The sequence below is a fragment of the Alosa sapidissima genome, chromosome 13, assembly GCF_018492685.1.
Source record: "Alosa sapidissima isolate fAloSap1 chromosome 13, fAloSap1.pri, whole genome shotgun sequence".
Lineage (NCBI taxonomy): Eukaryota > Metazoa > Chordata > Actinopteri > Clupeiformes > Clupeidae > Alosa > Alosa sapidissima.
This window is the reverse complement of record NC_055969.1, coordinates 15,913,905-16,030,814: the sequence shown is the minus strand read 5'-3', so window position 1 is coordinate 16,030,814 and position 116,910 is coordinate 15,913,905. Positions and strand designations below refer to the sequence as shown.

The 116,910-nt window shown below is 42.3% G+C and overlaps 3 protein-coding genes across 11 annotated transcripts in view; 2 read left to right on the top strand and 1 right to left on the bottom strand.

The window, feature by feature from the left end:
• The window catches only part of LOC121680512, a 6,050-nt gene extending 1,113 nt beyond the window's left edge, over positions 1-4,937 (bottom strand). The window contains exons 1-3 of the mRNA XM_042059920.1: positions 4,698-4,937; positions 3,530-3,761; positions 2,176-3,196 (exon numbers count right to left, since the gene is read on the bottom strand). Coding sequence (XP_041915854.1) covers positions 2,176-3,196; positions 3,530-3,761; positions 4,698-4,937 — 1,493 coding nt within the window. The remainder of the gene's footprint in view (positions 1-2,175; positions 3,197-3,529; positions 3,762-4,697) is intronic.
• Positions 4,938-14,807: 9,870 nt separating this feature from the next.
• Positions 14,808-66,141, top strand: ass1 (argininosuccinate synthase 1). Of its 2 annotated transcripts, XM_042059726.1 has the most exons (15): positions 14,808-14,962; positions 15,871-16,007; positions 19,684-19,752; positions 24,505-24,693; positions 28,474-28,530; positions 28,622-28,696; positions 29,716-29,786; positions 30,055-30,085; positions 44,376-44,466; positions 49,481-49,565; positions 50,188-50,252; positions 57,353-57,484; positions 60,303-60,459; positions 64,399-64,464; positions 65,795-66,141. In XM_042059726.1, exons 2-15 carry the CDS (start codon positions 15,906-15,908, stop codon positions 65,841-65,843), a joined length of 1,239 nt encoding a protein of 412 aa, XP_041915660.1. In that variant the 5' UTR covers positions 14,808-14,962; positions 15,871-15,905; the 3' UTR covers positions 65,844-66,141. The 2 variants fall into 2 exon arrangements, with proteins under 2 accessions (XP_041915660.1, XP_041915661.1); XM_042059727.1 differs by lacking the exons at positions 14,808-14,962; positions 15,871-16,007 and having other exon boundaries at positions 19,684-19,751; positions 24,503-24,693.
• Positions 66,142-79,030: 12,889 nt separating this feature from the next.
• On the top strand, positions 79,031-113,758 carry fubp3 (far upstream element (FUSE) binding protein 3). Of its 8 annotated transcripts, none has more exons than XM_042059699.1 (20): positions 79,031-79,222; positions 83,731-83,842; positions 89,114-89,147; positions 89,402-89,451; positions 89,932-90,003; positions 90,266-90,323; positions 90,607-90,769; positions 96,505-96,603; positions 97,640-97,744; positions 98,252-98,354; positions 99,404-99,504; positions 100,181-100,306; positions 100,805-100,940; positions 106,121-106,281; positions 107,094-107,167; positions 107,556-107,632; positions 108,189-108,257; positions 110,178-110,249; positions 110,667-110,797; positions 112,281-113,758. In XM_042059699.1, exons 1-20 carry the CDS (start codon positions 79,124-79,126, stop codon positions 112,287-112,289), a joined length of 1,851 nt encoding a protein of 616 aa, XP_041915633.1. In that variant the 5' UTR covers positions 79,031-79,123; the 3' UTR covers positions 112,290-113,758. The 8 variants fall into 8 exon arrangements, with proteins under 8 accessions (XP_041915633.1, XP_041915632.1, XP_041915637.1 ...); XM_042059698.1 differs by having other exon boundaries at positions 79,032-79,222; positions 98,228-98,354; XM_042059703.1 differs by lacking the exon at positions 100,181-100,306 and having other exon boundaries at positions 79,032-79,222.
• Positions 113,759-116,910: the final 3,152 nt, after the last annotated feature.

Here is a 116,910-nt window from a genome sequence, read left to right as displayed (position 1 = left end):
ATTTTTTTTCGGGTGGGGGGGGGGGGGGGGTCAGTGTTTATACCGGAGCTGTGTTTGCATATTTAATACGTTTCATACACGTCTTTCAACACTGAATTTCGGTCGTTGCTTGTACTTTACCATTACCTTACGCATGCCACTTATGTATCCACCAGCTGCCTGCCTGCAGCCTACTTCCAAAACTCCAAAGCTGCTTGCTGTCAGATTTGGTTCCGAGGGAACAAGTTCAGTGTATCAACAACACTCAATAACAGTTTATGTGATGTGTTAATCAATTAAATTCAACAGCTAGTTCTGGAGGCCATTCATCTAGCCCGCTTCCTTACGACGAGACTCAGGCTGCACCCACTTCCTTATTTGGGTTGCCAGGTTTTAGCCTATGACAAAACGGTTGAAATTGAAACTAAGTGATCGTGTATGTGTAGGGTGTATTTCATACACAATCTGGCAACCTGAATTCATCAATGATTTTAAAATGAAGTTTGATGGCCATGCAAATTACTGGAGTTTTCCGGGAGAAATAACAAAACGGGAGGGTGCTGGGAGATGACCTTGAAATACGGGAGAAACACGGGAAAAACGGGAGTGTTGACAGGTATGCTGTGTGTGTGGGTGGGTGAGGTAAGAGTATGTCACAATGAAGTCGCTATGCCTTGCTTTCTATTTTCTGTGTGCATCTGTACAATAAAAGACACAGCTTTTGGGCTGCAGAGTCAGAGACTGATGGTGTGAGGAATTCTTCCTTACATTAGCAGGCTCTTGGTACCAGAGTTTGTGGGCAAAGCCATACTACGTGTTGTGGTTCTTGTATGTTGGGGTTAAATTCCCTGACAGTTACCAACAATGTTAACAACAAACTCAGCTTCACTGCTGCAAACAAAGTTGGCTATATGCTTCGCCATATAACGAACCAGCTAGCCTTGTGATAACAAAATCTTTACCTTTTGTTTAGTCCACTGAAAGTTATACACATATCAAACGATTAAATACACAGTTATGGAGGAATTGTTTTGGGGAAGCAGTTGCACTATCCCACTTTTGCTGCCTTTAAGCCACTTAAATCCATAGCCTAGATGAGCGTTACAACTTGACGTGATGGTGAAGCTAAATGCCCAAGAAACGAAACGTCAAGTTGCCTACTAAACGCAAAAACTTAATGACAGCTTGTTCGTGGTGGTGTGCTGCCTAATTGAAATGGGATAGGCAAGTATCTTATATTCGGCTATTACGTGTGGCACATTTATTGGGCTTATAGCCTCTTTTAATTTAGGCCTATTTGATGTTGAACTGATATGACTGAGCAGCAGAAAAGTCATAGTCGATACATCGTTTATTATTATAATTAGGCTCTTGTGATAGCCTACTATTACTTTACTACTATTACTGTTATTATTATTATTATTCGGATGAGGCAAAGGAATGTAAATCTGAGTCTGAAATGTTGGCTACAAACAGTCTATACTGCTGTAACTGCACTGCTGCTATTATTAATTGTTAACTTCCGGGAACTATTTGAGGCTTCCATTAGCTGCCATTGTTGGAAAAAAATGGAACATTGGCGTCAATGGAGTTGTCGCAACTCTACCTTTATATGGCTCTGGGTAGGCCTAGTTGGCTACATAGCGGCTTGTTAGCTCACATTAACAGTGTAGATGCGGGCTTGTTTTTCGCACAACCGGAAATAGTCTCCCTGACATAGGATATGCTTTTGTGAAATTTTATAAAATATATAGAGAACGAAAAAAAAAACGTTATTAACCGGTTTTGTGGATTTCAGAATAACGTTTCTGTTCCGGAACAGTTGAAGACCATTTTGTTTTCGTTTCCGTTTCTGCTCCTCGTAAAATTCCGTACAATTCCGTTCGTTTTCGGTTTTCGTTTTCGTTCCTTGAACCGGTTCGGAGCCCTGCTGCAAACCCATCCCCATTGCCCAACATTACATCTAATGGCAGTTTAGCATGTCGACCAAACATCAAATAGTAAGGGCTGTAGCCCGTAGAAGTGTGGGGGGTGTTATTATACGCCTGCACTAATTCAGCCACATGATGGTCCCAATATTCTTTCTGGACATTGCTTAATGTGCCCAACATGCCCAAGAGTGTCCGGTTAAAACGTTCACACTGGCCATTCCCAGCTGGATGGTAAGGGGTTGTGTGAGACTTATTGATACCATACAATGTGCATAATTCCTTGATGACACTAGATTCAAAATTGGGACCCTGGTCTGAATGTAGTTGATCAAAGCCCCCATATGGCTGAATAAAGTGCTTCCAAAGCACCTCGGCAGTTGTCGCTGCAGTCTGGTCTACTGTGGGTGCAGCAACTGCATACCGGGTGAAGTGGTCAACTATGACCAGCACATTGCTCATTCCACTTCGGGCAGCCTCTAGGGATAAAAAGTCAACTGACACAAATTGTAGAGGGTAGCTGGTTTGTATGGACACAAGAGGGGCACTTACTTTGGTGCTGGGAGTCTTGTGAAGATTACACCTCATGCATTTGGCGCAGTACTCTTTTACGTCCATGGCCACACCCCGCCAGAAAAAGCGTCGACGGACCAGGCCCAGCACCTTCTCTGCTCCCAAGTGGCCTGCTTGGTCATGCAGCCACTCCAAGACCTGCTTCTGCAGACATTGAGGTACCACCACCTGCTTCACTTTTTCAAAGGTCTTAGCATCCCATATCCCTCTACATAGCAGTCCTCGTTCCTGGCAGAGGCGATCCCATTCTCGTAGCAGGGCTTGGGTCCCCCGGCCTTCTGCTGCTCTCTCTTTTGGAGAGGGTGCTTTTCCTCGGTCCTGGTAGAGCCATAGCCAGGAGACGTCCGGGTCAGCACGCTGGGCCCTCCTCCAGTCTAAGAGCAGGCTAGGACCAAGCCAGTCGCCCCGCTCCATCTGCACTGGTGTTCCCGCACTTAAATCCTCCTTCAGCTCACCTCTCTCTGGAACAAAAGCATGCATACACGCCTGGACCACCTCAGGTTTCACACTCACCAGCCCATCTGCAGGAGCAGCAGTCTCTTGCTCTTCCCCATTTACAGTGTAATCCGTAGGCCACCGCGACAGGGCATCCGCATTTCCATTCATCCTTCCTGGTCTGTAGCGCACCCCAAACTGGAACCCCGCCAGCTGGGCCAACCAGCGTTGCTCAACTGCACCCAGGTTTGCAGTGTTCAAGTGGGCCAGGGGGTTATTGTCTGTGAAAACAGTGAAGGGAGACACAGCAAGATATTCTCTGAACTTTTCCACAATGGCCCATTTCAGGGCCAAAAGTTCTAATTTGAACGAGCTATAATTTTTGTCATTTTTCTCTGTTGAGCGGAGACTCCTACTTGCATATGCAATTACTCGCTCCTGACCATTCTGTACCTGAGCCAACACTGCCCCAAGTCCTGTATGGCTGGCATCAGTGTACAAAAGGAATGGCAGCTGAAAATCTGCATACGCCAACACCGGTGCTTCCATTAGCGAGTCTTTCAGTTTCCGGAATGCGGTCTCTTGTGCCTCCCCCCATGCCCACAAGTTGTTACCTGAGCCAGCTTGGGTGCGCCGCTTTGATGTACCCCACAGCAAGGAATTCAATGGGGCTGCAAGGCTGGCGAAGTCTTTTATGAACCGTCTGTAATATCCAGCCAGGCCAAGAAATGCACGGAGCTGGGTAATATTCTTAGGAGCTGGCCAGGCCTCCACTGCTTGTAGTTTTCCCGGGTCTGGTGACACACCCCCTTCTGTAATTACATGCCCCAAGTAGTGGACTTTGCTCTGAAAAAGGCAACACTTATTAGACTTTACCTTTAATCCATAGGTTCCAAGGCGACTAAAAACCAAGTCCAGATGGGAAATGTGGACCTCAAATGTAGGGGAAAAAGCAATTATGTCGTCCAAGTACAGTAATAAAGTCTCAAAGTTCTGATCACCTAGGCAACTTTCAACTAGTCTCTGAAATGTTCCAGGTGCATTACATAAACCCATGGACATCCGATTAAATTCATATAGGCCCATTGGGGTCACAAAAGCAGTTTTTTCTTTATCAGCTGGGTGCACCCCCACCTGCCAATAGCCGTGTGCCAAATCTAATGTGGAGAAGACTTGAGATTTCTTTAGTGATGCTAATGATTCCTCAATTCTAGGAAGGGGGTAGGCATCTTTATGAGTGACACTATTAAGCTTCCTGTAGTCCACGCAAAAACGAAGGGTGCCGTCCTTCTTTCTTACAAGTACTACAGGAGCTGCCCATGGACTGCAACTCTCACTAATGATTCCACCCTCAAGCATGTTACTCAAAAGCCCCCTCACTTCTTGATAAAGTTTTGGTGGAATTCCACTATAACGATCCCTGATTGGGCCTGAATCTCCTGTTGGGATTACATGCAAGACCTTATCAGTATACCCATAATCCTCATCATGTTTTGAAAAGACCTTTTCATGTTTATGAAGGAGCTGAATAGTCTTTTGCTGTTGCTCAGAACTAAACTGTGATTGATCCAAGGGCACCTCTACAGGCCATGGGGATGTGCTTACGGATTCTTCTTGGACACTAGTATGCCTAACCCCTACCTCCAAGGTGTCATCATCAAGTGGCCTTAATTCTACCTTGCTGTGGAGAATAGGTTGACATAAGTCAACATGAAATACTTTGCCCATCAGACAACGTCGGAAAACTGTCACTGGGAATGGTGCTAAATTTAAAACTCTGACCATGACCCTGCCATTAGCCACTGTACTCAGTGAGCGCGCCAGAAGTAGCTGCCCTGGCAGCCCGTTTTCTTGTATGGGTTCCACAAGGCCAACATAGTCCTTACCATCTGGGCGTGGGCGTGCACAGGCCTCTAACACTACCTCTGACTGAGCAGGGATTGTCGTACGCTTACCTTGGGGCCAGTAGACAGTGCTCATCTGACCGGAGTCATCAGTGAACTTAAGTATACTGTCAACCATGGAGAATGTCTGACGCCAAACCTTGGCCTGAGCAGCACTAACCAGGTCTGCAGTGTTATTTTCAAATTGAGTCATTAGAAATTCTCGACAGTCTTTAATGACATTCATACCAATTAATCCTGGGTATGAGGACACACTAGAATCTTTAACGATAAGTATCCCCCTTTTAGGTATCACTTTGTCACAGATGTTTAAATCTACCTCTATGTACAATGTATGGAATTTCCAACCCATTTGCTGCTACCAGATTAAATTTTTGAATTGGTGGATATATTTCAGTCCCCTCAGAGTCAAAATTGTAGATTCCTTTAGACTTTTACTGACGCTTATAGATGACTTTTACTTTGTCATTTTCTGATCAAATATCTGTACTTCTACTCAAGAGTGGGTGGGGCATACCCTATCCCTTAGGAAAAAGTACTGTAGGAATCTTATAGTATTTTGGGACAAAATATTATAGTAGCCTAATCTTATAGGAATCTTATTTTGGGACATAGGCCTACTATACTGTAAGACTACTATAGAAATACTATTGCGGCTCTATAGTCCAGGCAAATAGCGTTTTACGACAGACTAATTGTAGTTGTAGTTGAGGAAATATAAATTCTCATCAATCCGAGATGTGTGCCAATAATGCCAACAATGCACCCCAATGGGGCTATTGTTTTCCTTTAATCCTATCAAAATTAAATGTTACACACTGAACATATCCATAAAAAGTATTTTTTTTTTGTATTACAAGTTTCTTAGAAAATTAATTTCAATATGCAAATGAGCTATACACGAATTGAATATGCCCAAAAAATACCCAAATAGGCCTTTACTCCTACCACAGTAAAACTTTACATAGTAAAAGTATACATGACAATTAACTTTTTTTGTACAAGTTTCTTTTGAAATGAATTTGAATATTGAATTTGAATATTCAGTAGCATTAATTAGAATATGCATGAGCTCCACACTTATTCAATTTGCATATAGGCAGAAACACCATTTATATGTATGACAAATACATCGGCCCAATCTTCATCCAATCATCCTACTGCCAATGGGTTATGGCAATGCTGCTTTTAGACTGGCCTGTAACCTGAAAACTGCCTGGCTTGGTAGTACCTGCCAGGGGTATAACCCTCACCGGTATAGTTTTCAGGGTCACGCCTCCCCACCACAACAAGGTAGTTTTTTGTGTTTTTTATTTATTTATTCATTTATTATGAATAAATAAATAAAATGTATTCATAATTCATTATTATTATTATTTTTTTTTTAATCCAGCATGGATCCTCCAGCGTGTTCTTTGCTTAGTTCTTCAGCTCTGGGTCATATTCATCTGATAAATCAGGCAACTGTAAGTTTGTGCAGGTAGTACCACGACATTCTCCCCAAATGGCAGTGCAAGGGAGTCCATGTTTTTTGCATGTGCATCTCTTTGTGCTGTAGTCTTTCTTGCAACTACAGCGGACTTCATCTAGTATTTCTGGTTTCACACACACACACACACACACACACACTGTATCTGTTTCCAGTGTCTGGGGCCAACCTTCTCCACGTAAAAATAATATATAGAATTGTATGACACACACACACGCACATGCATACACTCACACACACACGCACACACTGTGTCTGTTTCCAGTGTCTGAGGCCAACCTTCTCCACGTAAAAATAGTATAGAGAATTGTATGAGAATCCAGCCCAGAAGTGGTGCCAATCATTTGTAAATCTACCACTTTTTTCTGATGTTATCTGTGGGGGAATGTCATTAGGTAAGACTTGTTCGCAAATAAAACAATTTTTTAGAAAGCAACTGGAGGCAAGATTGTGCAATCAATTCTTAAGGTCACTATAAGTCTTTTTGTGGCAAGTGACCCAGGTAAGTAAGAGACTTCAAATTTATTGTGTTTAGCATAGGTTAACTTATTGAATGGACATGAATCACTGCATGAAAAGTGTGATTTTCATCCCCGTAAATGCCCGGAGATCTTCCTCATTTTCGGCAGTTACCGACAATTTGCAACCCGCAAATGTTGCGTTTGTCTGTGCCACAAATTGTCGGAACCGTACTATGACGTATGTGGAGAGCTCGCAGAGTGCTAATGGCTCTAATTAGGATATGAATGCAGCGAAACCGTGCCTGGCCAGGCCTGGCTTGAATATCCTTACTCAGTATTGGATGAAACCACTACTTTCAAACAAGAAAAATCACTTGTGATTGGTTGGCAGATCTGTCACTATTGGTCACCCTGGCTCATAATAAATGTAAACCCCAATAATAAAATAATAATAGACTATATTAAATATATATTAATTCATATTATATATTATTATGCTGTATATTCATGTCATTTTTATCCTATGCTACACTATTATTACCATCAAGGACACAATGAATTTATAGAAGAAAGGAACATTTGCCAGGAACACGTTTATGCAAAGAAAGAGCTTTATTAAAACAAACACACATGTGCAAAGCGAGGATCTGCCCACACAACATATGGGTAGCTCACAAGCAGCCCAAAAGCTACAACTCCGTGAACTGGCCGCCTCGGGGCTGTAACCTGCGGTTCTTTCTGAGGCAGGCCCGTTTTGCAGACGCCTATGGTGCGTGGCTAACGTGTGTTAGTTATTTGGCCCCTGTTTGGCCCCTGTCCAAGAAACTTGTACAACAAAAATTGTATATGTATATGTACATGTATACTTTCACTGTGTGAGGTTTGATTGTGATAGGAGTAAAGGGAAAAATAAGCCCATTAGGGTGTATTACAGAACATAACATAGGCCTACTTCCTCTTCTCTCTGTAGCCTAGCCCAGTAGTGTTCTGCTGCTGCTGCTAACTTTGCAGCAGTGGTTTAATATTAGTCACAATAGGACTTGGCTGATTGAGTTTTCCCGAGGGCTTTTTTCCGCCCAGGGCGCTGAGCACTGTGAACGCTAGACTTCATAGGATTTGTATTGAAAATAGCCGCCGCCGGACTTTTTTCTATACCAATGCACACATTTATATATATATATATATATATATACTATAGTTATGGTTGTAGCTAATTTAAGTTAGTAGGCCTAATCCTTTCGTTATGATCCTATATCCATTCGATGTCCTCCTGTGGAAAGTTAGGCTTTCCGATCCGCACCGCGTCGATGGTAAAGTGGTCTAACGCGTATTACCAAATGTAGCCTACAAACAAATCCGGTTGGGTGGCACCAGGGGCACCCAGAGGCATGCAGTTTGGGAGGGACAGAAATACCTTTACAGAGCAAGCAGCTCCGGCTCACGTCATGAATATTGCTTTATGCATCATCACCTCACTACCCAACCCGAGAAAAAGGGATAGCCTAGCGATAGCCTAGAGAAAAAACACAGCTATATAGTATAGTTGCATCCCATAGGCCCAATAGTAGCCTTTAAACCCAGAAATGTGAGTAGGCCTACCCTAAAGTTGTATTGCAGAAATGCCATCTATAGGCCTAGGATGGAATTCGTTCAAAATTTGCATAATTAGCCTAATAAGATTAAGGCGAGACACAGGTGAATAGGGTAAACATTTTAAATGATAGATCACCATGAAACGTTCTCAGTTGATTATTATGTTAGAAAAAAATTATTGCATGTTTTTTTCTATTTTAATGTTTAAAATATATGCAAAACAGGCTCCTTCTCATTAAATATATTAATATAGGCTATGCACTTATTTGCATATATTTAAAAAAGAAAAATCTGATCATGTAACTTTTAAACATGAGCTATCTGGAGCAGGGGCACCGACAATGCATATCAGGGAGTTTCGAGATTTGAGTTCAGCATTGTTCAGGAGGTGATAACAAAGTCCTTTTAGGAAAGTCCCTCCACTCGGCGGCCATATTGCAACACTTTTTGGGCACTCATCGGGCATCCATTTTGGCAGAAATACGCATGCGCAAGACTTCACGACACCAATCTTGCTCCAGCTGCGAGATCACAACACATTGGCACGATGTCTTTGTAGCAGATGTTAAGTGGTTAGCACCAGTTGAATGCACAGGGCAAGATGAATGAAGTACACACACAGCAGGATGGGGTATCTGCAACTGTTTACTGGGCACAGAATGGGGCACAAAGGGGCACTTTAGAATGCGCACACGCACAGCAGTCTCGTTCCCATTCCCCCTTACAGCATCTACTTTGCAACTCATACAATATACCAGTAATTCTAAATATTAAGTTATACATATGATAATAATTAGATATAAATGACAAAGATACCCTACAATATAATACAGTACAGAAGTTATAGGCCTACAATACAATAAATAAATATAAACAAACTCATATATAATACGGGTAGGCCCCTTAGCTTTATACTATGCCTTTATCATAGGCTTTGGCTTAATACAGATCATACATAGAATTAATCATGTAATATAATAAATATACATAGTGGCGTTATAGCCTACAACAATGTAAATGTGACAGAACCCACTTTATATAGGGAGGGAAAGTAATCTCCTAGAGTTTAGCGGAGTGGATGGGTTTTTTTTTTAGAAAAAATATATCTCGGTGCACATTGGGATCTTAATTTAATGCCTTCCATATGTTAGGCACTGGGGTCACCTCTATTGCTTCAAGTGGTCATACCTTATTTTTAGGATCAGTTGAATTGTTTTGAGTTTTTGTCGTAACACGGTGATAAGGAACTACAGCTGCATGTGACGTCACATGTTTGGGTGCTTAATCTCTAACTGATCAATACGCAATTTGCTTAACTGGCTTAACATATTTTTGTAATAATGGAATGTGATGTAAACTGCGTGGTGATAACCTTTATGTCAGGACAACTGGTGTTGTGCTTCTACTCACATGAAGAGCTAGCTGTAAGTGTTAAGTGTCAATGCTAACCAGGCTAATAAACAAACCATGCTACCGTGAGTAACGTTAAAGGCCCCTGGGCCCAGATGTATTAAGGGCCCCCCACTTATTGTCGTATATGTGGGAGGGAGGGTTTGGGGGTCCTCCCCCAGAACATTTTTAATTTGTTTGATGTGATTTCCTGTTTTCTGGTGCATTTTGGGGATGGCCAATACTAAATTCAATCAGATTCATAGCCTACATCCTGATTTGTTGATATTGAGGCAATGATTCCATGCAAAGGCCTGGGCTTCAGGGCCCCCTGACCCCTTGGGCCCCTGGGCCCGGTAGGCCCGTGCAGTAATCCATACCTGGTGAAGTTTAATTCAGATGCAGTCATTGAGGGTAAAAATAAGGCTGCATTAGGCCTACAGTGATTGAACCTTATAGTACAGCGGTTAAGCCCTCAAATCAAGGGGAATTGTGCACTTTTGAAAGAAACATGAAACTTCTACCATAGTTAGGTTATACCATAAGGTTTATTTTCAGATTGGGAGGGAAGTCAAATTTGACCTCTGAGGCCCGGGAGAGGTCAAATCCAAGATGGCCGCCAATAATATTCAAAAGTGCCTCACGTTGGAACCAAACACAGTAGAAAAACACTTAAGGTGTCATTTCCCACTAACTTTTGGGTGCCCATTCTGTATCTGATAACTTTGAAACCACCAGAGTTCAAGAAAATGCATTTATGTAAAGGTCAAGGTAAACAAAACATCAAAATATTCATTTTTTATGTACCCTATGTACCCCAATTAATTTCTTTGTTGTCCCTGTATTATTCAGTTATTAGTTGTTATTTCATGAGATGTGTGGCTAATTTCATTTCTTCAGCACAGAATTATCCACAGGTGACCCCCCTAGTCCATTTTCACAGACCACCTGCCATACCACCGCTGGTTAAAAAAACCCTGCTTTAGAGAGTTGTTGCTACAGGCCACAGTACACACAATGTAGAGAGCACTTCAATCGACATATTCTATCAGGTAAACATATTGACTATTAACAAACAATATAATTACATAATTACATAATATTATTCATGTTGCAAATTAATTTAACCATAGCCAGGAAGGAGTTTTCCTTGGTAGTTAGCTTTTGAGGTAAACATCATGGACATTGATCAAAATAATTATCCTAGCTAAACTAGAAGACAGTCTGGAACATTTATGTGAGCTGAAGCTAGTTTAATGATTGCACAGAGTATATTGTAGATATGTCAGCTTGGTAATGTGAAATTTGTTATGGCTGAAATGGGTAATGTTAACAGAGTAGCCTATCAAGCCGGTCAACCGGGCTTGAACACATTTGTAGCTAGCATGTTAATATAAGGCTGTGTCTACTACTAATTAATTACTTCTTACTGTTAAGACTATCAATTGGGAGATTGTTAGGGCAGGTTTTGTGGTAGACTGATGCTCAATGTTTGTACCATCAAGTACCATGTTGATGAAGGCCAAGAGAGATGGTGGCACAGCCCTCTGCTGGCAGTTTTCTTTGAATGACCCATCAAAAGAGAAAGATGAATGATGGATCTCTTTGCACACTACTTGTGCTGCTCGCATTAAGGGCATGGCATCGCTGTCAGTTTGACAGGCTATCACAAGAGCTGGTCCAATGTCCTTCTCAAAACTTAGAAGTGTGTCTCTAACGCGTGAATGTGCCCTCAGATGTGGAAGCTCAGAAAGCAGTCGTTCTTTCAGTCTGGTGGTGTGAATCCGTTCACCTGCAGGGCCCCGACTACTAGGATAATTATTTTGATCAATGTCCATGATTTTTACCTCAAAAGCTAACTACCAAAGAAATCTCCTTCCTGGCTATGGTTAAATTAATTTGCAACATGAATAATATTATGTAATTATGTAATAATATTGTTTGTTCATAGTCAATCTGTTTACCTGTTAGAATATGTCGGTTGAAGTGCTCTCTACATTGTGCGTACTGTGGCCTGTAGCTACCTGTAGCTAAAACTCTCTAAAGCAGGGTTTTTTCAACCAGCGGTGGTATTGCAGGTGGTCTGTGAAAATGGTCTAGTGGGGTCACCTGTGGATAATTCTGTGCTGTGAAGAAATGAAATTAGCCACAAATCTCATGAAATAACAACTAATAACTGAATAATACAGCGACAACAAAGAAATGAATTGGGATACATAAAAAAATTAATATTTTGATGTTTTGTTTACCTTGACCTTTACATAAATGCATTTTCTTGAACTCTGGTGGTTTCAAAGTTATCAGATACAGAATAGGCACCCAAAAGTTAGTGGGAAATGACACCTTAAGTGTTTTTCTACTGTGTTTGGTTCCAACGTGAGGCACTTTTGAATATTATTGGCGGCCATCTTGGATTTGACCTCTCCCGGGCCTCAGAGGTCAAATTTGACTTCCCTCCCAATCTGAAAATAAACCTCATGGTATAACCTAAGTATAGTAGAATTATAGTTATATATAGTTATAGAACAATTTTCATGGTTACCCGCTGTACTATTAAGGTGCTGCTCCACTGAATGCCTTATGCACTGAAAACAGAAGAGAAAAAAGGGAAATAAGTAGATGTGTTCATTGATTTAAGTCTTTCTGTGTTTTAAAAAAGTTTGCCACCATCTCGTCGCCTTACAACACTGTTTACAGCTCTTCGAGTCACGATAAAATGTAATACCTCCTCGAAGTACCTCCTACGCTCTAAATGTAAATGGATTTGGCTTCTAATGCCTATTTTGTTATTTTGATAAGATCACCATATGTGAGATTATGCTGAATCTGATGTTCTCAGACTGGGTATACTGTATATTCTTACAATGCCAATCCTTAACAGAGAAAAATTACACATATCTCAATGACACAATGACATCAATAGATGGTCAGGTGTTGGGTGTGTTTGAATTCCCTTGTAGCATCTCTTATCTCCCCCCCATTCCACAGTGGGGAGGTCATCTCATCTATAAATAACAATTCTATGTCCAGCATACTTGAGTTTGAAGATATTTAGGCACATCAAATTTGTCACAGGAACTTACATAGCTACATGCTTATCTTGTTCAGTTCTGCACTGGACTTGAATTAGAAACCTCAGGCACAGACACTGTAAAAAAAAAACACTCATATGATTTTGGCCTATTAATTATAATGTGTTTCACTAAAAGTTCTGTCAGTTGCTTTGGATAAAAGCATCAGCTAAATGACTAAATCTAAATGTAAATTATTGAATGATTTTTAATTGTTACTACGCACAATCTGATCACACTACATGAACATGCAGGGTGGCAGTGGCTCGGGAGGTAGAGGAAACGTCTAGCAGTCAGAAGGTTGCCAGTTCGAGCCTAACTTCTCCTGACCCTGCTGAAGTGACACATAACCCCAAAAGTGCTCCAGGTGTGGAGGTTGGAGCCTTGCATGACAGGCTTTATTTTTACTTATTTAAATATTTAAGGACCTTGTTTATTAGCCTGGCCTCTGCCTGCCTACGTACGTCTGCTCGATTTCTTTTCCCTACAGTACTCCGTCTGGAATAGCTCTCGTTCACTTCGTTTACTTCGGCAACTTGTCTCCGAACCAACCAGCGAACAGAGGGCGTTCCTGAGAGCGATTACGTTTAAGTTGCAAGCCTATCGTTATCGTTGTGTCAACATGTGTGGTTAACATACGGTTACCAAACGTTAGTGATTTAACTCCAATGATTTCAAACTTCAGACAAGCATCCACTAACCAGGAAATAACGTTTGCCAATGGATCTAGGCCAGACTCTCTGCGAAGTCAGAGAGTCTGGTATCCAGGCTACTTGTTGAGTGTGTGAAGAAGAATAACATAGATTTATGGTAAAATATATAACTGTATTAGTTGTTAGTTTGTGCTTTCACTCCCTTTTCACTTAACAAAACCCACATTTTGTCAGCCATTGTCAGGGGTCAAAACCCAAGGCGCCTACAATTCTAAATATGATCAGACTCCCTTTTGTGAGTTTTTCTACCTCACTACAAAGTGATACATTTTTATGCTTCGCTGCCCCGCTAAATACAGATGGAATGTAGTGTAGTAGGTAATACAAAATATGAATACTAAACAGACACATGCATCATTTGAAATTATATAAAAAGCAGATTTTTCACACCATACGATGGTAATTAATTTCAATATTTCAAATTTTCCAGGGCCCTCCTGGAGCATTAGGGCCCTGGGCATGTGCCCACTTTGCTCATGCGTTATTCCAGCAGCAGCAACAAGCAGAGATTTTATGTTGTTCTCATAGGCAATCTGCCGCCATGAAATATTAATGGACGACAATAATGAATAGGCCTACTAGAATGGAATTCCAACACAACTTTACTTCATGTTCTGCTCATGGCTATAGGTTACTCACTCCAGTGCATCACTTGTATCACTCTGCCATACATAACCTTGTCCTGTTCAACATACCAACACTGAGATCCAGCATTAAACACAGAAAAATGTGAGAAAAGCTATCAATATTACAATATCACCTAGCTATTGCTAATAGGTGGCAGTTGGCATATCAAGTAGGCTTACTACCTCATTTAGACTTCCAATGGTGTATTGCCATTCACAATGTTTAGTAATAATATATAATAGCATGTAATTGTATGTGTGTGTGTGGTTTTTGTTTAGGATGTTCACTTTCTTTTCCATAATGGCCTGTTTAATAGAATTTGTCCTTGTCAACGTGTCTTGTTCCATGGTGTGCATTTCTATGCTTTAGCCTAGGCTACTTTAGGCTACTCAAAACTCCAGCTGTAAGGGGTGGGGGGCTCAACCACACGTTCGCTGTTGGCCGAAAGGATACTGTCTGTCTGAAGCTGAATCAGCATATTTAATATTGAATTGAATCAGTATATAAAATATATTATATTTGCTGTTAAAAAAAACAATTTACCGGTAAAATAGTTCCTCCTGTAGCTGGACCAATCAATAAATCAAATCCCTTCTTTAGCTGACCTACCACCTGTTGATACGCCCCCCTAAATTCATTAGGCACATTGTCATTGGTCGGCGTTCCTACGGCAAGCTTGCCTAAAAACGTCATCCATTCTGTTTCCCACGCGGACCAAAAGACAGACAACACAGTCAGAAAGGAAACCCCATAGACAGTAAAAGGGAAACCCGAAACCAAAGCTTTTGCTTCATAAATCTGTAAGTAGATATTTATGAGTACTGGTAATCATTTGTGTTTGACACGTACATGTTCTTATCGGGGGAATGCACAGAAATGGTGCATATCGTTTGTACATATCGCCTTTGAGGTGCTAACTAAAATAGCAGATGAAGCAGCTAACGTTAATGTTACCGAATGATTGAGTAAACTTTAATGAGGCAACGTGTAGCCTTTAAGTTAACACAACTGATTACTTTTGCCCAGTCGCTACCATTCAGGCTTCTTTCACAGACTGATCAATTTCTCTGAGACAAAAACAAAAAAATTGGTATAAACGTGATGATGGCGGAGTACAATTTATGTTAACATTAACGTTAGTTACTCAGAATCTGTTCCCGTTAACATTAACGTTACTACTACAAAACATTAACTAACGTCAACGTTACTCATTGGCAGTGATCGATGTTGCTTCACACAACACCGCATATTATTCTCAGAATATTTATTTTAATTTCATTGTCCCCTAAAATGATGCTAACGTCAAACGAATCAAACAAGCCCTACTAATTACTTTATTGTAACTTTATTGTAGCCTAAGTCTCGGTCAGATGACCATCATCAGGCAATTAGGCCTACCTGACGTTGCAAATTAAAAGTTACAATTGCAACTGAAAACCGTGTGCGGGAGCTTAATTTTCTGTCACTGAAATGTCCATTTTCTGATCGCTGTTTTTTTTTCTACTGCAAAAATGTAAACAAGCACACAACTAAAAGTTAACATAACTTGCAGCTTGTTACTTGCATCAATATGGAAGTTTTAGCCTAGATGCAAAATAATAAGATTATCATTGCTTTTCAAGTGCCACCAAAATAGAATATGATTTTCAGTTGAACTGTGCGATGTTGTGATTGAAAACCCAGAGGTATCTGTTCTCTTGCATTTCAGGTTGAGCTCCGTGGCAAAGACCACAATAGAAAAAGATGTCTAAAGGAACCGTGGTCTTAGCATACAGTGGAGGACTGGACACATCTTGTATCCTTGTGTGGCTCAAGGAGCAAGGCTATGATGTAATCGCTTACTTGGTATGACCACTACATAAACAATTACAATAGGTACAATTTAGATTTAAGAATCTATAAGATGCCTAAAATATAAAGAGCAATGGCAGTTTGTTTTTTTAAAGTGCTAGTATATAGAAATTATACTATAAAGAAAAGCTCAGGATTCTTCCTTTTAATGCCACACGTTTCTCTTCAGTGTCACGAGAAATTAAATTTAGACTGGGGTAGCCATACATCATCTGGAATCTGGACCCATAACTGTAGTTCTCAGACCTTACATTTTCTGACTCACAGCTTTCAGTGTTAGAGTTGCATTTTTTCCACACACACGTTTTCCATCAATAGCTTAGCCTTCAATGTCAAAAGTGATATGATTGATACATACCATGCTTAATTGGCACAAACAAATGTAGCTGAAATAAACATTATCAGAGGCTACGACTTTTATGTCTTCCACTGAAGCAGAAAGGTTAGGCAACTTCATGACATGTAGTGAAGGTGACAGGTGGGTATTGTGTGGTCAGGCGGACGTGGAAAGGGGGAGATTAACTGCTTGTGCTGGGCTTGACGAACTCCTGACCTGAGTTTGGCTTGGTGGTGGAATCTGCTTGCAGTGCACTTTACCCCCTCTGTCTGCTCTGAACATAGTATGGCAAATGAAAAGGGGGTGGGGTAGGATTGGCATCAAAATGCAACCTACTGCCAGTTTTGGGTGTAACCATTTTCATATAGGTTAATTATTGTTACCTTACCTTAGTCCCCCTCCCCTAAACTATAGTCTAAAGTGCTTGAAAGCATATTTTTACTCTAGTTTTGCTCTTCCTGGAGTCTGTAAAATTATTCTTTTGTCATTTTTATTTTTCAGTAATTTGATCAAGGTGATATTTTTGTGTAATATCAATGGGTTTAGAATGGTTGCCATGACCATGCCAATGCTTGATCATATTTACATTCAAGTGGAGCCCATGTGGGGATGTGATGGTATACTACTTTGTGATTGGATAAAGAGAGTGATGAAAGGCACAATGAGAGAGGTTCCTTTCTCCCTCTTGAAAGATTTGTATTGCATTAATCCCAGTGGCACGTCAGGCCTCAAATTGAGTTGTGACTGAGGATTATATTGAGCACAGTTGTGGGAGATCACAATGAAAAACCTGGTGGAGGGTTGGGCCCCAGGGAAAACAAAAGGGAAGTAATATCTCTGGAATGCTACGCTAGGAATATCAGTAGCTTTGAGGAATCTGGAATGTTGAGTCAGAATTATTAGCATGTTATTACATGTTGTTGTGTACTGTACATCATAACATCTCATGGAGCCAAAACATGCACTTTATGTAATATGTTGTATTAATTCACCTACTTTAACCAGTTTGCTACTAGAAGGCATAATGAATGCTTTACTGAAGACATAAGACAGCTTGTGTATTGAGATCATAACGTTTATTTTTAGTTTCAGTTCAGTTCAGTAAACTTTATTGTCCCAAAGAGAAACTTGTCTCGCAGTCAGGTACACATAAATAGCACAAGATACACAAAGACACAAGATGGGGGAAAAAAGACACAAGTTAATATATAAGTTAAGAAAGTTAGGAAGCTGTCTTATCAATCTATGTTTCTGACAGATGGTCATCAGAATAGTTTATGTGCAATAAAGCAAAATTGTGCAAATTTAGCAGGCATATTGCACTAGGCAGTGTTTCCCAGAGCATTGAATTCCATTTGTGGTGGTTGGTTTGCAGAATTAACTTGAATGCAACAGTTTTTAACAAATTAGCACAGTGTGGGTTATGATGCTAACCAGATTTAAGCACAATTTAGTACAACCTGGAAAATCATTGTGTGGTGGCCAGTGTTGATATTGTGGTGGGCCGCCACAAATAAGTCAATGTATGGGAAACACTGCTAGGAATAAAAGAGTTTTTTGTACTATTGGACTCTTAGTCTCCGGCCTGAGGGAAGAGCTTCAAATGAACAGTGAAGGGGATGATTTTTACAGTCCAATATAGACCTTGCCTTCTGGATGACCTGCTTCTCATAAATGGTTAGCAATGACAACTGACCATTTATGAGTTTGTATTCGGCTCAGTGGTGCTGCCTGTGAGGGTTTTCTGATTGCATCCTACATGGGAAAGATTATACTCCATGTATTCAGTGAAAACTGTATTTTATGAGCATGGTTGCTTTTGAAAGTTTACAATAGTGGACTATGTTTGCTGGATTTGACAATGGTCTCTACATTTCACATGACCCTCCAGTGCGTACAACTTTGTGAACCTCTACGAAAGATACTTACTGTCACTGATATCCAAATAAGTAGAAAGCTCCCGCACACTATCTTCATTTGCAATTGTAACTTTATTGTAGTCTAAGTTTCGGTCAGATGACCATCATCAGGCAATTGCAACGTTTGTCAATGAACGACACCAACGCACATGAACAGAATCTCCGCGTGGTTGAACGTGGTTGAACACGCACATGAACAGAATCTCCGCATGTTCTTCGCTTTATTCAGACATGAGCTCATTTACATAATGTCCGTCGGAAATACTAGGACGGGAGTAGTGTAAGAGCCGGCTAAGTTCGGATTTCCAAATGTTCAGTTATGTTGTTCAGATCTACGGCCCAACCGCTTGATATCCGCAGAACATCCAGACTTACACCTATGTCTGAAAGCAGCTATAGTAGTTCATAGTACCCTCAGTATTACTTTTTTTGTGCATGCAGTACAAACTTTGAATGGCCTAGTCATACTGAGAACTTATTTGCCATCCATCCTACAACATTTGGGCAAACAAGGAATGCTATTTTTTTAGATATTAGCACCTAAACATGACTTTCAAGATAAGGCATTTTTGAGAGTGTAATAACTAAAACCAATCTAAAAGATTGGAATTGAACAAAAACATTTTACAGATGTTTTGGGACCTATACATTATGTAGACAAACTTTGAGGAAAATCTGAGACAGTTTGGCAGACATTTTCTTGGACTCTGTCTGATTTGACACAGAATCACCCAGTAGTGTATTTTCAGTTGGCTTCAGCTATGGCTTCATATTATTCCAAAGTACTGACAGGAATATTTATTTTGATTTAGATAATGCGATAATGAGTAACAGTTCGAAGAGTATTTGGTTAATGCTAAAAAAATGTGGCTAGCTAACTGCTCAATCAGGTCCGCTAGGCAAGGACCATTGGACGCTCTCTGAATTTCAATGGGAGTGAGTCAGTCAGCAGAGGTTACGTAACGAGTCCAGACTGCCAGCCTTTCCCTTGACCTCCTGTGTAGGGCTCCTTTCTTCCCGCCAGACATGCGGTCCAGTGAACTGGAACCAAATTAAACAGGATCCAAATCTCATTTGATTTGATTATCCTCTCTGGATAATTCACGGATCATATTAATAACTAGTTTTAACCCGTTTGTGGGTTTTGTTTTGCCATTGAGATGCAGACGTTATTTGTAATAATCTTATCAAGGTTTGTTTGTGGAACTGGAAAGGGGGCTGTGCTTCATATCCCTTGGGACAAATAAACTTAAATCAATAAATAGTGGACAACAAGCTCTTGGTATGCATTAGGTTGTTATGACTGCTTTGTTATGTAATCATCAAAGAAAAAAAAGCATCTCTGCATTGGTCTAAACAGTAAGTGCCTCTCTAGCAACGAGCTAATCATTGCTGTGCTTATTCCATGCAACAGGCCAACATTGGGCAGGACGAGGACTTTGAGGCTGCACAGAAGAAAGCTGAGAGTCTAGGGGCAAAAAAGGTGAGTGCCACGTGTCCTTAAGGAAGAGGGAAAAGGCCACAGCAGACTGTGCACCCCCACCATAAAAAAAAAAAAAATCTTGAAAGGTCGGGATATGAATTTGAATGTTAACATTCCCCGTGAATAGGGTACCCTGAAAATCAATGCATTTTTGTTTGTTGGGAGTTTGGGGTTATGATATTGGTTGTGTGTTCCCCTGGAAGAGACCCACTATAGGAATATAATACCAGGGAAGGGCAGTATTTATGATACATGTATTTAAAATATGTATTTAAAATATAATTGTAATATGTTTAATTGAATTGTAGAAAATGGCTTTGTATTTTTATAGTTTCAGAATACTGCCAAATATTTTTGGTAAAATCAATATCTTTGATGTGATGACATCATAAAAGTGCAAAACAATGAATGTAGCCTCTGACTGATGCTCACCTAGTAATTTGTCCAGACTTGATGTGATCAGAATATTGAGATTCAGGAAGATGATCCAGTGCAAGATTAACAGTAAGTTGCTCACAGAGTAACATGTAGGTTTCTCACACACACAATACACTACCGCTCTCACACCAACCCACTCAATCAACCACATGGTTATAGGTGTGGCTCACCCATACCTATAAGTTTGACGTAGAACGTTGGAACACCTTGGACTGTAATGTCTATGTCTCCTCCAAAACTGATGATACACCTTTCTGAGCAATGTTGTTGGGCAATATTCCTGAGTATTATTGTTCTGGCAAGGTCTCTTTGATATTGGGCCATTTTTTTTTCTTTAGAGCTGTAAGCATCAGGAGGCAAATTAAAATGATCATCCAATCAGAACATATAGAACACATAAAACAGGTTATGTGGTTGGCCTGCAACATTCCTAAAAGTTGCCCCATGTTACCCAAAACAACACAATGAAAAATTCATATTTATGTCCCTTAAAACCACATGGATCTCAATACAAATTTCAAGTTTTTTTTTAATTGCACTGTGCCTATTTCCAAGGGCATTGTTCCCACCTCTTTTGGGGCCTACCATCAAATGTTGGACCTCTGTAGAAAGCTGAGAACCTGTAGTTTTCGTAGGAAACAGTCAAAATAACAGTTACAGAGGCTAGAATATAGTTTTTTCTTTCTGCCGGATTACAAGCATCTCTGAACTGACCACATTTCAGCCCTCTAGGTCACTTGATATCACTTAGAAACATAACTGAGCCCTAGCACCAGGTCTTGTGAAGCTGTGTGCAAATGTAGATCAATATAGAATGAAAATAGGAGTGCTTTAGACCATTATTTACCAAGGTATGCTCATGCGTTTTGTAAAATGCCTATGGAAACTCCCCATAAGACTTATCCAAATGCATACTGACAATCAAATGCTTACTGCACATGAACCCCTTTGTGTAAATCATAATCCTGGTCTCAAATGAAAGGTAACACTTTGAGGTTTCTTGTGGACTATTTAGATTGTATGTCAGGTGTTCTGATATAGACTGACTACACAAAATATGGAATAATTACAAAAAAAGTCTCTCTTTTTGCATTTACTTTGTTGGTTGAGTGTGTATAAGATAGACTGTACAACTAATATTGGATAATACAACATGAAGATTTAATTTCTATGGGTTCTATGGGAATATTTCAGTAGCCAATATGTTGCATCTACTTATTGAGGTCAGGGTAGCACCAAAAGCGGAGGGGGGGGGAGGGGGGCATTTTGGATCAAATTTAATTGAGACATAATACGATTAATCTGAGAATGTAAAGCACTATACAGATTGTACATGAAAAAAGTTGTCATTTTTGGATTCCCAAGAGTCAAAGCTTTCAAATGGTGTTTAACATTACTATGCTACATAGCAATATGGTGCATACAATTGATTTAGAATGTTGGTGGGGGAGGGGTGTAACTGTCCTGCCGGCGGGACACTGAACACTATGTGGTTTTAATCAGAGTTTCCGCTTGAAAAAAATGTTGAGGTTTCGTTTTCCGGACATATTGATGATATGCCGGTCAAATATTCTATTATCGCTTCTTAATTAGTCAAGTTGAGGAAAACTAAAGACAGGCTATGTAGCTTAAAGAGTTAAACAGTTTTGCTCAGATGCGCACACACATTGAATGAGCGCTACCCTCTAATGCTATGCCTCTTTATTTGATAAAGTGAACACTAAATTAAGAAATATTTCCTATTCTGGAAAACGTTTAGTTTATTTTTCTTTTCGGTCCGCGGTTCTGCGGACCAGCAATCTCCTCGTCGAGGAGGCCCTAACCCTGCAGATCATAGACAGAGAAAGCATGCAGTGTCCAGTGTAGCCATTGGTCTGTCTACATGGAGAAGGACCAATGTCTGGTATGGCCGCACCCCCCGCAACTCCACTTTCAACGTCACTGATTTCGACAGATACGCCCGACACTTCTGCTTTTTCTCTGGTGGTAGTGGAGCTGACCGGACATCTGAGGCTTCAGGCATTACCGATTTATCATCATCAATCGCGTCTGGCCTGGCTGTCTGCGTGGGCCTGGCCATATTTGAACCGTTGATCACTCATTTGTTTGTTGTTTAACAGACGTTTTAAGTGTGCACTTCCTATTTGAAATGCAACATGCGTGTTGTTTAATAACACAGTTTGGCTTTATAGTCAGGCGCGACTTATATATGAAAATATATATAATTGAACATGTTTTTAAATGTTTATTCATATTAACTGACATGAACCCTACATGAAACATTACCGTCTACAGCTGCGAGAGAGCGCTCTAGGCTTGTGGAATGATATTGTAAGATCGCAAGTAAGACATTTTTTCGGTGGGTTTGGGGATGTCAGCCCCGGGAAAATGTATTAAATATAATGTAAATGCAATAGTTCTGCACACTTTCAGTCAGAGATTAGTGCTTGCACTATGCCTGAAACACATGTGCATACCTAAATCCTCAAATTATGGCTGGGATTCTATTTATAGCCGGGCCTCAGATTCGGACAAATAAAGGCCGGTAATAATTTCCTACATTGTTTCGATTTAACTCCTAAAAGAGCTCTTCTTAATATTTTATATTGTTGGTTGGTTTAATATTGTTGCTAATGAAAAGTTGACCATGGGTCTCCAACACGTCGCTCAGTCGCTTGCCGCCCCCTTCTGAGCTTGCCAGAGGCTGAAGCAGTAGCCTACATTTAAACACAATTGTTGCTGTGAGGCATTGAATTATGTAGGTCTACGATAGCCTAAATTGAGTTTTTTTTTTTTAATTATGCATGATTTAGTTGAATTTTATTCAACTAAATCATGCATAATTAAAAAAAAAAACTCAATTTAGGCTATCGTAGACCTACATATTTGGCTATACACAATAAGGTTTCCATTACAGCACAGCGCACGTTCCGTGAATGAAGGTAAGCGGATGCCTGGTCTCGCAATAAGCGGATGGAAATCCCGACACTCTTTCAACTACATGAAACTTAATAGTGAACCATCAAATACCCCACAGATTTCAGTGGCCATCAGCCCCAACATTTAGCAATATAATCAAACAGTCCAAACATAAATTAAATCCCAAACCAAACTGAACATCTATTGCTTTTGATAGCCTACCGGTATGCTGCTCCAAACGAAATGCTTGTCTCACAATAAAACGCACCAGTTAACAAATAAAGGCCTGCCTCGAATACAAGCCTGCTTCAAATAAAGGTGCTGTGCTTTGCGCAGCCTAAGTAAATAAAATACCCCAGCCATAATTTGAGGATTTACGATAGTCTGTCTCCTAAACATCCCTCACCCATTATCCAGACATGCATGAAAACATTTGAAAACAAAACTCAGTCATAGGTCAACCATAGAATGATGACTTTCTCTTCTGCATTGTCCTAACCGTTAAAACGAGGCATATATTGCGAGGCATTGCAATAATGTTTACAGAGATACACTGTAAGGTTGACTGCAAAGATTAATATGCAGATTGTTACGATTGACTAACACACGCGCGCACACACACATTATCGAAATCAGGCTCCGGACGCTTTAGGCTACTACAAAATCGGGACTGTCCCGGTTAAATCAGGACGTCTGGTCACATTCTGTGTGAGTACAAAAATACTCACAGAAATACAAAAATACAGTATTTGTACAGTATTTATTTTTATATATCATGTGGCTGCTGTATTTTGTTGTTCATTTTGATAAACTTAAAATAAGAGTATTTGATATTTTATTTTAAAGTATATTTTGATGTATTTTTGCCCATCTCTGTATAATATCATGTACCAGAAACAACAGATATTGAATGGAGAAAGGGAGCAGCACATTTAGTGTAAAACACCAGTAGAAGTTGCACTCGGGGGTGCCAAATACTCATACAAATACAACATTTGAGTTAAAATATGTACATTTCCATGGATTTTCCATGGAGTGACTCAACATTTGTATGCATGCTAAGATCCTGTTGATCGTAAGTTGTTCTAGGCAGAGCTTTGGTAGATCATGTAGCAAGTCACATTCTTGGAAAGCCATTACTAATATGGGTCGCATGCTGGGGGCACAGGCCTTGATCCATACTTAGGGAACACAGAATACAAGCCAAAAAGCATATTTCATGAAAAATAAAAAAACAGATGAAGAAAAGATAAAAAATATATATAAAAGTCAGTATATACAATTTAAAGTACATAGAATAAAATTATTAAAAAGAATAAAAATTAATTAAGAAACTTTAATTCAGTGACTCCTTGTCCCCAGCATGTGACTATTTCTTTCATTGACTCATCACAGGTGTTCATTGAGGATGTGCGAGCTGAGTTTGTGGAGGAGTTCATCTGGCCATCAGTCCAAGCCAACGCCATGTACGAGGACCGCTACCTGCTGGGCACCTCGGTGGCGCGGCCCTGCATCGCCCGCAGGCAGGTGCAGATAGCTCGCCAGGAGGGGGCCCAGTACGTCTCCCATGGGGCCACAGGGAAGGTATGCGCAGTGCACATTTAGGGCAAAGTCGGACAAATTATCTTTATAATAGATTTATCTTGTGGCACAGGTAGGAATATTACGTTGACTCTGGGGCGCTGCTAGATAATTTGGGCCCTATGACAGACAATAATTCTGGGGCCCCCGATAATATATAGTATTTATGGGGGTGGGGGGTGGCTCTCTAGGGGCCCCCTGTCAGTGCTGGGTCCTTAGAATCGTCCTAACTTTCCCCCTCCCAGCAGCGCCCCTACGTTGACTCATCAGTGTTTGTGATTAAGGTGTTGCGCATGGTGTTAAATTACCAAATTGAGTTTGCCTTGTTATTATTTTAGCTTTGGTTAAACTCTTTGCCCATCATTCAATTTAGGGCTCTTAGTTATTTAGGAGAGGTTTGTATTTTTATCATGGTAAGAGCAGCTTGCTTTACAAGTTGACCATAAAGGAAAAGTGATTTTTCACATAAATCTGTTTTTTGAGGTCACCGAGTCGGTGACAAAACATTCTACAGTCAGCAATAAGCTATATTTTGTTCCGTGTGGAGTAGTTGGAAGGTTGTGCGAAAATATAAGATCCCTGAATCATTGATTGAACGTCTGAGAGTCTACACTGTCTTTTAAGTAGCCTATTTAGAAACATCTATGTAATTCAACCAGTTAGTCTATAAGTATATATACTCTTTTGATCCCGTGAGGGGAAATTTGGTCCCAATCAGTGAATTAGTGAAACACACACAGCACACATTGTACACACAGTGAGGTGAAGCACACACTAATCCCGGCGCAGTGAGCTGCCTGCATCAACAGCGGCGCGCGGGGAGCAGTGAGGGGTTGGGTGCCTTGCTCAAGGGCACTTCAGCCGTGCTTACTGGTCGGGGTTCGAACCGGCAACCCTCCAGTTACAGGTCCGAAGTGCTAACCAGTAGGCCACGGCTGCCCCTAAAGTACCCATTCCTAGCGCTTATCGGTGTGCTTGCTGCTAAATGGCAATAAGCACCAAGATTTACAAGTCTTGTGCTCTTACATCAATAAAACTGCTTCAATCATGAGCATATTCAAACTATGACCACAAGTCAATTAAGGAGACAATTTGGACTTTGCTCTTATAACCTCTGGAAAATTCACACGCCAAGAGCAAGGTTAGTTGCAGGCATGCATGTGTTCGCTTTGTTTGCTGAGACATGTTGAAAAAAATGAGTATGCCAGTGGTGCACATTGTATATGGAGTGCATAAAGACTGCGCCGAAGCTTGCCAAAACCTTTAGACTTCCAAACTTCCCGACCTATTTCTGCTGATCCAGGAAGCCGTGAGACTCCTTGTTTAGTCTTCTCAGATGGCTCCCAGTGGCTCAGTGGTATACGTTTAAATGTCTGGGTGACTGATTTGGCCATACGCTCTAGAGTTCCTTCAAAGAATGCACATGTGCCACTTCTGTTAGGAGCACCCTCTGAAGGAATGCAGATGCAGTTTTCAATATGGCCAATAGGGGGAGACAAGTTACTATTTAAAGACAGACGCCCTGAATGATGTAGTGGGGCTTTCCATTTGACTCGTAAATCACCCGCCCGAGTTGGAAATTGTAAATTTCCGAGCTTTCTTGCGGCATTTCACGCAGGCACGCCCCCTTTACCTAGGAGTTCTAGAGGGTACCCCGAGGTGGCCGTAAGACCTTACGACAAACATGGCTGCGCCCATAGTTGAGATAAGATGACATGTATTTTCTTTTCATTTGTGCTTTGTTGTTTTTTAATGTCGATGCAATGCTCGTACACGCTAGATTACATTGCTGCTTCAATCCGGTCACCAATTCATGCATTGCACGGTCTTGCTGCGTGTGCAATACAATGTAACGATTTGTTTTCCAGCCAGTTAGCTAGAGGCTACATGTAGCACAAAACAATAACCATGACTAGCCTCCTGCTAATGCCCCTCGTGGCTTGAGAGAAACATGACCACTCTTGTTGAAATTGAAATAGGCGAAATTGAGTTACTAAAACAAGTTTTTATTAGTAATTCATATTGACTATACCCAACAAGGGAGAATGAGGGACATGTTCTTGTGGTTCTTGTGTTCTAGACCAATGTGCAACACTAACGAGACAGCTACTATACTGGTGGCATCAATGTTCTTCCCAAAAAGACTACAAACCCCAGCGTTCGCGTTAGCAACTCATTCTACATGTTGTATGGGTGGGCGTTCGATGATTTACGAGTCAAATGGAAAGCCCCATAAATTACAGTATTTTTAAGTTGCTTTGGCGCATTTCTCAGATCAGAATGGTAGTTCTCAAAACTGTTTGTTCAAACTCCATATCATCCTATTACTTGTGCACATCATTAAAGAAGTTTCTCCCCATCTTGAACAAATTACATTTCTTACATCCATCCAACTGATTTTGTACAAAGGTCTGCTGTTTTGTTACATTTTCAATGGCTAATGTCATGTTGGTCAAAATGCAATATACTGGCTCCCTGTTGAATAGTCCTACCCCATAAAACAAATTGGCCTTATTTCATCGCTTGTGTTATTACATGCGAATGTGAAACTACTGTCATAGTCTGTTTAGCATATACTTATATGTGACCTGACAGACAGGAATTTCAGGATGTATAGAAATTTGTTCAGTGGTGCACAGCTCAAGGGGCTGACCAAGGGGTGTTTTACTGTATATTCATAGTCATATTTTTCATTTGTACAATGCTGTAAAAGTCTTTGTTTTCTTTATACAGTCACAATGTCTGTCAGCAGTAAAAACTTTGAAACATATTCAGTCTCATTCAATCAACCCTCTTCACACACAATGTGTAACATTATAGTTTTAAAATAGCTATGCCACATAAAAATAGCAAATAGAAAAATAGTAATGCCTTGCACATTGATCGTTAGAAAAAACTTAGAGTAAACTGCCATATTGACAACAAGACAAAACCATTTGAGTATCTTGACACAAACAATGGCATCATGACTTGCCATTCTGATTGCACAGACTGTTCCATTGGTATTAACAGAGGGTTAAAGCGGAGCGAGAGGCTAGTAATCAAGGATCTTTGGTATTAATGCTTGCTTTTGACACATAAACAAAGCATTTTGAGCAAGATGCATGCTTTTGCAGGTAATCCACTATGGGGTGCAGTTTGCACTAATTGTTTGGAGAAATCTGTTGTGCATATGTTAATTATGATTTGAGAAATGCACCAAAGCGACTGAGAAAAACTGTAATCGGGTAAATTTGTTGTCCACCTGTGCATGTTGGCTCACATAACTTTTTTGCTTTCTTTAATGACAATTATAGGGGCAAAGGTTTGCGGTAATCTGACTACAAGTTGCCTATGTTTCAAAAAGTTGGTGCATACTCTCTTTAAGGTCCAGTAACCTGTAGTATCTTCTACTTTGTACACGCTGACTGCATTTACCCTGTGCACCTCTACTTCATTAAGCACATATATCACAAATCCCCATTTTCTCTCTCTCCTCTCTCTCTCTCTCTCACACTCACACTCACACTCACACTCACACACACACACAAGACTTTTGTAAGGTCTCCTCACTATTTGTGTTGGAACTGGAAGAGAGCGATTCTAACACAAATCCCTCTTAGCCTATACCTTCCCTTCCATGTGTGTCAGTGGCAGCACAGCATAGATCACTCTGTAAAGGACTTTACGCAGCGCTGTCTGATTATTGAGGCATTAATGTTATTATTTTAATAATGGCGATGGCTGGGTTAGTTGAGTAAATATTTCATTGCGAATGACCAATGTATTACTTTCTCTTTAAAGGGAAATGACCAAATTCGCTTTGAGCTGACCTGCTACGCTCTCTACCCTGAGGTTAAAGTAAGTGCTCTTCCATAGTTTCTGGTGTCTTTCTGATAATATTCATTTAGTAGTTCGTCATCACAGCCAGTTTCTTCTGAACTGTCCTCAGATCATTGCTCCCTGGAGGATCCCAGAATTCTACACCCGTTTCAAGGGTAGGAAGGACCTGATGGAATATGCTGAGGTAGAAACCAGAGGCTTTTGGCCATCAAACATTTGCTTCTCACTCAGAAGGACACTGGTTGCTGTCTGGTTATGCTTTTAGTTTTTTTTTTTTCCTTTTGTGTTGACAGCAATTCTGTGTTTAACATTTCTAAACTGTTAAATTGTTTCTGACAAATTATGAATTGTTTCTAAAATGATAAAATTCAGTCAAACGGTCTAGATATGTCCAGGTTAGTGCTAATCAAATGCTGATGAGTAAAGTACTTGATAGCTGGATGAAATAGGGATGGAATGGTAAAGATATTCCTCTAGAGGGAGCTGTTGGTTCTTGTGAGAACTATTATAAGAAATGGCAAGATGCCATTATAGTAAAGTATCCTTGTCTTTTAAGCCCACAGGGATTAGTTAAATAGCAGTAACTATGGTGACTAATTTTGTTGTCTGAGTCTTTCTTTATGTGTTTAGCTTAGACCTTTTGAAACATAACTGATTTTAGATTTAATCAAAGGCATTTTATGCGGCTGATTGTCAGTGGAAATTCAGTTTATCTGTGTGCCGTTAGTATTGCACACAGCCGTGCCTCATGAAACGCAAGTAAGTTTCTGTAAGTTTGGAATGCACCGACTAACAGTGTGATGCATAGCCTAGCATTACTTTTAGTCTGGTGAACGGAGAAAATATTAAATACTCTGGCACCATGAACTGCTCCAGATTCGGTTGCCTTTTGCATGGGCAAACGTGTGTGTGTGTGTGTGTGTGTCACCAAATCTATATGGCTTTAACACTAGATTTTGACTGCTGACTTAAAGACATCATGCAACACATTTTGCATGACTTAAATCTGTTACACGCAGTGTATTACAGTGCTTGATTACAGTGATTGCAAAAATGATCACAACACCAGTATGAGATGTCCAACTGTAAGATAAAAAGAAAGATTCTCCTTGACCATTTCCTCTGAGAGAAGAGCCAGATTTTTGCCAGGGCTGTTTGTGTCATCTTGTAGTGGTGTGACGGAGAGTTCCTTCTCTCCCACAGAAACATGGCATCCCAGTGCCTGTCACTCCAAAGGCGCCATGGAGCATGGACGCTAACCTCATGCACATCAGGTGAACCATGATGATTTTGACTTAATGAGTGAGTGAGTGAGTGAATGCATTTTCCAAGCATTTGCCTACTGTGTGTTTCACACAGGTAAAAATGTTTTTGCAAATTAATTAAATGGTAGTAAATGGCCAAAGTGTGTTGTATAATACATTAAGGCTTTTTTGAAGGTGTTACAACATGTATTACACATGTGTAGGGCTTATCTCTCTGTAAGGTGATAATTTGTTGAGTTACAATTTTGATAATATTGAATTGTATCTGTCTGAACAGCTACGAGTCCGGTATCCTGGAGAACCCAAAGGTAACCTGTTTTTCCTCATCTTCGTTGATAGGTCTTTGTGTCCTGTCATTAATAAATATTCCATATCATGGCTATTACTAACATTTATTGACCTTTATATTGATGTTTAATTGATTGCATTGTCATTCAGTTTGTCAATTAGTAGGCATTAAAGGCGCAGTCAAGTGCAAGGCAGTAAATAATAATGCTAGGTCGAAGCTATTTTGGTATTATATGTCATTGCTCACATCAGCTAGCAATTCTGCAGATGAATCCAAGCTAATGTTACCAAAGTGCAAATGTTTAATCAACTATCACACATATGTTCCTTGCTGGCCATCGTTGTTTTAAAATGGCGCACGTACATGGAGATTCGACCCCAGCTATGTATATGTAAATTTAAGGATTTCTAAGCCAATAGGTATTCTTTGAATTGGTGGTGGTGTTAATTAAACATGAATAAGGCCAAATTTGTGAATGGGAAATGTTTATTTTGTTAACAAACAACTGAAAACGTTACACAGTGGACCTTTGTTATGAATATATGTAGTGTATTTCAGAATTGTATTCCTCTCTTGGTATGGAGCACTTCCTCTTATTGTAGGAATGTTTTGGTGTTGTGTTGAGGTGACTTGGCAACCTGGAACCTAAAAATATGATATGTAGTTCAGTGTTGCCAATAAAACCTCATGGAAGTGTAAGGAATAAACAGTTCAGCTACACAAAGTCTTGTAGTACTTGATATGATATGATCAAAATCCTGAGCGCAAACATGGGTGGATCAACACATGAGATTGGCGTAGGAGGTCTATGTATAATCGACTATCTACAAAGCAACACCATTTCTTTTTTTTTTTTAAGTATATTTTTTTGGGCTTTTATGCCTTTAATGCAACAGGATAGTGGAGAGTGACCGGAAGTAAGTGGGAGAGAGAGTCGGGGTGGGATCCGGAAAGGACCACGGGGCGGGAATCGAACCCGGTTCGCCGGCATACGGTGCAGGTGCCCCAGCCAGTTGCGCCACGGCTGGGGCCAAAGCAACACCATTTCTGTGAAACTCTTGAATGATTTCATGACAGGCAGTCCTCCCGCACAAGAACGTCCATTTCCTCTGATGTAAACCGCACCATTTACGACTGGAAATTGACTCCATTGTTAAACAATTACTGAGCTCTGTGTGAACGTAAGGTTGTATCAGCGATTGCAAAAAAAGGGCCAAACATAAATGATCACGTTCATCTAATCTTTCCTAATGATCCGCTAGCTGCCCTCCCCATAAGCAGGCCGTCAAAAAAACGCATCTCTGTAGGCAGCCTAGGCTCTGAGATCTGCACACAAAAACAATTGCTAACAACAAGTGTTGCCAACCACTCAAAAGCAAAATAAAGTGTTCCAACCAATAACCGACGAGATGTGCGTTCAGGAGAGTTTCGATTGCACAGGAGGGAGGGGAAGGGAGAATCGAGCTAGCTCTCTGTTTTGTTTGAACGTCAACAGAAGTTACGTTACCCCACCATCGCTGATACAACCTTTGATAAGGTGTGGTCAAATCATTGTGATTGACAGATAAAGAATAACATCGTTAACACATCCACTAATTACTCAACCTAATAAGGCTTGATTGGGCCCTCCGTTGTGTCAATGAATTAGAAAATGTTGGTATTCCTGCCTGTTCAGACATAACAAAGCCCACTCACAGTGCTTGTCGCACTATTAAATTAGGCCCCTTTGAGTATCTTGGAGTTTCTTTGGGTAATTTGCATGGCCACCACAGCATATGTTACTATCCATCATGATCAAAGAGCAAGCGTGATGTTTATGTGACTGTTTGCTAAGACTGATGGATAGCGATGGCCTCAGTTGTGGTTTTAACTCCGCCGACTCTGCCTCCCAGAAGTCCGGTCGGCAAAACCACACAGAGAGTGACGCCCAACTAGAAAAAGTCAAGGGTCAAGCACATATGGCAGGTCACCGAGTCACAACCTATAAAGCACATCCTTTCATTTTCTCACACTCTCTCTCTCTTTCTCTCTCTCTCTTTCCCTCTCTCTCTCTCTGTGTCCCACTCTATCGCTCTCTTTCAACCGCCTCTCCTTGCGGGTTGCGAGTATGGAAGGCGCGATGGCGAGGGACTCCCACACAGACACTGACTGACTTGTCGTGAGAGTGGGCCGAGGTAATTTCCAATTTCATGGGAGCGAGAGGGTAAGGGTTGGGAGAGGGGTAGGGGTGAGCTGGGGTGGGGTGACCCAGCTGGGCCCTCCTGGGCTCTCCCTGGTTCCTCAAGGGCCATTGTTAACCCCACTCCCTCCTCCCCAACCCACTTTCCGTCGCTGCCGCAGGCCCCACAACGTGGGAGGGGACCCATTTCAGTGTGACACCGTGACACCAAGATGTCACCAGTAACAGTAAACTACAAAGGCGACGGCATCAGGACCGACAGGACCCTTCTGAGAGGAAAAAAAAACTAAAAGAAAGAAAGAAATGGCATGTTGAGGCGAAGGAGGGAGGGCTGGAGGGAGGCTTCTTTCTTTTTAATTCACCCTTCTGTATCCATCTCTTTCTACTCCCTCTCGTTCCTCTGTATCCATTTCTTTCTTTCACTTTACACATGAGTGTGTGTGTGTGTGTGTGTGTGTGAGAGAGAGAGAGAGAGAGAGAGAGAAGAATCCACTGTATCAGCCCTTTGGTTCCCACTGCTTGAAGAAATAGGCTCAACCTAATACATCATAATAGCATTGTTCTTGCACCCTACTTATAATTCAACACAGTTTAATATACCCAGTAAATGCTACACCATTAACAAAAACACTGTGCATTAATATTCAGCATGGCCACAATAGGCCTGTAAAAGTAGTTAAAGACGAGCAGTGCAGCAACTAAAACTGACAGTTGTTAAGCTTCACTGCATGTCACCTGAAGAAACTGAACGATAATGTGTTTCGTGTCTGACGTAGGGGAAAAAGCATTCACACACATTCAGTGCAAAGTAGAACACGCATCCAACAAACGGGAGGAGGGTACACATGTGAGCCATTTCATAAACTATTTGTACCTCCCTCCGTGTCTACCTGCTCTAGCTTTGAACACCTGAAAAGGGATGCAGGGCGAAACTTGTACTGCATGCAACAGTGTACGGATTCTTCACACACTCACAGTCCTACAGTATGTCCACTGTGCACACAGAATTTGCCGTTACACTTCAGAGCTTCTGAAAAGCTAGTCATTTGCCAGGTCATCTCAGGTATGTCACTCTTAAGTAATGGCTTCACTGAATCGGTGTCATTAAGTCTATAATTGTGTCATTAGGCAAATGGCTCGGGTTAGCCTGCAGGGAAGTGGTGTGGAGAGGGTTGTCATGGTGTTATGCATTTTGGACTCGGGTTACCTTACAAGCCAGGAGGGTGTGTTTACAGTCAACGCGGCCCACCAGTCACACAAATCCCCACTCTCTGTGCTCAGATTGTACACAAGTCGCTGGTGTGTTTTGGGGCATATGTTCCTAACAATGCAGGGCTCCTTGTCCGTCATGATCTGATTTCACCAGTGGAGTATGCTACTGGTGGCGTTGACTGAAGGTGTTATAAGAACACTTGTGAGTGCACTTGTTGTTCTACCGTTATAGGAGTAGCCAGATCATGAAGAGGTTCTTAGATACAGGGACTGAAGACAAAATGATATTCACAGGGTTCCCACAGGTCATGGAATTTCTGGAATATCAAGGAATTTTAGAAAGTCTATTCCAGACATGGAATGTAAGGGAATTTGATCATTCTTGGGTCAAAGTCATGGAATATCAGGGAATTTTGTTGAAACAGTTTAAAATTGACTTGCCAAAATACATTAATACAGATATATTTCCACACAGAATTGGTGTATATTTGGTCATTAGCTTTACTGCTTGTTTGAGTAGTTGTGGTTAGCCCAACTTTATTTATTCAATGCCCATTTATTCATCTTATACTCAAAAAAAGTAAAAGATTCTGGAACGCTCTGTGGCTGCTCTGAAATCTTTGGTTGGTATATTGTATCATTCATATAGTAGGCCATGGACGTTTTGTTTGTTTATTGTCAGGGAAAAGTCATGGAATTTTATATTTTACTTCGAGTGGGAACCCTGTATTCATTTTAGTTTGTTTGTGTAAAAACATACATTTTCAGTTCCTGTTACAGTGTTCCAAGGCCTCTCTAAATGGTAACCGGTTAGAATTACATTGCCTTTACAAATTGTATTGATTTATGGCAGGTGGCACACTAGCATAAGCTTTTTTCTGCACAACAGCCTTAAAGCATAAATAAAACAGGGTTTCCATGGGGTTATGAAAAGTCATAACAAAGTCTTACATTTAATAAAAAGTATTTTGGCCTTAAAAAGTCATAGAAATGTCCGGATTTTCCATACAAGGTCATAAATCACATTTAGTCATGTCTTAAATTTATACACGTGTTCATTCATTGATTCTACCATCGTCTTTTTCCCCTGAAAAATGCGCTGGCGGCGGCATTCATTCGTTCTGCTTGTTGTAGTTCTGTCTGAGGAATCTGAGTGTTAGCCAGAACTACAAGGTCCTTGCGGCAGTGCAGCAAACAGACTTGTCTGAAGGATTTAATCGCCAGACTTTCACAGAAATCCGCACAAACTCCAATTTGTTTTTCATTTTGAACGGGAATTATTTTCTGTAATTCGTGTAGGTCATACATTTAAATCATAATGGTCATAAAAAGGCCTAAAAAGTCTTAAATTTGACTGACTTAACCCTGCAGAAGCCCTGTAAGAGTACATTAGCTATAAAAAGTAACTGTTAAAATTATCCTATGTAATATTAGATCTTTAAAAATGTCTGATAGCCTAACTTCAGGCACAAAAAATGTCCTTGCTTTAAGCCCTGGTGCTACCAACTGCATGATACTAGGCCTAAATATTTTCTTAGTTTCTCTGGTATGTTATTTCAAACAATGTTTCTGTAATTTATGCTACATGGAAGATGATAATAAATATAGTAAGGAGGAAGCGTACGTTTTTTTCTGTATGCTAAATGAAGATTTAAATGGTTCTATCTATCTATCTATCTATCTCTATCGACTCTCGCTCGTTTTATCGCTCTTATCGTTCTGGCACTCTTGTCATTCTATCTTTCGTTTTACCGATCTTATCGTTCTATCTATCGTTCTATCGCTCTTATCATTATATAATTTGTTTTCTCACTCCATCTATCTGTCTCTCCTCTTTTCTCTCTCTCTCTCACTTGTCCTCCCTCTCTGACCCTCTTGACAAGTGTTCATGGCCTGGAGCTGGGTGCCAGTCAGCACAACAGTGCTTAAAACGAGATCCCCTCACTAAACTCCCTGGAGCCAGGGATAAGTGTGTGTGTGTGTGTGTGTGTGTGTGTGTGTGTGTGTGTGTGTGTGTGTGTGTGTGTGTGTGTGTTTGCCACCCTCTCTCTGGGGTGGGTCGGTGCAGGCAAGGCGCAGGGCTGGAGCGTTGTTGTTTGGTAAACAGAAGGAGACCTTTGATCAGATGAAACCCGTCGGCTGCGTCCGACCTGTTGGGGCTACACTGGGGGTCCAGAAGTGCTGCTGCCACAGAGGCCGAGCAGGAGAGGAAATGAGTTCTGAGTCAGTGGCTACTTTATGGATGAGCCCAAGGCCTCTCTGCCCAAAGGGACCGGATGTGTGTGTGTGTGTGTGTGCGTGTGTCTTGCTCTCCTTGTGTAACCCCAGAGTTGTAAACCTGTGTGACTTGGACAATGACCACAGTTAGACACATTGTCGGCAAATGGCTGATCCATGTCTCTCTGTTGAGGTGTGAAAGGTACACTAAAGACTTTCAACTTCACATAGCCAATTTGATGCTAAACGAACTTGTATTAGGCAAATCGTTCACCTAACATAGCTATGCAGCATAGACAGCATAGACGTCGCTACCGAGAAAACCAGCCATGCAACTTCAAGAACGGCGGCCCGACAAATCTCACAAGAATCGTGAAACATTACCTTGTCAGTAGATATAGCTCTTTGGAGATTTTTGCCTGTTGTTAATCCTTCACCTCCACAACAAAATCATTTTCCTTGTGTACAGGGAGAATAAGTCACAAGAAGTTTGCTATTTACAACAGCAGAGTAAAATATAAATATATTGCGACTCTAGAGGGAGCTCTACAGTCGCCGAAAATACCTAAACCTGCAAAAACTCACTCATGAATAAGGGGCCAACAGGAATCTGTTGGAGTGTTTTGTTTTGAAACTATAGTATAGGAAATATCTCCATCGGCTCTTTTTGATCAATACTGTCATACATTTTCTGTACAAGAGAGAAAGATTGACATTTACCGAATCTTCTGGGATTCAAAATGTCTATATCTGGAACTCAGTCAATCGTGCATTTTAACCAAATGTTGTGTGTAAAAAAATGCTAATTATAAATTCTAATCCTTGCCTCTGTTTACCATATTTATGACTTGTGTCTAAAAGAAGAGGGAGGCTAGACCAGAAAACACAGTCATTTAAGTCTCACTTCCAAGTCAGTGATCAAGCAATCTTCCATTCTCTCCCTCCTTCCCCCTCCTATCTTCCTCCACAGTTCTCTTCCTTTTCCCCCCTCTCTCTCTTATTGCACATTTTCTCTCTCTCTCTTTTCCCCTCTCTTCCTACCTCTCTTTTTCCCTCTTTTCTCCCTCTATTGCACATAATTTCCCTCCCTCCCTCTCATTTTCCCTCTCTCTCTATTGCTCCATTCTCTCCATGCCTCTCTTTCTCTCTACTTCTTTTCCTCCTCCTGTCTTGTTCCTCAATTCTCTTTCTCCTTCCATCTCTGTCTTTCCTGTCTCCCTCTGTCTCTGCACTTTGCCCTTTCACCTCTGAGATTTGATTGAAAGGCAATGAGGCAGCTAACGTGTGGAAAGACAGAGATTTTCCAGTGCTTCGGGGGATCATGCTGTGGCCTATCATCCTCCCTCTCTCTCTCTCTCTCTCTCTCTCTCTCTCTCTCTCTCTCTCTCTCTCTCTCTCTCTCTCTCTCTCTCGCTCGCTCGCGCGCGCGCGCGCGCGCGCTTTCTCTCTCTGTCCCAACAATGTAGCAAGCGCCAAGGCCAAGTGGAGAACCGGCAAACGTCAGTCTGATGTAGTGACACAACGCCGCGGTTCACGGCCCATTTGCCATCAATACACTCTTTCTCTTGCACTTCATCACGCTTTTTTCTCCATCACTCTCTCTCTCATTCTCTCTCTCACTTGCTTTTTTTCCAGATTGATATGACATGGGCAGGCCCACCTGCGGGGGGTTGGAATTGAAATGCATTGATCTGGACAAGTTATCCTCTCCCTCTTTCTCTCCGAACAACTCTATTCCTGCCCCTCTTTCCACATGTGTGTGTTTTTCTCTCTGTGTTTTTGATTTCATAGAGTTTTGGATGAAGTATTACAGTATTCAGACTTTAGGATTTTACAACCTAAAGATTTGACCCATGTGAATGAGGTCAAGGGGAGGGGGTGTAGGTATGATTAACATTGATAATTGATGAATAGTGAACTTAAAGGAAATCTGTGGGTCACACACACATTACTGTAGTGAGGTCAGGTACTGTAGTCCGTGATGGTACGACTGCATTTATGCCCTCACTATCAGGCTCTCAAAGTCTGTCACGGACCGTCCGGACAGTCCACAAGTCCAAACACCGTCCACGGCATGCACAAAATGGAAAGTACAACTATTGCAGCGGATAGATATATATATATATATATATATATATATATATATATATATATATATATATATATATATATTAGGGCTGTCAATCGATTAAAAAAATTAATCAAATTAATTACATACTCTGTGATTGATTAATCTAAATTAATCACATATATATTTTTTGCTGTGAAAGTATTTTAAATTCAAATGAATCATTGAATAATCAGCATTAGTGACATTAAAGTTCAAAAACTCTTTTATTATTATTTTCACTGTTCAAATAATGGCCATAATAATCTATGATATGACCTAATATGCTGAGGAAATCAATTCAAAAGTGGAAGAAGTTTTTTTTTTTCACATACAAGGCATTTCAGGCCACAGATATAACCTAGGGCAGTGGTTGTCACAGTGGGGGTGAGGGGTGCCAGGGGGGCCTCAGCAAGTTGGAAAGAAAAATAAAAGCAACAAATATATACATTTGAAAAATGTTTAAATATACCCATTACTATGAGGCTTGTTATACAATGCCATTATAATAATTTGTCGCATATCTGAACATTATTTTCCATGATAATGACTGGGAATAGTAGAGTGATAGCTCTCATATAGCAGAAAGCCCCAAATGTAATTTTACACACTGTATGCTCCATCACAAAGTGCTTGTGGCTAAAATAATTATTAGGATTAGCTTAATGTATTTTTAAATTTGCCGTAGTATTGTCGATGGGTTTAATAACACATCAAGGGGTCCTTGGCCAGAACCTAGTGGTATTTGGGGGGCCTTGTCAAGGAAAAGTTTGGGAACCCCTGACCCAGGGGACACAATGAAAATAAATACTCCCCTGAATGTCAACAATATTTCTTTGCATCGATGTGCGACTTTAGAGTTGATGAACTCCGGTGATATGCAAATTCCTTGCTGCAGACATTGCAGAGGGCTTTATTTTAATCAACACTTTATTTTTATCAACATCAGGCCGTTTTTTAAAAGTAAATGTTCCAATCAATGATCTAGGCAGCACATTTTCTTCTCTCTCCTTTATTTTACAGTCTAATGGTTACTGACTAGAATGGCTCGGGGTCAAAGGTCACACGGAATCGATTAATCTGCGTTATTTTTTTTAATCAGTTATTTTTTCTCAAATTTATTAATAGAAATGAATCAGTTATTTTGACAGCCCTAATATATATATTAATATATTACATTTAGTGCTGTCAGTTAAACATGTTATTAACGGCGTTAACGTAAACCTATTTTAACGGCGTCAATTTTTTGCCACCAAAGATTTGACCGTCACTTGTTCTGTTATCAAAATTCCTCTTTGGCACTCTGCTTTCGACATTCATTTACATTAGATTCCATTCAATACAACTTCACACACCAGCATCGCACTTTGCCGCCGTGTAAATCACAGAGCTAGAGCTAATAGTTATTGATGACTTGCAGGTAGGCCTAGTGGATGATTTCTTTTAACCGTTTTCACAGCATTGTGTGTCTGATGCACAAAATCGGAAAAGCTGTAGCTGTATGGATGTATGCAGAGTGCCTACGGGGTGGGGGGGTGGGGGCGTCCCTCTGACAGGGACTCTTTTTTAAAAAAAGAAAAAGATTAAAAAAAAAACTCCTTTTAAGGCCTGTCACTTTGGCCCGATTCTTTTCCTCATATCCCGCCAGGGCACCCAGGCGTAAAATCCAGGGAGTCTGATGCACCAGGCAGGGCAATTTCAGTGTTTAGTTAAAAGGAAAGTGACGATTGGGACTCATCACGGCGTCTGGATTAGTTATTGCTCGACGGCAATATTTGTCTGGTAAAGGTTTCCATTTAAATGCACCCGGTGGTTATTTTGCATAGTTTTCATCCCCTCCCTGCAATTTGCTTCAGCTCACGGGGCAGCAATGGCCGTCTCCACCCCTCCAGATGCCTCCTAATTGCCGGGGGGGCCTGTCAGCACCATCCAGCATTCGTCACCCTCAGAGCCTTATCCATGGATGCGCTATGTCCGTTTTTGCCAAAGTGCAAATGTGTTCTTGCCTGCCTAGCGTGAACTAATGTTTCCCCATGTGTTCCTCCCGGTCCCATGGGCCTCAGACTACGTTTGGAGGAAAGGCAAAAATGGCCGTTCACCCAACAGAAAGCAATTCAATGGTTACCTGTCAAGGCCAGTTCGACTTATCACCTGAAGAGGGACATGTTGGAGTGTTGACGAGACCTCATTCCCCATTTCAATTTCCAGTGTTTATTTATTTTTTTCTTTATTTTGAGGTTGTGGATAGCATTTCTTTGCGCTTGGGCGCATTTCTTCTATAGTGGGATCAGAGGTAGATGTGGTTGTGTGTGTGTGTGTGTGTGTGTGTGTGTGTGTGTGTGTGAGAGAGAGAGAGACTTTTTTTTGGAAGGGGAGGTGGTCTGGCCTCCATCTCTGGGTGCATCACTCTGTCTTGTGGCCCCCTGCTGTGAAGGGCAGCTTGGGGGAAAATGAAACCAAACAGAGGGGAAAAATGGGACATTGATTTTTTGATGTCATTTCACTTACATCTTGATGGCATTTCAAGGCTGGTGTATTCTCCCCCCCCCCCCCCCCCCCCCTTCCTCCATCGCACATCGCACAAACTCTTGTTGTGACCCATACAGTCCCCTTTACATCATTTTGACATGTTTTATTAATGTTTTTACCATTTGTAATATCGGAAATGCAGGCAATCAGAAGATGTTCCAACTTTAAAGTGCCACAGAACTTTGAGGGATGTTAGGCTATATTCACTTGTAGCCCAGATAAATAGCCAGGCTAAACTGGACCATATGAGACTGATCATGTTTTATTTATTTTATGGTTCCTATTGTCGTTCCTAGTTTATGTTTTTTAGTTAACAGTTCTATTATTATGACCGCCGCGCAGCGAAGCGGCGGTCATATAGGTTTAGTCAGATTTTTTTTTTTTTTTTCTTTTTTTTTTTTTTCTTTTTCGCATGCCCAAATTTCCGTCAATGATTCCCAGGACACTGAAAGACCGGGGTACACGAAACTTGGTGGGCATGTAACCCCACATGGATAGCATGGAACCATCGTTTTTCGTTTTGATCTGTAGCCCCCCCGCTGGACTGGACCCCCCGAAAGGAGGGTAGGGCAGACACAGTTTTCTGTGAATATCTCAAAAAACCGTAGGGTTTAGGAGGACCATTTTTTTTTTGTATGTTGATCTCAAGGGGCCATGTCAACCTATTCCATAACCACTCATTTCATGTATAGCGCCACCTAGTTAAACACAAAAAAGTAAAAATGAGGTGTTGTAATTGAAGGTATCTGTGACCTAACATAGTCAAAACTGCACGAAATTGGAAGTGTAGGATCATTATGACACCCTCTGTATGCACGCCAAGTTTTGTGGAATTCCGTTCATGGGGGGCCACACAATAAATTAATTTATGTTACTATACACCAACTGGCCTGTAGGTGGCCGGAGACAGTTTTCTGTGAATATCTCGAGAACCGTAGGGCCTAGGAGGTCCACCTTTTTTATGTATGTTGGTCTTAAGGGGGCATGTCAACCCATCCCATTACCACTTATTTCATGTATAGCGCCACCTAATTAAAAATTAAAAAGCAAAAAATTAGTTGTTTTCTTCACAATATCTCTGGCTGACAAGGTCAAAACTGCACGAAATTAAAAGTGTAGGATCATTATGACACCCTCCGAATGCACGCCAAGTTTTGTGTACTTTCGTTCATGGGGGGCCTTACAATAAAATAATTTATGTGTACATTTAGTGACGTACACCAACAAGGATTCCCGGGACACTGAAAGACCGGGGTACACAAAACTTTGTGGGCATGTACCCCCACATGGATAGCATGGAACCGTCATTCTTCGTTTTGATCTGTAGCCCCCCCCCCCCGCTGGACTGGACCCCCCGAAAGGAGGGTAGGGCAGACACAGTTCTCTGTGAATTTATGGTATGTTGGTCTCAAGGGCCCACATCAACCTGGCTCATAATCACTCATTTGTGATTTTGCCCCCCCCCCCCCCGGTAAAAAATGAAAATCAGTAGGATTAAAAGAAAGCCAAAATAAATATTCATCATCATCATCATGGCTGCATTTTCAGTATTGGCGAGAAGTAGTCGTTTGTCCACTAGATGGCGCATCGTTGCAGTGAGACGTAATTTTGTTGGAAGTTAAAAGTGGGTTGGAAAAAACAATGGACGCTTCATACAAGGACTGTAATTTACCGCAGCGAACATCTAATAAGGATAGGACGATGTTCACATGAAGTGTAATTCCCATTTCTTCTTGAAGCCGAAATAAATCTGAGGATGTTTATCGGACATTCTTGGTTTTTACTGCAGGTACGTTAATCTTGTAATATCAATAAGGACCTAGGTAATGTTACCGTTAGCGTTGGTTGAGTGATGGAGGCATTTGATTTATTGCATTTGTAGAAAACTATAAATGCGGTTATACCAAGCAAATGTATAGCAGCACTGTTTGTATCTTTCGACTGTCATTTATTGCACGTGCTACAAAATCATTCTGTGCAATGGAAGATTTACCAACGTTACACCGGTCTGATACAGTTTTGCCTATACATGCGTGAGACTGAGACGCCTGTTTATTTTGTTTTAAGTGCGTGCAGGGTGTGAGAGGGGAATCGATGTGCTTTGATTCCAGCTTGGTAGTTGTAGTCTGTGAAATTAAAAAGCACGTGTGTGTGAAGTATCCAAACAATGACACCTTCATTTCATTACGGCTGCTTTAGCAAAACACCTTAAGCTACTGTGTAGTGGGTCCCATTTAGAAGTGGCTACTTCATTCGCGCTTTCCTTGACTCATGGAGCTGCGTGAATGTTATTACAACTTTTCGCCACGATATGACAGTTTAAGTCCGCTTGATACTGTAAGGCGTAAGCCATTGGAGATTTTATTTGTGTCGCCAGCATAGCCTATTGACAATTTATGTTGTAAATAGGCCTACCTTATAATCCTACCTGTAGCTTAGGGAAGCTAACAGCTTTCTATTAGGATCTAGTTTGTTAGTTACCGTTTTGTCATAACTCCCTGATGCATTTTTGCATTTAAAATAGCCAGAGCGTGTATATCTCAATCGGAAAATTAAACAATATCGGGTGCCTATGGACTAGGCTGGGTGAACCCAGCCTGATCTGCCGCTATTTATTTTTTGATTTCTTAAAAGATTGAGCTTGGTCTGATGAAAGCCAGACTAGCCATGGACCTCAGTTAAACAATGCAAGGGAACATGAATCAGCCTATATTTGCACTAACAATAACGGACAAAAGCTCTTCAACTTTGGCCCGTTAAAATGTGTATGAACAGTCTAGCGACGCATTTCATCAAGGCCCATTTGGACATGTCAGTTATTTGCACCACTGGTTAGATGTAAAACAGCATTTCGTTTCAGACTAGGCTACTGTTACTTAATTTGTGCATTAACAATAACGTTTCAGACTACTGTTACTTAATTTGTGCATTGACAATAAAGTATTACATGAACTAAAGATGACTAAAATCTTATGTAGAAGAAGAAACATTCACAAAAAATCCATCCATCCAAAAATGACCTTTGTTTTTGATAGCTGTTGAAAACGGCATGGAACTGACAGAGATGTTTTTGTTTAAAAATACATTAAAAAAATAAATAAATAAATAAATAAATAACATTATGCTGATACCTTTTGCTTTTCCCAAATACAATGTAGCCTACAGGTGTAAGTGACCTTTCATCAATCCAGTAGCAATGGATGAACTGTGATGAACTGCCCTACTTGTGATTGTTTAGAGATTTTAAAGATTTTATAACAATGCTACATCTTCTTTGGCTATTCTACAATCTATTCACCTTTTCAGCACCAGTAGGCTACTTTCTGTGCAGCTGCACACACACACTCAGGCATGCCAAACAAGCATACACAAAAGTTTCAAGAGTGGGGGATGGAGTAAAATATGGAGACAAATTGAAGTGTGCTTTATTTTCGCGGAACGGATGTACAGGACTGAGCGGCGGTCATATTTTGTACCGCTATGCGGTACATCTAGTTAGATTATGCAGTTGTGTGTTTGTGTGTATTGGTTTGTAATAGCTGCAAATGTTACAAAGTCTGTGTCTAGTCACTGTTTCTGTCATTTTTTTTTTTTTTCATTCTGTCATTTTTCTGTATGTAGTACAACAGACATTGATAAACTCTTCAGTCAACAGGGTTCTCACTTTCTCATGTCATGTGTTGAACCTAGCTATATTACTGTAAAGATGCAGAACGTTTTATCCATGTTCATAAAACGATAAGATGTATAAGTCTGACCAGTGGCATTGAAACAAATAGTCAAATTCTGTCTGAGACCAAATGATGAGGACTCTAGGACAGGGTAGTAATATGCACAAAAGATCCATACAGGAAGCCAAACAAACAAATAAAAAGAAACAAAAAAAAAACAATACAAGTCAACTGTAGTTATTTTTATGTTCCTCAGTTGTTCCCCTATTTTTTTATTTAATTATTGACTCATTCATTCGTTCATTAATTCGATCGCTCATTCAATGACTAATTTGTTCATTCATTAGTCCACTAATTCATTCATTCATTCATTCATTCTGTGATTTTATTTCAGAGCCACGCTCCATCTGATCTCTACCTAATGACCAAGAACCCAGAAGACACTCCCAACTCCCCAGATCTGATCGAACTCGAGTTCAGAAAAGGTATGCGTGTGTGTGTGTCTGTCTATCTGTGTTTGACGATGATATCCTCCTGATCTAACCCACATCACAGCAGTCAAAGCCCCTATTTTACTGTAAAGTGTTGTGGAGTATTGTAGGGCTGTGTAATGAATCAAATTAATTGATTAATCATCAACCATGACTTCCAGCAATGATGAAAACAACATAATAGAGATGTAATGATTATTTTGCTGCATTTCAGTTTGCAACAATGCTCTCATTTGTCTTGAGTTATAAACTTAGCACTGCCTTTTGCTTCACAATGGTAACTTGAAAACATGATTTTTTTTGTTTTAAATGTCTATTTCCATTGAATTATATTTAAATTCAATTCAATCAACTGTATTTTTTAAGTCTAGAAAATGAATGAGCATCCCTAGAGTCCTGTGCCGTCCAAACCCCAAACCTCAAGGCCCTCTGGCCCTGTGACTGTGTTAGGACCACACACAGGACATGTCCCCACATTCCTTCACTGCTGTGCTTGCCTGACTATGTACTTGTGCGTCATAAGATTTGTTTTCTTTAATGGTTTGTGTTATTCTGTCCGCTTAGGAGGTTATATGTTTAGTTTGTTTGTTTGTTTGCTAGTTGGTTGGTCTATCTTGGTCAGTTAGCAGGACTGCGCATAACTACCGGCCTGTTAGCACGGGCAAAAGAAAGAACCTGCGTGTCGTGAATTTAGTTTCACATTTACTAATGTTGTATGAAACAGCACTTGGTGTTTGCCAATGGCGGCATTCTCTGATGCCCTTCTTCTATCTCTTTTGTATTTTTAGTCCCATTTTTGTAGTGTGTGAGTGTGAGGTCCTATTGACCATTTCAAGAGAGTTCCATTATCAGCATCATAGTTGTTCCCACAAGGCTTCTATTTTAACATTCCATATGTTATCTTAAAGGTGCGATTTGTAGGATTGTTACCGAACGTTCTGTAGGCCAAAATCAAAACACTGGTGAACGTTCTCAAGACTACCAGACGCGAGCCTCCTCTGGGTTGCCAGATGTAATGAAGACTTAGCTAACTTTAGTTGACCTGCAGCTGCTTTAACGTTTCTCCAACCATGACCCAGCTACACATTACGGAAACAGTGAAAACAAAAAATACCTCTCTAACCAACATAACATATTTAGCTGAAGTTAGCGATGCAGATGAAGTTTAGCCTAGGCTATGTTGTGGAGAAATATGGCCAGCTCTGCGTCAGACTTGATATTCTTCGTTTGACGAAGACGTCACCATCTCAGGAAGCTCCTCCTATGTCCTCTTAATTTGTTTCTTGTTTTAATTTTGGAAATTTGCCTGCCTCTCGTAGGCGTTCATGACTACAACTGACAGCTGTTGACAGTTGCCCTTTGCTAATTTGGCAACCCAAATAGGAGGACGCGCTAGCCCATTATTAATACGCTATTCTAGAATTAATCATTCAAAACATAAGAGAAAATTACAAGAGATTCCGCCCCGTAACTCTTTTTTTTTATGGGTTTTACGGGTTAGAGTAATGTTGTCAAATAAGCCATTACTTCAATTCATCGTGTTTCCTTACTCTCTGACACACATGGTGATCATTTTTGGAATGGTTACAGTTTATTTTCCATTATTTCCTACATATTGGTCCTTTAATGAAGCGGAAGTAGATTGGGAACAAAATGTTCAAGCATTGTTTTTGTTTTTCTTGTTGAAAACTTCTAGATCTCAGACTGCCTAAATGGTTGTTTTCTCTCATGACCTAGTTGTCAATAGCATATGCACCCTCTCACTCAAAAGTAATACTAAAGTTACATTATATACAAAATGTCATGTCATCAAATTAAAAAAAAAAACCCGATAATCTCCAAATCCACCACTTTGCAGGTACAAACAGGGCAGACTTCCTCAAAAATTAAAACCATCACTCGACTTCCGTGTTTCTCTCTCTCTCTCTCTCTCTCTCTCCCTGTGTGTGTGTGTGTGTGTGTGTGTGTGTGTGTGTGTGTGTGTGTGTGTGTGTGTGTGTGTGTAGAAAACAATCACATAACAATAAAAGCACATAGAGCTAATAAGTAAAAACGTAGAGACTCTTTGCTGAAAGTGGGAAGTGTTGAGATTTCTATAACACGCTAATATTTGTCCCACACATAAGATGGCCCTTTAACCTTTCAACAAAGTGTTATTTTCATGACAAACTAGCGCCCGGGAATGCATGCATAAATGTTAAGCCCTCAGTGTGTCAGGCAGTCAATGGACACCCCAATGAACTGGTAATGTGATTTTATCTAACAGCGATGTCATTGTGTCCCCTAAGAAGGCTACGCTGGATCCGAGCACATTTCTGATCAGTATTCATAGATATTTTAGTGGCCACCCTATACACCCACCCACCAACCCCAACCCCAACCCCCGGCCCATTTAAGGGGGAAGGAGAAAAGCTGGTTTAGTGGTTTACACAAAAGACCCCCCCCCCCCCCCCCCCCAAACCCAAACCCACCCCTCTGTCCTCCCTCCTGCAAAAGACCTGCACTTGGATGTTTCATTTCATTCTTTTCCTTTCCTTTCTTTTATTTTCTTTTTCCTTTCCCTCACTTTTTTACTGCGCCTGTTTTCTCAGACCCTTCCTAAAGACAGCCCCAGACATTCTTTGAACAACAAAAAAAGAATTTTAACTACGCAAGAAAAATCTTGCCCCCCCCCTCACACACACACACACACACACACACACACACACACACACACACACACACACCATTTTCTACTCACTAGAAAAAGAGAGCAAAAATCTACTGGAGTAATTTTTCCAACAACTGTGTCTGCTGTCCCATTGTCTGCACTGTTCTGGGCATTATACGCAAAAGCAGCAAGAGAAGAAAGCCCAAGTGAATGCACATCAGTATCGATAGATCCCTCATAAGTAAGAGAGAGAGAGAGAGAGTGAGGGAGAAAGAAAGGGAGAGAGAGAGTTCCCGCGCTTTCCTTCCCCTCCCCTCCCCTCCTGCTCTCTCGTTCCTTCACACCCCTGCTTTTTAATTGATTTGAACTTTTAATCTAATTATTAACTATTTGGGGGAGCGGAGGTCTTTGTGGCTGGGGCACAGGCAGGGCCTTGCTATCTCCTACGGCCTCGCATGGCCCTGGGAGTATTTTCCTCCTCCTTCTCCTCCTCCTCCTCCTCTTCTTCTGCTCTTCCGAGCCGTGGGGGCAGGGCCATATGGGAAGGGGGGTCGGGCCGACAAAAGGCCTTGTCTGAAAATATTTGTCAAGTCCCTTTACGTGTCACTCGAACAGGGCTTACACTGCTTGTGCCACTCAAAGGCAAGCAGAAACGCGCCTTTTATATTTCTCTCTCACTCCCTGTCTCACCCTCTTTCTCTCTCTCTTCTCGCACATACGGGTGGCTTGATTGGCAACTGCAAGCATGCTAAATGCAAATGAAGGATTGGACAGATGAAGGGATAGAGAACTTATCAGCAGTTTTTTCTTTCTTTCTCTCTCCCTCTCTCTTTTTCTCTCTCACTCTGTCTTTTTCTTATTTTTTTTTTCCCAAGCTCTCTCTCTCTCTTAAAAAGATTCTCTCCCTTCTCCCTCCCCATCTTTTCTCACTGCAACCACCCCCCACCACCACCACCCCACCAGGCTCAGGCCCAGTGTCTGTCTCCACCTCTGGCCCCGGCGATGCTCACTTGGGCCCGTGAATAAGCCGCCTATTGACAGTGATTTATTTATGGCAGTGTGTTGAGTGTGTCCCCATGAGGAAAGGCTGGCGAAAATCTGGGTGTCCCCAGCCAGGGTTGTGTGTCTGTGTGTGTGTGTGTGTGTGTGTGTGTGTGTGTGTGTGTGTGTTTTGGGTATATGAATGTGTGTGTTTGTGAGTCTACTTTATGTCAAGGAACTGTATGTGAGCCACATGTAGGTTGTCTTCTTTGCTCTTCTGTTCTTTTCTCATTGTTATGTCTTTCCTGTATTAGTTTGACTTTGGTTTGTGGTGTTATTTTAGCATTTGGTTTCATTTTGTTTCATTTTATGTAGACATTTTGCTTTTTCCTCTCTTTCCCTGCCATCCTGTCCCATTTATTCTGAGGTGCACGCACGCACGCACGCACACACACTCACACACCGACACATTTCCACTCAGACATTTTCACACATACACACACAGAGAGAGACACGCACACATACACTTGCACACATACACATTTTCTTCCCCTCACACACACACACACACACACACACACACACACTCACACACTCATTACCAGGCTTACTCCTACTCCTGCTCTGTACGCTGAGTACAGTGGCGCAATGGTTAGGTGTGTAATTGCATTAGGGAAGGTCCTGCCCGTGATTTCACAGCCCTCAGAGTGAACAGGGCTTTTGCATTTATGAGCTGTTCTTGTCCCAGGCCATTGAGGTATTGTCTGGTTAGACTCTCAAGCCCCTCTCATTTCTCCCTCTGTCTCTCTCTCTTTCTTTCTCTCTCTCTCTCCCTCCCTCTCTCCTTCCTTTCTCTCCTCAGTCTCCACTCTTCTTATTCTCTAACCGCGGTCTTTTTATTCGAGCACTATGAACTCTCCAAGTGACCAATAGAATGCAAAACCTCAGCGCTCTAAACGTTATGTTCTATTGGCCGTTGTGTAAGTCTATAGCTTCATTGTATTGCCAGGCATTCATACTCCCACTGTCACCCAAAATGTTTGTGCTCCATTGGTCACTGTGTGAGTGTATAGCTCTATTGAAATGTATTGTAATGCAAGCATCTGTTTTTGTTTTTTTTTTTCCCTCTTTTTTCACACAAAAACCTTGTGTTGTGTTAGTCATTTTTTGAGAGTTCATAGCTCCGTTGTGGTTTGGCATGGGATTTGCTCCCCAAAAAAAAACAACAAAAAAAACACTTTCCTCAAGGGGGTGACTTCATAAGTGGTGGAGTAGGATGTGTGGTGCAGTGCTGGGGAGTTTTGGGTGCCTGGTTGTGGCCTGCGTTGCTGGAGCCTCTGTGCCAGGTGGATTAAAAGTCTCTCCTGTCTTTCACAGGTGTGCCAGTCAAGGTGTCCCATCTGAAGGATGGCAAATCCAAGGACACTCCCCTCGAGATCTTCACCTACCTCAACGAGATCGGGTCAGTAGAGTTCACACTGCTGATGGACTGTCCGTCCTTCTGTGTAACTGTATTGTTCTGTCTGTCTATCTGTCTGTCTGTCTGTCCATATGTTCTATGTATCTGCTAGTCTCTCTTTAGTAATCTATCCTTCTCTCAGGGATTTGATCTGTCCAGCAAATGGTCATACTTGTTGTTAAAGGTTGTATCAGCGATAGCGGGGATACGTCACTTCTGTTGATGTTCAAACAAAGCAGAGAGCTAGCTCGCTACTCCCTCCCCCTCCCTCCCATGCAATTAAAACTCTCCTAAACGCGCATCTCGTCGGTTATTGGTTGAAACACTTTATTTTGCCTTTGAGGGGTTGCCAACCCTTGTTGGTACCAATTGTTTTTGTGTACAGATCTCAGACCCTAGGCTGCCTACAGAGACACGTTTTTTTGACGGCCTGCTTATGGGGCAGGCAGCTAGCGGATCGTTAGGAAAGATTAGATGAATGTGATCATTTATGTTTGGGCCTTTTTTGGGCCTGAAATCGCTGATACAACTTTTAACATGGTAACTAACAACTAATTAACTAACTAGGTAACTACCTCTTTTTGATCACCTGTCTCTGCCTCTGTCTCTGGTCTCTGCCCTGTAGTGGAAGGCATGGTGTCGGCAGAATCGATATCGTGGAGAACCGCTTCATCGGAATGAAGTCCAGAGGTGGGTTCACTGCTCACCAGACAGTGGTTAATATTGTGTAATGTTGTTGTGTGTGATTTGTAGCCGGAAAATGCTGTTGGGACACCACAGCAGGTGCCAGCACACACACACACAAAAACACACACACAGACATAGACACAGACATATACTGGAATACACACGTGCATACACACAGAGACACACACACACACACTGAGAAAGTGTGAGTAGATAATTGTGCTGGCATTTGTCTCAGCACCCATCTCATTCAGCACTGAAAGCCAGCTGTGATGTAGCGTGGATGCTGACTCTCCTGAATGTCACACTGCAGTCGCACCACCATTCCAATGAAGCCCAAATGAAGCCCATTACACAGTATGCATGCACACCCCTGTCTCCACAATGACACTCTGCCTTCTGGGGAAAATTGCCTCTATTTGCCTCTAAGGCCTTCTAAACTGTGCCTGGTGCCACTAGTTAGGTATTGTGTCTTTGCAAACAGACCCTCCATGTAGCCAGTGTACGATGGGGAGGGGGGAGGGGGGGGGGGGGGCGGGTCTGGAGCTGCTTGCTGCTTTTGGGTCCATCCTGAACAGAACTACACAGTGTCAAAGACTATCATCAAACTATTTATCCATCCATCCAAGATAAAATAATGCCAACACCTGGTTGTGACTTAAAGTGATTTGTGAACATTGTACATTCATTCTTTTCATTCTTTCATTCATTCACGAAACCACTTATTCATGCAGATGTGGGAGTGTATGCTTGACCGGAGCAAGAAAGTACTGGAAAAGAAAACTAAACATCTGCTATGGTGAAAGAACGCCATTTCACAAAACCATTCACAGTCGCCATTTGACTGAGCAAGGAAATTGTGCTTTATTTGAATCTTTTTATTTGGGAGTTACAGCTTGTCAAGCATATGATCATGTCTGATGGAGGTTGCTTATCACTGCGCTCTGTGAACTCCCACACGTGTGTGCGCGCGTGTTCACACACACACACACACACACACACACACACACACACACACACACACACACACTGATTGCTGTGTTGACCCATGGCTGCTTGCTTGACTGCCTTGTGGGTGTTTGTCCGTGTCCCTTCAGATGGGTCGAGGTGCTCTGACCCTGTCAACATCCCTCCCTCTCCATCATCAGTCGTTGGCCTAACCATGGCTGCTTCCTCTCCTCTACAGCTGGGTTCCTACTCCTTTCTTTTTTTTCTTTCGCTTTCTTTCTCCTCTCTCTCTTCAGCCTCCCCCATCCCCCCATCTGTGTGTGCAAAGTCCACACCTTCTCCATCCCCTCTTCTGTGTCCTCCTCCAGTGAGGTTGCAGTAAGTGTTGGTCTCTTGCTGTCATCGTACTAACAACGTGTGACAGTGACTGAATGGATCAGGCTGACTCCCTCACACACACAAACACACAAACACACACACACACACACACATACACATACACACGTACACACACACAGCATAATGCCCCCCTGATTGGCAAATTGACTCAACCGGAGGGCCTACTCTGTCACCATGTCTGACTGGCAGGTACAAATTGAGGAAAAAAATTGAAGCTTGTCCTTTTTCATTTTTTCCCTTTCACTTCTTTCTCCTGGCCGCACAAAAGACAAGACCTTTCTTTCTTTCTTTCTTTCTTTCTTTCTCTCTCTCTCTTTCTTCTCGTCTCCTCTCCTGTCCTGTCCTCCCCTCCTGACTGTGACAACAGTGGGAGGCGCCCTGTCAGAGAAGCGGAAGGCTTCACAAGACAACCTGAGAGGGAGCGGGGTTGAGCAGGGCATCTGGGACTGATCACAACTGGGGTGACAAGGGGTGGGGGGGGGTGGGGGGTACAGATATGATTAAATCAGTCCTTTGGGTGGAACAGAAGGTGTCGTGTTTGTTTGTGTGTCCTTTGCGTGTTTCGTGAGCAGACTCACAACAAAACAGTCCTTGTCAGTTCCTGACAGAAAAAGAGAGAGCGAGCGAGAGAGAGAGAAAAAGAGAGGGAGAGAGAGAGATGGAGAGAAAGGTAAAAAGAGGGAAGAGAGAAAGAAGGAATACTGAGACCGAGAAGGAGCGCTGGAGAGAGGGATTTATTCAGAGGCTGCTACGCTGCTGCTGCTTGAAGTGTACTTGAGCTTTAATAGGCCGTCCTCTGCTGCGATCTCCACAGGACCACAGGAGGCTCTGAGGCGCTGCTTTATGTGTGACTGCCCTTCTCTCTCCTCACACACAGGGATGGGAGGCTTGAGTTGGGCGGCCAGATTCAGTGATTAACGACTGCGCTCCCCCATCTCAGCGCTGTCTGTAGAAGAAGCGTTGTGTATAGCTTAGTATTTGGTCGTGCAAGTCAGAAAAATGTTATAATGCAAAATGGACAGGAAACAGAGGAAAGAAGGAGGTAAAAAAAATTGAAAAAGATTGAAAGGATTTTTATAATTTGTCCTTTTAAAGCAGGGAACAGAGATGTAGTATTTAGGATCCTTGCCCACACAAATTATTCCAAATATTATTTATATTTATAGTTATAAACAATATCAATATTTACAGTTTAGATCAGAATCAGCTTTATTGGCCAGGTTTGCGTAAACAAACAAGGAATTTGACTCCGGTTAATCTTTGCTCTCAAAGTACAACACTCACCTAACATACCTCACCTCACTTAACATATAAGAATAAAGAATAAAAAACATAAAAGAATACAAAAAAGAACAGTAAGAATGGAATAAAAAGCAGTAGAATATGGCTATGTATAAGTATAATTACAGTATGTACATTTGCCATAAATAGAACATTATGGGTGGGATAGGCCAATGCAAATGTCCCTGTCAAGGTTGCCATGGTCGTAGACAACAGGCACAGGCAAGATGCAATATACAAGTGAGAGAGAGGGTAGGAATAGTACAATATCAGAATAGACTGAGATTTAAGATTTAATATAGTGCAATGATAATGTATGAATAACAACGTGAGGTAGATGAGCAGAACAGTGTTGATAGACTTTGTTCAGTGTAAGGGTGGGTGCTATTTCTGGACATTCAACAGAGTGACTGCTTGGAGGAAGAAGCTGTCTTTGTGTCGGCTTGTTTTGGCGAACAGTGCCCTGTATTGCCTACCAGAGGGAAGGAGGTTGAACAGTTTGTGACCAGGATGTGAGGGTTCTGCAGAAATGTTTGCTGCCATTTTCCTGACCCTGGACCGGTACAGGTCCTGGATGGAGGGAAGGTCCGCTCCAATGATCCTCTCTGCAGCCTTAATTGTCCGTTGCAGTCTGGCCCTGTCCCGTTTGGTGGCTGACCCAAACCAAACAGTGATAGAGGTGCAGATGACGGACTGAATGATGGCTGAGTAGAAAGTGGTCAACAGCTCCTTAGGCTCCTTAGATTATGATGATGCACCAACAGAGGACATGGAGCTGCCATTTGTTATTTGTGATTTGTGAGTAGAGGATTAGAATTTTATTGGTTATTGACCTTGTATATCAGTCAGCTGTTTCTATTTTAGGACTGCCCCTCTAAAGGTGTGTGGGGTGACTTTGGGATTGTGCCATGTAGCGCAGATGGAACACAAGGAAATGTAATGTATTCTAAATTTTACTACATTATTGGCTCCACCAGGTTGGTTTGTCTGTCTGTTGTGTGCAGGATTGCGGAAAAAACTACTGGCCCAATTTCAATGAAACTTGGTGGAAAGGTGAAGCATAGTCGAACCCATTTAATTTTGGAGCAGATCTAGCTCGCAGGCCTTCACTTTCGCTACTGATGTGCCATATGACATTCACACCTGGTGTACCCTCTTGTGGTCAAATCTTGGAAATGCATTTCTTTATAGATCTCTGTCTGCCTTTGAAATTCAAGAAATAACATGTAGGTCTTCTGATGACATGGAATTACTGAATTAATGCAGCAGTGTATAATTTCCATATCAAACTGATTGCTGAAAGGATGATGCACTTCTTGTGTTATTGGACAGTCAGTGTTTATTTTGACATCTAAAAGACAGTTACTGATATGTCAAGTTAGACTTGCATAGACAAGAGCTGTATGGCCTTGGTGGAGGGCTTTACTTTCTGAGTGCCCTTCTAGTTTCTAATTGAGATAAATGTCATTATTATTGGGTATAAAGACTGGATTTGAAGAGTGGCTATTTGGGTAAAGGAAAAACAGATTGCCTTCTCTTTCTCTTCCTATTGTTGACTTTGAGTACTTTTGATGACCACTAACATTGCCCATTTAACACATCTTTATATGTTTGTGGGTCCAGATTGTAGTCTTAAGGTGTGTGTTTGAAAATAAAAGGGCACATGAAAGAGCATCTGCAAATACTTTGAGGTGTTAAGGTATTAAATCCTGTGGTTAATTCCTACCTGACCACCCCCCTACCCCTCCCTTCTGTAGGTGATTTCTGTTTAGGTTGCACCAAAGAATGCCAGAGAGGCTTAGCTTGGACCTGTGACTGGACCTCTTTACCTGTGCGCGAGCAGGCCAGATGCCCCAAAGGGTTCCCCACACGCTCTCCACGCTCCACACAGCACTGAAACCTGGGCCTTATCCCCTGCAACCCCTCCACTCCGCCACGAGCGGCCTGCAGACATGCAGCCTGTTTAAAAGATTAATACCCGAAGCCGCCGCTGTGTCTATAATCTAAGCTCAGCTCTTCCTTTTTTAACAGCTAAGAGCAGAAAGAGTTAGAGGGCAGGCTTGGCTGCGCTTTATCAGATTCTCATAACGGAGCTGGCCCAATTTTTCGCTTAACCCCCACAGACCCCTCCAGCCTCACCTCAACTTCCGTCACCTTGCCTACTTTAATCCGCATGGATTTAAGCTGGACTTTGTGTATCAGATGTCGCCCTTTTAGGTGTTAGCAGCGATGAGCGATCTTCTGAGTCGTGTTGTGGCCATCTGTGGCTAGCTGTGAGAATCAGTAGTATCTGTGGTTCATCGTTTCGGTTCCCTCTGCTGTTTCTTGACCATCTGCTGATTGGTCATTTCCTGTCTAGTCTCCTCTCTGCTCTCATCCACACTCTTTTTTTCACATCTCTAGCCATTGCCTGGCTTCACCTCATGTTTTGTGAAACGACAACACTGTCATGCTCTTATGTTCTCTTCGACTGAGCCCCTCATGAACACATCCCTGGTCACATCTGAAGCATACTTTGTGAAGTACATCTGAGGCACTTTCAGATCATATGGCATTGTTTACTCCAGTCTACTCTGTGTCTCTAAATTGGACCAGGAAAGCTGAAAGCACAGCCACTGCTCTCTGAGATAACAGCAGCAGCAGCAGCAGCTTTAAGAGCACTACTACCACCTTACTTTCTCTCATCTTTCTCTCTCTCTCTCTCTCTCCCTCTCCCAATTTCTCGCTTCTCTTTCTCCTTGCGTCTTTATCTTTAACCCCCCCCCCCCCCCCCCCCCCCCTCTTTTCCCTTTCTCCTCTCTTCCGCTGTGGCCTGAGTGACAGCTCCATTTTGCCCGGGTTCCTGGATGTGCGTGTGGAGGGGAAATTGCAGGGTAGGCCGGCCCCGGCCTTGCATATGGGCTGCTGACGGCTGCTACCCTGTTATTTACCAGGCGCTGTCAGCTGAGACGAGCTGCCACCGCAGGAGCTGACCAGAGCAGACTAATGCATCTACTGGGCTCAGCACAGAAGGAGGAGGAGGAGGAGGAGGAGGAAGATGGCTGTTATGATGAGTGCAGGCCAGTTGATTTGAGCTGTAGCAGACGGGTATGCTACGAAGAAAGATTGGTGGCATGTTGTGCCTAAATCTAGAGGTGCATTCAAATCCGACAAAACACAGGCAACGTGTGTGTTTACAGTTTAAAGTAAAGAATTTTAAATGTTTCGACAAAAACGTGAAAAATAAAATGTAGAAAACTAAACATGCATGCCACAAGCAATCGACTTTGCCATATTTGAGCACCCTTCTGGCGTTAGACTCAACATCCCACTAATCTGGCTTTGTAGTGTATGCCTCTGATACGAGGTGGTAGTACAGATGGTGTATGGTGATCGGTGGAGTAATGGAGTAAATATCACTCTCAATAGAGGAGGATTTTGAATGGCAAGCATCCAGTGTTTCCAAAGAGGCTCTATGGCAGAAGTGTGTCTGCGTGTGTGGGGGTGGGTGGGTGTGGCGGGGGTGGGGGGGTGGTAAGTGGCTACAACCCAGGTTCGAATCCAACATCATTTCTTGAGCCCACCACATCTCACATCCCCCCACTTTACTGTCCCATCTGATTAAAGGCATAAAAGCCCCCAAAAACATATTTTTAGGAAAAGAGCTTCATTGGCAATTCACATCTGCTTTTCCTCGATGGCCCCATAATCAGGGGAAGTGGTCCAACGTAGCGTGTCATTTAGTACATCATTTTTTTTGAGTATTTACTTAAATTATGTACTGCTAATGATGCATCATGTTGAGTGTTTAGAAAACTAAAATGGAACGAACGAGGCAATGATTAAGCCATACTTCCATACCAGGTCCTCATTAGAGGATGAAGGCAAGTCAATGACAAAGTCAAGCGTTAGACTTGTGTGATGTTGACACACTTGTGAATTCTACCAAGCAAATGTAAATGTAATGGTATTGAAAGCTATCCTGGCCCCGCCTATCCCTGATCTCCTTTCAGGGAGATACTCGTCTGGGACTCGATAATTCACTAACGTTTCCCTCAAACTCATTTTTCTTAAATGTCAGGCCAACCAGCAATGAGAGGGGAAGATAGTAGCAGCGACACCTGCAAAAATCAAAAAAAGAATTACAGTAGATAGACCCATATACATTGTTTCCTGACTGTTGATGTTGTTTATTGTCAGTTTGTAAAGTTTAGGCAAAGTAGGTCAATGTAATAGTAAGGCTGGACCAAATATTTGAAAAGTTAGTGCCTGTCGCGATGCAAGTGTTGGAAAGGAATCCCAATCATGAGTCACTAGACTCACTTTGTAAATCACTTTGTAAATGTCACTTTCTATTCACTTTGTAAATGAGTTTGGATTTTCCAGGCTAATTGAAAGAAACTGAATGAGAAAATAAGTGCTCATCTTAACTCGTCAGTGATTCTGCTTTCAGTATATGTTTTTGGGTCTCAAACTGTGTCTTTGCTTGTGCCCAGGTATTTATGAGACCCCTGGAGGCACCATCCTGTACCACGCTCACCTGGACATCGAGGCCTTCACCATGGACCGAGAGGTGCGCCGCATCAAGCAGAGCCTGGGCATCCGCTTCTCCGAGCTCCTCTACAACGGTACACTACACACGCCACTACACCACGCCCTCTATACTGACTTACTTGACTTACAGGCAACATAAAGTAATAAACCCTTAAAGGTGTACCGTCACACCGATGGAAATGTTGGAAAATGGGTTAACCTTTAAGGGTTAACAGTTTTGTCCAAATGACAATGATTTTGATTTGCAAATCTGCTGAATTTTCAGCCTCACCTGTAGCCATTTTGTCTCATATGGTCTTAGGACATGTCTAACAGCAAGTCCTGACAGGATGCGATTTGAGCAGATATTAAAATCCGCTTAATTGCATTCTTTTCAATGTTTTGAGAGAACTATTGTCGGACGCCCCGTTTCTATTTTATTTCTGTCGCTCGCGTTGTTCTGCTATTTTGAATGAGAAATATGTCGCAATAGAAGGGCATATTTAACGGATTCAGTGTAGATAGACTACAAGACGGTCACTCACTTGAATCCTATTAGGACATTGTGTAATATGGTGACCGACCCTGAGTCCAGAGTGCAACATTACATTAGGAACTCCATCTTAACAGGCATACTAGTTAGGAACTCCATCTTAACAGGCATACTAGTTGGGAACTCCATCTTAACAGGCATGCTAGTTGGGAACTCCATCTTAACAGGCATACTAGTTAGGAACTCCATCTTAACAGGCATACTAGTTAGGAACTAGTTTGGAACTCAATGTTAACAGGCATGCTAATTGATAAGGTCTCTCTTGGGTTACCTGTTAACATGCAATAGTTCTGAACACGTAGCAAGGTTTAAAATTGATTTAGAATACTCTTTTACGTTAAGCCCACATTTAATCCAAATGACTTTCACTTAATGTAGTCAGAAAACCCCTGTGTGAGTGTATCCCTGCAGGCTTCAATTTCGCCGCTGCAGTGTTGCAACAGAGGCCAGAATACCTGAAACTGCTTGTGACATTTGGTCCACATTTCCTGCCGTAGCCTTTGAAATATTCTTGCGAATGCTGGGCTGCGCGTGTGTTGGGTTTCCCTCTCTGTTTCGCTTGGTTAGCTCAGGTGGCCTAATCTCTTTGTGTCCTCCTGGCAGACTGCCTGCTCCTCCCAGCCCAGCCCAAGCCTCCCACCTCAGCACTCTCAGCACTTTTTCTTTTTCTCTCTCCCTCCATCTCTCTCTCTTCTCTTTCTTTCTCTCTCTCAAGCTTTTTTTTCTCTCCCTCTCTCTTTCCCTCTTTCACTCTTTCTCTCTCTCCTCTCTTTCTTCTGTCTTCATTTCTCTCTCTCCCCTCTCTTTCCCTCTGTTGTGTGTGTGTGTCTCTCTCTCTCTCTATCTATCTATCTATCTATCTATCTATCTCTCTCTCTCTCTCTCTCTCTCTGTATCCCTCTGCCCCCCCCCAACTCCACCTAGATAATAGGCTTTGGCCTCGTTATAGACTGCTTACAGAGCCACTGTGAGCAATTAAAGACATACGAGCAAGACACACCAGAGGAGGAAAAGAAGATGGGGTAGGAGAGAGGGAGAAGATGGGGTAGGGGAGAGAGACAGGAAGCGTGTGTGTGTGTGAGAGAGAGAGAGAGAGAGACTTTACGAAAGAGGGAAAGCTAAGTGGAAGTGTGGAAAGGAAGATGAGTAGACAGTGTATAGTGTAAATAACAATAATGTTCATAAATATTGTGAACATTTGCTGTATATTGCCGTCAAATCTTCACCAATGAACACGACCAAAATCATTGCGCACGCTATGGTGCATTCCAGTTGTACTTGTAAGCCATAATTGTCCAGTTATGAATAGAAAAATTCAATTGGAATGCCCCTGAAGTTGTAATTCTAACTTGTCAACTTGTTCGAACCAACTCGATTCAACTTGTTGAGTGGGAAACTTCAAGATGACTGCCCTTACCAATAAATTAAATTTACAGAAAGGCAATAATTATTATTATTATTATTATTATTATTATTAGCGTTTCTGTCCTATTTGTATCTGTTGTAGTAGTAAATTGGTGTCCAACTTCTTGCTGTCGCTGTGACGTTTGAATGCAATGCCATTCAGAAACTCATAGAAAATTGTCGCACTCCAAAAACGTTCCTTTTTGATGATTTATTTTCACCTCGGCAGCAAACGCCTTCGCCATGAATGCAATACCATGCAATGCATTGATATGAATTGGTATTGCTATATCAATAATCACTTACAACAGTCAATTGTAAATATCAATAACAACAGTCAATTGGAGGCAAATGGAATGCAGTGCTGACATACTTGGCCAATAAATCTGTTTCTGAAAAAGAGAGCTTGAGGAGATTGATAGATGGATGAATGATTTGGATGGGTGAGATGAGGTGGAATGAGGGAGAATTATGGAATTAGGATTATGAGAAGATTAAGAGATGGAGGAGAGTGAAAAGGAGAGAAATAAACAGATAAATGAAGAGGAGGGAGAGAGAGAAAAAAACAGAGGCTCTATCTCACCTTACAAAGACACAGATAAAAGTCATTAGCATCCGACTGCCTGAGGCACGTTGTCTCGTTTGATAGTACTGTGTCCGTCCACACATGTTTGCAATTTCTGAATCTTGTCTGCAAGGAACCCCTATAGACAGTAGTGGTGGCACCTGAAGACATGATCATATGTTCATAAACGACAGCTTGCGCAATGCGCATACACAGATTCAAACCACCAGTGTCAAAACTTTGTTGGCATCGTTAACACTGATTGGATTTTTTAATGACCTCGCTGATATACATCCTTTAATTCTGTTTGTTTATTTGTCTGTGCAGTTCCTTTAATGCCGTCCTTGTGCTGACCTTGTGCTTGTGTGTGTCATGGCTTCTGGATCTGCAGGGTTCTGGTATAGCCCGGAGTGTGATTTTGTGCGCCACTGCATCGACAAGTCTCAAGAGATGGTGGAGGGCAAAGTGCAGATGTCTGTCTTCAAGGGCCAGGTCTACATCCTGGGCAGGGAGTCGCCCAAGTCTCTTTACAATGAAGAGCTAGTGAGGTAAAAAGTGTGTGTGTGTGTGTGTGTGTGTGTGTGTGTTTGTATGTCTGTGTGTGTGTGTGTGTGAGTGGGAGTGCTTGTGAAGAACGTGTGTGTGTGTGTGTGTGTGTGTGTGTGTGTGTGTGTGCGCGCGCGCGAGTGCTTGTGAAGAACATGTGTAAGGTAGGTGTGTATGTGTGTGTGTTTTGTTTGTTTGTTTGTTTGTGTTAAACTAAAGGTAAGGAGTGTGTGTGAGTGTATGTGTGTGTTAAACTAAAGGTAAGGACTGTGTGTGTGCGTGTGCTTGTGTTGGTGTTAAACTAAAGGTAAGGAGTGTGTGTGTGTGTGTGTGTGTGTGTGTGTGTGTGTGTGCATGTGTTTGTGTATGTGTTGGTGTTAAACTAAAGGTAAGGTGTGTGTGTGTGTGTGTGCGCATGTGTTTGTGTATGTGTTGGTGTTAAACTAAAGGTAAGGAGTGTGTGTGTGTGTGTGTGTGTGTGTGTGTGTGTGTGTGTGTGTGTGTGTGTGTGCATGTGTTTGTGTATGTGTTGGTGTTAAACTAAAGGTAAGGTGTGTGTGTGTGTGTGTGCGCATGTGTTTGTGTATGTGTTGGTGTTAAACTAAAGGTAAGGTGTGTGTGTGTGTGTGTGTGTGTGTGTGTGTGTGTGTGTGTTGCTCTATGTCCATTATCTCCACTCTTCTCCCTGTGAGCTGTGGTTTGATCGGGTCGCCCTCTGCCATATTCTGTGACCCCAGCCCAAACAATAACATCTACACAGCAGGAGACAAAAGCATCAGAGCCTTCTCTCCCTCTCCCTCTTTCTCTATACCTCTCTCTTTGACTTCTCTTCCATCTTTTACCCTCTGTTTCCCTCTCTCTTTCTGCCTTGTCTTCTATCTCACTCTCTCATTGTCCTTTTTGCTCTTCTCTCTTCTTCTGTTTCTGTGTCTCTCTCTCTCACTCACTCACTCACACACACACACACACTGTTGTCTTTCTCTCTTGCATGCATACATACAGTACACACTTTCTCTCTAACACACAGGCTGCTGTCATGCACTCTCTTGTACACTCATATACACACTTTCTCACTCTACCTCTCCTCTCTTTCTCTCTCTCTCACACACACACACACACACACACACACACACACACACACACACACACACACACACACTCCTACGTGCCTTCTCTCTGATCCCTGGCTTTGGGGAACACTGAGCCCATTGAGGTCCTCCTTGACCCTCTCTGGCCTCAGGGCTGAGCTCTGGCTGAGGCTGACCAAAGCAAAGGCTCCATATGCCCAGCCTTCTCCTGTTCCCTCCTCAGGGCTCCCATGGAGGCAGAGCAGGGCCCTTTAGGCGGGGGGTGCTCAGGGTTGGGGCCTTTGAGAGAGAGAGTGAGTGTGTGTGTGTATGTGTAGAGGGAGAGTGCGTGGGGGTGGAACGGCACGTTTCATGCCTGTTAAGCATGGACCGGGCAGTGGTCGAAAGGTCGCATCACCCTACTTACTCACACACACACACACACACACACACCTCTTCACGCACTCAGAGACGCCAGAGGGGAAAGTGGGTGTTTTGTTTCAGGAGAAAGAGTGACAATGATGAGAGAGTTGGAGAAGAAAGAGATTGCGGAAGGAACAGATGTTATGGGATGTCTGTGAAGATGAAGATAAAGATAAAGATGGAAGTTGATGATTGAGGAAAAAGATGAAGATGATAAAAAAAATGCCGCCCATGGTGAAGAGGAACAGGACGAAGGAGAATGTGATGAAGAGGTCGTCCATGAGGATGATGAAGTAGAAGAAAGAGGACATGGATACTGGTGGGGGTTATGACTATAATGATGATGATGATGATTCATTTTATTTCATGCCACTTGAAAGAACATGGTGTCAAGCCATGTTGTGAAGGCGTCTGAAGAAACAACAGAATCAATCAGCAGCTATATATATTTGATGTAGCAACACTAGGCAACTTGCACTAAACCAGCAAGATGGGTCACTATATTGTGCTCAATTTCGAACCACTAGTTCACTACAGGTCATATGTAGAAGTTCACTACAGGTCATATGTAGAAGAAAAAAAAATTTGAATAACACACCGCTCAAATTAAACGGCAATAATATTATGTAGGGCTACATACATGGGCTACAGATCATGTCCATTCACTGGGCAGATCTACAACAAGTTTGACAGAAAGACTTTAGCCTACAATGGATTTTTAATCTACAACATAACAGAAAGTTTACTTTCTATCACTGTTCCCTCCGGACTGTAAGTCTACTTGAAAATACAGTATGTTTAAACTAGAAACAAAATAGACAGCCATCACTTAACTCAAGCTACGTTAGCCAGCCTGTCAACTGGAATGACTAGAGAAGCTAACTAACTAGCATACATGATAATCAGCAAGCGGCAAAACGATAATTCATTTCACGACGAGGGACATACGTTGGATGAAAAGGTAAATAGGCTAATAGCCTACCAACTTCATTCCTCTCAGAAATCGATCCATTTTCTTAACTGTAGGCTACTTTACAATCAGTGCCCCTGCTCAGCTTCGTAAATCAAAGCACCAATTACCACCCCTTTCGTTCGAAAATTCTAAAACAACAATGTTTTTTAATACCACAAAATAACATTTGATAAATGAACCTTACATTTTTCAGTAGCCATAGGTGTGTAGATTTGAACCAAATCTGGTTTGGTTCTTACCGGGGCTTTTAGTGTTTAGTGCTGGGCTGGTGGGTGCCTATTTCCATCTGTCAAATCTTTTGGAAGCCTAAATTATTATGAATAAATGCAAAGCCTACTTATCATATTTTGCACGATTTATGTCAGTTGGGGAATTCAGGGTATGAGAAAATAAATAAATAAATAAATATATATATATATATATATATATATATATATATATATATATATATTAATACTGTAAGACACTTTTTAATCTGGACCGATATTAAGTTCTATGATAGTTGTGTTGCGTTCAGTCCAAAATGGCGGAGCTGCAGCTCAGTTATGGGTGCGTTTGTTGCAATGGAACATTCTATTGAGTTTCGCCTCTTGTTACTTCTATACTCTTTGCACACACTCCTCATGCTTGCTTCCACGCTGTGTGGGCTCCGTAAACAGTGTCATCAGCACAGTGGAAGTCCTCCCTATCGATCTTCCAGAGGGTGGAGAGAAGGGGGAGAAATGTCACAGCACCACGTCAGCTCTGCAGCACTACACTCACTGTGCTGTCGCTCTGCTAGCACATCAGCAGGGAAGCTTACCTCTCCAAAACACCACGACGACCGCTCTAAACTCCCAGCTCTCTCCCATGGCCGCGTCTGAGCTATCACGCGCCCAGTAGCCCCTTCTGACTCCCAGCTGAAAGAGGCTGCTCTTACGGGGCCGCAAAAACAGTGAATGTCCTGAAATAACACACGCACACAGCGGTCGCAGGGAGCGGATACAAACTGTTGTAATCACATTATTGTGATTCTCAGCAGAGCCAGTCAAAAAAGGAGGTGGGAGGAAGGCAGTGTAGTGGCTCCCACACACTGGCACACAGCGTTATGAAATGGCAGCCGTGGAGAGAGACTGTGTGCCGGTCTAACATAATGGACTTTCAGCTGCAACTGTACACAATTCAGTAACATCAGAAGTGAGGCAGCGATTGTGTTGTGGGAAATCATTAAACTGATATAAATGGGTTTCTTCAAATTTGCATTATGCATGTTTGTTACAAAACAATGAAACATTTAGGTGCAGAAGTGTTGTCTTAGTTTGTCCTCTGTATCTACGACTACCATACAGTGGTATTTAGTCAATTGATGCGTCAAGTGTAATTTTCCTTTCTCTCTCTCTCTCTCCCTCCCTCCCTCTCTTTCTGTAAATGTCATTCTTTCTTTCTCTCTCTCTCTCTCTCTCTCTTTCTCTCTCTCTCTCTCTCTCTCTATCCCTTAGCATGGATGTGCAAGGTGACTATGATCCCTGCGACGCCTCTGGGTTCATTAAGATCAATGCTGTCAGGTAAGTCGTCCCTTTGCTCCCCAGTCGCCATCTTAGCCACCACCCCTAAAAAAAAGGTTACTGTCTCCTCTTCCTTCCTCTGAAGTTTTTACTGCCACTCAATTAGCCATGAATGACCAACAGTTAAGCCACTGCTTCATCACATGCCGTATTTATCCACAATTGTGGGCTTTGGGACTAATGGGAAGTAATTGGCCAGAAGTAATCAGCATTTACCCCCCTGTTGAAATCATTAACTGTGTCTTTGGTTCACCTCTTACTGTTTTAAAAAATATGGAAATGCTGCCTGCGAAGACTTGTATTTAGCTGCTTTCAGACCTAGGTGTAAGTCTGCATGTTCTGCGTATGCCAAGTGGTTGGGCCGTATATCTGAACAACATAGCCGGTCATTTGGAACTCCAAACTTAGCCAGCTCTTAAACTACTCCCCTCCTAGAATTTCTGACAGACATTATGTAAATGAGCTTGTGTCTGAACGAAGCAAAGAACATGTGGAGATTCTGTTCATGTGTGTGTTCAACCACGTTCAACCTGTTCAACCACGCGGAGTTTCTGTACATCTGTGCGTCTGTGTCCTTCACACATAATGTCCGCATGTTAGCATCATATCTGAATCACCCGAAGGGTCGGACCTCCGATCTGCATATACTGCGGGGAACGTGTCTGAAAGCAGCTATAGTGTGGTTTTGAGGGAGATAGGTGGAACATGTGCAGTGTTTTTTTTTTTTTTTTTTTTTTGTCCCTTGGCTAGGGCCTGTATGCCTCTTAACCCCATGCCTCTATTTGTTATTCTCAGTATCTGACATTTGCATAATGTTCGTGTGCAAGTTTCACTGACCCTTTACCCCGTTCTTTTTGCCTGCCTTGCACCTTAGTTCAGTAAAATGTTTGATTTTCATGGTAGTGTGCATTCAGCGTTTCCTTTTTACATTGACATTTATTCATTCGGCACACACTTTTATCCAAATCAACTTACACATTGAACCATCCTCTGCTAGGCTAACCCTTTGGGACAGCCGTAGCTTGAGCCGTGTAACCGGAGTGTTGCCGGTTTGAACCCCGACCAGTAGGAACGGCTGAAGTGCCCTTGAGCAAGGCACCTAACCCCTCACTGCTGTAGCAGGCAGCTCACTGCGTCGGGATTAGTGTGTGCTTCACCTCACTATGTGTTCACTGTGTGCTGAGTGTGTTTCACTAATTCACGGAAAGGGATAAATGCAGAAACCAAATTTACCTCGCGGGATCAAAAGAGTATATATGCAGTACTTATACTTTTATATATTTAAGTGTAATAATGCCACATCCTTTATTTCACACTTCTGTCTTCACAGGCTCCGGGAGCACCATCGTTTGCAGGGTGACATGGCCTCAAAGAAGTGAGGCCGGCTCAGAATCAGTCCTCCTTTCTTAATCCCAAACAACACCTCACATGTGCCTAGTAGATGGAAAGGGACAGTTCTGCCAAACTAATTCTGCCAATCAGTTGCTGAATGCTAGCGTGGTCAAAACCCCACAGCATGGCATTGGTAGGTTGAATGGTTTGGTTGAATTCCCGCCAAGTGTCCTGTTCTTCTAGTCAGCTTTGTGTCGGTTGTAGTGCTAGTGTTGTAATTGGATTTCTACAAATGAATTAGAAGAGATGTTTTGTTTGTTCAATTAAATAAGTCGACCATTTGAAGGGTTGTATGTGTCATGTTTTTATTACAATGAGAAAAAAAATGTTTGCAGAACCTTCTTCACAATAATTGAATGGACTACTTGCTGAATTATATGAAAGACAAGCACAACACCCGTTGCCAATGACAGCGGCCATTATTTGTTGCAGCGGTCAGTGGGATGGCCAGTTCAATTCTGAGAATTCAGAGGAGCCTTATAATAAAACTCTGACCAATCTAACCATTAATGTCAGCAGGCTGGTGGAAAGAGTGCAACTGACCTCAGCTCCCTCAAACTCTCCAAACGACCAAGTTTCTCTCAAAGCATCTATGCTGCCTGATCCTATCAGTGCTTTACTAAACTAGAACATCAAATTCAGTCCAGGGAGAGACCCAGAAGTGATGTCCCCCTGGCCTATCCCAAACCACCCTATGGTAGCCCCCTGCTGAGTGAGGTGACCAGTGGGGGGAGCATGCAGGCCCCTTTTTGTGTCGGACCAGGACCCCCTGCTGCTGTTCAATTACACCACAGGCGTCCAGATCTGCCCGTTCATTTGCTGAACCATCCCCTACCATTTACACACTCTCTCTCTCTCTGGTGCACACACATATACATGTGTAGCCTCCTTCACACCTAATCACGCCGGTCCAATTTGCTTGCAACAGAAAAGCCCCCTTTGGGATTGATCACTGAAGCCGAAGGAAAAGGACAAGAGTGCCCAGTCCTTTAGCCGTCAGATCACCACACAAATGAAAAAGAGCATATTTCGGGGGTCTTTTTGTTCTCCAGGTTTCCTAGAAGGATCTGGGCAATCAGTGGTGGGATGATGTTGTGCAAAGTGGATAGGATGGGGGGTTGGGGTGGGTCTGTTAATGTGTGTGTGCAGGGGGTAAAGATGGGTTTTCCCAGAGGACATAAGATCGTAAGAAAAAGAGATGGAAAAAAAGGAGAGCACCTGTCCACCCTAGTGGCCCCAGCCTCTCGGGTTCCTCAGAGGGCACCCTGAAGTAGCCTCAGCGAGCGAGACAGGAGGGGAGGTGCGCTCACCTGTCAGTTGAGCCAGGTATGAGAGCGGCGACACTTGACCAAGGAAATTAATCATCCCTGACCTCCCATCAATTATCCCTCATTTGCCACGCACTCCGCCCCCCCATCCCACCCCCGTTCCCATTCTCTGGGGGGCAGCCATTGCTGCTAAACACAGACACACAAAGGAAGGCTGCAGGAAGTCAGGAGTTGACACCGCAATGGAGGCCTAATGGCGACTGCTGCCGTCTCCTCCAATGCTTGTGTCTCTACCCGTCCCCTGTCATGATCACCCGTTGGCAGACAATGGCCGCCATTGTTTGGATCCTCCAGTCCGAGACTCGACAGGAGTTTCACTGATGGCCGACTCCATTCTCCTGTCGCCTGGAGCTTTTTCAGCAGGTACGATATGTGCCTACCAAAGCAAGTTGGAAGGATTGTGCTAATTCGTGCCAAACTATTACAGGTGCTCCTTTCTAAAAAGGTACATCTTAGTCCTCCTCAGCCAAGTCCACCGTCATTTTCTCAAGATGTTGGGGTGGTCTTGAAGATTCCAGTTGTGTACTGAACATATTTAACCACTGAAGTCTTTCGTTGTGTCTGAGGTATTCATCGGATACAGGCATGTGACATTGTATACATTGCCATCTTGCAAATCTTGCCTAACAGCTTAACCGTGTGTGTGCATATTACTTAAAACTTGGCGCTGTTGCAGAGGAAAAGAATAACACTTAAAACAGAGTATAATTCTGCGGTCTCTCTTTCTCTTTTTATCTTTACTAACCTGTCTCTCTTTGCTTCCGTGGTTCACTGACCTTTATCCTAAACATCAGACGGCACAAAGGAACAGGAACAATGACCACAGGAGGTCAATTACCATCAATTAGGGTAACCCAAGACCCCGGATCTGCACGGAGCTCCCGCAGTGTGGGAGCCTGTCACAGCCCTCGTCTCGTCCCAGCGTCCTTAACAAAGCAGTGCTGGTGTATTCCATTTAAGTGGGTTACTGTTTTTTATGTGGCATGTCCGCCCTCCAGAATTCTCCTTTATCTGTGGCTCTGGAATATTCTGTTTCAGAGTATGTCCCTCTGTTGTGTCCATCTGCTGTGGGAATGGATGGATAGGAGGCCGAGATGAGTTGCACGTCACGCTTGCATGTTAGAGATTTTTTTTCGTTCTTTTTGTCCGTCTTTGGTGAAGGGCATTTCGCAGGAGACGGCAGATGTATCGCTTATATAGTCAGTGTTGTTGTTGACATGTTTGACATTACAGTTTTTGTCACACAAGTAGGCAAAGTGGTTTTACTAATTGTGTGCATTTTATGAGGTTTCTGTCCGAAGGTGTTTGAAGTTGCTCGTGAGGTTCTTCTTCAAGTTTTCAGTTCCTGCTTTCTCATGTTCCATACATGCCAAGTGGCTTTGATTTGTCTCCTGCGATGACGTCATGCACCCTTGAGGAAAGTTGCTGTATGGCATATCCAGATCTAAGGAGAGTGAAAGGGAACCTCAGATAAAAGCAATGCAAAGCAAATTGCCCCCCTCCCTCCCTTTTGCTTCCATCAAAACATGAAGAAATCTTTGTTCAGCTTGAAAATGGATATTTGGGAACGGGAATGCAACTGTCTCTGGTAAATTAACAGAAATGAACTTGAATGAGATGGAGTTTTATGGATAACTTCCTTCAGTAAAGCTTTGTTTTTCCAAGCCTGGTGATTTGAGTGGATCTGTGTTGCTGAGGAGTCCTTTTAGCATAGAGACAAATTATATCTATTTGACCCATGAATACAATATTTACTGGACGCAGATCTATGAATAGATGTGCCAAACACGCCATATATACAGATTCTTCATGTACATTGAATAGCTTAGTCAGGCAATGCAGTCTGTAACACTGTATCCATTATAAAGGTTATCTACAGACAAATTTTTTAAAAACAAACTTTGTAGTCCACAAATCTATGGCAACATTAAAAAGCTCTTAAGTTAGTACTTCTGGATCTGAGCCTCTTGAAGTCCAATTCCCTTTGAAGTACAGAGCAGGGCAAACTAAACCTGAAAAAGGCCATTGTTAAAAAGAAAGGCTGCCTGTTGGTCTGGCATTCTGTCCGGCCTGCCACGCAGCGGCTTGCCATCTGGCCAAGGAAAGGGTTAACAGGCCCTGGAGGTTTGAAGCCAGCGCTAATGGCCCTGGAAAAGACGATGAGGTCATGTTCACACCGCCCTGTGCTTCGGCGGGATTTACAGTTTGGGCAGGGATGCTGCGCAGAGTGTGTGTGGCATGTGCTGAATTATGTAAGCACTCACACACATACACACAAGCACAGGAAAAGAATAGGCCCTGTTCACGGGCAATAGTAAAACACTACTTTGTGTTTTTCTTTGTCACCTAAAATACCTGGTGATGGTTTTAAGATTCAGTGAGTAAACCTGTTTATCTTGAACAGATTCCCAGATGGTAAACATTTGGATGAGTAAAACATTATTGTGTACATTTGTTGTTGAGGGTTGGACTGATCATTAGAGAGAAATGAACATAATCAATTATAATATGAATACATACAAAAGTCTAAGTGGTGGTCAAGCTCCAGATTAACGGTTCGGACCATTTCACCCAAAAAGATAAATCAGTCCAGAATCTGAAAAGTTGATTCGGAGCCAAAATAGTTGTTTTTTTCCCTGTGAACCGATGTGGGTGTGTCATTCGACAGGTTAGTTAGGCACCCTACACCCTTCATTGATGACGCATCATAGGTTACGTTCAAAACGGGTGGAAATGCAGGCTGATTCACTAATGCCAAGGTTCAAAGAATTTTAAACGGAACCGGTTCAAAAACCAGTTATGGTGGTTGAAAAAGCCCTGTCTGAATCAACAATATTATTTCAAATGAAGCAAGCAAACAACAAAAATGTTTGTTCAAACAATATTGTAAGTCTACCCAAAGAGCGTGCAATTCATTTGTCCTCTTAGTTGTCAGCTTCCGTGCCCGCACTGTCACATGACCACAAAGAGGTCTGCCTGTCTGCGCCCTGTAGGAGCGAGCTCACGCAGCACTCTCTTGGATCTATAGCCAGATGGGGGGCCATTAAAGCCAAAGCCCCAGCCTTTGTTTTCCATGGCACAAGTGATAAAATATTGATGGAAAAATAGAAATATTTTGCCTCATGCTTAATGTAGCCCATCTGAGAGGGGTTAATGAGTGCTTTGGACCCTCCGGTCTCAAGTTTCACTGCATGGTCTCTACGCTAACCTGTGCTTCGACACAGTCAATGGACTTTGGAGTTGTGTCCCTGTGGGTCATGTTAAATCGATAACTCTTTGCAGCATTGGGTAGTACTGGTGACCAAACACTGGTAGGGAACAGTTCCTGAAGGCATTATATCTTGTGAAGTCTAACATCTGCTCTATGCTATCAGCTTTCATTTTCTTGTCACTTGTGGCATGCTTTACACTTCCTGGTGATCAACCTGGAAATACTATACTTGAGAATACCACTATACTAAGAATGTGAAAATAATCCATATGAATATTAGTAGCATACCTAATCCACCTTATGATAATGTTTTAGTTCCCTGCAATGTTTGTCTCACAATTTCAGTTCCTTTAGGTCCAATTATTCAGTCTCTCACACACATAAATATCTGAAGCAGGCAGGCACTCAATAATAACACTCTCACTCTCATTCTCACTCCCACTCTCACTCCTCTGTCTTTCTCTCTATCTCTCTCTCTCTTTATCTCTCTTGTACTCATAACCAGCTGCAGGATGCTGCCAAAACAAGCCCTAAGCCCAATGAATGGGAGTCTCGTTGCCCCCTGGGTGACAGTAATGCAGCATGTTTACCTCAATCAATAGCTTCATTTTCCTCCACGTGATGGCAATGTGCTTTGCTGTTCACACCCCCGTACCCCCACACAGACAGACACACTCGCCACTTCATCCCCCCCCCCCCCCCCAACACACACACACACACACACACACACAGATACGCACACATCTCCCCGCCCGGGGCCGGTTGCTTTGTTTGCTAGCTCGTTATGTCTTTCGATTGGTTGCTGTTATGAGAGGTAAAAGTCAAAGGGCGAAACCCCTGCTGATCCTGAGGGGCTAAGACCCCTTCACCCTCTTAAGAACGTCCCTGGATACCCACCTTCCGCACACACTCCCACAGCCCAACTCGCCTTTTAATGGCCCCTCCGACTCTGTCAAAAGCACCGTCCGTTTTTATGAGATTTGTTTAATGCAGCTCTGGAGCAATTGTTTGCGTTGTTACGCCCTGGCTAGTTAAATGGAGATGGATATGGGAGTCTTGGCCTGTGGTTCCACACTGAGGATTCTAGGTTTCTTGGGAGTTCATAAAAAGAGGGCCTATGGAATGCGCCATCACAGGCGATGAGATCATGCCGCGTGGCGTACTATCTGTTCAGCACTGATACACTTGTGAAATTATTGTCCCAAGTGTTGTATGCTTCTTTTTACAAAAATGTGTCAATACACGTGTATCCGCTGACAGTGACCATCTGGGCCCAAACAGAGACAGATCGGCCTCAGCCTCTCCAACACGGACACACAGTGAAGACTACTGCTGATTAGCCACTAGAGGGGGTGAGCTGGCATCACAAGGGTGAAATGTGTCACTGTTACTCCTCTGTAATTGCATGCTGCTACTGAGTGGAGAGTGTGAAATAAAATATATTGAATGTTAAATCATTTACAGTCAAGATGCATATTTTACGTAGGTATGGGAATAGGTAATTGTGTGAGTATTTCTGAGTTGTACATTGCTAAGTATAGCTTGTGCACTGCACTAACAAATGCACTGCAGTATTTTACGACTGCATCATGCATCCATAAACTAACACATCCATTGTAATTGTCTCACTTAAATGTGTTTTTTTTCTTACAGGGTTTAATTGAGCTATTGTAAATGCCACATGTTTTCACTTCTCTAAACCTATAGTGATACAACCTGCACAGCCTTTGAGGACTTCTGAGATGGAGGAAAAATTGCAAGTATTTAAACCTATAATTTACCTATAATTGACAGTCATTGTGAAACAGAGGCACCATCATTTTGTGGTTATAATATCAGAATGAGATGTGTACATCTGGCAAGGGGACAGTGGTTTTAAAAAAGACGTTGTCTTAAAAATCCATCACATATCAATATCCATTGCATGCTTTCATTACTGCTATCGTGAGGGACAAACAGTCACTCTCACTTCTGTCTGCCCCTGGGGTCCTGTTTATATTTCCTACAACATTGTGTTTTTATGTATAATTTGAACACTTCCTGAGAGGTAGGACATCACTTGTACAGAATTCAAGATTTTATAGATTCACAGACTTGTGGCATAATCTGGACAGAAGGCGGAAGATTTGTCTTCGAGAAGGGCACCGCACCATGAAAAAAAAAAAAAAACACACTTATTGTGTTAGTGCATGGTGAGGGGATCTGGCAAACAAGCCCATTTAGCCATTATTTCCCCACAGTCCCCAGCAAGCGCACAATGAGGCGAATAGGCTTGACGGCGGAGGACTTGAGAGAAGGGAAGAATGGGGCAGGAGGGAGGGGAGGGTGAGGTAGGAAGAAGGAGGAGAAGAGAAGACAAGATGGTGGTGGGTTGGGAGGGGGGGGGTATAGTGATGACCAAGGAGGGGGTCACTGTGTCCCAGCAGAGAGAGGGAGAGGGAAATAGTGGAAAACATCTGTAATTTTCACCGCAGGAACCTGGCATAATTGCGTCATTTAAAAATCCAGATACAACGCTGATTCAAGGCAAAGTGGTCGGGGTGCGACGTGGGGGCGGCTGTGTGGGGCGGCTGGGGGAGTGGTGGGTGGGAAGCATTACACTGACTGAAAGAGAGAGAAGAAAGAAAGCCAGTGAGAACACAAAGAGATAAAAGAGTGTGTTTGTGATGATAGGACAAGTAAAAAAAAAAAGACCATTCACCTGCCGCTTTTCTCTTTTTTTTTCTTTTTATTTCAAGCTGGAAGTAACCTGTCAAGGGTCTGGGCTTTTCTTTAGAGGACTCCCCAGGCTACGATAATGCCTCCCTATTATGTCTGTCGCAGAATTGTCATATTTACTTGTAGGGGTTTTTCTCGATATCCCCACTGCGCTTTTTAGCTCCATTTAAGTTTCTCTCAATTTATAATTGGTTCCTCTTTGTCACTGGTGAGAAAAGCGCTCTAACCAAACACTTCATTAAATTGCTATCATCCCCTCTTAGAGTGTGAGTCATTGTGCAGGAAGAGATTTGTCTTCTGGCGGCAGACTAAGTTAGATGAACAAGAACAATTTTATGCAACGAATATACTGTAAATTTCTATGAAGTCATATTGTATACAATACTCTGCATGTGCTTAGCTTTTGTTTGGGATGATTTTTTTAATAGACTTATCTTCAGCCAAATCATAATTTGTTATCCACAGAACTTGTACACTAAGGTGTACAAATATTCTATCTGTATCAGTGGTGAAGAATAGAACTGCACTTTTTGGTAACACTTTAGTTTAGGGAATGCATGGTAGCCTTAATTCAACAATTTCTTATTCATACTAAATGGGCGATTTATTCTTGATCAATTCTTAATAAGCAGCTAGTTGGTCTTGATCTAAGGTTATTGATATATAGTGTAGACCAAAATAGAAACTTTATGGCCCTCTAATACACTGTCTTAATATGTGATTATTCTGTCGCTATAAGAGTCAAGAACCTCTATTTTGATCCATATATGTATCCTTAGATCAAGACCAACTAGTTGCTTATGAAGGGCTTACCTAGAATAAATTACCTACTTTTAAGAATAAGAAACTGTTCCATAAAGACTAAGAAATAGCAATGATGTTAATAAATACACATCTTGCTGAGTAATACATACACACGAGAGTTGGAGCGGTGTCAATATCTCAACAGCAGTAGTGGTGCCAAAAATAGAAATAGAGGTAAACGGGAATAATAAAGGGAGCTTAAGAAGAACAATAGTTAATTTGCCAGCTTTTTTTTTAATGGTTAACACGTGTCCCCTAAACTGAAGTGTCACCCACTTTTTCAATAAAACACATTTTTTGTGTACACATGTATTTGTCAGGAAATTTGGGATGACCCAAAACACTTGAACTTCCTTCAAAGTGTGTTTTACGGGTGATTAGGTCCCATGTGTGGCACTGAATATCTCATTGTTTGAAATGCATGGTTACCTCATAAAAACCTGCTAATTGATCTATTTATTTATATATAGTGGATAATTATTGGTGCATTAAATACCATAAAGCATAATTGGATTAAACTAAATCTCATGACAAACCCCAGCGTTTTGGCAGGAGTTCAGTATGTTATGTGATGTCTCAGAATGCAAAACTGTAGACATTTGCTTTAAGAGCTGTGGTATTCTTACATTTTTACAATGTTATGTAAATACAGGCATCCAATAAAGTTCCATTGTTCCCTTTCAAGACTGCTGGCTTTTTTTTGTGTTGCACATAGAAGACCAATTATTTACAAAGCACTATGTTACATAATTATATATTAATTCCACATTCACTTTTCTGTCTATGTACATGTCTCCATACTGAATTAATTGTGCAGAATTAAACTTTATTTTACATGTGTGTGTGCGCGCGCATACATGGTTAGGATTGTAGGATCCTACAAGTATTTTTGTAGGAAAGTGTTTGTATATAATATCCTCTAATCCCAGCACTGCTACAACAGCGCCTGCTACAACAGCACTTGCTCAAGGGCACTTCAGCCGTTCCTACTGTCGGGGTTCGAACCGGCAACGCTCCAGTTAGAAGTCCGAAGGAGGCTAACCAGTAGACCACGGCCAAGTTTTTGAGATTCAGGGTACAGTACTGTAAAAATAGGGGTACAAGGAGGAGAAAGAACAACAACAAATTGCAAAGAGCAAAGCAAAATAGTAATTTTATCAATTTTGAACTACTATGATTGAACATGTTTTCGTTCATCTAAAAAAATATTAAATTTGTTTTAAAATGACAGTTTTTCTCAATTGCTAAAACACTAAAACCCATTGGCTGAACAAAGTTCTCAGTTGTCTAAACTCATTTAGCCAATTGTTCAGTCTGGTGTCAATACATTAAACCATTTCACATGGTAAAACACAATTTGCAGATCTCACTTTCAGCAAAACTCTAAACACATTCTCATTCTCAAAACACATTCTGCACTGTAATGCACATGTCATCCATACTGGTAAACACAAGTGGCAATAATTAAATACAAATAGAGCAGACATGTCATTGATTAAACACAACCACTCAAAATTGATTTCACTTGTTTCAAATGATGTGACACAACCAATATAAGCCAGTTCAGAGAGCAAACAGGTTGTTGAAGGTGGGAATGAGAAAGTCTGAGAATGGATCGAAGAAACTATGTGCGAGGACGAGTGCGTATGCGAGGTGGGGGACGAGGAGGAACATGAAAAAATGCAAAGAGCAAAGCACAGTAGTAATCAATTTTGAGCTACTATGATAGAACATGTTTTTGTTCATCAAAAGACAATGACCGAATATGAAATTTGTTTTGAGATTAAAAATGTACTTCTCCCTGAGAACTATATGTTTTGGACAATGTGTTTTCTATTTTTGGGTGTAAATTGTTTACTGACTGCTTGATAGTGTATATCATTTTGATCACTTTGTTTATGATTTGAGTTGAGGTTTTGAGTACTGTTAAATCTGTTTTGAGGCGAAAGTTTCATGTTGCAAGAGGAGTTAGAGGTTTTGTAAATAGTGCTTGAAGATAAGGTTTTGTGTTTAATGTTTCACGAAAATGGAGAAAGGTCTCAGAAATTGTGTTTTAGCACTTGAGAAAAACAGTACTTCTAGAGACAACATGGCCAGTTCCTCCCATCAAAATCTATTTCTATAGAACTGCCATCATTCACACACACTGCCAGGCACCCAACCTTAGAATTTCTGAACAGAAAGACAGAGGACCAAGGGTATCTCTGCATCTCCCCCTGATTACACACACACACACACACACACTGTCTTTTTTTCCACACTCACTCTCACTCTCTCTGTCAAACACATACACACTCCATCTTTCTCTCTCTCATACATACAAACTCACGCCTTAAAAACACAGATGGAAGAGGACATCCTGACACCTGATCAGCTTTGAAAGTTAATCACTCTCAGCGCTATCCAGAATTACGGACTCTCTGTGCCTGCCAACCACCTCATACACGGCGAAACCAATTCTCTCTGTCAGCACCTACTTTCCACACGTTGCGAGAGAAAATCCCCCCGTGCAACTGAGTCTATAATTGCTCCAAACGTCTGATTTCAACTTCAACTGCATCCAAATTTTGACCTCACACCCAACCCTCCAACCCACAGACCAAGCCAGCGCTCTCAAGTCTGAATACATTGCCTGCCAGATGGTAGCAATAGCTAAGATCAGACCTCTTGCACTGAATGAGAGATCTTCATTTGGATGTGTCCGTCTGGCAAAGGCTGATGGCAGCCCATGATTTTCCTGACAGATTTTGTGCAGGTGATAAAATGCTCCAGGCTGATGGGCTTATGGAAATTGATACCTTGATGCGTCCATGTGGTCAAATTTAGTTCTCTGTCAATCTTCCTGTCAACTGGGACAGAGAAAGAGATAGGAAAGAGAAAGAGATAGATAGGAAGAGTGGAACAGATGTCATCAAAATAAATCAGGCCTCACGGCTCATTGTAGTTTTGATGGCAATGTTAATTATACAATGCATTTAAAGGAGGAAGATACAATTGTCATACTTTTGTTATTTTATTACATGGAAATAAGTACTGGTACTTTGTGTGGTGGTGATTAGGCCTATACTCTTTTTGCCCTTGATGTAGCTATTCCTTTTACTTTGACATATGCGGCAGTTTCAAGTTACAGGATTTTAATATTAGGTTTGAGTGCAATTCTGGGGCTGTTTTGCATAAACAGGCTGGAAAATTGGTGGCAATTTTGATGCATTTAACTCCGCTTACACTCACTTTCTGCCAGATGTGCAAAGTTAGCTGTTTCCACATGTGGAGTTTTGAGGATATTCCAAATAAATCCATCTATTCTCAACTTACACAACCTCCTCAAACTTTAGCTAGGAGGCTTTCCAGTGTCCTGTGGCCCAAAATACTTGTTAACAAAACAAGTAGGTCAATAAGACAAACAGACAAGAAACCAAACAAACAAGGGATAAAATCAAATATATTTAACACATGTAGTGCTGCTGAACCATTAAAATATTAAAATGCTTGGAAATCAGACTGGCATAAGACATAACACAACTTATAAGACAGGACAAAAGAAAGAACAGCACAGATAGGGAGGTAAGGAGGATTAGGAGTGTGAGGAGGAGGGGGCTGGGAGCATATTCAAGTTCAAAAGGCAAATAGCCTTAAAAGTAAAGGTAGCCTTCTTCCTGTAGTCCTAGCCAGAGGACAGCGCAGACGCCTGCCAGAGGGCAGCCATTCAAAAACTCTAGGACATGGAGTCTTCCAAGATGCAGTTGGCTTTCCTTAGTGTTGCCTTGTCGTGCAGTGATGTCAGAGACTGAAGAGGGTGGTCACAGAGGTTTCACAATCCTCTGAAAGGCCTTCATGACATGGTATGGGTCTTCAGGACTTTAAGGCTGCTCTTCTTGGGAATGGGAATAATTGTGGAGTGTTTCCATGACTGTGGGACAGTGGCAGAGGATAGAGACCTCTGGAAAATCTGCTGGAAAACTCCTCCAAGCTACTCCGCACAGTATTGTACACAGTGTGTAACCGCAGATGTGATCTGGAAAAGGGGCTTTCTTGATCTGTGTCCTCCTCAAACATTCCACCATAGTTTTGTTTCAAACCATATTCTGTTTGAATGACAAATGTTTTTGACAGTATAGGCATAATGCTGTTCTTGATTAATAGCCTGTGCCTTAAGAAGAGAGACTGTGCTGTTACAACCTTTGGCCCATTCATTGTATAATGCTCACATAAAGGCTATAAACAGGCAGCCGTGGCCTACTAGCGCTTCGGACTTGTAACCGGAGGGTTGCCGGTTTGAACCCCGACCAGTAGGCATGGCTGAAGTGCCCTTGAGCAAGGCACCTAACCCCTCACTGCTCCCCGAGTGCCGCTGTTGTTGCAGGCAGCTCACTGCGCCGGGATATGTGTGTGTGCTTCACCTCACTGTGTGTTCACTGTGTGCTGAGTGTGTTTCACTAATTCACGGATTGGGATAAATGCAGAGACCAAATTTCCCTCACGGGATCAAAAGAGTATATATACTTATACTTACTTATACTATAAAGCCTTGTCTCAATTCACAAACATACAATGTATCTTCCCTTTGGTTGATGGCCTCTTTGGTGTTGATGGTGTTTGTATTACATAACTGTGTTTATACACTTGTTTTTAAATGTATTTAGTTCTTTACAGTGGTTTTGAGTATACAATTTTGCAAATGTAAATGACTCTAATGCCAGATTTTAAGATGCCCTGAGCTTTTTGGTGAATTCTGATAGCCAAAAACCACATTTGGGTTGATCTTCGCCTTATTAACTCTATTGCATACATACAGACAGATGATGGTTATTATGTGACACGATATGTATTGCCTATAGTCTATGTGATAAAACATCCAGTAAAAGAGTTGACCTTATAAAATACAAATGTAACTTCCTCTGTTTATTTCTTTTAGTGACCAATAACGGCATGGCCCTTATTTATTTAGTGTGTAGGTCTCCACGGTTCGCCATATTGCATGCTTTGTCTGACACTGCCTTGTCTCTGTGGTTTGTGAAAATCATAGGCAGTAAAAGAAATGCTTCATAAGTTGATTTCAGTCGCTGACGAAATTCTCTCGCGATATTTCAACTCCACGGGTTTCATTTCCTGTTCCGGGGTCGGCGCGTGTTGCCTGATCGTCTTGCTCGCTACTGGGCTAAAGAGTTTTTTTTCGGATGTGTTGCTGAACGCTGCCGTAGTAGGGATGATGATGATGGCGGAGCTGGTGCAGGGACAGGCCTCGGTGGCTCAGCCTGGAATGAAAGCAGACGGCTTCGCCGACGCTTTACACCGGGCCCGACAGGTAATACAATTGACAGAGAGGAATCTTTTTGAAATCGCGTAAGATTAGAGCTAGGCCGTTCAGGGTGGGGGAGGAGTGTACTTTTAAGCAGCGTATCCCCAGCCCCCCTCACCCGCTGAGAACACACTCTTGTGCACATACTAAGCTAGCATAACTGGCTACACAAGGTCCAAGTGTTAAGACTGCATGGCTGTGCGTGCAGATTAAGAGAATGTGGGCCAGAAGACGCCCAACAAACTATCAACAATTAACTCTTAAGCTAATAAGACACAAGTCAAGTTGGGGAAAAGTGTGAAACAACTTTTGGGCTGTAAGACTGTGGGCGACTTGGAGAGATTAAAAAAACAAAACACGAGCAACAAACTGCAACCTGTTGTAACGCCACACAACTTGCAGCTAGCTAGCTAGCTAGGTTAAGATCTTCCTAGCTAGCTGGCTAGCACACTGCTATTGCTGTGGCCTTGTTCCGCAAAGCCTTGTAAACCATCTGACTTTACGCAAACATTGCTCGAAGTTAACTCACAAACAACAGACAAAGCCAAGTTGTTTGTCAAATCACAAACTGGGTTAGGTTGACTACATTGCAACAGTTGCTTGTAATTTATCGAGTAAAGTTTAGTTTTTTTCGCTGAGTTTGTAGTAAGCTAACTAGTGTGCCCCTCGATAGCAAGCATTTTGAAGTCGCTGAACAACTTATAAGGAGCTAATTTAAACCAAGCATACGCAGTTTGCTCGACAGTTATACAATGTTGAAAAAACACCACAACTTCCATATAGCTTGATTGCCTTCGCGGAGAAGTAGATTTCCAATATCCACACGTACTACTATAGTTTGGAAAGTATGTCACCAGCTTTAAGAACGACGTTAGATAGCAAGTTAAGCTAGCTAGTTAGCCAGTTAGGTGTGCTGATTACTAGCTGGCTAACTGCTATCGTCCTGGGTCAGTGAGTGGCCTAATTTGCTTTCTACTTTACTTAGGTCAGGCAAAGTAAGTTAATATATTAACGGTAGGTTTTATTAGATAATGCGAAACGTTCGCGCTGATTCTAAACTTGTGAAGTTGGCAAGGCATAGTATTACATCCGAATTGCAATATTTACATTTTATGCTTTAGCACTTGTACTTCGTAATAGTATTACAGCACTTGGCTGCTATTTACTTAGACAAAAATCGCAGGGTAATGTACCCACGTGCCAGATAGCACCACACTGTCATTACGTCATACTGACATCCACGTTGCCGAAATGGGTACTAATTGTCATTATTTTGACACCCTTAGACCTTGTCAATACTCAAGGACCACTGAACACCCTCTGTCCTTTGTCAGTGGTGCTTTACATAGTCAATATGTCTCATGTTATAACCCTAATGTGTCCCATTAAATGTAATTTAGAAGAATTACATTCATTTATTTAATACATGAATTTTGAAAAGAAGGGATTTCCACAGGACCGTTTAAACCTCACTTATATACACAACCCAGTAGTTGCATGATAACGATATTGGGTCTTAATCAAAAGCTCACATGTTGGTATTCCAGTATGCTCTGTTCACAATCCGTGCAAAATAAGTGCGTTTGTTTATAAAATTACAAAGAGAAGTAGGATAGATACAGTATTTATCTTGAGGGAAATGTATGCTAATGCTTAGTCATGAGTAGGTCTAAATGTGTAGACTAGGGTGAGTCTGTTTGACTGATTTGAAATATGTTCACCTAATTTGAACCCCTTCAAAAACATTTTTAGCACTGACACAGTCCCTGGCAAAGCCTAGGTGCGTGTCCTGGTTGGTTAGTGCAAAGAGTGTAGGTCTATACAGTGTAGGTTCAGCTGTCGGCACGGCAATCGGGGGCTTGGTGTTCAGATGAGGCCTTGGCACCCTTGTCGAAAGCCATGCTGGGCCTCTCTCTGCTGCCCACACCTGTCACCTTTACATTGCAAATGATCTCTCTAGCCTACCCCCTTAACCATGAGTTTTGGTCATTCTCTTCTCGTGCTGGGGTACTTGTACTGTCTATGGGCAAGAGAGGGAGGGGCTCACAAATTACATTTGCTATCTTGATTAAGAATATAGGCTGGAGAAGAATTTACAGATCTACAGAATCTACTGTTTGACTTTCTCAATATGAGCAAATGGTGGTCTGCCTCCATGAGGCATTAGGACCATTTTGTAACACCCATGCCATTTGTCTCAGAACTATCCATATGTTTTGCCCTGCCTGTGTGTCAGTGTGTGTGCGCATATTGTGTATTAGGGTGTGAGTGTGTCTGTGTGAGCCCTGTGTGTGTGCTAGGGTATGACTGAGTGTGTGCGTGCTTGCGTGCGTGCGCATGGCCTTGTACTCGCACATGGCACCTGTGGGCGGTTTCAGTTTCGCCCCTCGCTGCTGTCGCACTCAGCTGTCCCTCCCCAGCCAGCTCCCCCGCATGGTTTCCGCGAACCCGCCAGCCGCGAGCGAGAGAGGGCCCCGGACCAAACCGGTGTCACTCGCGCACGCTCCGCTCCACTCCACTTCTTCTCGCCTTCATCAGCTCCGCGGGAGAGGGAAAAAATAGAACTGGGAGTGTGGCCAGAACGGCAGTCTGCGTTCTCTTCGCTGTTTTACTGCACCCATCGAGATGCCCCTTTTCTTTTTTTCCTTCTTCTTCTTTTGGCCAGGTCTGGAGCTTTATGTAAGACATGCGTTAGCCCATGTTTATTTGGGGTAATTATGCGCCGTTGCTGACAATCGGTGCCTTTGTGTGCGCCGGTGCCTGAGCCACAACGCAGATCCGAGCTGCGGCCTTGCGCTGGTGCTTGCACACCTCTGCTGCGGACAAGATTGCGTAATTCCAGGCCGAGGAAATGCTCCATGCTGCTACTCCTTCGTTTTGAAAGTACACAAAGTCCAGAGGGGCCAAGCTTGTCTCTAACCATAACTCTGGGACCAGAATTGCTGTTTTGCCCTTCTTAATTTCCTGGTTGTGGCTGAAGTTTGACACTGGTAAAACAATGGTTTGTTTTGTTTTGCTCAGCCATGGCTAAATTAGTTTGCAAAGAGGTTCAGGAGTGCAGCTACAGTTCTAAATTAGTGACACTGCATGGTGTGGCTCGTGTTGGCACAGAAGCTGTTTTTAAAAGTTGAGCTTGTTTTCTAAAACAGTATTATACAATATTTTCCTTTTGTGGTCATTTTTTTAAATCTATATTGTCTATAATGATTGTGGGCTGATGTTGATTGACTTAGCTGCAGTGGCCCACTTGCACTTTTTTGTGGAGCTTTAGCCTCGTGCAAACAGCCCAGTGACCCTTCGAGGGCTTCCCCCTGCTGAATCTCCTGCTCAGGAAGCTTCCCTTTTAACACAACTGAAAGTCAACCTCCCCCTGGCCCTTCTCCCTCCAGACAGCAGCAGCAACAAGTGACCAGTTGTCCTGCATCGTGGGGCTTCCACAGACTGTATGTTTACCTCCTCGAGTGGCAACTTGCAGCCTTCGCTGTGTGTGTGTGTGTGATTTATCGGCGCGCTTGCATTTCTGGCATTCCTCCCCAGCATTCTTCAGAAAGAGGCTCATGGCTAGAGGGAAGAGGAGGAGTTAGCTACACCAAACCCCTTACTGGGGCCCCCCCCACACTTGCCCACCCCCTCCCTTCCCCCTCGTCGCTAACTGTAGTCCAGTTGTGGTGTTCTGCCCTGGCCTCGCTCACTCACTCACTCTCTCTTCTCCCCCCCCCCCCCCCCACTCCATTTTTCTCAGCTATCTAATTTTTTTCCCTCCCACTGACCGCTCGTCCTCACTTCAGCAGCCCAGAAAGACACAATCGGGCTCAAACAGGGTGAATGAGAATGAGAAGTTATGGAAACCTTAATTGGTTTCCTCTAATGGGAACAGATTGTACATTGTGTGCTAATATTCTTTTTATATATTGTGGACATAATAGCTGAGACACGATAGCGGAGACCACAATGTAGCTCAATTTGCTGCAATGTAGCAATGCATGAAGGAGAGCGACAACTGTCTAACTTAGAAGAATGGGGAGTTAGAGCAAGCGTGCTTCTCTTTTGTGGGGTGTTGCCGTTGACTGGCAGCGCAAACATTTTCTCCGAGAAGCTAATTGGACTGGTGGAAACTGCCTGATGTGTGAACGGAACCCAATTAGCGTCTCCGCGGTTCCTTTTCTCCCATTTTCCTACCACAGCGGGGAGTCATCATTGCTAGACTGACTGTGCTGTTGTCAGAGTAAGCCTTTTTACAGTCGTAAACCAGTCCCATTCGAAATGCCTTTTTTTAGATGAAAAAAAGAGTAAACTTGTCTGGATTTGGGGCATGTTTGTGGACTGCCTTCAGGCACAGAAGTAGCCACCCCAGAGCCGGCTGTCGTCCGCATTTTTGTTCTGGCAGATGTGTTCTAAGCACCTTAATCAATTGCACATGCTAACTCCTCTCTTCCCTCCCCTTCTCTCTCTCTCTCCCCCTCCCCTTCTCCTCTTCCTCTATGGCCTTCTCTTCCTTCTTTGGCTGTTTTCAGATTGCGGCTAAGATGGGTGGAGACCAGATGCCCCATATGAACAATTCCTCTCCGGTTGTGGACCCCTCACTCTATGGCTACGGAGGCCAGAAGCGCACACTGGATGATGGAGGTGAGCACCCTCATTTGGTCCTGTCATATGTCACAACAGTGATGACTAAGGGAGGAAAAAAAACAGGCTGAACCAAATCCCAGTCTTTAACATCTTCTCAGTGTGCAATAATTTGTCTGATGTACGTGTAACATGAAATATGGACACGTGCAGACACTTTATATAACCAAAGAGGTGAGCCCCGCCATTCGGATTGGTCCTGTCATATGTCACAGTGATGACCAATGGAAACTAAAGGATGGTGTGGGACAATGGAAAACTCCATTTAACCAGTCTGCTAGCTAATGACTTGTCCATCTGTGAAGGGGGGGGGGGGGGGTGGTTCCAGAAATGCACTATTCTCAAGCTACAGAAGTGGTCATCGTAGTCTCTGCCCTGCTTTATATTCGCAGCCCTGTGTCTGGTCAGTAGGGAAGCGCCGTCCAGCGAACCACTGGTTCATTGGTCTTGACCAAACAGTGGTTCTGTGTGCACTGCTCAAGACGCGGTGGATGGCAAACAGTGTAACATAAAGACTCTACCTCGTGGGTCCCGTCATGTGTAAGGGCTTGACTGCTCCCCTATACCAGCTTTTGAAGTGTCAGGGCAATGTGCGCAGAGGCGCTGCAGCTAACTGTAGGGGTCGGCCGAGAAGACACACGTCCAAAATTGAAAATGCAATTTTCACGATCATGCAAATCAGTTGGTTGCTGAATTGAAGTACAAGTTACTTTTTTTTTTTTTTGGCAGAACTTACAAAAAGATTAAATCAGTCACATTTGTGTGTGTTTTGGTATGAAAGGGTTTCCTTGAAGGAGTAGATCATTAGGAAAGTGCCACATATGTTCATTTGGAGCTGGGTTCAGAAGCATTTGGACTTTAGTGAGTTTGGCCTTAAAGTTCAGTAAGCTGTAGTTCAGCGGTGGATTTGTGTTAGGTTTACACAGGTCATCTATGCCCCTGTAGAGGCCCTAAATACACCGCCCAACTGAGTCCATTTTGTTACTCATGCCCTGAAGATCCGGTGGTTGAGTGTTGAAACTGAAACCTGGACTACGGTGGTCCGCTGTTCAGTAGATGCTGAGTGAGTCTTTAGAAGGCAGCACCTCAAGCTCTAAAGCTCTTAGCTGTTTATAATGTAAGAAATAATTAAAGCAATTAAGTGAAAGCAGGTAAGACCTCAAATCCCCTGATGATGCAACTCTTGCCACAATCTCTGTTAATGTCTACATTTGAAAATCAAGGAAAAAGTAAAATGTATAATCATATTTCAGATTTATCAATCACCAATGTGTGCAATGTTCTATGTAATTATGATAAACTGGTTTAGTTCAGTTTTGTCAAACTGTGGTGCCAGGTAGCTGAGCTATGGTATAGAAACTAGAGGGCCAAGCCATTAAATGCTACTTCTAGATATTACATTGTGACATGTTAAGTCAGACCATCCAAGGAAAGCACTCTATGGCATGGTCCAGCATGCCCTAAGTGGGTCGCTCCTTTTTTGTGAATACAGTAAAGGTCACGTTGGATGGGTAGGGGGTGTGAGGGGGACAGTAAGTGTGTGAGAGAGTCAGGGGTTGTAAAAATGGCCACGCATGCAGAGTGTAGTTTCACTATCTTTGACCTCGGGCTTCAAAGCCAGCATGGAGTACATTTTCACTGTCAGAGTGCAACTCTCTTACACACACACACTCACCTTCTGTTGCTCTTGCAACCCCCTTCCAAGTCTCTCTCTCTCTCTCTCTCTCTCTCTCTCTCTCTCTCTCTCTCTCTCTCTCTCTCTCTTTTTCTCTCTCTCTCTTTTTTCTCTCTCTCTCTCTCTTTTTCTCTCTCTCTCTCTCTTTTTCTCTCTCTCTCTCTCTCTCTTTTTCTCTCTCTCTCTCTTTTTCTCTCTCTCTTTTTCTCTCTCTCTCTCTCTCTTTTTCTTTCTCTCTCTCTCTCTCTCTCTCTCTTTTTCTCTCTCTCTCTCTCTCTCTCTCTCTCTCTCTCTCTCTCTCTCTCTCTCTCTCTCTCTCTCTGGCCTGGTGATGTTTCTGAAGGGCCTCTGAATTGAATCACATGCTCTGCTCCCGTGGCCTAGCTGGACGGGCCCAATAGCCGGCGGGCTGGCCAGCTAGTGGATGTTATTTGAGGGGCGGATTACTCTCTCCTCTCTCACAAAGTACATTATCCCTGCCAGGTTGGGCCACAACAGATCGCAAGTTACTCAGGCCAGGTCGGGACACTTGTCTGGCCCTGGCCTTCTGACTGCCGTGTCTGTGTTTGGGGCTACTGGGTAGCTGCAGAAGTGTCTGTGCGTGTGTCAGAAGGCTACGCACACGAGGAACGGGAGGGTTGGAGGGGGTTGTCGTCCTGGCAGGTTTGACTCAAGGCTTCTGGGAGGTTTGACTCGAGGCTTCTGATGTTGGGTTAAGCAGTGGCAGCAGCAGCAGCGGCAGCAGCAGCAGCAGCCGTAGCGGCAGGAGAAGTGAAACCGGTTTTGCGCTCAAGCACAAAAGAAGGCTTGGGCAGAAATAAGAACCGAAGAACAGAATTCAGAAGTCATGTTCCGCAATGCTTGGTCCTTTCTTTTTTGCTTTGTAAGATATGTAGTTGCTGGCAATTTTATCTGACTTGTATGTATGATTTCATTAGCTAGTTGCTTTGGTACTCTGACATGATGAGTCAGACACAACCTGGAAATGCTGACTCAAGAATTGGCCTGTACAAATAGCTGACGTGTTGGTATGTTTTGTACATGGTAAAGGCACTACTCTTTGTAGATGAATAGCTGTACACTAAGTAGCATAAACGTAGGGAAAGTACGCATGAAACACCCATGTGAGCTTTACCAAAGAAATGGAAAAAAGGCGAGATGCCGAGAAGGGTTTTCGCAAGCAGTGTCCTTGTTAAGTTGGTGCAAAACTGAAGGGAAGCTGAAGTTTGCGTTATCAAGTTTAGCGGTCATGGGACGCTGAGGTATTTTTGTCTTTGGAGAGAAACAAATGGAGGAAAGAGAGGGGGGGCGGGTAGAGAGAGGGAGAGAGAGGGAAGTTGACCGAAGAACGGGAGAGAAGGATGGAGGAAGGGTGAAGTGCAGAGGAACGTTCATAATCCAGTTGGCAATGGTAGTGTAGTGGCTAAGAAGCCGGGCTAGCATTCAGTAACCTGAAAGTCATGAGTGCCACTCTTGTGCCTCTGACTAAGGCATTTAACCCCGAGTTGCTCCAGGGAGACTTGCCCTGCAATTAATTCATATATTTAAGTCGTTAGCCAAAATGCTAAAAGATAAAGATAAAGATCCAATAGAGCTCGTATTCCTCCCCCTCGCTCCCCTTCCACAGCTCGGGTGAGGACACCATGATTGGAGAGACAGACAGGGACACATATGCAGCTGGTGGAAAATTCCCTAGCTTGCAGACAATGTCTCTTTAAGAAAGGCAGACTGTGTACATCGAGAGCCTTATGTAAGGCCTTTGGATATGACTAATCTTTGCCCCGGTCCATTTCCACTGGTTCGGTCCAGTCATTGTCGCTGCAATATTTTTCCAAGTTTTAGAATGGGAAGCTGTTAAGTCTATTGAAGCAGTCTGTCTCTCCCTCTCCGTCTCTCTCTCTCACACACACACACACACACACACACAGAGAGACACACAGAAGTTCTGTTTTTTGAATACCACAAGCATTTGTTCAGCTGCCTCTCATTGCCTCTTGCAGTTAACCTATTGTCTTTTAATAAAGAAAGACAGGCAAAGTCCATGAGGGTGCATAGACAGATTTTTTTTGAGTCAGGAAAGGACTGAAAACCGTTACACATGTTTGTCACTCTTATTGAAAAGCACAACTCTGCGAGCCTCTGTCTTGTTTGCACAAATGATCAGTCTGTCTCTTCCTGTGCCTTGAGCACCCAACAGGCATTTTTATGCCTAACACTCTGCTTGCTCTGATAATGAAAACCAAAATGGCCCCGCCATTATCTCTGTTGGATTGATAGGCTACCTGTTGAGTGAAGTTTCAGAAGGTCAAAACACACACCCACACACACAAAGATAGCCTATTGCCTTAGAAACAAAGCAACTGTTTTGAGTGCTCAGTAGGCTATTCTTGAGGCTTTATAAACCAGCTTCGGGTGGCTTGACATGGTTTCCCCCCAGCTCAATGTATTTCAGGGCTTTGTGTTTATCCTGACCTGCTTGTTGACAGCTCTGCTATGAGTTTTCTGTTAATGTCGACTATTATATGCGAGTTCCTACAATAGACAAGCTGGATTAAGGTTTACCGACAGTTAGTGGTGATCACAGGTTAGTAGCACTAATGCTGTTGCTATTAAACTCAATACACTGGTCACTTGTAGTAGAATGGCTGTGGTGTTCCACATAAAGCAGCGGCATTAAAACACTTGTGTGGTATCTCACATTCCCAGTCACTGTAGGATTAACACTAGGGGAAATAATCTGAGATATTTTGAACCCTGACCCTGCAAGACGTTTCTATTAGCAACATGCTACAGACAAGATTGATATTTATCTTTGTGATTTATGCTCACCCACGTATATTGTTTAGCAAGTATGAGGAATACCAGCAGTTGTTTTTTGTCATCGGTTTTGTTGTGTGCTTACAGTCTTGACATAAAATCAATTGTCAGACTAATTTCTTTGCTAGGCACATTGCACATGCAAGCATTTGGAAGCATTGGTGCTATTCTATAGATTGCGATACATTAAGATTGCACAACAGGACCCGCTTGCTGTGTGTAAACCAACACAGAGACGAGCAAGAGGACAGGCTTGTATGTTGTGAGCCTCTCTTTCTTTCTTTTCTCTCTCTTTGTGCGCCACGTTTGTTTCTCCAGCGTGCTTGGCCGAGGACATTCTGTTCCTGAGACTGCTGTACACAAGCGGCTCATCGGAGCCGCTGAGACGATGCCGAGTTATCTGTGAAAGCCAGTGCTGCGTAAACCAGCTGTGTGACATTTGCTAAAGGTTTCAGAATGTCATTAGAAACATGGCTTGGTCCGCGTCACTGATTGGATGAGGGGTCGGAGTTGTTGTTGTTGTTGTTGTTGTTGTTGAGAATTTCCAGTGACCTATGTAAATGATGTATTCACTGTATCTAATTCTGACAGTAAGTCTGCATTAATGCAGAGAATTTTTAAGGAATAGTTGGTTCTTTTAGGGGAAGAAGAAAATTAAGTTTGAGGCTTGTGTGCGTAACTGCACCATAAAACATAATCGTTGGCCTTGCACCCAAAATGGTGATACATTTGTTGTCTCTTTAGATATGTCATCATACTCCTTCTTCTCTCTCCAACAGTTGGCAGCCAGCTGGGTGGAATGGTACATCAAAGGTAAACTGGCGCCACTTTATCTTTATCTATCTATCACTTTATCTATTTTATATTCCATAGAAAATATTGTATGGAATAGGCTCTATTTGTATTATTGATGCGGTACAGTGTGAAAGGCTATTTCAGACAGTCACAATAACACCAGTGGGTAATATGCATCTTAAGGTAATGTGTGTCTGCATAAAAAAAAAAAAAGGAGTGAATGCATACCTCTTGTCTTATGATGACGATAAATCATGTGTTCTCCCATCCAGGGCTATTATCACAGAAGACTACAAAGTGCCTGATAAAATGGTTGGATTCAGTAAGTAGCGTGGATGGGGCAAGGGGGGTGGGTGGTCGGTCAGGGGAGTACAGTATGTGCTAGAGGTCGCTCAGAGTACTCAAGTTCTCAACCAGTTACATCAATTGGGTTTTAATTGAGTTTCTGCATTGAGCACTTCCACACAGTTTTGTAGATCAGTTTTGTGTACTCAAACTCCAGACTTTTTATATGCAAGGACTACTCAAGTTATACTACTTGAATTATGTTTTTATGCAACCTTTAGTATGTACTTAACTGTTAATATGGAAGTAAAATATGAGTTTGTCTGGTAATTATACTGTATGCATGTTATCAGGATAAGTATACTGATCAGAGTTATTGATAATTTTAAGATGTTTTTTTGATTGTTGTGTAGTACTGAACATGATCAAACTGTTGGTGAGTATCTGGCAGACTGTGTAAGATGGGATTGTGATGCTTTTTCCAGCAAGGGTGTGACTTCACACGTTTTCTTTGCAGTTATAGGCAGAGGAGGCGAACAGATCACAAGGATTCAGTTGGAATCTGGTTGCAAGATACAGATTGCTGCTGGTAAGTCCGGATCCCTTAGCTCCAGATATATATTATGGCTGATGGCAAAATCAAACCGGAATAACAAGGGGATATGTAATTTACATCAGCACATTGAGCTGCATTGTAATCCCTCTGTAATAACTTTGAATGTTGGCAAATACTGGCAGTATGTTATTGTGAGAGCAGGTTGTTACATAATGTGTGCAGAGATGTTTTGATTCTTAATAGCTGTGATAAGCTAATGTAATGTGCTGAATTCTGTTTGTGTGCTTGTCATCAGATAGTGGGGGTATGATGGACAGACCCTGCACTCTCACTGGAAGCCCTGAAAGCATTGAGTAAGTACTCATCTCCCTTGGTAACAACCATACTACAGTACTGAAAGTATTGAGCTAGTTCTCAACACTCGTTGACAGCCATGTGTCAGTACTGGGAGTACTGAGCAAGTACTCATTCCCCCGACATACCAGCATGCTACTTTACCACAAGGCTAGTTGGGAAAAGTGAAGTGTTTACATTCACAATACAGTACACATAAACAAGGTAATACAGGCAAGCCTGTGGCGTAATGGTATGGGCGCTGGTTTACTTGATCCATCCCCTGCTGTGATTGGCCATCAGGCAGGCGAAGAGGCTGTTGGGGCAGATCGTGGAGCGGTGTCGGAACGGTCCGGGCTTCCACAACGACATGGATGGCAACAACACCATCCAGGAGATCCTCATCCCCGCCAGCAAAGTGGGCCTGGTCATCGGGAAAGGAGGGGACACCATCAAACAGCTGCAGGTCAGAACTGCTCCCGGCCATTTCCTCACTCACAATGAGTAGCTCCTGGTGCAGGATAAACTCAAAAACTATGAAATAAAAAATCTCTTTTACTTCCTCATGAGTAAAACCTCACACAATTTTGTATCTACAAATATGAATGTTTACCAACATGGATGAAAATATCTGGTATTTATGACTATTTCACCTGAATTGGCATATACACACATGTATGTACCTCTTTATTGAGTATATGATATGGTCCATGCAGTTACTGGTGTATGAAAACAGACTGCTACAAAACGGCAACAAAAACAACCCGGTCCAACCTGCACCATAAAAACATAACTGTTCAAGCCCATCACTGACGAGATGCATGTTTAGAAGTCCTCTTATGCTCACGAGTAACTGCTATTGGTTGTTCCTGGAAAACTGACATGATGTACTCCTCCCCTCTATTGACCTCCATTTGTCTCACAGCCAAGTCTGTAATCAGTATTTGAGCCCACCACAGACCAGTAAAGCACATAGTCTAACAAGCCTATGTCCAAATTCAGTACAATGTTCTTTCCAGATTTGTGTGCAGTGTTCTCTAGATTTGTGTGCAATGTTCTCCAGACTTGTTAACAATGTTCTTCAGACTTGTGCCATGTTCTCCAGACTTGTTAACAATGTTCTTCAGACTTGTGCCATGTTCTCCAGACTTGTGTGTGCCATGTTCTCCAGACTTGTGTGCAATGTTCTCTAGATTTGTGTGCAGTCTTCTGGATGCATTTGACTGTTTGCACAAAGTAGAGGTCGGCCGGTTAATCGGACCAATTTTGACATTTTGAAATGAATCGGCATCTATATATTAAGCCGATTAACTCGCTCGCACGCGGCCCCTTGTGTGAATTAAATTACCATCAGACCCCAGCCAAAACTTTGGAAGAGTAGGCCTACAGCGTTGTTCCTGGGAGAAAACATATTAAATTCTTATTTTTCAAAGCCCTAAATATTCATAGAGAAAGAAAACGCTAATACAGCCGTTGCTACTTTGGATAGGCTATTGATGGCGAGCCTTCATCCAGATGTAACTTAGAGGTAGGGATGTGTAGCCTACCAAAACCATCATCCGCCCGGGTTAAATTATTATAGACCATATTGATAAGCTCCGTCATCAATTCTGTTTTTGGTGTCTGAGAATTTCTCTCTCTGTGTGCGGGGTGGAGCAATTGTCACACACATTCACTGCAGCTGAATGATGGTGGAAAAAACTGTGTTCAAAAGCATGATTAGGCTACACTTAACTAGAGTTGAGTAGAATTGCTGACAATGCCCACTTCTACAGCGTCGTCGCCAGTGGCTTGTGTCCATACCTGGAATATGTAATGTGGTCTCCAAGCGAAAACATTTTTTGTCATACAGCAAACATCACCTCACCATCCGCTAGCTACCTCTACTCTGAATACACTGTAAAAAAACGCGGCCTCTGGACAGCCCAGGCTCCAAAAACGGCAACAAAAACAACCCGGTCCAACCTGCACCATAAAAACATAACTGTTCAAGCCTATCACCGACGAGATGCGTGTTTAGAAGTGACGTTACTGTGAATCTGTGCCTCTGTATATTTTAGTCTGGGTTACACAAGGATGGCAATATTCAGACCAGTCATAAATGGTCTTGAAATGTCGGTAAAAACCCATAGTAATGGAATATCCATGTTTTATTCAAAATACGTTTGGTAGATGTATAATCCAGCTCATACAAAAGCAAACAATTAGAAACATACAGTTTGCAAACATATTTTCCTGTGTGCTGGAAGCTGTTTCCCTTGACACAAGTTGAAGCACACTGGCTCACGAGACTCTTCCGGTTAGATAGAGCCCACCCATGTGTCTGAGCAACCTATGGTTCTCGAGATATAAGCAACCGCAGGGAATTGGGAAACAAGCTGTCAATCAGGCACCCCAGCGTTGATTGACCATAACTCGAGCCTACATCAAGCCTCGAAGATGAGATGAGCAATTTTACCGTAAGAACCCTACTAAACACCCCTCAGAAGTCATGCAAACACGTTTCGAAGCAAAATTTTAAGGACTTATTGATGCATACTGACAAACTCTTACTACACATGAACCCCTTTGAGTAGAAGCATAATCTTGGTGTCAAACGAAAGCTAACCCTCTGGAGTTTCTTGCTTGTATCGATTGCATAGCAGTGACCGTCTTAGAATCAAAGAAATAGCATTATTTCACATGAACCTGCTACCATGACTAAGTTTTCAAAAAATGACACTGAGATAAACGCATAGATATTTCAACACGCATACATTTGTGAAAAATTCATATTTTACTGTTTAGTCATCTACTTTGAGATGTAGCTTCACAAGACTGGTTCCAGGCCTCAATTGTGTTTGAAGGCCACTTCAAGTGACCTAGAGGGCCCAAATGTGGCCAGTTCTAGAGATGTATGTTCCAGAGATGCATTCAAGCCTCTGTAGCTCTGCCAGTACGTTAGTCACGCTGACTGTTTCTGAGAATTCTACTGGGTCTCATCTTTCAAAAGAGGTCAAGCATTTTTTGATGGGCCAAAGTATGTGGGAGCAGTGCCCTCCTTAGTAGATGATGTGCAATGTCAGGCAAAAAACTCCAAATGGGGCCATAAGTTAAGATGCACAAAAATTCTCAACTTAAGTTATTAGTGTTCCATTTTATCCTGCAAATAAACGTGGGGGGGGCAGCGTATATTGGCCATCGGCTGACGCTGATTTCTAAATATTGGCATTGGCCATAGAACAGTCCCTCTAGGAATTTGCGATGTTGCAATCGCAACAATTAACACAAATTCAACGAATCCCGCAAATTCTGGTCGACCTTGAATTTTTGTCCAAACACCGCAACTTTTCCGCAAATTTGACCAATCATTGTAGTTTCCCCTGTGAAAATTCACCTACCACTAGGGCTGTAACGATATGCGATTCGAAACCAAAATCGCGACACTCATATCTACGATACTGTGTCGTGGTGGAAAAAGGCAGAACCGCGACACACCCTTTCTAGTGTTTCACGCAGTGCTTTGTCCCAAATAGAACAAGTATTACCTTGAAACTTAAACACACATGGGGAAACTGAACAGTCCAATCAGTAGACTATGATAAGCTAGCCAACTATGCTACTTTGTTTACGATATTTCCAGGCTTCAACCAGACAGCTGAATTAAAGAGGTAGAGTTGTAATAAAAATAGTAGGCCTAGGCTAATCTGCATAAAGTGTGCTGTCATAAATATAGTAGACATTCAGTAAAATCTCTTTATATCAGGATACTCCTATATTATTACTTTTATACTTTACTTTTATTATTTTTATATCAGGATACTTCTATATTATTACTTTTATTATTATATTATAGTAATCCTCTGGTCTTCTAATGTTATTTAATAAAATGTCTACCCCCCCCAAATAAAAAAAAAAAAAAAGGAAAATCGAAGTTCGTATCGAACCGTGGGTCAAAAATCGTGATACACCAACCTCACGATTCGGTTTGTATCGTTACAGCCCTACCTACAACAGTCCCTCGTGCAGAATATTGAGCCAGATGCCACACTCAATTCTGCAGACACCAGAGACAGCCTATATAACTTGTTCGTTCCTCTGCAGTTTTGATGACAATAAATAGAAGGCTAATGTTAATGATCTGCTTACTGGCATCTCTCAACCTGGTGTTGCTAGGCTATGAAAATAAGTTAATGTAGCCCTACTTGGTTTACTGACATTTGAGTAGGCTATGCAACCCATTGGCAGTCTTCTACATGTCCTTGTTAGCTCATGTTTGCTAGTCACTTAGTTCGTGTTGTGCTTACCAAAATCATAGAAATTAATAACATTGCAAGACACATGCAGTACCCTCCAGAATTATTGGCACCTCTGCTAAAGTTGACTAAAAACCGGTATAAAAAATAATGTTTTGGGGATTTATTGTAATCTCACAATGAAAAAAATAGGAAAAATCCGACCTTGAAGGGATGCAAATTTATTTTGAGAAAAAGTAAAATTAAAGTAAAAAAAAAAGAAAGAAATATTTTTTAATGAAAACATGTTGCTCACAATTATTGGCACCCCTGAAAAATCTATACAAAACCTAACAGAAGTATTTTCATATTTAATTTCAATTTATTTAAGTTAATCAGAGTGTCTGTTAACTTTCAGAAGTACTTCATGACTTTCTTTTTCACTATAGTCACACAGAGGCTAAATCTGTAATTTTTCAACATCGGAAAGACAAGAGAATACACTAAATTTAAATAAAAAGAATGTGTGTTGACATTTGTAAGTCAGAGAACGTCTATGAAAACTAGGTACTTTGTTGAAAATGCCTATATTTACAGTTAAAACAATGATTTAAAGATTCTAATCATCTGGAAATGTGACAAACATGCTTGGACAAAGACCCATGGTTACTTGGTCACCAAGTCCCGCCAAAATAAATCTTCAAAAGTGACCTCACTGCTAATAGATTATTTAGAGGGCATGCCAGATGAAAGCCTGTCCAGTCATTTAATTATCAATGAAATGGCAGGAGTTACTGAATGGTACAGTGACTTTGTGTGTAAGTGTGGTCTATTGTCAGATGACAGTTTGGTACATAGAAGAATGACTATACTGAAAAGAACCCTAATGAGAATTATGGTGGAGGGGCTGTGCTATTGTGGGGCTGGTTTTATTCCCAAAGGCCTTGGGAACCTAATTAAGGTGCATGGTATCATGAAAACACCAAGAAAAACCTGAATATTTTCAAAGGAAATCTGTCAATCTCTGCCAAGACACTAAAAGTTGGTCATGATTGGATCATTCATCAGGTCAATGAACCAAAACAAATGTCCAGATCTAAACAAATATGGTTTGCTGAACACAAAATCAAGCTTCGGACATTTCCATCTAAGTCCCCTGATCTAAACTCCGTAGAAAAACAGTGGGGTGAGTCAAAGAGGAGAATGCACAAGCGTGGACCTAGGAATCTGGATGATCTGGGGAGATTTTGTAAAGACGAACGGTCTTAAATCCCTTGCTTTGTATTCTCCAACTTTATGGGGTGTCATAGGAGAATATTACAAGCTGTTTTAGTGGCAAAGGTTTTTTATACCAGTTTTTAGTCAACTTTAGCAGAGGTGCCAATCTGGAGGGTACTGTATCCTAATGCACTATGCAAAAAGTTATTTCCACTCATAGCCTTCCAATCTACTCAGAAATGTAATTAGGCTACTTACATTCTTAAAGTGACAGGTGGTGGAGGTGGCTATCTTTTTTTGGACTGTTATACAAAAGGTTATACTGCTTTGTTAATTATCCTAGCCAAATTTACCATATTTACCTTTACTTATCCTTTTATTAATAAGCATATCAAGATCAGTGTTATTTTGGTCTTACTACCCTTAGTTGCCCTCAATAATATTTTTTTTTTCACTTCCTCCTGCAATTTCTTCGCAATAAACGCCTAAAACACTGCGACTTCCATCGCTTTTTTTTTTTAACAAAAGTTGTCGTGAAATCAGGCATTTTAGGTTGCAACAATCTCAAAAAAGCCTTGCGAAATCCTGTAGGAACTGATAGAAAAACCTGTATCCCTCGACCTCTAGCACATAGTCAGGCAGTATTTCTAGTTTCCACTATTTCAGCAGAACACCTGTTGTGGGAGTATCTGAACATGGAACTAAGGACATGCTGCAGTGTTGAGGAATTTGAGAGATATGCAAAGTAATCTGTGTGCGTGTACTCTAGGAGAGAACAGGAGTGAAGATGATCATGATCCAAGATGGCCCCATGCCAACAGGAGTGGACAAGCCCCTGAGAATCACTGGCGACCCTTACAAAGTGCAGGTCTGTGTTACATTCACCTCAGACTGGTCTTTTCCATATGGGATGTGTATGTGTGTGGGTGGGAGAAGGGGTGTTTGACGCCAGCCGTTCTTAAGCACATGTTTGGTAGTAGGCTATGCTGAGAGACTGTTGATTTATTGATACCAGTTCCCTTTTTGTTTGATTTAAAACTGGTTGAAATGCAGGGTACTTGATTCATATTTTAGAGGAATTAACCCCCAAAGTGAAATGTAAAAGTAAAGTTTTATTTACTTTGTTCCTGCTGGACTGGGTGCATCAAAATGTGTGGTTTTAGGATTCAGTTATCACTACTTTTTGAGTCATACTGCTGCCTGACCACCTTTGAAATACCATACTATCATTTCCAAAGTCCTTGAACCCTAGTCAGTCCTTTGCCCTAGGACTGAATCCAGCTGGTTGGCATCACGTATATTGTCAATAATTGACTAAGAAATCCTGCATAACGGTTCTGAATGTTCGTTTTCAGTGCTGATTTGTTGTGCTCATATTTACATTTATAAAAACATTTCTACAGCAGGCAATCAGTTTGTGTGCTGGCTAGGAATTATAAAATTATATAATTATATATAGAAAATATTTAAATTGACCTTTTAAGGTTATTATAGTTTTTGAGCGTTTTTGTTTACCTTGCCTTTGTTCAGTTAGGATGTTCAAAAGTGACAGGAAATGAGAGGGATTGGTGGTGGGATTAGGAAATGATGAGGAAGTGTGTCCATGGGCACTAGGACCCTACAGGCTGCGGCACAGCGACACCCCTCATTCGGCCCTTCTTAACTCAAAGAACTCTGTATATTCTTGTTGAACATACAGGGCCCATGTCCCTGTACAAGGATTAAACCTAGTTCTAGACTAAAAAGAAATCTCAATTTTAAAAAAGTCTTTTGGGCTAGCACTAGGATTAATCCATATACAGCAAGCTGGCCAGTACTCAATCTGTGGTACCTCCAGTAGTTGAAGAATGTTTCTTTTTGCGGAGGGTCAATTAATCTGTGTGTGGTGTGTGTGCTTTGTGTAGCAAGCCCGTGAGCTGGTGGTGGAGATAATTCGGGACAAGGACCAGGGAGACTTCCGCACTGGCAGAGGGGACTTTGGCTCCAGAATGGGGGGAAGCAGCATGGATGTAAGTGCTCTTCTAGATAAATTCTCCTTAAATGATTGCAAGACTGAATAACACATTCCTTAACATGACATTGTGTCTTACATCCATGTGGTTAAAGTAGCATTCATCTATAGTTAAACAGGAATTTATCTCTTCAATTATGTATTGAAGGAAATATGTTTATGCTGAAATATATCAAAATTTGAATAATCCTTATCAGGAAAAATGTCAGTATATCAGTAGTCTTTTCATAAATTCCTATTTTCACTTGTCTACTTTTACTTAGTTGTGGCAGTAATTGGCATATGTAAAAAATATCCCTTTGGACGTGCAAATACTTACATTCTTTTGCATGCCAATAATGTTATGTTTGATATTGATAGCCATGAAATAAATTACATTTGTTTGTGCTAATTACTTTTACATAGAAATAAGACCTTGCAAACACCAGCCAAATATGAAGAATTGTACATCCACTCTACTCCCTCAAATTCTACCGTTTAGCCTGTTCTGGCTGCCCCCTCTCAGGTTGCGGTCCCACGGTTTGCCGTGGGTATAGTCATTGGCAGGAACGGCGAGATGATCAAGAAGATCCAGAACGACGCCGGCGTGAGGATCCAGTTCAAGCCAGGTGGGTGCACGGCCATGAGTCGACCGGACGGTCGGACGGGTGGGGAGGGAGAGCGGGTGTGTGTGTGTAGGAGGCGGGGTGTTGGCGCCGTCATTGTGTCAGACTTTCCATTGTGTCGCCTCACAGTATCTCTGAAGCTGTGTGTGTGTGTGTGTGTCTGTGCATGCAAGACCGTTTTAAATGATGACGTTTATCTCTGGCCTTCATACAAAAGCACATCATTACATGTTTTCCATGTAAGACAACAGCATCTCGGGCCAAACTTGAACTCATTCTATGCCACATCTGTCTGTTAGCGATCTGGGTGCATCATGTCAGGAATGAAAAATTAACAAGTGAATCGGAGCAACTCCTGCTCATTGTTGCAGTAATCCCCTTTTTCTCTTTGGTGCCAATACTTCAGTTCTGGTGCTTGTCATCCAGTCACATTGTGGTCAGTGGTACTGGCTCTAATGGAAATGGTGAATAGGTTTTTAGGAAAACCCTCTGCATGGGATTTCGGTGAAAACGACTAATAAAATGAAGCATTTTAGTTTACTGACTGATCTTAGTTTTTTTTTTATATGTGGTTCAATTCTAAATAATTTAAGGCACAAAACGTGGCTAGAGTCACAAGCAGTAAATGTTTTTATTGAATACAATAAAAACAAATGTATAATCCACATTTGTAGGTAAATATATCTCTAAAAATATCACTTGTTTTACCTACAGGGAATGCTATATACAGCTGAATGGCACTTGAATGGGAAAACATTGTAAAAACATGTAACTGCCTATCTAACACCTATTTTTTCTCATCCCCTGGTGCTGAAGTCAATTATTCTCCACAACGTCCACAATTTGCATCTCAATTCTCTGCCCAAACATGATGTATGAGCCTGCCTGCTCTATCTCCTTCTCTCTCTCTCTCTCTGCCTCTCCTCGTTGGCAGTAAATCTCTTTTTTTTTTTTTACTCTCCCAATGTCTCTTGAATGAAGCGCTGAATGGGTTGCCGTTGATTCGGCCCTATTATTTTGGGTATTACTCAAATGTGTTTCCCGTTGCACAGATGATGGCATCAGCCCCGACCGAATTGCCCAGGTGATGGGCCAGCCGGACAGATGCCAGCACGCAGTCCACCTCATCAACGAGCTGGTCCACACTGCACAGGTTCGCCACCAGCTCGCCCTACCGTCCACTCGCCCACCTCGTCCCCTCCTCCTTCTCCTTCCCACCTCGGCTTTCTCTCCAAGCTGTCTCTAACCCTTGTCTGCTCCTTAAAGCCTCTGTCTTCCCTTTAGAGAGCAGAACCTTCTAGAGGCTGCATGTAACCTGACGTCTAGAGAGCCTTCTAGAAGCCCTGATTGTTCTTTGCTCCGTATTCACAGCCAAATATCACTCGTTCTACCCCATTAACACCTCTGGAAAGGAATGGATTGCATAATACCTGTTACAAAGGAATTTTTTGTTAATTAACACAGATCATTCTTGCTAATCTTTCACAAGGATTTTCTTTAAGTGAGCAACGGCTTAACGAGATTGTACAGTAATTCTACATTTTGAGTGTTGTTACTTATCAGTATGACTTGACTGACAGTGACCCCTCTTTACACTAATGTTTTCATTTGTTAGAAATAAGATTTACATAATTGATAATGTTATTAGCACTTGTGTGGCCATTTTTGCCATATCTAGATCAACATGGATGCACTTGACTAAAGCAAACAGGGGTCGTAGTGTAAAGAGGGTGCTGTGTTTTGTTTTTTCCGCCATTTTGTTTCCTGAAGCCTCCATACTGTCACTGCCTGTTGTTATTGTTTCTGTTGTTGTGGTTGTTGTCGTGTAGCGATCCCCTTTCCCGCCCCAAACCGGCTGGTCCCTGGATGGGTCCAGCCTGACCCCAGAGCGACCCGTCCTGGACCCACTGGGCCTTTGGCCTGGTTTGGGGGACCTCAGTCAGTTGTATGGACAGGTAACAGCAGCGAGCTCGTCTGCTTTCTCTGTCCCCCCAACCCCCCCCACCCTCCCCGTCTCCCTACTCTCCCTTAGTCACTGGGTGTTCAGCCATTGGTGGAAATGTCAGTGTGGCACTTAAGGGACAGTCTCACTGGGACCATGCTGTAGACTCACTCTAACAACGGATAGCACAATTAATGTGTTTGGGGAGGGATTTATGACGGTAACATTTTTTTTTTTTTCTTCTTTTTTTTTTTTTAATTAGCCAATGTATGACCGTTTTATTTGTTTGCTTTTTCTAGTTAAAATGTCCCATGTAGCAGCCGATTGTGGCTGATCTGCCGAATATTTTGCGTTGCCTTGACTTTTACAGTCGTCACGGGCACATTATTTATTAACTTTACTGCCGATCTCAGTCGTTCCCAGAAAGCGGCATGTTAAGGCATACCATGTTGTGGGTGTACTCGATGGTACAGATACGGCAGGTGTTACCACCTGTGTTCCCCCTGTGCAGGAGCGTGACGGATTCGGCGGTGCAGCCCGGGGCCGTGGAAGAGGACGTGGGGACTGGAACGTTGGGGCGCCTGGAGGAATTCAGGAAGTGACCTACACGATACCCGCGGACAAGTGTGGCCTTGTGATTGGTAAAGGTACGGGAAAGTTTAGTCTTTTCTTTCATCGTTTCTTTCTTTTATTGTTCGATTTCTGTCTTATCTGGTGTCTTTTATCTGTCTGCCTTTGTTTTGAATACACCATATGAAAGTATTTTTTCTAAGCGAGCCATTAGAAATGTGTGGGGACATGCCCTGTTTAAAAACTCCAATATCCAGTATAGCAGCCACACCCCACTAGTTCTTTGTACATGCACCCGGTTTCACAACCTTAACCACGAAATGCATGTTTCGAACAGCGTGTTCTGGCCGTTTAATTCCACAAATATGTGTGCGTCGACCTTTACAGGCGTACAAGTGGAAAATAATTTGGTCGTTTCTCACCCCTTCACTATTTTTAACTTACAAAAAAAGAAAAGAAAAATGCACCACAACACAATGGTCCCAAGAATGGGACACCTGCCTGGGTGGCCATGTCGCTACACCCCACCACCCCCTCACCCCTACCCCCTCGCACTCATCCACTTGGCTCAAGCGCCACTTGAGACCTGCTCACAGGGGGGGCCCGAGGAGAGGATAATGCATGTAATGTGACATTAATTGTTGAGAGTTAATAATGAAAGCCCTCAATCACACACGGAGGTTGCCTCCAGCGTTTAATAAAAGAGCCTTTTCAAGCCAGATGGAGTCAAGTCAAGGGAATGAATGAGCTGAATTAGCTTATTGGTCATTCATGCTCACTCTATTGCCAGCTATTTAAAAGTCATTGACCATTGCTGACGTTCACACACACCGTCTGTTTGTCGGGGCCCTCTTTATCTGCCGCGGCTCACTGTGTGGCTCGGAGGGGCGGTAACTAGGGACCTTGGCCATCTGTAATAATAATAATAAAAAAAAGTGCAAAAGAAATGTCAGGCGGGTGTTTTTGTGGCGAGGGCTGAGGGGACGGATAAACCTGGGTGACTCCCCGTGGGGCATTAGCATGTGAAACAGGGCCATGGAGGAGGTGCGGGCGGTGGGCTCAGGGACCTGTCAGCTTGGCCTTTTGGCCGGAGTGATTAATATCTTTACGATGCTTGCAAGAGGAGCAGGCTGCCAAAGCTGTCAGCCACCACACACACTCACACACTGCTTACAAGATCTCGAGACCCTCTTAAGAACTTGCATTAACTTTTTTTTTTAAAAAACACTTTTAAAAAGGGAGCGACTGTTGCACTTTTACCAAACAGTTTTCATAGTTTGATGAACAGATGGTTTCACGTGTCATATTTTTCATACCTGCAGCTAGCAAGTTATGTTAGTTTTGTCAATGCACTTTAAGTTATTTTGGCTGTACAGCATGTTCTGGCTTTGCATTACTGGGTTGCTCAGCCAATATGAGTATGAGGGGCTTTTAACCATGAAGGAATGCAGTTTAGTGTTCCTGTGTTATGAGCACTCGCAAATAGAAATGTGAAACCAGGCACCGATGTGTATTAGAAACTGTCCTGATATTAACAACAACAAGACATGGAGTGATCCTGAGAACAAATATTCCTGCATTTGTAACTGAATGAAGAATGCATTCAACAGTATTAAAAACCCATTTTAAGTGTATCACTCCACAACTGTCTGGCTGTTTACCCATGCAGAAAGCCTCCCAAGTTTTTTTTTTTTTTTTTGTTTTATTTGATGGCTGTTTCTGTAAACTCCCTTTTCTCTCTGTTTAAAACCACAGTTAACGTTCCTGCGCCAATTGATAACCACCCCTGGCTTTTCCCCAAACACTCCCTCCCTCTCTCTTTCTCTCCAGCTCACTAAACCAGTCTCATTGATGAAGCCAAATTAGCTTGCCTCATTGCAGGTCCCCCAGTCCATGAAATGAATGGCCAGTGTCTTTAGTCCTCTCTTCTGTGTCTGACTGGGGGAGACCTAATAATGGCTTCATCAATGCAGAAGTTTCATTTGCTTGACAATGGGTTAATGGCCCATGCCTTGTCAGTTAGCAACGGCGAGGAGGCCCGTGGAGGCGGGGACTCTTTGACGAGCATTTTCAGCCAGGGGTCAGCAGGGGTCACCTGAGTGTCACCCAGAAGCGAACAAACGTGTAATTGATGTTCGGACATCCCCTGCACAAACCCCTCCTGCCACCACCACCTCTACTGCCATCGCTACTCCTGTACCCCCCCCCCACCCCCCACCCCACACCACACCAACGGTGGGTGGTGGCCTTTCAGAGGAGACAGAAGAGGCTGCTGGCCTGCTTGCTTGCTTTCTTTCCACCCACTCCTCCCTCCCTCCCTCCCTTCCTCTGCCAGTCCCCTTTTCCTCCACCCAGTAGACAAGATTGAGTGGCGGCGTATGAAAGGGCCCAAGAAGGAAACTGTATGGCGTAGAGGATACGCTCTAATTTCTTCCTTCCCCCTTTTTTGGGGGGCTCCGAGGTAGCATTCTCTGTCCTCCTGACTCTCGACACCACCCCGGCAGTCAGCACGACTGGTGGCCCATACGTCTGGCCCTGCCGTCTGTGTTGGGGGAAGTGTTGGCCATTGTTTCTGATTTTCATATTAAAATGCAAACAGAAGATGATGTAGCCAGCTTGGGCAACTCAGAAGGTACTTGCATTGATTCTGATTGCTGTAGACTAAGGAGCACATATGGTTGGGTCTCTTCCTTAGCATGTGGCCCAGTAATTTTTAGTTCAGTCTAACTGACCAGTCCTGACTTGAGCTATCCAATATGAATTATATATTGGAACCAATGAGAGAAAAAACGAGAGTGTTATGGGCTGAGAGATTATCTCTATACTTACTTTTCAGTCAAGAAGTCACTTGATAAGGGGAAACGTTAAGACGCGTATGTTAAGCCTGTATATGTTCATCACTCAGGAGGTGCACTTCACTTCAGCCCCAGTCAGCACAGTTGGTGGTCTGTACATCTACGCCAGCCCTTCCCTGTGTGGCAGGGGGAGTGCTGGCCATTGTTTCTGATTTGCGCGGATATTAAGATACAAAGGGAAGATGTTGTAGCCAGCTTGTGGAACTCTGAAGTTAGATGCATTGCGCTTACTGGCTTTAAGACTCTGAAGGAATCAGAACGCTTGTGGCCGGCCCCATTCTCCTTAATTTGTGGGTCAGTAGTGTCTGTGAATTGCCGTCTCTAATTGGGCAGGTCTAATTGACCTAAGCTGCCTAGCGGCGTGGGATCCTAGCAATTAAAGCAGTGGATATCTTTGTGTCCTACTGTAGCTCCTGAAGTGGAGAGTCTTGTTAATGGGGTGGAGGGTTTTATTTTTTTTAACTCCGCTTTAAAACCAAACGTTGCCCATGTAAAAATAAACAGAGAAAATTAAATATGTTAGAATTAATATTTTAGAGCCATTCAATGGGCAGCCTACCTATTATCCTATCCTTAAAGGACCAGTATGTAGGAAATAATGGAAAATAAACTCTAACCATTCCAAAAATGATCACCATATGTTGTCAGAGAGTAAGGAAACACGATGAATTGAAGTAATGGCTTATTTGACATTTACTCTAACCTGTAAAACCCATGAAAAAAAAAGAGTTACGGTGCGAATCTCTTGGAATTTTCGTTTATGTTTTGAATGATTAATTCTAGAATAGCGTATTAATAATGGGCTAGCGTGTCCTCCTATTTGGGTTGCCAAATTAGCAAAGGCCAACTGTCAACAGCTGTCAGTTGTAGTCATGAACGCCTACGAGAGGCAGGCAAATTTCCAAAATTAAAACAAGAAACAAATTAAGTGGACATCGGAGGAGCTTCCTGAGATGTTGACGTCTTCGTCAAACGAAGAATATCAAGTCTGACGCAGAGCTGGCCATATTTCTCCACAACAGAGGTAGCCTAGGCTAAACTTCATCTGCATCGCTAACTTCAGCTAAATATGTTACGTTGGTTAGAGAGGTATTTTTTGTTTTCACTGTTTCCGTAATGTGTAGCTGGGTCATTGTTGGAGAAACACTAAAGCAGCTGCAGGTCAACTAACGTTAGCTAGGTCTTCATTACGTCTGGCAACCCAGAAGAGGCTCGTGTCTGGTTGTCTTGAGAACGTTCACCAGTGTTTTGATTTTGGCCTACAGAACGTTCGGTAACAATCCTACAAATCGCACTTTTTAAAACCAGCCCCCCAAAAAGTGCAAACCCTGACTCAACTTTACAAAACAAGTCCAAAAGTTGCATACAATAAGCAGATACAGAGCAAATGAAGGCATAATATGCTTTTGCTCTTAAGTTCACATACTCCGGCAGAATTTGTAAAATGGCTGGCCTAGAAAACATGAGTGATCAGGCTAAACACATTTTTATTTTTTATTTTAATGGGATTCAAATTAAACCATAAGGAATCACAGAATAGTGCAATCATTAAACAAAACATGGCTCTAAAGAAAATGTGGTGATCCCAATTCAAACATTTACATACCTTTAGTTCTGAATACTGTCCATTGCCCCCTTTAACATCGGTGATGGTTTGCTGTTTTTTTGTGATGGCTATGGATGAGTAACTTTTTATCTCAGATGGTAGAGGTGCCCATTCTTCTTGATAAAAAGCCTCCAAAATCCTGTACATTCATTGCATGAACTGCATGTTTTAAATCTTTCCAAAGTGGCACAATAGTATTGAGGTCAGGATACTGTGATGGCCACTCCAGAGCCTTCACTTTTTTCCGCTGTACCCACTGAAGGGTCAACTTGGCCTTCTACTTCAGATCATTGCCATGTTTGAAAGTCCCAGTGTCTCCCATGCACTGCTTTTAGGCTGATGACTGCAAATTGTCCTGCAATATTTTCTGATAGCAAGCTACATTCATCTTGCCCACAATTTACTAAATTCCATGTGCCTTTGTAGCTCACACACACCCAAAACATCAGAGAGCCTCCAAGATTCACAGTAGGGACGGTGAACTTTTTGTCGTATGTCTTGTTGACTCCTCTCTAAACATACCGCGTCTCCAGGTCTCATATTGCTGATTTACTCTCCCCAAGTGTTCTCAGAACTGTAGTGAGCAACAGTTTGAGAAATTCAAATCACAAGGATCAAACAGTTAAAATAACCTTTCAATTCTACATTTTCCTGTATGTGTGTCAACTGATGTCTTGATTGCAGATCAGATGGCCAACAGTTGTGACCAAAACACTTGTTCAGTTGGTTGTAAACGTGTCAGAGAAGGCCAATGGCAGTATGAACTCACGCGACCAAACATATATTTTTTTTCCAGGTGGGGAGACCATCAAGAACATCAACCAGCAGTCAGGAGCCCATGTGGAGCTGCAGAGAAACCCACCGCCCAACACCGACCCAAACATGCGTATCTTCTCCATCCGCGGCACCCCCCAGCAGATGGAAGTGGCTCGGCAGTTGATCGATGAGAAGATTGGGGTAGGTCCCCCCCCCGAACACCCTGGTCTCTGTCCCCACCCCCGTCGTAACCAACCTACTTGCCACCCACGTATTTTTTGAATCGCCGTGTCAGTGAAGTTTGTAAGGTGGTCTCTCAAACCCATATTACCGGAATAACTGGGTCATTATACAGCCCTTTCTTATAGATGCTATAAGGTACTTTATCATTCATATATACCATAGGAGTGGAGAGAAAATATGTGGGGCTTAACTGTAACTGCTCAAAGAATACTTGACTAAAATATATATATATATATATATATCTATATCCAATAGCTCCAATGCCAAATTGAAGTATTGCACTTAGTTATGGTTATAGTATTTTGTAGACGCTTTTGTCCAAAAGAAACCTACAAAATGTGAACATCACAATAGTTAAAAATAAATGTTTTGTGCATCTACAGTATTAAATTTTAAAGCGATCTACATGCATAAGCATACAGCATTCTCTTGGCCTAACTTGTGGGTTTAGAGGTTTCTCGGGGGTGAAGTAAAGTCAACCACCAAATGCCACTCTCTTTCCCCACTAACAACCACCACACACACAGAACCACACACACCCCTCATGGCCCTTCCACCCTACCTGGCCCCTCTCCACAAACACCAGGGAGAAGAGCTACAATCAATCACGCGCGCGCCTAATGGAGTGCGCAAGGGGCCGATGTCTGACCTCTGACCCCGCCTGGTTGCTCATTCAGCCTCGAGTGTCTCTTCCTTTTCTCTTTCTTTTCTCTCCTATTCTTTTCTTTTCTTTTCTCTCATTGCGCTGCTCTTCTCTGCTTCCCCCCCAGGCTTCAGGGCTGGGAGGCAACAGCAGTTTTGGCCTCAACCCTTTCACCCAAGGCCCGGCCACCCCTCACCAGAAGTAAGTGCCTTTTTTTTTTGTTTTTGTGAGTGTGTGCATGCGTGTTTTTTTTTTTTTTCCCCCATTTCACTTCCTTCTTGTGCCTGGTAAGCCTTTTTTTAATGACAGAATGTGCAGGGAGCACTCCACAACTTCCTCTCTTAAGATGGCTCTTTCTTTATAAATAATGCCTGGGTAGAACACACACACACACACACACACACACACACACACACACACACACACACACACACGCTGTCCAAGCTGTAAATAAGCCTCTCACTTAATAAATGCATGTGGTGTGTGACTCACTTGTGATGGTCTGTGATGTCCTGCTATGTCATACATTTTAGCTGTAAATTGAGATTGTTTTGTATTTAAAGTGGTGTTGTCTTGTTTCCTGTGACAGTGGACCGCAGACCTTCATGACCGGGGGCTGGGGCACAACATACCAGCCGTGGCAGCCCCAGGGACAGCAGGACCCCAGTAAGTCCTCTACTAAATACCCCCCTACACACACACACACACACACACACACACACAAAAGCCACCACTTCTTCCGAGGCCGCCTTGCACCCATTCACGCCCCCCCCCTTCTCTCCTCCACCCCTTTCTTTACCACTCTTCTGCACCTCCTGCCCCAGTAGTGGGGTATGCCAACTCCATTTCTTACATAGAACACAATACAGCCCCCCCCCCCCCCCACACACACACACACACATACACACACACTCATGCTTTCCCTCACTATGCGATGGCTCTTTGTGTGAACAGAATTAAGACTACATTTCACATGCTGGTGAGTAAGAGGACAATGACGTGCTGCTGCTGCTACTGTTGTTGCTGCTGCTGCTGCTGCTGTCGGCGCTGTTGCCACCCGAGGAGGTTAGAGGCTGGTAGAGAGAGGCGCATTGGCGTTTCTGCACTTTCACAGAGAGATGAAGGGAGGAGAGGAAGGGGGGGGGGGGGGACAGAGAAAGGTACTGGCCTATCAGTTCAGAGGCTCTGTTTTTCAAACAGTGTTATCTCTGTCTGGTTGCAGGTCACAATGGATCCCAGACTGGACAGATGGACTATTCCAAAGCATGGGAGCAGTATTATAAAAAGCTAGGCAAGTGTGTGTGAGTGAGGGAGTGTGCGTGTATGAGAGGGAGATAGCTGTGAGTTACTAAAGGAGCCACCACTAACCGACCCGTGTGTCACTGCCAGCCGATCTCCTGCCGGCTAGGATTCCGCCAGCCCTCCAGCAGGACAGGCTTAAGATGTCTGAGGGTCTTAACTGCTCAGTCCTGCCCCCCACACAGCCCCATACAGACACCCCTCTCCCCCCACACCCCACCCAAAACATCAAATCTGAGAACCTTTCCCAGACCCCCCCTCCCTCCCTACACACCGAATATCCTGCTGTTCCCCCACCTGTCCACCAGCCCCCGTCTCCATCACTACAGCCTCACTGGCAGTGCCATGGCAACCCCCCTACTCCCCAACACAGCTTGGCCAAAGGTGGAATTGGTTACTGTCCATCTCACAGCAGACTTCACCGGTCATGTTAAGTTTTATTCAGCAGTCCATATATTTTCTCCTCAAGAATGAGTGAAGAGCATTAGTGTGCGTTTCCCTTCTTTGTAATTCCTCCTCATCAAAGTGTCTGTGCTTAAGTTTTTACACGCACTGACATGGCACTTTTAATTTTTGCGTTTATTGTAGTAGCACAGCTGGTGTTATTTTGGTGCGTATGTCACACTTGCAGTGTTGCGTCTTTCAACACCAACGGTGGGTTTCCACACACCGAAATTTTGCGTCGCTCTTATTGAGGTTGAATGGAGTAATTTGCCCTGGTTGGGTGAAATGAGAGCGAATCACCGAGGCAGGCGAAACAAAGTTGGCTTAAGTTTAACTTTATTTTAATGAGGACCATTCGAGAACCAATCAGGTCCGCGTGTTTGAGTTTGGAGGCGGGAGTTACAAAAAAGTCTGACCAAGATGGCGGAGACTACCTGAGCTGTGACATGAAAATTTGTATGTGATTAAAATGTTTCTACACTAACATTGGCACTTGTATCAACACAAATTGCGGTTTATATGCCACACAATCTTAGTCAGAGCACACACACCACTGAATAGACCACTATTATGTTCGTTTAAACACTCAAACTTTTTAGCTAGCCGACAGGCGAACTGCTAGTATGTTCGGACATTGGATTGCATTGTAAGCCTAGCTAGACTGCTAGGCTACATTCTGCAACACAGGTATTAAATATATGATGTATTATTGACCTTGTTGTTTCTATGAACATGAATTGTTGTTTATAGGCAACATCAACTTAGTCGAGGCATAAAGACCCCTGGATATCTTCATTAAGTACTTAAAACGTTTGAACTAGCCGATTAGCCTAATTAGCTCGCTTGCCACCTCTGGCTAGACACTGCAGTCAAAAGGTTAGCAGGTTGGTCGTCACGCCCCCAAGGCGAAATTTCGCTGGCCGAAATTCGCAAGGTGTTTTGCTGTGTGGAAACCCACCGTAAGAGTGTTAAAAAATATATATATATATTTGTAGAAAGCCTTTGTTTCTATATCTGCAAAAAGAAGGGAAATCATGATATGAGGATAGTGAAGTATTCCATTGAGGATGAGCCACGCTAGTTAGACATGTCAGTGTGGTCAGGCGATGGTCCAACTGTGTGAACCGTGTTCTCGCTACAGGTCTGATCTCCTATAATGCAGGTCACCTTTAAATATGTCCCAGTATCTTAATCTTCAGCTTAAGAGTGATTATAACTAGGGCTTTGTGCTTACTTATCAGTTACAATGCCACACAGTGGATGCTGGATGCACTTCATGCTCATAGCATGAAGGCTATTGCTAAGTCTTCTGGAGCATTTAGGCCATCTCTTCCCTAGCCGGCTGTGGTCGTAAACAGGGGCCTGACAGCCTGATTTGTTATCATATTTTATGCATGCAGTAATGGGATGGGTGGCACTAGGCTCAGGCATGGCAGAAGTTTTGACTCAATCGTCTGTTTGTGTGCAGGTCAGCAGAGCCAAGCCCAGAGCACCGGCCCTGACTACAGCAAAGCATGGGAGGAGTACTACAAGAAACAGAGTAAGTGCAAGTACTTGCTCTTGCTCTGACGTACTCCTCTCTGACTGAGCTCTTTCTCAGCCTCTTTCTAGCGCTATGTGTCTCTCTTTGTCTGTCTGTCTCTCTCTCTGAGCTGTTGTGTGTAAGATCACTGTTCTGTCTTCTACTTTCGCACGGTCTGCTATGTTGTCTTCTGCCCCCTTTCTTTCTCCTCTGTCACTTGCATTCGCTTACAGTCTTCATGTTGCTACCATGCTGTAGGGATTCATTACAGTTCAGTTCTGCGCGTGTGGGTGAATTGCGCAGCGTTGCTCAGCCTTCTTTCAAATCCTCTTTTACCTGTGAACGATTCTCTTTGCCTTGTCAATATGTTGGTTTAATTCTCTCTCCCTCTCTCTCCCTCCCTCCCTCTCCCTCTCTCCCTCTGCCCCTCTCCAGCCCAGGCTGCAGTGTCAGGTTCTCAGCAGAGCTCCCCTCCTGATTACAGTGCTGCCTGGGTGGAGTATTACAGACAGCAGGGGGCCTACTACGGCCAGGGTGCACAGCAGACACAGGCTCCGGGCCTTCAGGTGAAGACCACATCACCTCACCACACCACACTACACTCAAAGACTAGCACAATCCACAGGTTGAAGTGTGGTCAAACAGCAGAAATTGTACAAATGGAAATGTCAAACATCTTATATGCGGCAACACAGGAGATGTAGGTTGCAGAGGCATTTTCTTACCCAGAATCTGCTGGAGCGTTAGCCTTTCTCTTAAAGGTTGTATCGGCAATAGTTGGGATACGTTACTTCTGTTGATGTTCAAACAAAACGGAGAGCTAGCTCGCTACTCCCTCCCCCTCCCTCCTGTGCAATTAAAACTCCTAAACGCGCATCTCGTCAGTTATTGGTTAAAACACTTTATTTTGCATTTGAGTGGGTTGCCAACCCTTGTTGGTAGCAATTGTTTTTGTGTACAGATCTCGGAGCCTAGGTTGCCTACAGACACGTGTTTTTTTGACTGCCTGCTTATAGGGCAGACAGCTAGCGGATCGTTAGGAAAGATTAGACGAATGTAATCATATATGTTTGGGCCTTTTTTGGGCCCGAAATCGCTGATACAACCTTTAAATGTTCAGGTTACATAACATTTATTTATATAGCAAACACTTTTACCCAAAGTGACTTCAGAAAATGAGGAATAACATTCAAACTACAATGCAGAGGAGACCTTAAGTATTAATTAATACTACATCAAAAAATTCAAGACTTTTCTTTACAATTCCTGCATTGAACCATATTTCCACTGGTTGTCATGAAAGCTGGACTTGGCCGGACGTGACAGTCACCGTGAGATGACTTTAGATATCTAGTAGCAACTGGGTCTGAATTGATGGTAGTAAAAAATCCAGTAAGACATGCAAAGCTGGGTGTCAACAGGTTTACAGTCAAAGCGAGCATGACCGCTCCTGATAAAAGTCAATTATTGACTTAGCTGATCAGCTGATTACGTCAAGTCTCTTGTAGGTGCCAGAGAAAAAAACAGGGTCAGTGGTTAAACACTGTAGGAGTACACACACTGATGAAAACATGTATCTGTAGTGTGCTGTCAAAACATTAATGAAGTGAATAAATTACTTTTACATGTAAAGGGCCGCTCACACCAGGAATGATGACTATAAAGATAATTTACTATAATGATACTGGTGTAATTATCGTTGTAGTTTATGTGTGGACGTTTTCATATTAGCTAGAGCGATGCTTTTTTGCCGTTGTTATAGTTATTGTTCTCGGCCCTTAATGAGCCAGAGGAGGAGTCATTGTTGGATGGAGGTGATGGCATAATGGAAAGTTGCATGTACTGCTTCAGTTAGTATACACTCAAGCAGGCGTCCTCTGAAGATATGACAAGAGCAATAACATTTCTGTTATGTCTACTCATTTTGATTTGGAGATGTGATGTGTTGAATGAAGAGGTGAGTGAGTGTGTGAATCTGTGTTCTCTCCTGGCTGCTGTTTTTCTGACCGCGTTTCCTCTTCTCACGCTGTGGTCTCTTTCTTTTTGCAGGATCATTAGAGTGGAAGCCCTTTAGTCGGAGACTTTTGAATCACTGAGAGGATGAAAACAAAAACCTTTTGTAACAGAGGTTTCTAGATTTGCAACGCCTTGAAGACTTACTTTTTTTTCTTAGCGAGAAACACTAGCTGTAGAATGACTTATACAATTTAAAAAAAAGAATATTTCTAAATCAGGAACATCAAAAAAATTGTTACTAAATACTTGTGTACACCATTATATGAATGGACAAATTCCGGGATCCCTTTTGGACCTCACAGCTGTTTTTTTTTTCTATATTTTCCTTTTTAATTCAGATTTAAAAATAAACCCGCCAAAATGAACCCCGGAATTGTAACATTTCAACAACGCAATATAATCTATTTTTTCTAGTTCTGTTGCAATAAAATCGTAATTTTGGGCTTAGCAGTCTTGAATGCATTTTTGTTTTGTTTTTGTCATAAAATGTTTAAAGAATGTGTAAAAATGTTTTCTTTCTTTTCCTTTTACATAAAGCATTTTAATTCAGTAAAATGAAACTGTGATGTTTTGTTACAGGAAAATGTATTCTTTTGTTACAAAAAACGATGAGTGATGTTGGCAAATGGCAGTCGATTCCTAATTTAATTCCTGTTGTGCTTTGTATTCTGTTTTCCTTGTCATTTTATTGTACTCTGGTTTAAAAAGGTGCAATATCTTATTTCATTTTTGAAACAAAGATGGATTCTCTAATATTTTGACAAACGTTTATCTTGTAGATCTTAGATATATTTTTTTTAGGCGTATGGAAATGTAATGGATAATTTTTTTATTACAATGATCTGATATTGGGATACATGGGGTTGTTGCATATTGTGAGTTTTTGCCTTTGCTATCTTGTAAAACTATGTATGTATGCTCGGATACTTGACTAAATACTTTATTTAAAATATATATATATAATTAAATCAAAGACGTTTTTTTTTCTCTTCATGGAGTCATTATCACAGGAAAACTCTCCCTGTTTTTCTGTTCTGTTTTCATACTGAAATTTTTCAAAGATCGTGAATGTGTAATTTGAAATTTGATGTTGCATCTTGCTATGGACAAAAATGAGAAATGATAGGTTTTTATGTATGTTTCTGTACGATTCAAGACTGCTAAGCCCCCAGATCCTACCTGTGTAATAATTAATTGTAGTTTTTTATATTATAAGTATTAAGATCAAAGTTGTCTTATTTGGTACCACCCAGCTTCCCCTAATGCCCCAACCAGTACACACTGTGGACTCGTGTACAGTCCAATGCTAATAACTTTTTAATTATAATTTTTTCTTTCAATTATGTGTGATCTCTAATATATGTATGATTGATTAGTTACAAAAATTTGAAAATCTAGTATTAACTTCATTGCTTAATGAAAAGGGATATTATAATTTCAAAAAATGTTTAATTTTAGTGTTTTTTCCTCATGTGTACAGGTAACAGTGTATTAAAAACATCAAAAGACTACTTTTGTGCTTCTTTTATTTTCTTTTTAATCATTTCTGTTTCTTGACTTTGGTTTCCTCTAACACATTCCGAGATCAAGTGAACCTTCATACTGAAAACTGAGCTCTTTGTGTTTTTTTTTTTTTTTTTTTCTGAAGCTCTTTCATAAAATTAAGTCATTCTATGTACGAAAAAACAATAGTCTATTTGTATGGTTTATGCTGTTGTGTGTATAAAGGAATTATATATTTTCTATGCAACTTCATGCTGCATTTAACATTTAACTGAAATAAATGGCCAGCAAGTCTCATGATTAAAAGCAGAATTTATTCATTTCCTAGAGGAATCTTCCTCATATTATTGCTGTTATGGTTAAGTCCTTAAACTTCTTAATTTTTTCACCTGAGCTGTTTAGTCATGCATCAGAACAGATAAGAAGGATTTTGTATTTGTCCTTGAGAAATAGATTACTAAAACATTTTTGTGTTGAGCGAGTGTGTGTGTGTGTGTGTCTGTCTGCTCAAATGTTTAGTTGTATTCACCCCTCTTTAATTGGAGTGTTTGTGTGGGTGATGTAAGCACCCAGTTGCGGTTTTTGTACATTTAGACATCCGGTAACTACACATCAGCAAGTGCACCCAGGGAAGGTCTTCGCTAGGGCTGAAATTGCTCTCTAAAAGGGTACTTAAAAAGTTGCGGACGCCCCTTCCAGTAATGGGCAATGGCCCCATCTACCATCAGTCAGGGAATATGTGGATATATGAAGTTCATCTTCCGTCGTTTTAATAGGCGTTTTGGTGCCCTTTTTTGGCATGGGCATTCAGCGGGCCATGAGTGGCCATCCGATGAGGGGAGGATGCTCCTAATTGAATCCTAAATGGTGGCACTCAAGGGCCGCAAGTCATAAAGGAAACATCCTATCAAAGGACATAACAGCCTAAGTGGGCTTATTAAATACAGATGAGCTCGCTGGTATATTCATGCCCCGAAGGCACATAGTTCATGGTTTTAATCCCCCCAGCATCCCCCAAGGTCTTGTGTATTGTCACGTTTCTATGCCTGTAGCATGTGAGCCCATTAGAGACCTGAACTGAAAGTGTTTGTATGTATCTATGTATGCATGTGACCTTCATGTGCTTCAGTGTTGATGTAAGGGCCTTGACTGGTCGCATTCTCATTGCAGGGTTGCTCAATTGAACAGAATGCCATCTCTCTTTGTTTGCCACTTTTGCCATGCTTTTCTAGCCGTCCTAGTGGCCTATACAAGCAAGCAAGGCATTGTATAATGCATCGCCTCAGTTTTGCCAAGAAAAATCACTCACCCCCATATCCCTATCTATTTGTGACTGGCACCCTATCAAAAGTCTGACCTGTTGCGTAATTTCCATTTCACATTTCATGGACCACTGCTACTTCCATACTCTTAAACTGTGTATATGTACCCATTACTTCCCAGCCATCGGTTGCAAATACACTGCATAATTGAAATCTAATCTGTGAATAAATAAGTGTAAATTATTGAAAGCATTGCCAAGTAACATGCATTGGATTTAGGCGTCTCTGTTCAGTGGAAGTGGCAAGCTCATTGTCAGGAGCTATATTAAGTACACATTAAATGTAATGCATATTATACACATTAATCTCAATCTGCACCCAGTCTGCTGCTTGTGATCCTCTTGCAGTGTGAGCAATTAGGAGGCACTCATACAGGATTTCCCTTTGCCTGCATTGTAGACACGCAGCTCAGGGATAGCCCTGGCGTTGCCCTTGCCATTGTCTCAACTCCCTGTGGAACCTGTCCGGGGGGAATTTTGTTGGAAATCCAACATTTATTGAGCATTGTCATTTAAAATATTTACCCTCGCTGGGAGGGAGTGGCACCAGCACCAGTGAGAAGGGCCCCCCCCCCCCTCCTCTCCCCTTTGTCCCGCGTTGACAATCCGCAGCTGTTCTCAAATCCTCCCCATGATTTTGATCCTCTTGGTGTGTCTTTTATGAATATGATGCCCCTGCATGTGGACAGAAAAGGGTTGTCTGGGATGATTCCATTGAGAGTATGGGGGAGATTGTACTTTGGAGTTGGTGCACTCAAGACAAGCATACAGACACTTAGAAAAGGGCACACAGGCAGACACTTGCACATTGCAGATTGCACATGCAATTGATTTCCTATCTTATTAAAATCACAGCAGCATCTGACATGTCTCTCTAGTCATATAGAGAGGATGAAAGGGCATTTCATTTGGTTTTATGACAAAATTCTATTGAGTTTTACTTAGCCTAATTGTTTATTTCCATTAAATGTTTGATGACATAGACCTGGTCATCTTTCAGTTTTTAGTTGTAGGTAGGCCTATAGTCTCAGATGAGATTTTTTGTTTAGAACGTTTGTGACAGAACCTTCAGACTTTGATTATTACTAGGCTACCCCCCTTTCTCAAAAGCACCTCCCGCGGTGCTGGAGTGTCATCGGGCAGGTGCTGAGTCCCATCTCGGGGAAAGCTCTTTGGGGGACGGATTCACCCTCTCTCACCTTTCCTGCCGATAAGCCTCTCCGCCGCTATACCCATGCTGTGATATCTACCTTAATCTCTTTTTAATGGTACATATGAATATCCCCTCGGAAAACCGAATTCTGTCGTTATTCTGCTCGAATAGATGGGGAGAAACAGCTGGTGTGTCTCATACAATATTACTTTTAAGCGAAGAAGCTGTTCGTTTTATTTGGATTGGCCAAAATAAAAACTTGGAAGATCTTGAATTTTACGCAGCCTGTGCTTGTTGATCTCTTGAAAGGGTTGACCAATTTGCAGCAAGGAGTCAATTGACTTTATGATTTATGACTGAATGAAAGTGTTTAGGATTAAATGATCATCTAATAGGCTGTATAATTGATACTCTAATCCAATTTAATTAACAGTTTAGTCCAATTACATGTGTAAATTAGTGTTAGCGTTTCATGCTATTAATTTTGTTCTCCAATTTGGTAGTGCATGTGCAAATCATGAGAGAGGCAATTGATATTGAACTAAATTCATTCAATGAATAGGCGACTAATGCACGTTCAGTATTTTCATAGGAGTTCAAAATAGACACACTCAAATCGAAAATCAACATGCGAGACATGTTATTGCAGTTTTAATCAGTTAAGAATACCGAAACATCTCTTTTTA

Excerpts from the sequence above, each read along its gene's own strand:
- ass1 (XM_042059726.1), top strand. The coding sequence starts at position 15,906 with ATGTCTAAAGGAACCGTGGTCTTAGCATACAGTGGAGGACTGGACACA. Across the intron at positions 30,086-44,375 it reads GTATCCTGGAGAACCCAAAG|AGCCACGCTCCATCTGATCT; the intron begins GTAACCTGTTTT and ends ATTTTATTTCAG. Across the intron at positions 64,465-65,794 it reads ATTAAGATCAATGCTGTCAG|GCTCCGGGAGCACCATCGTT; the intron begins GTAAGTCGTCCC and ends CTGTCTTCACAG.
- fubp3 (XM_042059698.1), top strand. The coding sequence starts at position 79,124 with ATGATGATGATGGCGGAGCTGGTGCAGGGACAGGCCTCGGTGGCTCAG. Across the intron at positions 79,223-83,730 it reads CTTTACACCGGGCCCGACAG|ATTGCGGCTAAGATGGGTGG; the intron begins GTAATACAATTG and ends GGCTGTTTTCAG. Across the intron at positions 107,633-108,188 it reads CCAGGGACAGCAGGACCCCA|GTCACAATGGATCCCAGACT; the intron begins GTAAGTCCTCTA and ends GTCTGGTTGCAG.